This window comes from Oryx dammah, unplaced genomic scaffold, assembly GCF_014754425.2.
Source record: "Oryx dammah isolate SB20612 unplaced genomic scaffold, SCBI_Odam_1.1 HiC_scaffold_29, whole genome shotgun sequence".
NCBI classification, from domain to species: Eukaryota; Metazoa; Chordata; class Mammalia; order Artiodactyla; family Bovidae; genus Oryx; species Oryx dammah.
Window position 1 is genome coordinate 34,262,961 of NW_024070213.1, and position 123,185 is coordinate 34,386,145.

Consider the following 123,185-nt stretch of genomic DNA (forward strand, 5'->3'; position numbering starts at 1 on the left):
GTGTAACAGAGAGAGAGCGAGAGGAAAAGTACTGGGATAGGGCTTAAAATACTCACCTATTTTTGTGGCATATTCAGCAGAAAGTAAAGTTTGGGGTTTATTTTCATTGTAATTCATGTAGTTCATCCATCTATAGATGAATCTGTTTCCCTAAACAGTGAATATTATTTAACAATACTTATTATTCAGATACTTCATAAAATAATCCTCACACAACTCCTATAAGATGGCTATAAGCAGAGGGCTACACCCAACTTGCAGAGGCAACAATGAAGTGGCAAAGTTCTGGGACCGTAAGACAAAGCTTGCTGCTGTCTAAGGCTGCTGAAGCCTAAAGGATCAGTCTTAAATTTTTCATTCAAGAAACATAGGAAAACAAAATGCTCCATACCCACATTCTTTCTTTGTAATCCCTGAATAGTCTTGCCTGAGTAGTATTAACATTTAGGCAGTTAATGATTTATATCAGCATAGGAGATATATTTATATCACTCAGTCTTCCTCCTTCTATACCATTTCTAGAGAGAGACTGACTGGCCTTGAGCAGGAAGATGGTTTAGGCTTGTGCTAGAAAACTCCGTGGTGATGTCACTGACAAGAAATCTACTGCAGTGAGCATTTATTTTTCTTTTTCTTGCAAGGGCAAAAGGTTATACACTTTCTGAGAGTGTGCTTCATAAAAATAATCAGTACTTAAATGCACTGTATTTTTGACCACCCAGAGAGGAAGTGCTCTTACAGAAGAGCTCAGAGGAGATGTTGTTATTGATGAAGTGTCAATGAATAGGATATGAATCAGATGAAATTCTCCTGAAGATACACAGGCTTCAAGTATAAGGAAGACTATTTGAGCTAAAACATGTTTTGAATTAGGAAATCTCTGCTCACATGAGGGATATATATAATTGGAAACACCTGAGGCTCACATGCTGTTTCTTTCATGTGTTTCTTTCACAAATCTTTGAGGGGAGGAGGTTGGGAGGGACGCCTGCATGGGTGAGATGGTTTCTTGGCTTCAGTTCCCAGAGTCCTTTGGGTTGTATGTTTATACTCCCAATGTGAACATGATAATCACACATGGAGTCAGCTGGAAGAGATTATGAACCATGAAACGTGGTTAACTTTGATTGTACACCCTTAGATGCTCTTATTGTCTCCTCACAACACAATGGCTACCCAGTTTCTATGGTAACTATGAAAAAGACAGAAGAGCCTACACAATTCAGCCAATGTGTGACTCAAAGATCGCACTTCACGGTTCAAAGTGGCATAAGGTGTTACTGAGAGTTGTCTGAAAATGTACAAGTCTACTCCTAAGTGTCTGAAGACTAAGGAAGTGATGTAATCAGTGTGGCCTAGTGACTAGAAAATATTTATGCTGGATCATTATGCTGGGGTTGATGTGAACTCCTTTTATCTCAAACCAAAAAGTTTATGACAAATTATTGTCAAGTGGTGTAAGTCTTCTCAGATGCTTTAGAACTGGCATATGCTTTTTTTCCCATCTTGGAAATACTGATCAGATTTTATTAGAGTTTTATTTGTTTGTTTACCATTTTAACTATTCTAAGCATACAAATCAGCAGCATTAAGTACATTCACAATATTGTACAACTATCATTAGTGTTTCCAGAACTTTTTCATTATCTTGAACAGAGATTTTGTGCCCTTTAAAAAACAACTCCTCATTCTCCCCTTGACCTGGCCCCTGGTAAGCGCTATTGTACTTTCCATTTCTATGAATTTGCCTATTCTCAGTACCTCAGACAAATGTCCTTTTGTGTCTGGCTTATTTCATTTAGCATAATATTTTCAAGGTTTAACCATCTTGTAGCATATATTAACATTTTTTTTTAATGGATGAATAACATTCTGTTATGGGTATATACCACAGTTTAAGAATCCATTCATCTGTTGATGAACACTTGAGTTGTTTTCATCTTTTATTACTTATGAATAGTCTGCTATTAATACTGGTATACAAGTATATGTTTGAGTTCCTTGGAATGTGACTTTTTAAAAATAAAGTATTTTTAGCCCTTGATATTTGGATATAATAAACAAAACTCAGTGGTCACCACTAATGGGTTTGGGGGTTATTTTACATTTCTTCACTTTCTTTCACTTTCACTTTACATCTCTTTATTTTTTTCAAACAGAGTATATTGGCAAAATCCTCACTTTTCTTGCTCCTTCTCACATTTCAAGACTGTATATGCCCCCATCTTTGGCATGTGTTATATAAATAAACAAAAATTAAAATAAATTAAGCTGGGCTATGAGGCATAGACAGGATTTGTTCTCAGAAACAGAAGCAATCATACCTTCTGCCTATGAAGAGAGGGTCAACATTAAAAATGAACAAGTTCATTAGTTTTTCAACTTGTATACTCTTGATGAGTATAGAATAAGATCCCTAAAGAATAAGAAGTGAGAATTGTGTTTAAAAAAAAAAAAGTAGCTCCATCAGATTACTTAATAAAAACTCGGTATTTCCTATCTATGGGATTTTGTACCTAGTGTCACAAGGTGGAAGAGATTATTTTGGCTGAATCTGAGTTACGTGCAGGCAGGTTTAAAAACTCCCAACTAGTTATCCCATAGAAACTTCCTCTATTACTTCTAGATATTAGGAAGCCAGATTAACACATACTTTAGGGAGATAGATTCCAAGTGTAGAAAATCAGACAGACCACAAGATTCGGAATTCCTAAAACATGTGCTTTTGGAAAATGCATCTGCAGAAATGGCAGAAGTGGTTGACCTAACATCTGGGCAGAGTATAAAAGACTGAAATTAATGATTGGGAAACTTCATGTGCATAAAATGAAAACTGTGATGGTTTTGCTTTTGACCAGTATTTTTCTTTGTAACACCCTGGACAACAAATGTTTCAATTTGTGCACAAACTGTTATCTCCCTTCTTTAACAAATGGTATCAGGAAAGTCCTGAGGAATTATCTTTTCTAAAAGAAACCATGTTCTTGCTTGCTGCTGGCTTCCTCTCCTTTCCTGTGTGGAAGTCACGCTGCATCATGTTAGGCATCCTTGTGTTGTTCTCCAGACTAGCATATTATCATCCTGAACAAAAGATAAAATGGAAATGAATGGTGAAATATAATACAGACTGTAAACATGTTGAAACTGTCAGAGTAATATAAAGTAGAAATGATCAAGTTCTTCACATTCCTCTTAAATGAAGACATGGAAACAGCAGATCTAGAACAGACTCATGGATGGGGGACAATAACAGGAAGAAGTTATTTGCTGATGCCTTACCTTTTTTCCATTCTAAGAGAGATGGGAATACCAGACCACCTGACCTGCCTCTTGAGAAATCTGTATGCAGGTCAGGAAGCAACAGTTAGAACTGGACATGGAACAACAGACTGGCTCCAAATAGGGAAAGGAGTATGTCGAGGCTGTATATTGTCACCCTGCTTATTTAACTTCTATGCAGAGTACATCATGAGAAACGCTGGACTGGAAGAAACAAGCTGGAATCAAGATTGCTAGGAGAAATATCAATAACCTCAGATATGCAGATGACACCACCCTTATGGCAGAAAGTGAAGAGGAACTAAAAAGCCTCTTGATGAAAGTGCAAGAGGAGAGTGAAAAAGTTGGCTTAAAGCTCAACATTCAGAAAACGAAGATCATGGTATCCGGTCCCATCACTTCATGGGAACTAGATGGGGAAACAGTGGAAACAGTGTCAGACTTTATTTTGGGGGGCTCCCAAATCACTGCAGATGGTGACTGCAGCCATGAAATTAAAAGACGCTTACTCCTTGGAAGAAAATTTATGACTAACCTAGATAGCATATTCAAAAGCAGAGACATTACTTTGCCGACTGAGGTCCATCTAGTCAAGGCTATGGTTTTCCCAGTAGTCATGTATGGATGTGAGAGTTGGACTGTGAAGAAAGCCGAAGAGTTGATGCTTTTGAACTGTGGTGTTGGAGAAGACTCTTGAGAGTCCCATGGACTGCAAGGAGATCCAACCAGTCCGTTCTGAAGGAGATCAACCCTGGGATTTCTTTGGAAGGAATGATGCTAAAGCTGAAACTCCAGTACTTTGGCCACCTCATGTGAAGAGTTGACTCATTGGTAAAGACTTTGATGCTGGGAGGGATTGGGGCAGGAGGAGAAGGGAACGACAGAGGATGAGATGGCTGGATGGCATCACTGACTCAATGGACGTGAATCTGAGTGAACTCCGGGAGATGGTGATGGACAGGGAGGCCTGGCATGCTGCGACTCATGGGGTCGCAAAGAGTCAGACACGACTGAGTGACTGAACTGAACTACCTTTTTCCAGGGTAAAAGGAGTATTCACTTTTCTCTCATTTTAACTCAGCTTGGTAATTTGTGTGCTTATTCAGGTTACAGTTCTTATGCTGAGTCATGACTCCTAAGCAGTGTAGCTATTTCACTACCTGATCATGGATGCTATCTCCTTCTGGTCTTAACTATGAAGATCCCAATGATTCTGAGACAACCAGCTTAATGACTCATTTCTAAACTTTCACCCCTCCATTTCCTTCTTGGTGGTACTTAACTAGTATCTGATTAGCTTTTCCACTAAATAGCTAAGATATGCCCCAGATTTACAACATACCAGGTAACACACATAAAAAGGAAGAGAAAGTTTTGTTTCTCTGTTGCAACTGCTTGAGTCTTCTCTAGGAGTCTTAGCAGGAGACTTCTCAGTCTCAGATGTTTATATTCTCCCTCCTCTGAGGAAATGGAGCTGAAGACATCCCACCTACATGTAGTTTCCTCTAACCTATGGAGTATCTCCGATCCAGCATGGAGAAGAGTCTAAATTGTAGGTGGTTTTACTCCTCTCATACAACCTTGCTGTGGCACAGGAAGGTGTGGCTGGTTACACAGAGAACAGGGTAGCCGACAGACTTGAAAGAAGGGAGGTTATGAGAATCAAATATTCTTGAAATTTCAACTGACTGAAGAATTTTGCAAACAGTCCACCTTGAGCACTGAGGGGAGAAAGACACAGATGGAAGAAACATACAACAAAAGCTACATAGAAAATGCTGACACCAGAAAATTTAATCACTAGACTTTCAAAACTCCTTTCATAAATGGCAAGGGCCTAATAGAATCAGAAGAGATTAGGTGGAAAGAATACACAGAAAAACTGTACAAAAAAAGCTCTTAATGACCCAGATAACCAGGATGTTGTGGTCACTCACCTAAAGCCAGGCATCCTGGAGTGTGAAGTCAAGTGGGCCTTAGGAAGCATTACTATGAACAAAGATAGTGGAGGTGATGAAATTCCAGCTGAGCTATTTCAAATACTAAATGATGATGTTGTGAAAGTGCTGCACTCAACATGTCAGCAAATTTGGAAAACTCAGCAGTGGGCACAGGACTGGAAAAGGTCAGTTTTCATTCCAATTCCAAAGAAAGGAAATGCCAAAGGATGTTCAAATTAGTGTACAATTGCACTCATTTTACATGCTTACAAGATTATGCTCAAAATCCTTCAAGCCAGGCCTCAGCAATATGTGAACTGAGAACTTCCAGAGGTACAAACTGGATTTAGAAATGGCAAAGGAAAAATAGATCAAATTGCCAACATATGCTGGATCATAGGAAAAGCAAGGGAATTCCAAAAAAAATCTACTTCTGCTTCATTGACTACACTAAAGCCTTTGCGTGGATCACAACAAACTGTGAAATATTCTTAAAGAGATGGGAATATCAGACCACATTCCCTGCCTCCTGAGAAACCTGTTTGCAGGACAAGAAGCAAGAGTTAGAATTGAACATGGAACAACGGGCTGATTCAACATTGGGGAAGGAGTATGTCAAGGCTGTACGTTGTCACCCTGCTTATTTAACTTATATGCAGAGTACATTATATGAAATGCTGGAGTGGATGACTCACAAGCTGGAATCAAGATTGCTGGGAGAAATATCAACAACCTCAGATATGCAGGTGATACCACTTTAGTGGCAGAAAGTAAAGAGGAACTAAAGAGCTTTTTGATGAAAGTCAAAGAGGAGAGTGGGAAAAGCTGACTTACAACTCAACATTCAAAAAATTAAGATCATGGCATCCAGTCCTATCACTTCATGGCAAATAGATGGGGAAAAAGTAGCAACAGTATCACATTTCATTTTCTTGGGCTCCAAAGTCAATGTGGACATTGACTGCAGCCACATAATTAAAATTCACTTGCTCCTTGGAAGAATAGCTATGACAAACCTAGACAATGTACAATGTATTAAAAAACAGAGACATCACTTTGCCAACAAAGGTCCAAATAGTCAAAGCTATGGTTTTTCCAGTAGTCAAGTATGGATGTGAGAGCTGGACCATAAAGAAGGTTGAGTGCCAAATAATTGATGCTTTCAAACTGTGGTGCTGGAGAAGACTCTTGAGAGTCCCTTGGACAGCAAGTAGATCAAACCACTTAGTCCTAAAGGAAATCAACTCTGAATATTCATTGGAAGGACTGGTGCGGAAGCTGAAGCTCCAATACTTTGGCTACCTGATGCAAAGAGCCAACTCATTGGAAAAGACCTTAATGCTGGGAAAGATTGAGTGTAGGAGGAGAAGGGGATGATAGAGGATGAGATGGTTGGATGGCCTCACTGATTTAATGGACAAGAATTTTAGTAAACCCCAGGAGATGGTGAAGGACAGGGAAGCCTGGTGTGCTGTAGTTCATGGGGTCATAAAGAGTTGGACATGATTGAGTGGCTAACATACATATTCACAAGTTCTTGTCAGGGTCCCAAGGAAGGTTCAGAGGAGGACAAGAAGGATATCCTATGTTTGAGCTGTCCAGTTTGGGCCATTTAGAACAGTAAGTGGTGTGTGAACACAGACCAGTTCATGGAAGGACTCTATCAGTACTACTTTTTTAGGAGCCCTAATACAAGAGTGCCTTACAAGTGTAAGAACTTTAGCCAATGATGAACTTAGTATGCCATGCTTGCAAATTTGCTGCTCTCCACCCAGGTCCTAAGCAATTGCATACTCTCTCCCTCTTTTTTTTTTTTTTCTTTACAATGGCATGCTCTTGAGGACAGTACTGATGAAATGTAAGAAGTTCCACTTCTGCCCTTGATCTGTCTTCCTTCTCTATTCTAGGTTCCTCAGTGTCTCATGGCAAGTCTGAGAGTTCACGGGGTAGGTGGCAGACAGAGACATGACTTGGCCTTGCCAAAGTTCTCTACTCTAACCTGTGAGGAGTTCTGTTTCTGCAGCCATCTGTGGCATCATCCATCTGCATGGCCCATTAGTCAGACAGTAGAACTCGCACACGTTCCTTGCAAAGAACTGAACAAAGAGCTTCTGGGAGCTGCAACTCCAAGTGCAAGGCATGGATTTATTCAGTTGTAGCATAGAAATGTGGTTAGCGTAAAAATGTAATTAGCAGTCGGAGATGCTGGAGATTGAACTTTGATTTTCTGTGTTTGTAACTGACATTCTTCAGTTAGCAGTTTTGGAAATAAGACTTGAATCTTTTTTGTGTAAGGAGATGTCTTAAGAGTCTCATGGTAGCAAACTGCTTTTTTCATGTGAATGAAGATGTCTTTTTCAAGTCCTGCTTCTAAACGTGGGGTGTTTTTGCCTTTCAGACAAGTGGGTGGGGTGCAATCAGACAAAGACAATCTTCATGCTTGATTAGTAGAGTCATGTGGAAGAACACTGGCATTAGGCTAAGATTTTAGTCTTCACTCTGCCACTTACTATTTTGGTGACTTTAGGAAAGTCACTGAATCACTGAGCTGAAGTTTCTACAATCATAAAATGGAGATAATATCAGCCCTACCTATATCTCATAGATTCAAACAAGATAATGTGAAAACCATGAAATCCTATGCAGATGTGTAACAATATAAGTCACCAAGGAATGATTATAAATACCAGTGGGAACTGAATAATGACTTTGAACAATTTTCCAAGAACAGACACACCAGATAAGACTGCAATACAGAAGTTATTCACTGACAGATGAAGTAAAATTTTGCTCCCACTAAAAGCTTCAGAAAATATTCTGAGAGCACATTAATGATCCATCCTAAAGATGTCACCAGTTGGGGATGGAGGCTCTGAGAAAACAAAAGAAAGGCGTCTCAAGAAAACTAGGACTTTTCAAAACAGAGTAGGTGCAAAAAAACTCAGAACTACCAAAGAATTTCCCACAGAGAGGCTCAGAGAACAGATCTGTGACCATGGTAGTTAAGCAGAATAATGACTGAAGAAGACCAACAAAGGTTACAATCTTTTGCCAAAATTATGTTATTCAATATCCCATGAGAGGATTTGGAACAGTTTTTTCCAACCAAAACCGACTAGAACAAAGTCCTGTTTTTGTTTTTAATATAATGTCCCTATTCCAACTCATCTGCACTTTCTGTATGCAGTGCAATTCTCTTCTGATTACAGAAAGTGAAGGGTAATTGAAGTATAGACGTGCTGGTTGCTAATGCCTGTGGTAGATTTCAGATCCCATCCTCTGCATTTCAAAGACCCCCGCCCCCCGCCCCGCTCAGGGCTATGCCAACTGGAAGAAATGGATCCCAGTGTAGATAAAACTCTAGAAAACTTCTGGGAGCCGAGATTATATCAGTGGGGGCCAAGGCTGGATTCTCCAGTTCTTTGCAATGAAAAAGTCCTTAATTTTGGCCTTGTGGTAAACTTGTCTCCACAGACTTCCGTTTCTTTCACTCTAGAATGAAGTAGCTAAAATAAATTCTTTTACAGCCCTAATGTTTTATGAGAAGTGTCTGAGAAGACAACTTCCCAGAAGAATAGGAACAGGCAGCCATCATGTTTTTAAGAGGTTGGAAGCTCAAGGATAACGAGGCTATAGAAATGGAAAGAGTGGACTTGCGTAAGAGTAGGTAACATTCAGAAAAATAGAAGATGATCAGGAAAAACCAAGGCAGAGACAAACTGAAAGAAACTGAACAGCTGAGCAACGAGAGAAAACTCGACAGGTTGGTACATAGACATGGGTGGCTAGTGGGACCATGAAAGGCCAGCAGGCTGCGTAGGGTAGTAGTGTTAAGTCATTTTTGTCAGCAGAGTCTATAATATTAGCAAGTTAGGGATCCAGTGCCTGTAGCTTTATTCTGAAATCAAGGAGTAAACACAAAGCTTCATTAGAAAAAAAGATCAATAAGACATAAGTAGATCAGTCATGGACTAGGGCAACAAAGGATGTCAACTAAAGAAGGATACTGACCAAAAAGATTCCTTGACCCAAAATTGCCTTGTCATCAGCTCTTTGGACAAAAGTTTAAATACAACCACTTATAAAACAGAAAGTCATTGTAGATATCACTTAGATGTAGATATCAGCACAAAAAAGATGAGGCAATGTAGGAAGTGACTGGTCAAACAATGCAAAGTCATTTATCAACTAAATAGCAGAGGCCAGAGCTCCTACTCTTTCATCACCATTTAAAAAATACACAACTACACAGCTTCCATAGTCTCCTTAACCAGAATAACTTTGTTATATTATTAATACTTTGTTGCTCATAGGAACTAAAATGTACTGGTATAGCTGCAAAATGGTTTTTAAAGTTTGGAAGGACTTTATTCTCTCTTTAGCAATGAATGAGAATGGAGGTTTCTGCTCATCCTTGCAAACATTGGCTGTTATTATTTTTTTTAATGTTTGAGGTTTAAAAATTTTTTGAATTTATTTTTATTTGGAGGACAATTGTTTTACAAGTGTTGGCTTCTTCTGTACAACATGAATCAGTCATAAGTATACATATATTCTCTTCCTCTTGAACCTCCCTCCCACCCCCACCTCCATCCCACCCCTCTAGGTTGTCACAGAGCATTTCTGTAAGTATTCTAAGTGACTCTGAATTTCAGTCACTCTTACTTACCCATCAACAAGGATAGGATGAGGATATAAAGGTAGGATGAGGGCAAAAAGTAAAGATGTGCTATTTCTTTGTTTCCCACTCTTAGAAAGTTTATCATACAACAGAGATAAAAAAAATTGATGGCTCCAAAAGCAACATAAATATTTAACAGAAAATTAATCATTACAGGATATATGAAAAAATCCCATGATCTGATGGCTTCTAAAGATGTATCTACAAATTATTTTAGTTTTCTTTTTCTGCAAAGAAGGCAAATCTGCAATATTTCTATATACTCACCTTTAGATGTTGAATTGACTGCCTATTGCTTTTGTAACTCAGATGTCCTGTTTTTTCTTGATCTCTGCAAACCCAAAAAAAAAGGCTTGAGCTTAGGCAGATGGGCAAGATCTTATATGCCAAGCATTATTTTTTCCACATTAAAATAAACCCTGGAATAAACTAACAACCAAAGGATTATCTTTCACTTGAAGAAAAAAAATCTAAGGTACAAGGACAATATTTAATAGTAACTTGAATCAAAGGGTTTAAATACCACTGGAAAAGTATTATTTGATTGGTAAGTCCAAACTTTGAGTCATTTTAAATGGGAACATAGATTTCAAGATATAATTAAAACTTTGAGAGAAGAAATATCTGGAAGATGTATTTTTAAAAACTGAGGTTGCAGAATAATTTTACCAGACTGTAAAATTCCTCAAATGCTTTCTACAGTTCCAGCAGCCACAGTGATGCAGTAGCCAGTGAAGGGAGGTTCAGGAATAAGGTTGCATCAGGAGAGAGTCATTAATACAAGGGGATGTGTGGACAGAAGCAGACACCGCCTAGCCTGCCAATTTAGATGGCTCTACGCTGGTGACTATTCATCACCAGGGTAGAGTGGTGGCCTCCCTCACTGCCGGGAGCCAGCGTGAGGAACTCCACCCTTGGCAAAGGTCATGAAGAAGGAGGCTTGGCATACACAAAGGCAGGATCGAGCCTCAGGAAACCCCCTGTTCCCAAGCATCTATCCCCAAAATCAGAGTCTACCTACTTTACTGTTTCATGCTCTCATCTACACTTCTGACTTTATGGGGGGCTGTTCCCCACTGGTTCTCTCAGAGAAGGAGTAAACGTGCAGCTCCAGTCAGTAAAATTCCTGGGTGTGACAAGGGTGTCTCAGGTCAAACCTCTCTGCTGACAGACTAGCTTGTGTGACAACCTCTCAACCATAAACAGCACAGAGAGTTTGGAGTATCTTGAAAGTCTTAATTAGCATAGGGCTTTTCTCATTGTTGAGTCAATGATTGCCAGCAGGCCTCCATATCCTTAGGCACCTGGGAATATATTAATCAATATATTTGGAATATAGAAAAGGAAATATAGTAGTTTTTGATGTTAGCAATACTAGAACTTTTGAGTTAATGAATTTTCTCTTTTGTTATAGATCACTGTACTTTGTTATAAATCATTGTGTCCTTGCTATGCAAAAATGTAACTTTATCACTATCTTAAGACTAAATAGATCTTAAGGGGAACATTGGTGAAGGGTTTTCATTTGTTGGGTTGATGTTTGCTGCTAAATCTCCATATTCCCTGCTCTTATAATGAATATAACTAGCATATAAGAGAAATAAGTATTTACCTTTAAGATTAATCATGTTAACCTTAGGTTAAATAAATTCCTTTCTTAGTTGTAACCCACTACACCCTCACCCTATAGGAATGCAACTTTATCTGGTACCTTCAGAGGGTGGCGCCTGGTTTAAGAAAAAACACCCTTGGAAAAAATAAGTTTTTTGGTTATCAGAAAGAAAGGATCATAAAATGTAAGCAGGCCTCATGGCCAGAAGATGATGTAAAACCCCTAAGACCTTTTTTTTATACTTTTATGTGAAGCACCTGATTTTGATAAATGTCAGGACTGCTGACCCCCGCGTGCCTTTAAAATTTCCATTTATCTCTATGTGTAACAAAAGGTATATAAGCAAACCTAAAAAATAAAGAAATGGGATCAGTTTCTGGAAAGACTGATTCCCCCATGTCGTTCTTTCTTGCTCCCCGTTTTTCTGGCTGAATTCCCATCTGGAGCGTGGGTGCCCGCCACGTCTACTTACTTGCCCCAGCTTTTAAGTTCCACACAAGAAGGTGCCCAAGGAGGGGCACCTTCCGATATTCAAGTGGCACTGGTGGCCCAACGTAGATGGTGTAAATTCCTTGTCTTGGAATTTTATTGGTATCCCACGTAAACCAAGTTATTCAGCCTCTTTTTCTCTCCTACTATTTTCTGGCTGAATTCCCATCTGGTACGTGGGTATCACCAAGCCTGCTAATTTTGCCTGGGCTTCTAAGATCGGACTGGGGAGGCCTCAGTGCCTCCTCTCCTTCGGGAGAATGGAAAGACGCCTGTGGCCTACGTAGGTGGTGATTGGTATTCCACGTAAAACAAGTTATTCAGCCTCTTTTTCTCTGCTAATTTTCTAATCTCTCTCTGTCTGTAATTAAATAAGTTTTTCCTAGGATGCCGATTCTGTCCCCACCTTTGAATTACCCTGGATCCACCAGGGCTGGACCCTGTCACCTCACTTCCATCTATTTGGGAGGGACTGGAAGTCACTTTGTTGCAATATAATTCCTACATAGAAAAAATCAAGTGTATCAAACTGAAATAGTACTGGATGGATGATCCCAAGTACAAATTACTTCTAGCCCAGAGATGAAATGTTATTTTATTCTTGTAAAACAAGAGAGGAAAGAAAAACAATATTTTAGGTGCAGATTACAATGCACTCCTCCAGAAAAGACCACTCTAGGGAAGCTGCTCAGTCATGCCTATCTCTTTTTCTTCTCTGTGAGTTCAGAAGAACTGTCAAGTGAGTTGCTAGTATTTGATAGCCCACGAGCACGGCTGAGAGGAGCTACCCCAGGTCCAAGGTAAGGAGCAGTGGCTGCCCTTTGCTGGAGCAGCCATTAAGAGATATCTCACGTCCAATGTAAGAGAAACCCAAGTAAGACAGTAGGTGCTGAGAGGGCAGCAGAGGGCAGACAGACTGAAACCTCAATCAGAGACAACTAGCCAATCTGATCACATGGACCACAGCCTTGTCTAACTCAACGAAATGAAGCCATGCCCTGTGAGGCCACCCAAGACGGATGGGTCATGGTGGAGAGGTCTGACAGAATGTGGTCCACTGGAGAAGGGAATGGCAAACGACTTCAGTATTCCTGCCTCGAGAACCCCATGAACAGTATGAAAAGGCAAAATGATAGGACTGAAAGAGGAACTCCCCAGGTCAGTAGGTGCCCAATATGCTACTGGAGATCAGTGGAGAAATAACTCCAGAAAGAATGAAGGGATGGAGCCAAAGCAAAAACAATACCCAGTTGTGGATGTGACTGGTGATAGAAGCAAGGTCTGATGTTGTAAAGAGCAATATTGCACAGGAACCTGGAATGTTAGGTCCATGAATCAAGGCGAATTGGAAGTGGTCAAACAGGAGATGGCAAGAGTGAACATCGACATTCTAGGCCAATACTTTGGCCACCTGATGCGAAGAACTGACTCATTTGAAAAGACCCTGATGCTGGGAAAGATTGAGGACAGGAGGAGAAGGGGACAGCAGAGGATGAGATGGTTGGATGGCATCACCGACACAATGGACATGGGTTTGGGTGGACTCTGGGAGTTGGTGATGGACAGGGAGGCCTGGCGTGCTGCGTTTCATGGGGTCGCAAAGAGTCGGACATGACTGAGCAACTGAATGGCACTGAACTGATTACAAAGTGTGAAAATGTGATGTGCAAGAAAGAGTAACAAAAACGCAGAGTGTTGCTGGTTAACACAGTGATTCTCTTAGCCGCTAATAGGTTTCTAAATCTAATGAATCAGGATGCTGTTTGGCACATCACAGTGCTAACTTTCTGAACAGTGAGTTATGGACCTGAAATTATAAACAGGCTTCTAAGATATTTTCCTTACACAGGCAATCGTTTAGACAGAACAATCTAGCCATCGCTTCTCATGTTTTGGAGCAATTTGTTGGCATGAAACACTTGTAAATATTTTATGTGTGTCCTTCCAGAATGATGAGCCTGAAGATGAAGGTTTTGAATTGCACCCCAAAAGCTTGTTCTTCAGCTGAGTGTTGTATTTTAGAGCTACAAACACTTACAGAAAATTCCCATCTATAATTTCTTAAATTGTAATGATGAGATTATCACTGGTAGTGCTTCCATTTCAGAGTGTGAAGGTGGTAATTTCTTGGGTTATTTGAGCCTGAAATATTTAGCACCTAGTCTCACATGCTAGTAAAGTAATGCTCAAAATTCTGCAAGCCAGGCTTCAGCAATATGTGAACCATGTTATTCCAGATGTTCAAGCTGGTTTTAGAAAAGACAGAGGAACCAGAGATCAAATTGCCAACATCTGCTGGATCATGGAAAAAGCAAGAAAGTTCCAGAAAAACATCTATTTCTGCTTTTTTGACTATGCCAAAGCCTTTGACTGTGTGGATCACAATAAACTGTGGAAAAATCTGAAAGAGATGGGAATACCAGACCACCTGACCTGCCTCTTGAGAAACCTGTATGCAGGTCAGGAAGCAACAGTTAGAACTGGACATGGAACCACAGACTGGTTCCAAATAGGAATAGGAGTACGTCAAGGCTGTATATTGTCAGCCTGCTTATTTAACTTCTATGCAGAGTACATCATGAGAAATGCTGGGCTGGAAGAAGCACAAGCTGGAATCAAGATTGCCGGGAGAAATATCAATAACCTCAGATATGTAGTGACACCACCCTTATGGCAGAAAGTGAAGAGGAACTCAAAAGCCTCTTGATGAAAGTGAAAGAGGAGAGAGAAAAAGCTGGCTTAAAGCTCAACATTCAGAAAACGAAGATCATGGCATCTGGTCCTATCACTTCATGGGAAATAGATGGGGAAACAGTGGAAGAGTGTCAGACTTTATTTTTGGGGGGCTCCAAAATCACTGCAGATGGTGATTGCAGCCATGAACTTAAAAGACGCTTACTCCTTGGAAGGAAAGTTATGACCAACCTAGACAGCATGTTCAAAAGCAGAGACATTACTTTGCCAACAAAGGTCCATCTAGTCAAGGCTATGGTTTTTCCTGTGGTCATGTATGGATGTGAGAGTTGGACTGTGAAGAAAGCTGAGCGCCGAAGAATTGACGCTTTTGAACTGTGGTGTTGGAGAAGACTCTTGAGAGTCCCATGGACTGCAAGGAGATCCAACCAGTCCATGCTAAAGGAGATCAGCCCTGGTGTTCTTTGGAAGGAATGATGCTAAAGCTGAAACTCCAATACTTTCGCCACCTCATGCAAAGAGTTGACTCATTGGAAAAGACCCTGATGCTGGGAGGGATTGGGGGCAGAAGGAGAAGGGGACAACAGAGGATGAGATGGCTGGATGGCATCACCGACCTGATGGACGTGAATTTGAGTGAACTCCGGGAGATGGTGATGGACAGTGAGGCCTGGCATGCTGTGATTCATGGGGTCACAAAGAGTTGGACATGACTGAGCGACTGAACTGAACTGAACTTTAATTGGAATATTTTGACTTCTGAAAATAGTATTTTTACTTTTGTGAAACAAGGGATCATTAATGATTTATTTTCATAAATTAGATTATAATCTTTCATAACTTTAAAATACCTCTGTTTTATAATTTTGAAAGTTTTGAAATAAAAATCTAGTCATGAAGTTACCCAATCATTCTGTCATTAGAGATAATATCTTGGAATTGTTTATATGGTCATTAAAGAAACCTTGTAAAGTAAAAAAAAAAAAAAACCCTCTAATTCAGCTGTAATAAGAGACACATAAATGGTTCTCTGCTTTCTATTTTTTAAATGAAACTCCTACAGAAGTTATAGTGATATTATAATCTGAATCTTCTAAAGTAAAGCAGCAGAAGAGAAAAATCATTACTTTTAAATATATGATTTAATATAATTTTTCTTATAAGAGTTCCTCCCTTTCTTGATTGAATAATAAAAAATAACAGAAACCTTTGGGATTTTGCAATGTTCTTACAAGCAATTATTTTCTACTCAGTCTGATTGTAAAAGGTCCAACTAATTGGCCTTCTATATTCCACATGACAGTCAAGTTCTGTTTTAAAATTTCTGTGTAACAATTATAGTAATACTGTTGATTAATACTGCCATCTGTATATATGTATAGACACACATTTATATATTCAGTTCAGTTCACTTCAGTAAAATCACTCAGTCGTGTCCGACTCTTTGCGACCCCATGAATCACAGCATGCCAGGCCTCCCTGTCCATCACCATCTCCCGGAGTTCACTCAAACTCACGTCCATCAAGTCGGTGATGCCATCCAGCCATCTCATCCTCTGTTGTCCCCTTCTCCTCCTGCCCCCAATCCCTCCAGAATCAGAGTCTTTTCCAATGAGTCAACTCTTCACATGAGGTGGCCAAAGTATTGGAGTTCAGCTTTAGCATCATTCCTTCCAGAGAACACCAGGGCTGATCTCCTTTAGCATGGACTGGTTGGATCTCCTTGCAGTCCAAGGGACCCTCAAGAGTCTTCTCCAACATCACAGTTCAAAAGCATCAATTCTTCGGCACTCAGCTTTCTTCACAGTCCAATTCTCACATCCATACATGACCATTGGAAAAACCATAGCCTTGACTAGATGGACCTTTGTTGACAAAGTAATGTCTCTGCTTTTGAATATACTATCTAGGTTGGTCATAACTTTCCTTCCAGGGAGTAAGCGTCTTTTAAGTTCATGGCTGCAATCACCATCTGCAGTGATTTTGGAGCCCCCCAAAAATAAAGTCTGACATTGTTCCACTGTTTCCCCATCTATTTCCCATGAAGTGATGGGACGAGATGCCATGATCTTCGTTTTCTGAATGTTGAGGTTTAAGCCAACTTTTTCACTCTCCTCTTTCACTTTCATCAAGAGCCTCTTTAGTTCCTCTTCACTTTCTGCCATAAGGGTGGTGTCACTACATATCTGAGGTTATTGATATTTCTCCCGGCAATCTTGATTCCAGCTTGTGCTTCTTCCAGCCCAGCGTTTCTCATGATGTACTCTGCATAGAAGTTAAATAAGCAGGCTGACAATATACAGCCTTGACGTACACCTTTTCCTATTTGGAACCAGTCTGTGGTTCCATGTCCAGTTCTAACTGTTGCTTCCTGACCGGCATACAGGTTTCTCAAGAGGCAGGTCAGGTGGTCTGGTATTCCCATCTCTTTCAGATTTTTCCACAGTTTATTGTGATCCACACAGTCAAAGGTTTTGGCATAGTCAAAAAAGCAGAAATAGATGTTTTTCTGGAACTTTCTTGCTTTTTAAATGATCCAGCAGATGTTGGCAATTTGATCTCTGGTTCCTCTGTCTTTTCTAAAACCAGCTTGAACATCTGGAAGAACATGGTTCACGTATTGCTGAAGCCTGGCTTGCAGAATTTTGAGCATTACTTTACTAGCGTGTGAGATAGGTGCAATTGTGCGGTAGCATTAGCATTCTTTGCCATTGCCTTTCTTTGGGATTGGAATTAAAACTGGCCTTTTCCAGTCCTGTGGCCACTGCTGAGTTTTCCAAATTTGCTGGCAAATTTAGTGCAGCACTTTCACAGCATCATCATTCAGGATTTGAAATAGCTCAACTGGAATTCCATGACATCCACTAGCTTTGTTCATTGATGCTTTCTAAGGCCCACTTGACTTCACATTCCAGGATGTCTGGCTCTAGGTGAGTGATCATACCACCGTGATTATCTTGGTTGGATTGTATTAATATATCATAATTAATCCATGATATTGTTAATGAACAACTGTATTGCTTCTCAGTTCAGTTCTGTCACTCAGTCGTGTCCAATTCTGCAGCACGCCAAGCTTCCCTCTCCATCATCAACTCCCAGAGGTTGCTCAAACTCATGTCCATTAAGTCACTGATGCCATCCAACCATCTCATCCTCTGTCATCCCCTTCTCCTCCCACCTTCAATCTTTCCCAGCATCAGGGTCTTGTCTAATGAGCCAGTTCTTCACATCAGGTGGCCAAAGTATGGGAGTTTCAGCTTCAGCATCAGTTATTCCAATGAATATTCATGACTGATTTCCTTTAGGATTGACTGGTTTGATCTCCAAGTATTGCTCCTAATTTTTGGGTTTTACAAAATGAGTTGCTGTGGTCATTATTGTCTTTGTCATTTGGTCCACATGTGTGTCTATTTGTTAGGCATATATGATATCTGGGACTAGAACTGATGGATTATGGGATATTTGTTAATAATTTTTCTTGCCTTATTGCATCCAGACTTTTAGTACAATGCTGAGTGGGAATTGTCCTAGAGAGAATTCTTGCCTTGAGCTGGATCTCAAGGGGAAAACTTCAATTACTTTACCATTTAGTATGATAGCTTACATTAGGAATTTTGTAGACATAAAGGAAATTATATTTGAATTTCATCTATTGAGATGGTTATAATGTTCTTTTTTATTTTGTTAATTATTTTCAAAGTTTGAATCAACTTTGCATTCTTGAAATAAACTTTGTGATATATTATCCCCAAATAACCCACATATCAAAGATAATCACATTGAAAATTAGGATATATGTTGAACTGAATGATAATGAAAATATGGCATACATCATGCCAGAAACACAACATTTCATATACTATTCTTTTAGTGTTTATCCTAAATTCAAGCATGCATAATTGGTTTACTGAAGTCTAATATAACTGTATATTTTTACAACTTACTGAACAAATCATGACATTTGGAGTACTTTAACTCCATTTTCTCTGCTCCTAATTTTTGTGCTATTGATGTTGTTATTTGGGTTAAGTAGTATCCCTCCAAGGAGAAGGCAATGGCAACCCACTCCAGTACTCTTGCTTGCAAATTCCCATGGATGGAGGAACCTGGTAGGCTGCAGTCCATGGGGTCGCTAACAGTCAGACACGACTGAGCGACTTCACTTTCACTTTTCACTTTCATGCACTGGAGAAGGAAATGGCAACCCACTCCAGTGTTCTTGCCTGGAGAATCCCAGGGGTGGCAGAGCCTGGTGGGCTGCCGTCTATGGGGTCGCACAGAGTTGGACATGACTGAAATGATTTAGCAGCAGCAGCACCAGCAGTATCCCTCCAAATGTATATGTATATGTCCTAACCTCTTGATTGAAGTCGTGAATGTAACTTAATTTGGAACTTGAGTCTTTGCAGATGTAATCAAGTTAAGATGAATTTCTAGCAGATTAGAGTGGGCCCTAATCCAGTGACTGGTGTCCTTATAAGAAGAAGAAAATATGGATACAGATGCACGAATTGTGGAAAGATGGAGGCAGAGGTTAGAGTGATGCAATCCATGAGACAAGGAACACCAAGGAATGCTGGCAACCAGCAGAAGGTAGGAAGAGGCAAGGGAGATCATCCCCTAAGGCCTTCAGAGAGAGAGTGTGTGCCTGCTAACAACCTGATTTCAGACTTCTAGCCTCCAGAACGGGGAGAGAATAGATTTGTTTTAAGCCACCGAGTTTGTAGTACTTTCTTACAGTACCCTTGGGAAACTAAGACAGCTGTTATGTATTTAAATTCTCTATTTTACCCCCCACAAGACAATATTAGTACAATTCTGTGTAGTGACGATTCATTTATGTTGTACCATGTCTTCACTCTGTATTTTTTTCACTTCTTCCAACAACTCTGTGCGTCCTTCTAGGATTATTCTCTTTCTAGCTGAAGTATTTTCTTAATGTGGTCTGTGGTTGATGAATTCTCTCAGTTTTTGTTGGCCTGAGAATGTCTTTGTTTCATCTCATATTTTGAAGTTGATTTTTAATTGGAATAGAACTCTAGGATAATAGTTCTTTAAAATTTTTTTTAACTTTTTATTTTATATTGGAGTATAGTGATTAATAATGTTGTGACAGTTTCAGGTGCACAGCAGAGTGACTCAGCCATGCATTCACATGTATCTTTCTATTCTAGGACAGTAGTTCTTTTAGCACATTAGCACACTGAAGATATCATTCCCTAGTCTTCAGATTTCCAGTATTTGGCTTTTTAAAGTTTTATTATAATAAAGAGCTACTTTTGAATTTGTGCTGCTTAGAATTTATTTTTCGTGATTCTGTGGCTTGATGTCTTGCATCAGTTTTTGAGACTTTTGTCATTATTTCTTTAAATATAACTCTTGCCCCAATCTTACTCTCCTGTCTTTTTGGGACTCAAATTACAACTCCTGTCCTGTCTCTTTCTCACACCTGCTTTGTTCTTCTTTTTCCTTATTTTTACTCCTCTATTCTTTCCTTCCTTCCTTCTTTCCTCCTAGATTTTAAAATTAAAAGCTTCTGCACAACAAAGGAAAACATAAGCAAAGTGAAAAGACAGCCTTCCGAATGGGAGAAAATAATAGCAAATGAAGCAACTGACAAACAACTAATCTCAAAAATATACAAGCAACTCCTGCAGCTCAATTCCAGAAAAATAAACGACCCAATCAAAAAATGGGCCAAAGAACTAAATAGACATTTCTCCAAAGAAGACATATGGATGGCTAACAAACACATGAAAAGATGCTCAACATCACTCATTATAAGAGAAATGCAAATCAAAACCACAATGAGGTACCACTTCACACCAGTCAGAATGTCTGCGATCCAAAAATCTGCAAGCAATAAATGCTGGAGAGGGTGTGGAGAGAAGGGAACCCTCCTACACTGTTGGTGGGAGTGCAAACTAGTACAGCCACTATGGAGAACAGTGTGGAGATTCCTTAAAAAATTGCAAATAGAAATGCCTTATGACCCAGCAATCCCACTGTTGGGCATACACACAGAGGAAACCAGAATTGAAAGAAACACATGTACCCCAATGTTCATCGCAGCACTGTTTATAATAGCCAGGACATGGAAACAACCTAGATGTCCATCAGTAGATGAATGGATAAGAAAGCTGTGGTACATATACACAATGGAGTATTACTCAGCCATTAAAAAGAATACATTTGAATCAGTTCTGATGAGATGGATGAAACTGGAGCCGATTATACAGAGTGAAGTGAGCCAGAAAGAAAAACACCAATACAGTATACTAACACATATATATGGAATTTAGGAAGATGGCAATGATGACCCTGTATGCAGGACAGCAAAAGAGACACAGATGTGTATAGCGGACTTTTGGACTCAGAGGGAGAGGGAGAGGGTGTGATGATTTGGGAGAATGGCATTGAAACATGTATAATAACATGTAAGAATCGAAATACCAGTCTATGTCTGATGCAGGATATGACACGCTTGGGGCTGACGCGCGGGGATGACCCAGAGAGATGTTGTGGGGAGGGGGGTGGGAGGGGGGTTCATGTTTGGGAACGCATGTACACCTGTGGTGGATTCATGTCAATCTATGCCAAAGCCAATACAGAATTGTAAAGTAAAAATTAAAAATAAATAAATAAATTAAAAAAAAAATAAATAAATAAAAAAATAAAAACCTTCAGTGTCACCTACTCTGTCCTTCATTAACATGCATTAAACAATTACTATATGTCATGTGTGTATTTAGTGCTATTTACATAAATTAAAAGATTTCAATTATACAATATATTTTATGAATTAATATATTTGCAATTTTCTCAACTGAAGTAAAAATAACCTCTTAAAATTCTTCTGTATATCTGTTAATAGTGAAAATTTAATGAATAGAAAATTTTAAAGTTATGTGTGGATGACAATAAACTTGAAAATTCTGAAAGAGATGGGAATACCACACCACCTGACCTGCCTCTTGAGAAACCTGTATGCCGGTCAGGAAGCAACAGTTAGAACTGGACATGGAACCACAGACTGGTTCCAAATAGGAAAAGGAGTATGTCAAGGCTGTATATTGTCAGCCTGCTTATTTAACTTCTATGCAGAGTACATCATGAGAAACGCTGGGCTGGAAGAAGCACAAGCTGGAATCAAGATTGTCGGGAGAAATCTCAATAACCTCAGATATGTAGATGACACCACCCTTATGGCAGAAAGTGAAGAGGAACTAAAGAGGCTCTTGATGAAAGTGAAAGTGGAGAGTGAAAAAGTTGGCTTAAAGCTCAACATTCAGAAAACAAAGATCATGGCATCCGGTCCCATCACTTCATGGGAAATAGATGGGGAAACAGTGGAAACAGTGTCAGACTTTATTTTGGGGGGCTCCAAAATCACTGCAGATGGTGATTGCAGCCATGAAATTAAAAGATGCTTACTCCTTGGAAAAAAATTTATGACCAACCTAGATAGTATATTCAAAAGCAGAGACATTACTTTGCCTACTAAGGTCCGTCTAGTCAAGGCTATGGTTTTTCCTGTGGTCATGTATGGATGTGAGAGTTGGACTGTGAAGAAGGCTGAGCACCGAAGAATTGATGCTTTTGAACTGTGATGTTGGAGAAGACTCTTGAGAGTCCCATGGACTGTAAGGAGATCCAACCAGTCCATTCTGAAGGAGATCAGCCCTGGGATTTCTTCAGAAGGAATGATGCTGAAGCTGAAACTCTAGTACTTTGGCCACATCATGCGAAGAGTTGACTCATTGGAAAAGACTCTGATGCTGGGAGGGATTGGGGGCAGGAGGGAAAGGGGACGACAGAGGATGAGATGGCTGGATGGCATCACTGACTCAATGGACGTGAGTCTGAGTGAACTCCAGGAGTTGGTGATGGACAGGGAGGCCTGGCGTGCTGCGATTCATGGGGTCGCAAAGAATCAGACACGACTGAGTGACTGAAATGAACTGAACTGAACTGAATGAACAGATGCCTTGAAAGCGTTAAAGCAATTGTCTTTTAAAATTATCATTATATGGGATTTCCCTGGTGGTGCAGTGGTTAAGAATCCACCTGCCAGTGCAGGGGACACAGGTTTGAACCCTGATCTGGAAAGATCCCACATGTTGCAGAGCAAGTAAGCCTGTACACCAGAACTACTGAGCCTGTGCTCTAGCCCGTGAGCTGCAACTATTGAGCCTATGCACCCTAAAGTCCATACTCTGCAACAAGAGAAGCCACCGCAGTGAGAGAAGCCACACAATGAGAAGACCTCACACTGCACTCACTGGCCACAACTAGAAGACACCCTAGTGCAGCAACAAAGACCCAGCACAGTAACAAATATAAATATATAAATAAATTTTAAAACTATCACTTTATATTATACAAATATAGTGCAATTTATGTTGAACAAAAAATTTACTGAATAATCAGTGTAAGTTGCCATCACTATAGAAAGGTGTATCAAGAAAATCTGAAGTCAAATTTCTTTGGTAAACAAGCTGTTCATAATAAGTGAAGGCAATCATTAACTGGAGAAAAACATGAAGGTACTTCTTAAAATCTCAAATCTAAGTCCTAAAGTCCTAAATATGTGTGTCTATAAAATATATATGTATATTAAATGTATATATATATATATATAACTTATTGCTGAAAGAGCTTTTTAAATTTCAGATCCAAGTCTCTTAGTTTATAGATGAAGCAACTCAGGCACAAGACATAGGATACTTAATTTTATGAAATGGAATATATTCAGGAATGTACAGAATTTCCATCATTCCACTTCTAAAAGGCATTATTTGTAGCATGGGTTAGCACACTAGCATGGTGGTTTTCATACTGAGTGTACAGAATCCTGTGATTCCAAATAAGTGCCTCAGAAGTCACAGGGAAGGAGGAGAGAAGAAAATGGGTGAGACTTCCTGGTGGTCTAGAGGATAAGAATCCACCTGCCAATGCAGGGGACATGGGTTCAATCCCTGGTCCAGGAAGATCTGACACGCCACAGGGCAACTAAGCCCATGTACCACAACTACTGAGCCCAAGCACCCTAGAGCCTGAGTTCTGCAACAAGAGAAGCCATTGCAATGAGAAGCCCGAGCAAAACAATTAGAGAGTTGCCCCCATTCACTGAAACTGGAGAAAGCCCGTGCATGGCAGCTAAGACCCAGCACAGCCAAATAGTAATATAAATGAATAAATAAAAGAAGAAGATAGCTGCAGTGGGTAGTGGGAATCACTTTTCTTCAACTTGGATGGGTCTGTTTTCATCCATTTCATATACTGGGATTCTGCCCAAGATTTCACTTAAAAAAGCATCTTTCTGCTAAATATGTTTGTAAATCATTTTAACTTCTCCAGGATTTAGCTGCTATATGAAAGCTTAGGATCTGGCACCATATGTAATCAGTTCTTAATTATTTGGGAACCTCTGGTGAACCTTGTGAACTTTCTTGCCAGAAAACATCACATAGGCTTACTTTTTTTTTTTTCCCTCTCCAAGTTTAACAGATTCGTGGACTTCCTGAAGTCCATGAACAGATCCTGGGCTAATAACACCAACTCTAAAAGCTTTACTTAAAGGACTTATATAAGAAACTTCTGGTTGAAAAAAGAGTAGGAATTTGGGATTAATATTAGAATGTGTTACGAAAAAATGGATTTTTTTTTTTTAGCACAGCTTAACTTATAGGACCCATTTATCCTGTCTAATGAGAAACAAAATATACTTTCAACCACACTTAAAGAATCCTATGTCCTCTTGTCGTTCATGGTGTTCTTTTGATGATGCATTCAGACACCTAATGCAAAGAGCCAACTCAATGGAAAAGTCCCTGATGCTGGGAAAGACTGAAGGCCAAAGAAGAAGGGGGCAGCAGAGGATGAGGTGGTTATATGGCATTACCCACTCACTGGACATGAATCTGAGCAAATTGCAGGAGATGGTGAAGGAGAGGGAAGCCTGGCATGCTGCAGTCCATGAGGTCTTGAAGAGTCAGACACGACTTAGCAACTGAACAACAACAACAATAACTCAGACACTGTGCTAGAGCAGAAGTATTAGGTTGGCTAAAAGTTTGTTTGGGTTTTTCTGCACCATTGCATGGAAAACCCGAACGGACATAAGTCAACAAGCTCATGGTACTGACTTTAGAGGCCATCTATTCTTGAGGATATGAATAATTTTTAACACTTAAGAGACTTTTATTACTTAACCACATTTTTACTAGTTCTACACACACACATACATCACTTACCCTCCATTGGAATAGTATCCCTTTGACCTACCTGGACTGGATCAGTCCGGGTTGACCTGGGCTGTCTGTTTAAGCTGTGTTCAGCCATGGAGGTGTTGTGAGCATCGGTCAGTGCACAGTAGGGGTGTGCAGGGACATTAGGACTGTGGCACCATGGGCTGCGAGTGGGGAAAAGGGTTGGTGGGATTTCTTTTTCTCTGTAAAAGAAAAATTGAGCCCAAATTGAACTGGAAAGCCACTTCACCCAGTGATGTGAATAATGAAGGCTCCATTAGAGAGAAAGCATGTTCCAAGATTAGAGAGCATGGCTTTTCCAGTCTTGTGAGCAGCACTGTTATTACATCAGAAGCATCTGACTACATATAAATAACATAAATTCTGTACTTTCCGCCACAGCCAGCTCTTGATCCAAAATGAAAGTTCTAGATGATGCAAATCTTCCTCCACCTAAGCACTATGAAAGGCATGGTGATGACTTCCTCTCTGCACTGCCCCTTGGCCTTACTGCTAACAGGAGGGCTGTTACGAAGTGAAACAAGCCGGTGGGGGGGTGTCTTAATATCAGTGGAAATTGCCAGCCTTTATTTTCTCATGAGTGTGTCTCTGTTTGCTCTGTGTTTTTGTGTTTCAAAACATAAAAGTTATTATGGTTTTTATGGTCCTATTCAAAATAGAAGTTTTTTTGTTTGTTTGTTTTTATCGATTTATCTGTTCATCACATTGTCGCCCAGTCATTCCCACCTGTTCAACCTTTATTAATTGTGGGAAGAACTCAACTAAAAAAAAAAAAAAAATCAAGCAGACTTCCCTGGTGGCTCAGTGTTAATGAATCTGCCTCCCAATCCAGGAGACATGGATGCGATCCCTGATCTGGCAAGATCCCACATGCCAAGGAGCAACTAAGCCCGTGTGCCACAACTGTTGAGCCTGTGCTCTAGAGCCTGGAGCAGCGAATACTGAGCCCATGTGCTGCCACTACTGAAGCCCACATGCCCTAGAGCCTGGGCTCTGCAACACGAGCAGCCACCACAATGAGAAGCCTGCGTACCACCACTAGAGAGTAGCCCCCGCTCTCCACAACTGGAGAAAAGCCTGCGCAGAAACAATGACCCAGCACAGACAAAAATGCAGTTTAAAAAAAGAGCAATTTTTACCTCTTAAGAGAAGCTTGAGCTTGTTCCACCTGGCATTTTGAGGACTCTCTCTTAAACTGATCTCGTTTTTCTTTAGTTGTAGTTGCAACTGCTGGCCAATGAAACATGTGCCGTTGAGGTGTTGCACTTATTATTGAACATCTGTCAAATTCGATGTCAGTCTCTAATTTTTCCCATGCTTGCTTCCAGTGAATGGGAGTGTACCAGGCAACAGCCTAACAAAAATGATTCATTAATATTAAATACTATTAGAGTTGTTTTTAAAATGACATAGGCTTATTGCAGGCTTCCCAGATAGCTCAGTTGGTAAAGAATCTGCCTGCAATGCAGAAGACCCTGGTTTGATTCCTGGGTTGGGAGGATCCCCTGGCGAAGGGAAAGGCTACCCACTCCAGTATTCTTGGGCTTCCCTTGTGGCTCAGCTGGTAAAGAATTGTCCTGCAATGTGGGAGACCCCGGTTCGAGCCCTGGGCCAGGAAGATGCCCTGGGCCAGGAAGATCCCCTGCAGAAGGGAAAGGCTACCCACTCCAGTATTCTGGCCTGGAAAATTCCATGGACTGTATAGTACACGGGGTCGCAAAGAGTCGGACACAACTGAGCAACTTTCACTTCACTTCACTGCAGGCTCATTGCAATAAAATTTCAGTCAAACTGTAATGCCATTTATGTACTGTGAAATGATTAGTGAAACACATAAGGAGGCTATAGTGAGACATCCTGCCTTAGTTTCCAACTCTGAAAATTTCAAGCTGCATCTATGCAGGCAGGTTATCGCTTACTCCCTTGGAATGTGTCCTCATACGTAAAATGGGGAAGGTGGTGGCTATATGACAGCATTATGAGATTCAATTAAGCTATTGAATTTCATAATTAAAAGGAACTGTGCAAAATTTATATTAATAAGTTAAAATTTAATAGTTAATATATTTGTATATTACATATTTATATAATAATTTGTATAAATTAAATATAACATAAATATTAAATATAATATAAATATATATATTAAATATGGGGCTTCCCTGGTGGCTCAGTGGTAGAGAATCCATCTGCAAATCCAGGAGATACAGGTTCAGTCCCTGGGTTGGCAAGATCCCCTGGAGAAGGAAGTGGCAACACACTCTATATACATATATTATTTGAGATGGGAAAACAGGTGTTAAAACTAAAGACATGAAGAGGAAACCACGTTCTCCAAGCTAGAATACTAGGTGGGGAGTTTGTTTTGGTTTCCTGAATACGTGGCATGTATAACATATATGTGTAAAATCATTCAGAAAAATCACGTGTAGGGACTGATAATTAAGTGTTTGTTCAACAGGGAACGTTAAGCACTGCAGTGTACCCCATCTACTTGTTCTTGTGATCTGTTTTTAGTTTATAAAATTATAGAGGCTTAGATTGATGTTGTATCCATTGAAAAACCCTCTGTAGGCCTTGATAAGTTACAACAGAAGGCAAGTTAAGATAGGCAAAGAAAGAGAAAGATGAAAGCTTTTTTTTTTTTTTAATTTAATTTCATAGATCACAGCAGAAAACCCCACTTTTGGTTCAGGTCATCAGTTAGGGATTCTCCTCTTTTGCAGTTCAAATAGATATTTTTGTGGAAAATATGTTAATCATCTTTTGAGTGAAATCTCTCTCAATTAGAGTGTAAGCCTTTCCTAGCCAAGAGCAATATTTTATTTCTTCCCGTATTATAAGGGACTTAAAAATATCTACTGATAATGACAATGATAATGTGATCAAATAAAATGATACAGTTTTAATCTCTCTTCTGAAATGTTGACCATATGAACCTTGTGGGTTAGTTTTAGTACCTAACAGAAAAATTTTTGGAGTTGGAATGTCTGGTTTTATCTTACTTTTGCCATTTTGCCAGTCATGTGATCTTGAGAAAGCCATTTAACTTTCCAAGCCCCACGTTCTTCCTTTGTAAAATGCTTAAATAATCTGAGAATCAAAGGAGATAATGCACATATAAACAGCCATTCATGAGTTGCTACAGCACCAGAATTCACTGCTCCATATTTTCTGAGAACAATGTATTGGGAAAATTCAAGGCATTCAGTCACATGAGATGCCTATTCAATTTCTGACAGGTAATGTAGAGGCTACAAATCATATAGAACAAAAAAGTGGTTGCTGAAAAAAAATCTAGCCTTGTTTAAAAATCAATAGCCTCATAGAATCATGGAGAAGGCAATGGCACCCCACTCCAGTACTCTTGCCTGGACAATCCCATGCACGGGGGAGCCTGGTAGGCTGCAGTCCATGGAGTCGCTAAGAGTCAGACACGACTGAGCGACTTCACTTTCACTTTTCACTTTCATGCATTGGAGAAGGAAATGGCAACCCACTCCAGTGTTCTTGCCTGGAGAATCCCAGGGACGGGGGAGCCTGGTGGGCTGCCGTCTATGGGGTCGCACAGAGTCGGACACGACTGAAGCGACTTAGCAGCAGTAGCACCATAGAATCATAGTGATTGTACTATATAATCTTATATAAACTCATGACAAAGCAAGACTAAATCTACTTTTATATTACACCACATGGTTTGTAACGGATTGAATATTAAGTATTGCCAAGTTAGTGACGAACCAAAAAGTAGTCTGTCATACTTTATTTTAGGTTTCTATTTTTAGAGTTGGACACAGCTTAGTGACTGAACAATGATATAACTTCTCTTTGCCACACATGTTTTTTTTTAAAGTATTTTTCAAGTCCAGACTCAGGACCTATTCTAGTCTATGTCATTGTCTACTATTGTTCTAGTCAGATTTCAGGTTCTGTAACTTTCCCCACAAGATATTAATTATTTTCAACACACAAGTTATATCAACAGAAGCAATTCCAGGATCGCAAAGAAAGTCTGGATCTGTTTTTCAGCATGTCTATGGGAATGTAGCAATCTATCATTTCAAGGAAAATTTGCCTGGCAACTGCAGATAGTGAGATCCAGTATCACTGAGGTAAGAACAGGAATTAATTGTTGTTTAAAAAAAAGGGAGGGGAGAATTTTGTGCTTATATTAGAGCTTTTAGATTGACAGTACCACACCTCAGGGTAGTTAATGGAAATATTTTCTATTTGAATTAAACAATGCTGATTGCTTTACCATGGAGTGGAAATTCCAATAGGAAGTGACCTTAAAAAAAAAGACTTGAGCTGAAGCCTGAAGGGTGAGTAGGAATTAATAGGTAAGTAGAGAGAGAGAGTCTATGGAGAGGCAAAAGCATGTGCAAAGGCCCTGTGGCTTGAGGGAGCAATTAAGTACTGGAAAATAAGAGAAGCCACAGGGAGGTGTGAGTTAGGGAGGAGGAAAGGGGCAATACACTATGATTCAAGTCAACTGGGTGAACTTCTCTCATCTGCAGACTCAAAACAAGGGCTTTATGCTCTCTAATGTTTTTCATGATCCTCTCCTTTACAGAATTGAATCTCTGAGTCGTCACACTCTGTGCACCAACTTCTACTAAAGCATTGTTTCACAGTAATGCAATTATTTATTGTTACATATCAATTTTTACTACCAGACTCATGAGTTTTCTGAGGATAAGAACCATGCAACAATTACGTTTTTTTCTCAGCTTCTAGCACAAAGCTTGGCAGACAATAAATATATGTAAACATTTTCCGTATGAATCAACCAGTTTAACTCTTATACTAGCAGACAAAATTACTTGTGTTTACATCACTCTGAAGAAATGGTCTGAACCTATATGTGCCAAGTAGATCAAACCAATCAGTAAAAGGAAAACTCAAAATGCCAAGTTTAATTCAGTGGCAAGGAGGGACAGTTCACTAAAATGTGCCTTCCAGGAGCTCAGGGACCTTGTCTGTCTGGTTCAGCACCCAGTGCTTGGGACACTGTACACACAAAGTGTCTGACTCTTTGTGACCCCATGGACTGTAGCACGCCAGGCTTCTCTGTCCATGGAATTCTCCAGGCAAGAATATTGGAGTGGGTTGCCATGTCCTCCTCCAGGGGATCTTCCAACCCAGGGATCAAACCCAGGTCTCCTGTATTGCAGGCAGATTCTTTACTGTCTTGAGCTATCAGGGAAGCCCAAAGTGTTTACACAATGGCTAAATGGGTGGATAAATGTGGTGAAAGGTCTGAAACAAGAATGCCTTAATCCTAACCTGAGTTCTGCTAATGATTTCTTATGAGGGTGAGTAAATAACTTAGATTACATAACCTTATTTTCCCCATCAGTGACAACTACTGGAAGTATTATAGAATTCAGTTTGTGCCCATAGAAATATGAGACAATAAGTGAGTAAAGCCTGCAAATTTACATCTAAAGAGTGTTCACTCCATCTAATGCTAACTGTGTGTTCTCACAAAAAGACATTAAATGGCTCTTAATTAATTAGCAAATCTACTCTGAAGGGATAGTCAGGTATAATGCAGCAAGAAAGAAACTCAGAAATAGATTTTGATCAATATATTGTATGAATTTGTAATTATAGGCTTGGGTAAGAAAAGGCAGAGATTAAAAAATCTAAAGAATGGCTTTGAGAAAGGAGTAAATTTTTTTGTCATAAAAAGGGATACATTTACACTTTACTGGCATCTTTTGAGGTATATATTTAGGCTAATATTATACCAAAAAGGCAGAGTGAAAGTATAAAATTGCAGAATATTGGTAATGAGTTATATAGAGTTATTTCCTTTTTAAATTTATTTTTTAATTGACGGATAACTGCTTTATAGAATTTTGCTTTCTGTCAAACCTCAACATGAATCAGCCATAGGTATACATATATCCCCTCCCTCCTGAATCATAGAGTTATTTCTACAGACTTAATTTGACAGTGAATAAAGTATAATGTGTGTGTGTGCTTAGTCACTCAGTCATGACCAACTCCTTGCTACCCAGTGGACTGTAACCCACCAGGCTCCTGTGTCCATGGGATTTTCCAAGCAAGAATCTTGGGAGTGGGTTGCCGTTTCCTCCTCCAGCGGATCTTCTCCACCCAGGGATCGAACTAGCGTCCCTTGCGTCTCCTGCATCGTTAGGCGGATTGTTTACCACTAGCGCCACCTGGGAAGACCGAATAAAGGATATAGTGGCTACAAGTTAGAGGCTATAGTCCTCTGACAGTAGGAATCTTGACCTGTGTTATATTCCCAACATTTATCACACTTATCACAGCCCTGGGAATAGAGAAGAATCTCAACAAGCAATTGAGAAATGAAGAAACTAATAGAAAAAAGCCCACATGTAGTTCCTTCCTTTCTCATCCTTCTCTTCAGGAGAAGGCCAAATGCCATAAATAAAATCCATGCTTGATTCTGAAACTTGAAGTCGCTTCTAGAAACACAGGATATTAAAATTATCTTTGCCAAACTATAAGCACCTCTTTGGCACTGGAGATAGGCTGCTACTGATTTGCCTGACACGTTATGACAGTTAGTGACGGTTTTTTCCAAGCTTTTAAAGATGAAAAACTCATTGAGCGAGCCAAGAGGGGAAAGGAGGACACAAGCAGAGCTATCCGTTCTTATTAAAAACTATTATTAAGGACTGGACACTGACTTCACCGTTAGGTTTGCACAGGATGGTTGTACAGTTTGGGCCTGTGTGAAACCTGTTTTGTTCCTTCCAAAGAAAATCAGATGGTGACTGATGCTTTATTTCAGATGCTGCTGTCCAGACCTGTAAGAAAAGATTTTGTTAATGACAATTGCCAGTGGAGTTCAATGCAGTTTTATAACTGTAAGAGTTATTACAACACATCTTTTAAACAGGTGAGTTTTTTTTTTAAGATTAAAATAAATCTTTATTGAATTTGGCATAATGTTGCTTCTGTTTCATGTTTTGGTTTTTTGGCTTCAAGGTATGTGGGATCTTAGCTTCCCAATGAGGGATTGAACCCGTACTCCTGCATTGGAAGGTGAAGTCCTAACTACTAGACCTCCAGGGAAGTCCCAGAGGTCTTTAAAATATACTGACATCCAAACCAGTCAATCCTAAGGGAAATCAACCCTGAATACTTGTTGGAAAGACTGATGCTGAAGCTGAATTTCCAATACTTTGGCCGCCTGATGTGAAGAGCTGACTCACTGAAAAAGACCCTGATGCTGGGGGAAGATTGAAGGCAAAAGAAGGGGCTGGCAGAGAATGAGATGGTTGGACAGCATCACTGATTCAATGGACACACACCTGGGCGAACTCCGGGAAATGGTGAGGGGCAGGGAGGCCTGGAGTGCTGCAGTCCATGGGGTTACAAAGAGTCAGACATGACGTAATGACTGAACAACAGCAATAATCTGTAATATCAAGTTGTGTAACTGCAAAGCTAGTGTATGTAGTTTAGAGGGATGCCTGAGAAAGAGGGAGGAGCCCTTTAGAATCACCTTTTTGAACTGTGCTGTTAGAGAAGACTCTTGAGAGTCCCTTGGACTGCAAGCAGATCCAACCAGTCCATTCTAAAAGAGATCAGCCCTGGGTGTTCTTTGGAAGGAATGATGCTAAAGCTGAAACTCCAGTACTTTGGCCACCTCATGCGAAGAGTTGACTCATTGGAAAAAACTGATGCTGGGAGGGATTGGGGGCAGGAGGAAAAGGGGACGACAGAGGATGAGATGGCTGGATGGCATCATGGACTCGACGGACGTGAGTTTGAGTGAACTCTGGGAGTTGGTGATGGACAGGGAGGCCTGGCGTGCTGTGATTCATGGGGTTGCAAAGAGTCAGATACAACTGAGTGACTGAACTGAACTGAACTGAACTGAAGCAAACCTTCTCTTTCCTTTCTTTTAAAGACTATGCTGCTTAGTTTTAAGAACTTAGATATTTCATTTTGATAGTTAAAGCATAAAAACACCAAGTATTGTATGCCAAATTGAAGAAAGCTGCAGAAATTTAATTATGAGAATTTATTTTCAGAGATGGACAAAGTGACACAATTAACTAACAACAACCCAAAAGTCACAGTTAACAGAGAGATCAAAGAAACCACCAGTGCTAAGCCACAGTCTGACTGGGGAAATGAAGTTTTTCCTGTACAATTCTAGTTCATAGTATTTATATCTTATACTCACTGTTACTGTGGAATTGGCCTGCATTATGATACTGGGAAGGAATCGGTAGAGAGAGATTGTTTGTCCATCCACATTTTGTTGGAGAGTATGATTTCCAATTTCCAGCTCTTTGTCGGGGGAAGAGTTAATGAGCTTCACGAATAAACCCTTGACATTCACCTCAGCTATTTTAATGTCTCCAAGAGCACTAGCAAATAAAATGCAAAGATTATAAATTGCATTCAGAGGAGTGGGTCTTTAGCTCACTTTAAGAACAGAAAAATAAATATGCTTTGGAATTTGTTGCTGAGCAGTGTATTCTGTTGGACAAATTCCATGTAGAAATAGTGTATTTTGTGCCCTAAGCAAATGGTGTGATTTCTTAGTTCTGCATGTTTATCTGTGGAAAAGAATTAGTTTTATATAAAATACTTAAAGAAAGCTTTAAAAATGCTTCAGATACCAAGGTAAAGATGCCATTGTTGGCGTTTAGTTGCTAAGTCGTGTCCAACTCTTTGTGAACATGGATGGATGTAGCCCACAGGATTCCTCTGTCCCACCATCTTTGTCCATGGGATTTTTCAGGCAAGAATACTAGAGTGGGTTGCTATTTCCTTCTCCAAAGGATCTTCCTGACCCAGGGTTGAACTTGTGTCCCCTGCATTGCAAGGCAGATTCTTAACCATGGGACCACCAGGGAAGCCCTGAAGATGTCATGCCATGCCATGCTAAGTTGCTTCAGTCATGCCTGACTGTGCGACGCTATAGACTGTAGCCCGCCAGGCTCCTCTGTCCATGGGATTCTCCAGGCAAGAATACTGGAGTGGGTTGCCATGTCCTCCTCCAGGGGATCTTCCTGATCCAGGGATTGAACCTGCATCTCATTAAGTCTCCTTCATTGGCAGACAGGTTCTTTACCACTAGCTCTACCTAGGAAGTCCAAAGATGCCAGAGGAAGGTGTAATTATTATTATTTAAATTTCTTACTGTTCTTCACAAAACCACTGAGACATAAAACTCTCAGGTAGGTCAAGAGGAAAGTTAAACTAGTTTAGTTCTGATAAAGTTACTGTGAACATGAATAGCATATATGTGCTTAAAAGAATTCTGCAAATTTAAAACAATATATAAATATAAGATGGTATTTTTTCTAATATGTGTTGTGATCTTAGCATGTACCAGGGACCAGGCTACCCATTTATATATAAGCATTTTTCAAAGTGTGGGTCACAGCCTATTAGTACATCATGAACTTCCTTTGGTGGGTTAGGGTCATCATTTTTAAAATGGAACCAATGATATAAACCATACTTATGACATGCCAGGGACTTTTAAGATATTATATTTCTATATGGCTATAATTTTATTTCCATAATTCCAAAATCCAAAACTATCTGAAAAACCAAAAGCTTTCTTCAAAAAAAAAACAAAAAACAAAAACAAAAAAAAAGATTTAAAGTAAAATTTGACTCAATTCCTTTAACGGCAAACTCTGATCTGAAACTGAGGCAAGGTCAGTTATAGTCTTCATTCATGGCTTGTGTGACTGCTCATCAGTTTGACTGTGGAAAGATTACTGCTTGATTTTGGAAACTTCTCTCAGCCCTCTTGGCGTGTTATGTCATATGTGTTCTAGTCACTATATTACTTTCTTAAAATCCTCCAAATTCTGATTTTGGAAACATATAAGTCTTCAAGTATTTTGGTGAAGGTATTGTGGACTGGTACTTACTCATTTACTTGTCACAATAAGGCTACATATTTCTTATTGAAGGTGACTATCAAAAATTTGAGAAATATTGCATCATCTCATTTAATTCCCACAACAACCCGGTGAGACAGGTGCTATTTTTAATCCCACTTTATGGATAAGGAAGGGGCTTCCCAGGTGGCACTAGCGGTAAGAAACTGCCTGCCAAGGCAGGAGACATATAAGAGATGTGGGTTTGATCCCTGGGTTGGGAAGATTCTCTGGAGGAGGAAATGGCAACCCACTCCAGTATTCTTGCCTGGAGAATCTCATGGACAGGGGAGCCTGGTGGGCTACAGTCCATAGGGTTGAAAAGAGTCAGACATGACTTAAGCGACTTAGCATGCACGCCCATAGATAAGCAAACTGAGGTTTAGAGACATCAGTCACCATGTCCAAGGTCATTCAATAAATGTTAGTGCTTGTTCTTCTTTTTCAGCTAGTAAATTCTCAAAGAGGTTTGGTCAAATCATGCAAAATGTACAAATCTTGCATAAACGTGGTGGTTGAGCACTGTTAGAACACACACACACACACACACACAGAGCACAGATTGCTGACACCAAATGAATCAGTGGTCTCCAACCACCCCTGGCTCCTTAGTCATTGGCAGCAAATTGTGATCATGAACTGAGCCATCACATTCTGTCATTCCTTCAGCAACGTTCAAATCCCTGCCTCATGTCTCCAGCTTTACTGTCAGAAAATGATCTAAGAAAATAGGGCCATCAGAGATAAGTGTGTTTTCCCGCTTTCGCCTTAGAAACAGGCTGACTCCTGCCCACAGGGACTTCTTCGTCCCAGCCACCTCGTTTCAGTGCAGGAGGAACCCTTCTCCATCGGAAGTGAAACTTGGCTTACCGCCTCCTCCAGCTGCTTCGGTGGTTCAGTCCAATTCCTTCTCTTCCTTTGACACTATCCTCTCCCTCAAACTGCCTCTCTCCCCCCAAATATGCACATATCTGCCAAGTGCTACACCATTCAACGCAGAAAAAGACAGTTCTCACAATCCTCTTCCACCTCACACTGCCATCACAACCCAGCTTTAGGAAAGACGTCATGAATTCATCTCTTCTTCACTTCCTCAACCACAACAGTGTATTTCTGCCTTAGAACAAGAAGATCAATGCCTTCTCAGTTGGTGAACTGAGTGGTAACTTTTTAAAAATTGAGGTATAATTGACATATAACATTATATTAGCTTTGGGTATACAAAATGATTCAATAATTGTACATAAGGCAAAATGATCATGATAAGTCTAGTTAACATTGATCACCATATATAGCTACAATTCTTTTTCTTGTGATGAAAACTTTTAAGATCTACTCTCTTAAAAAGTTTTGATACAATGCAGTGTTACTGAATATTGACTATGGTCACCATGCTGTACATTATATTCCCATGAGTTATTTGTTTTATAAACGGAATTTGTGGCCCTCCTTTTCCCATTTTGCCACCCCCTAAAAAGGAGATCAACCCTGGGTGTTCTTTGGAAGGAATGGTGCTAAAGCTGAAACTCCAGTACTCTGGTCACCTCATGCAAAGAGTTGACTCAATGGAAAAGACTCTGATGCTGGGAGGGATTGGGGGCAGGAGGAGAAGGGGACGACAGAGGATGAGATGGCTGGATGGAGTCACCTACTCAATGGACGTGAGTTTGAGTGAACTCCGGGAGTTGGTGATGGACAGGGAGGCCTGGCGTGCTGCGATTCATGGGGTGGCAAAGAGTCAGACACGACTGAGCGACTGAACTGAACTGAACTGAACTCCTCCTTTTGGCAACCACTCTTTTCTCTGTATCTCTGAGTTCTTTTTTTGGGGGGTGGGCGTGGGAGGGGGTTTCATTGGTGAGGTTATATGGTATTTGTCTTTCTCTGGCTTATTTTACTTAGCATAACGCCCACAAGACCCATCCATGTTGTTGCAAATGGCAAAATTTAATTTTTTAATAGCTGAATAATATTGCATTTTACATTTTTACTACATTTTATTTACTCATTAATTTTATTTATTTTATTTACTACTACAACTACTGATTCATTTTATTTTCTCATTTATTTACTCATCCATTGACGGACTTTACAGCTGTTTCTAGTATCCTGGCTATTGTAAACAATGCTGCAATGAACATCGTGGTGCATATACCTTCTTGAATTAGAGGTTTTGCTTTCTTTGGATAAATATACAAAAGGGGATCTGCTGGATTAAATGATAGTTCTGTTTTTAATTTTTTGAGGGACCTCCACACTGTTTCCCATGGTGGTTAAATTTACATTCCCACCAACTCAATCTCTGCCTTCATGTCTCTGTGGTATTTGCCTCTGCCAGATAGTCTCCATTCGCCATGTTTCCCCAAGGTCACTGTTTTCCTTCTACCAGGCTGGTTGTTCCTTTTTAGTCTCTTTTTCAGATTTCTCTTCCTTCACCCATCTCTCAGATGTTAATCCGTGGGGTTCTGATCCTCTTATTCCATCACACTCTACACGAGAGCTATCACCCATGAACAGGGCTTTCAGTAACGTTAATACACTGATGACTGCTAAATCTAAATCTTCTTTCTGCTGAGCTTCAGATCCACAGAAACACCTGACCCCCAAAGAAGAGAAGACACCAAAAGAACCTCTAAATCAACAAGCCCCAGACTGAACTCATCATTTTAGAAAAATAGAAACCCTACTCCAGTGAGTTTCCTCATTACTCATCCCATTGGCCATGCCTGAAACTTCTATCACTCTCCTGGTCTCTTATCCTTCTTGCCTTATCTGTGACAACATTCTGTTAGTGTTATTCTTTAGTACCTTCTCTCTCTATTTCCTTTTTTCCATCCTCACTGCTGCTGTCTTCATTAGGTTCTCATCACTTCTGTGTCACATTGTAACGACGTCCTAACTGGTTTCTCCAGTCTTGCTCCCATCCCTCCTAACCATTCAACATTTTGCTCCCAGAGCAATCTTTGTACAAGAATAAATCCTTCAAAGTCTGACCATTTCTTTCTAGGGAAAACACCAGTGTCACAGCATGGAAATAAGGCCCTAAGTAATCTATCAGCCTCTTTAATTTCTTTTTTCCCTATTTCCTATTTTGCTTAAACGGTAACCCCAAGAATTTCTCACAAGACTTGTAATAATTTATGTCATTGTATGCTTACCCAGTGCCTATGCATGTTCTTCTATTCCCTCTTCTTGTTCCCCAACACTTGAAAGTTTCAGATTTCTTAATAGTTTCAGTATCATGGGCACAAAATATCTCATTGTTATTTTAAATTGATTTCCCCTGATGGAAATCAATTGAATTCAGTTGAATAAGCTACTTATCGGCTACTCAGTTTTCTTCTTCTGAAAATTGCCTTTTCATAAAATGTTGTCCATTTCAATAGAGATGTTTTATATTTTTATGATTGATTTATAGCATAGCGTTTAAGTATACACACATTTTCAGAAGAAGAACTGTGTGGTAATAAGTGGGTATTATCCACGTTAAGTTGCTATGTTGGTAATAATTTGTTATGACAGCAAAAGAAAACTAACACACACTTATGAATTTTGGAATCGCTGTGCTGATGCTTGCAAGTTTTGGTCCCAAAACCCTCACTAGAGATTTATTTCAGTGTCTTCTGTTTTGTATTTTTCTGTTGATAAACGAACAGTCAACTTTTTTGTTATTCCTTTGAAGATAAGTGTCCTTTTCCTCTGATGCTCTAACTTCTTTCCTCTTACTTCTTCTGTTTGAGAAGTTTTTCTACAATATTCCTAGGGTTCCCTCCCCACCCCCACCTCCGGATCTTTTCTCTTGCTAGGAGTAGGTAGCACTGCTTATATCTGTGGCTTGATGTTTTTCATTTTAGGGCAAATTCTCTGCTCTACTTCCACCAGTACTGTTCTGCCTCAATCTCTCTTCTCCTTCAGTTCACTTCAGTCGCTCAGTCGTGTCTGACTCTTTGCAACCCCATGAATAGCAGACGCCAGGCCTCCCTGTCCTTAATGACTTCAATTGCAAGAATTTAGATTTTTTAAAATGTTGGCCTAATTTGTCCTTATGCTTGGTTTTATTTTTTCTGTTTTTTCCCTGTAATCTCTTTGTTCTTTTATAATTCAATCTGGATATTTTTTTTTCTGAGAATGTTCCAGTTCAATAATTCTCTCTTCTGTTGCATCAAATATATTGTTAAACTTGAAATAGTAATTTCTGTTATAGGATTTATTTTATTTCTAGAATTTCCCATTGATTCTTTAATTTTAGGTTCTAATTCTATGCTAAAAATGTTTATCCTGCCACTTAATTTCTTGACTATTTTAGACAATATTATTTAAAGATCCCTATCAGATAACCATAATATCTGGATCACCTAGGCCTGTTTTTTGTGTTCATTTTTAATCTTAGCTTTGGGTCAAGTTTTACTGCTTGTATATCTTGTTATGTCTGACTTAGTGCCTAGTATCAATGTAACATATTAAACTTTGCAGAGGTAATATAAAGCTATGTATAATGTTTTGGCAACCATTGACATTGGGGGGAAATCACTTTAACCCAATCAGGGTGTAAAATAATTTAACACTAAGCTTTGGCACAAATTAGTAGTAGTGTTAGTTGCTCAGTCCAATTCTTTGCGACCCCATGGATTGGAGCCTGCCAGGTTCCTCTGTCCATGGAATTCTCCAGGCAAGAATTCTGGAGTGGATGCTATTTTCTTCTCCAGGGGATCTTCCTCAGCCAGGGATCAAACCTGTGTCTCCTGCATTACAGGCAGATTCTTTACTGTCTAAGCCACCAGAGAAGTCCAAATATAATGTAAGTGCTATATAAATAGTTGAAGATGAGTGGATTCAAGTTTTGATTTTTGGAATTTCATGGATTTTTTTTCAAATATTTTCCATATGAAGGGTCAGCTATACTTTTTTCTCTCCAAATATCAAATTCCTAGCAAATATATAATACTATATACAGTTTCAAATTAAACTAAATTAACAGGGTGGGTTTTTTTTGTTTGATTTTGCTTTAATCTGTAACATACTGCCATGAATCTTTGGATGTGGCATTTAACCAAAAAGGCTGAATATGGTCACTCTCTGTATGAAAGGTTTAAATACATAAGGTGACAAGCTTTTTGTGTACTATTTTTAAAACATGATAAAGGGCATTATCAACATTACTCATAATTTAAATATTATGTATACATTAGAGATCATCTACATATCAGCAATTATGTATGAGGAAATTTTTACTAGAAAATAAAAACTTTATAATGTTCTTATGCAGTGCTTCAGCAATTAAATGTTTTATCTGAAGAATCTATGATATAAAAATTAGAATCAAAGTTTTATTTTTTGAATGCATGGCTTGTAACCCACAGAAATGAGGAGTATATTGTTTGGTCAGGGTCTTATTAGTTTAAGAAGCAAAAAATTTAAGAACCAAAACATGCCACCATTAAAAATACTAAATCTGAAAATAATGTAGCTAAAAGTTAAATCATTCTGTCCAGTAAGTTCCAAAAAATGCACACATTTCAAACGTTAAGGCAACTTTTCCCCAACCAAACAGTACTTTATAAAAATATATGTCACTTCAAAACATTATATACATCATGACAATAAATTTAGCTAGTTGTAATATTACTTTACCAACAAAGGTCCGTCTAGTCAAGGCTATGGTTTTTCCAGTGGTCATGTATGGATGTGGGAGTTGGACTGTGAAGAAAGTTGAGCACCGAAGAACTGATGCTTTGGAACTGTGGTGTTGGAGAAGACTCTTGAGAGTCCCTTGGACTGCAAGGAGATCCAACCAGGCCATTCTAAAGGAGATCAGCCCTGGTGTTCTTTGGAAAGAATGATGCTAAAGCTGAAACTCCAGTATTTTGGCCACCTCATGTGAAGAGTTGACTCATTGGAAAAGACTGTGATGCTGGGAGGGACTGGGGGCAGGAGGAGAAGGGGACGACAGAGGATGAGATGGCTGGATGGCATCACCGACTTGATGGACGTGAGTTTGAGTGAACTCCAGGAGTTGGTGATGGACAGGGAGGCCTGGTGTGCTGCAATTCATGGGGTTGCAAAGAGTTGGACATGACTGAGCCACTGAACTGAACTGAATCTTTAACACATTAATAAAGTATCACATATTACAAAGAATTTATACTATGTGCTTGCATGTATGTGCAAGTGGAATTAGAGTTTTAAGTACAGCTTTCACTGAGTGAAGTGAACGTCCTTTTTTAGTGAGCTCTCGTGTCACACACATAAAGTGGCAGTGGGATCGCTTCTTCCCGCTTCTCTACAATATTGGAACTGCACTTCTTCAGGTGGTCAGCCATTTATTTTGAATATAGCCTTACTATTGGATGTACTTTTGAAGTTATAACTGAAAATCTGGGATGACCCTCCTTCTTGACAGGCCCTGAAATTCAGTTTTTATTCATCCAGTCTTGTGAGACTGCCAAAGTCTCTGATTAAATTCTCAGCCTCTTGGTGGTGGTAGGTTAGTCACTAAGTTGTGTCCAACTCTTGCGACCCCATGGACTGTAGCCTGCCAGATTCTTCTGTCTCTGGGATTTCCCAGGCAAGAATACTGGAGTGGGTAGACATTTCTTTTTCCAGGGGATCCTCCCAACCCAGGATGGAACCTGAGTCTCCTGCATTGCAAGTGAACTCTTTACTGCTGAGCCATCAGGAAAGCTAGTGAGACTGCCAAAATCTCTGATTAAATTCTTCAGCCTCTTAGCAGCTGCTTTCAAATCGACAACTGTTTTGAGGAGAAAAGTGGCTCCAAATGTCAGGCTATCACTCTGAGTTCCCTCTCCTAGAAGAGGGCTTGTGAGAATAAAGGATGATTTATATGAGAATAAAGGAGAATAAATTAAGATCTATGAAATATTAATCTACACTAACAAACTGCTTTCAGCAGTCTCATTTTATACCCATACTACATTGTACAAGGGTGCCTGTTTTGTAGAGGTTCATTTGTGAGCAATTTATATACCAGTCCTTTTCTTTTACATTAGCATTATGGTTCTTACTAAGTTATATATATAACATTTTTATGGTTCTTTGATAGCCCTTGAATTTCTCAGTGTCATCCTCATTCTAGTGCTATTGAATTCTCTGTGGGATATTTTCATTTTTTGACATAATTCCTTTTTGTTTTTCATACTTGCCTTTTCTGCCTGGGATGATGAGCAGTAGGTTGAGTAACAGATAAGACCCTAGGATATCTCAGTTATCCCTTTGGTATCTGTATGTATTTGGATATGTATAGTTGCTTTTCAAAAATGTTCTATTATTCAAGTGAAATGTTTATTCAGTGATGCTAAATTTTTATTTTATGTATATAAGTAGAATAGCTTTTCTGAAAGAAAAAATACTATTGTCCATATCATGGGTAGTAATTTCATTTGCCTTCCTTTTGATATAATACCAAAAGTTATAGAAAAATACTTCACACAATACAAGGAAATTCACAGAGCCAGAGCTGTTAATCTGCTATCACACAGCCTTTTATAGTTATCTTTTTTCTTCCCTATAAGCCCTCCCGTTATTTCTTTAGTAGGAAAATGACTTGAAATCTCTGCTTATAAGTTGAGTGAGATGGGCTGAGTGTAGAGGGATATGCTAAACATTCTGTCAGTAGCCTTTGCATGGCCTTGATTTATAGATATTGAAAAGACAAATGGCCATATCACTTATTTTTTAAATGATAATTTTTCATTATTTAAGCTCTAATTTCTCTGCTTGTAGGGTTCTACTTGATAGCTCCATGCTACTTATCTGCCTTTAGGGTTTTGCTACTCTAAAGCTTACTAAACTTATCTTTAGCATTTCAGTTCCTCCAATATGCATGTATCTAACATTATCTGAGAAGATTGACACCTATGTTTATAGCTGCCATTAACAAAAGGAAAGACAAAGACCACATGATCACACTTTTTACATCAGATGCAGAAAATTTTTTTTGACAATATTTAACATCTTTTCACTATAACAACTCAAAAAATAAGTAAAGAAAAAACATACCTCAGCATAATAAAGGCCATATTTGAAAACACCTCAGCTAACGCAGTCAATGAGGTAAATCTTCCTTTAAGATCCAGAACAAGGCAAGAACACCCATTCTCACCACTGCTATTCAAGATAGCACTAGGAGTCTTACCCAAATCATTCAGGCAAGAAAAAAAAAAAAAAGGGTGTCAAATCAGAAAGGAAAAAGTAAATCATCTCTGTTTGCAGATGATGTGATTTTATAAGTAAAAAACCCTAAGAACATCACAAAACAAATTCGTTAAATTTGTAGGATACAAAAATCAACATACAAAAATCAGTGATGATTCTGGACACTAACTAACCAAAAGGGAAATTAAGAAAACAATCCCATTTACTTGGGCCAAAGAACTAAACAGACATTTCTCCAAAGAAGACATACAGATGGCTAAGAAACATTGAAAAGATGCTCAACATCACTCATTATCAGAGAAATGCAAATCAAAACCACAATGAGGTACCATCTCACACCAGTCAGAATGGCTGCTATCAAAAAACGTCTACAAACAATAAATGCTGGAGAGGATGTGGAGAAAAGGGAACCCTCTTACACTCTTGGTGCGAATACAAACTAGTACAGCCACTATGGAAAACAGTGTGGAGATTCCTTAAAAAACTGGAAATAGAACTGTCATATGACCCAGCAATCCCACTGCTGGGCATACACACCAAGGAAACCAGAATTGAAAGAGACACGTGTACCCCAGTGTTCATCGCAGCACTGTTTACAATAACTGGGACATGGAAGCAACCTAGATGTCCATCGGCAGACGAATGGATAGGAAAGCTGTGGTACATATACACAATGGAATATTACTCAGCTATTAAAAAGAATGCATTTAAATCAGTTCTAATGAGGTGGATGAAACTGGAGCCTATTATACAGAGTGAAGTAAGTCCGAAAGAAAAACACCAATATAGTATATCAATGCATATATATGGAATTTAGAAAGATGGTAATGATGACCCTATATGTGAGACTGTGAAAGAGATACATATGTAAAGAACAGACTTCTGAACTCCGTGGGAGAAGGTGAGGGTGGGATGATTTGAGAGAATAGCATTGAAATGTGTATATTACCATATGTGAAAAAGATTGCCAGTCCAGGTTCTATGCATGAGACGGTGCTCAGGGCTGATGCACTGGGATGACCTGAGGGATGGGATGGGGAGAGAGGTGGGAGGGGGAGGGAGGTGGGAGGGGGGTTCAGGATGGGGGACACATGTACACCCATGGCTGATTCATGTCAATGTGTGGCAAAAACCACTACAATATTGTAAAATAATTAGCCTCCAATTAAAATTAATTAATTAATTTTAAAAATCCTATTTACCTTAGCAATGAGAGAACAAAATACTTAGGTATAAAGTTAACCAGAAAATGAAAGACTTATATACCGAAAACCATAAAACACTGATGAAGGAAATTTAAAAAGACACAAGGAAATGGAAAAAATATTCTTCCATGCTCATGGATTGGAAGAAGTAATGTCAAAGTGCTCATACTAACCAAATCAATGCGTCCCTATCAAAATACCAATGACATTTTTAAACAGAAGCTGTAAAAAACAATCCTATAATTTATGTGAAACTACAAAAGACCCCAAATAGCCAAAGCTTTCTTGAGCAAGGACAAAGCTGGAGATATCACACTTCTTGACTTCAAATTATATTGTAAAGCTTAAGTAACTAAAACAATATGGTACTAGAATAAAGAAAGACATATAGACCAGTGGAACAGAATAGAGAACCCAGAAATGAACCCATATATTTATGGTTAACTGCTGTTCAACAAGAGGGCCAAAAGCAAGGACAGTCTCTTCAAAAAATGCTGGAAAGTGGATATCCACATGCAAAAGAATAAACTGCATCTCTATCCCACACTATACATAAAAGTCAACTCAAAATGGGTTAAAGACTTAATAAGACTTGAAACCATAAAACTTCTATAAGAAAACATAGCGGAAAACCTTCTTGACATCAATCTTGACAATGATTTCTTATTGTCAAGAACTCTGACATTCTTTGGTGTCTTAGGTAAAACACCAAAGCACAGGCAACAAAAGCAATTATAGAAAAGTAGATTGCTGGGAGAAATACAAATAACCTCAGATATGCAGATGACCCCACTCTTATGGCAGAAAGTGAAGAGGAACTAAAGAGCCTCTTGATAAAAGTGAAAGAGGAGAGTGAAAAAGTTGGCTTAAAACTCAACATTCAGGAAACTAAGATCATGGCATCTGGTCCCATCACTTCATGGCAAATAGATGGGGAAACAGTGGAAACAGTGTCAGACTTTATTTCTGGGGGCTCCAAAATCACTGCAGATGGTGACTGCAGCCATGAAATTAAAAGATGCATGCTCCTTGGAAGAAAAGCTATGACCAACCTAGATGGCACATTAAAAAGCAGAGACATTACTTTCCAACAAAGGTCCCTCTAATCAAGGCTATGGTTTTTCCAGTAGTCATGTTTGGATGTGAGAGTTGAACTATAAAGAAAGCTGAGCACTGAAGAATTGATGCTTTTGAACTGTGGTGTTGGAGAAGACTCTTGAGAGTCCCTTGGACTGAAAGGAGATCCAATCAGTCCACCCTAAAAGAAATAAATCCTGAATATTCATTGGAAGGACTGATGCTGAAGCTGAAACTCCAATACTTTGGTCTCCTGATGCAAAGAACTGACTCACTTGAAAAGACCCTAATGCTGGGAAACATTGAAGGCAGGAGGAGAAAGGGAAGACAGAGGATGAGATGGTTGGATGGCATGACCGACACAACGGACATGAGTTTGAGTAGGCTCCGGGAGTTGGTGATGGACGGGGAGGCCTGGTGTGCTGCAGTCCATCAGGTTGCAAAGAGTCGGATATGACTGAGCAACTGAACTGAATCTAGGATTATCTCAAACTAAAAAGCTTCTGTAAAGCAAAGGAAACAATCAACAAAATGAAAAGGCGACCTACAAAATGGGAAAAATATTTGCAAATCATATGTGTGATAAGGGGTTAATATCGAAACTACATAAAGAACTCACACAACTCAATAGCAAAAAATGAAATAATCCAATTTAAAAGTGAAAAAGACCTGAATAGACATTTTTCCAAAGTAGATGTATGAATGGTCAACAGGTACATGAAAATGTGCTCAACATCACTAATCGTCAGGGAAACACAAATCAAAATCACAAAGAGATAGCACTTCATACCTATAAGAATGGCTGTTATCAAAGAGACAACAAATAATAAGTGTTGGCAAAGATGTAGAGAAAAGGGAACCTTGTGCTCTGTTGGTGGGAATGTAAATTGATGCAAAGCTATGAAAGCACTATGGAGGTTCTTCAAAAAATGAAAACTAGAACTACCATATGATCCAGTAATCTCACCTTTAGGTATTTATTTGAAGGAAATAAAATGACCATTTGCTGAGTTATCTGCACCATCATGTTCATTACAGAATTATTCACAAATAGCTAAGGCACAGTAACAAACTAATTGTCCATAGACAGATGAATGGATAAAGTGAATATGGTATATGTTTTTATAAATGCAGTTGATCATGAACAGTGCAGGAATTAGGGATGTTGACCCCCCAACACAGTGGAAAGTCAGCATATAACTTTACAGTCAAGTCTCCATATCTGTGATTTCATATCCCTAGATTCAACCAACCACAAATCATGTAGTAATGGAGTATTAATCGAAAAAAACCCCACCTATAAGGGAACCCATGCAGTTCAAACCTGTGTTGTTCAAAGGTCAATTGTTTGTATGTGTGTTTCTCTCTGTCTCTCTGTCTCTGTCTCTGTCTCTGTCTCTGTCTCTCTCTCTCTCTATATATATATATATATAGGACTTCCCTGGTGGCTCAGATGGCCAAGCAGGAGACCTGGCTTCAATCCTTGGGTTGTGAGGATGATCCCCTGGAGAAGGGACCGGCTATCCACTCCAGTATTCTGGCCTGGAGAATTCCATGGACAGTCCATGGGGTCTCAAAGAGTCGGATGTGACTGAGTGACTTTCACTTTCACTGTATCTTTATTTAGGGATTCTCTGGTAGCTCAGATGGTAAAGTGTCTGCCTGCAACGTGGAAGACCCAGGTTTGATCCCTGGTTCGGGAAGATGCCCTGGAGAAGGAAATGGCAACCCACTCCAGTACTCTTGCCTGGAAAATTCTATGGACGGAGGAGCCTGGTAGGCTACCATCCATGGGGTCACAAAGAGTCAGACATGACCGAGCAACTTCTCCTCTCTCTCTCTCTCTCTCTCTCTCTCTCTATATATATATATATATATATATATACACACACACACACATATCTATATATGTGCTCAGTTGCTCAGTCATGTCTGACTCTTTGTGATCCCATGGACTGTAGCTGACCAGGCTGTTCTGTCTATAAGATTTTCCAGGCAAGAATACTGGAATAGGTTGCCATTTCCTCCTCCAGGGGGTTGATCTTCATGACCCAGGGATCAAACCCACATCTCTTGCATATCACGCACTGGTAGGTAGATTCTTTACCACTTGACCCATCTGGGAAATCCATATCTATATCTATAAGGGAGTATTATTCAGCTATAATAAAAAGGAAACCTGCCATTTATAACACAGATGGATATTAGTCACATTTATGCTTAGTGAAATAAATCAGAGAAGGACAAACACTGTATAGTCTCACTTATATGCATAGTTTTAAAAAAGTGAGCTCATAGAAACAGAAATTAGACCAGTGTTTGCCAGGGAATAGATGGTAAGGAAAATGGAGGTGATATTGGTTATGGGATCCAAACTTCTGGTTACAAGATGAATAAGTTCTGGGAATCTTATGTATAGCGTGGTGATTATAGTTAAAAATATATTGCTATATACTCGAAGACAGTGGATCTTAAAAAAAAAAAAGTTCTCACCAGAAAAAAAAAGTAATTGTGTGAGGGATGTGTTAACTAACCTTATTATGATAATTATTTCACAATACATATGGGTATCAAGTCATCATTGTGTAAGTTTACACAATGCTATTTATCAATTATATCTCAATTAAAAAAAAACCAAAAGATAAAAAAATCAAGCTGTACATCTTAAATAATGCATTTTTATAGAAATGTATCTCAAAACAACTGTTTAAAGAAACTGAAAGAAGAAATTATCATGAGCAGACTCATAATATAAAAAAAATTAAAGGAAGTTCTTTTCAGTTACTAGGATAATTATAATGGATGGGAATATAATTTATAGAGCTCCTCCCTAAAAACCAACAAATAAACAAATAAAAAGAAATAAAAAGCAAAGAAAGCAGTAAAAACACATAAGGGTAAATATATAAGATATTTTTCTTATCATTAAATTTCATTTAATGATTTAAGGATTTACAGCATATGTAGAATTAAAATAGATGACAGCAAAAGCACAATGACCAGGGGGAAGACAAATGAAATTATAGTATCCTAATAGATCAAATTGCCAACATCCGCTGGATCATGGAGAAAACAAGAGAGTTCCAGAAAAACATCTGTTTCTGCTTTACTGACTATGCCAAAGACTTTGACTGTGTGGATCACAATGAACTGGAAAATTCTGAAAGAGATGGGAATACCAGACCACCTGACCTGCCTCTTGAGAAACCTGTATGCAGATCAGGAAGCAACAGTTAGAACTGGACATGGAACAACAGACTGGTTCCAAATAGGAAATACGTCCAAACAGAAGTATGTCAAGGCTGTATATTGTCACCCTGCTTATTTAACTTATATGCAGAGTACATAATGAGAAACGCTGGGCTGGAAGAAGCACAAGCTGGAATCAAGATGGCGGGGAGAAATATCAATAACTTCAGATATGCAGATGACACCACCCTTATGGCAGAAAGTGAAGAGGAACTAAGCCTCTTGATGCAAGTGAAAGAGGAGAGTGAAAAAGTTGGCTTAAAGCTCAACATTCAGAAAACTAAGATCATGGCATCCAGTCCCATCACTTCATGGCAAATAGATGGGGAAACAGTGTAAATAGTGTCAGACTTTATTTTGGGGGGCTCTAAAATCACTGCAAATGGTGATTGCAGCCATAAAATTAAAAGACGCTTACTCCTTGGAAGAAAAGTTATGACCAACCTAGATAGCATATTCAAAAGCAGAGACATTACTTTGCCAACAAAGGTCCATCTAGTCAAGGCTATGGTTTTTCCTGTGGTCATGTATGGATGTGAGAGTTGGACTGTGAAGAAAGCTGAGCGCCGAAGAATTGATGCTTTTGAACTGTGGTGTTGGAGAAGACTTTTGAGAGTCCCTTGGACTCCAAGGAGATCCAATCAGTCCATTCTAAAGGAGATCAGTCCTGGGTGTTCATTGGAAGGAATGATGCTAAAGCTGAAACCCCAGTATTTTGGCCACCCCATGTGAAGAGTTGACTCATTGGAAAAGACTCTGATGCTGGGAGGGATTGGGGGCAGGAGGAGAAGGGGACGACAGAGGGTGAGATGGCTGGATGGCATCATCGACTTGATGGACATGAGTTTGAGTGAACTCCGGGAGTTGGTGATGGACAGGGAGGCCTGGCATGCTGTGATTCATGGGGTCACAATGAGTTGGACACGACTGAGTGACTGAACTGAACTGAACTGAACTGAAGACTCTTATACTATTTGAGAAGTGGTAAAAGATAACATGAAAGTATTCTGCAATAGGCTTGAGATGTATCCTATAAACTTGGAAGGAACTTCTAAATAACAGTTGTAGAAAATCAGCCAACAATGGAGACAAAATGGAATTAATAATAATAATTAATTCCAAAGAAGACAGAGAAAAAAAGAGAACACAGAACAGTTGCAGCAAATCAAAATGATAACAAATAACAAGACATTATCAACCATATTAATAATTACTTTAAACATGAATAGTTTAAAGGCCCAAATTAAAAGACTGAGATTGTCAGAAGGTGAAAAAGCAAGCCTGTTACATGCTACTTATAAAACATAACATTAGATATAAAGAGACAAATAGGCTAAAACTAAAAGGATAAAAAAATAACCATGTTAATACCAGTACTGGAATGGCTATATTGATATCAGACATAACAGATTTCTGAGCAAAGAATAATGCTAGGGATAAAGGTTATTTCATAATGATATAGACATCTGTTCATCAAAAGGAAGTAACAATCCCAAATGTTTATGCACCTGAAAATAGAGCTTCAAAATACATGAAGCTAAAATTGAGAGAACTGCAAAGAGAAATCAACAAATCCACAATTATAGTTGGAAATGTTAACACCTTTTTCTCAACAACTGATGGACATAAAATCAACAACATCACAAAAAAAAAAAAGACAAAAATCACCATCAACCAATTTGACCTGATCAATATTTACAAAACACTTCACTCAACATCAGAATATACATTCTTTGTAAAATGAACGTTTACCAGTAGAAACAATATCCTGCTAAAAGTAAGTCTCAATACATTTAAAATTGTATGACTTAAGTCATACAAATTATATTCTTTGACCAGTATGAAACTGAATTAGAGATCAATAACAAAAGATATCTGGGACTTCTCTGGTGATTCAGTGATTAAGAATCTGCCTGCCAATGTAGAGGATCCTTTGATCCCTAGTCTGGGAATAGTCCACATGCCATAGGGCAACTAGGCTGCTGTGCCACAACTACTAAGCCTGCACTCCAGAGCCCGTGAGCTGCAACAAGAGTAGCCACCACAACGAGAAGCCTCTGCACCACAACGAAGAACATCCCCCGCTCACCACAACTAGAGAAAGCCTGAGTGCGGCAGTGAAGACTGAGCACAGCCAATAATAATAATGAGTAATTAATTAATTTTAAAAGGCTATCTGGAAAATCATTAGAAATGGAAAATCTGTAAAATTATTTGGGAACTAAATAATGCACTTCTAAATACTCAAGGAACAAAGATGACATAAAAATGGAAACTAGAAAGTATTTTGACGCCATCAGTAGGCACTGAATCTTGGGCAGACAGGCCCTGGAAGAGGACTCAGTCTCACTATGCAGACACAATAAGGAGAGCCTGAAGTGTGGTCTGGATGGAGTGGTGGTGGCCACCGTCAGCAGAGTCAGGAGTATGCAGCAGCTCTCCTAGTGAGAGTGCCCTGGCTCTGCCTACACCACACTGCAGCTTAGCATTAGATCTAGGGCAGAGAGGTCCTGGAAGAAGATGCCACAGAAGCAGCCCAAATCTCAGCAGCTGAACCACCTCAACTTCAGTAGCCACAATACCTCAAGCCCTAATCCCAGGCAATTCCACATCATAGCTATGCACTAGATCTGGGACAAACAAAACAAAAAGTACATGACCTTGGGCCTGCTTCTGAGCAGAACTGCAGACACCTACACAGGTAGTTCAAAGGTCCTCTGTGACTGCACAGACCTCACTTGCTGCAGCAATTACCTCCTTTGGGGCAGGGCATATACCTAAGGGCAGCAGAGTCTGACACTCAGGGCTTCTGCTCCAACAACTGAGGAGTACACCTTGCTTCCGATAGGGTGTACAGCAACAGCCACGGAGCAGAGCAGCAAGCCCTGCTTCACAACCTGCACAGACTCTAGACACTGTAACACCAACCACATACCTATCACAGGGATAATGGCCAGCATACCCTTAGAAACTATACACAGGTGTCCATAGCAAAAGCAGTCATCCCACCAAGAACACTGGACACAGTCTACACAGGAATGTTCCCACATAAAAACACTTCTTCAAGACTACATTAGATAACTATTTTTCCTGAATTTATAGGGATAGAGAAAGTTGAGTGAAATGAAAAAGCAGAAGAGTTAATTCTGGTTAAAAGAACAAGGGAAATCTCTGCAAGAATAATGAAACAGTTCACCAGTCTACGAGACCCCCAAATTCAGAAAAGGTGATAATAAAAATGGTGAGCTAAGAAAGATTATTGATAGAAATGCAGATCACAGAAACAAGAAATTAGAAATGATAATGATGAACTAATCAAAAATAGAGAATTCAATTGCTGAGATAAAAACCAATCTAGAAGCAATGAATAGTGAATTAGATAACACAGAAGAACAAATAAGTGATCTGAAAAGTACAATAATGGAAATCAACCAATCAGAACAGCATACAGAAAAACCAAAAAAAAAGAAGAAGAAAAGAAAGTAACAAATCTATTGGATAATATAAAATAAAACATGTGAACCTATACATAAGAGGGGTTCCAGAGGCAGGAGAGAGAGACAAGGGGATCAAAAAGGTATTTAAAGAAATTTTGGCTGAAAACTTCCCAAACTTAAAGCAAAAAGACCTCCAGGCACAGGAAGCACAGAGAGTCCCAAACAAGGTGAAACCAAACAGACCCACATCAAGACATGTCATAATTAAAATGACAAAAGTTAACAGTAAAGAGAGGATTCTAAAAGCAGCAAGAAAAAAACAAAAAGTCAGTTCACAAGGGAACCCCTAAAAGGCTATCAGCTAGTTTCTCTGCAGAAAGTTTACAGACCAGAAAGGAGTGGCATGCTATATTCAAAGTCCTGAAAGGAGAAAAGCTTAAAATCCAGGATACTCTGCCCAGCAAGATTATCATTTAGAACAGAAAGAGAGACAAAAAATTTCTCAGACAAGCAAAAAGAATTTAGCACTGGTTCAAAATTAGGAAAGGGGTATGCCAAGGCTTTATATTGTCATCTTGCTTATTTAACTTATATGCAGAGTATATCATGCGAAATGCCAGGCTGGATGAACCACAAGCTGGAATCAAGGTTGCTGGGAGAAATATAAAAAAACCTCAGATATGCAGATGATACCACTCTAACGGCAGAAAGTGAAGAGAAACTAAAGAGTCTCTTAATGAGGGTGAAAGGGGAGAGTGAAAAAGCTGGCTTGAAACCCATCATTCAAAAAAACTAAGATCATGGCATCTGATCTCATAACTTCATGGCAAATTGATGGGGAAAAAATGGAAATAGTGACAGATTTTATTTTCTTGGACTCCAAATCACTGCAGGCAGTGACTGCAGCCATGAAATTAAAAGACTCTTGCCCCTTGGAAGGAAAGCTATGACATACCTGGACAGCATATTAAAAAGCAGAGACATCACTTTGCTAACAAAGGTCCATATAGTCAAAGCTATGGTTTTTCCACTAGTCATGTACAGATGTGAGGTTTGAACCATAAAGAAGGCTGAGCGCCAAAGAATTGATGCTTTTTAATTGCAGTGCTGGAGAAGACTCTTGAGAGTCTTGGACTGCAAGGAGATCAAACCAGTCAATTCTAAAGGAAATCAACCCTGAATATTCATTGGAAAGATTGATGCTGAAGCTGATGCCAATACTTTGACCACCTGACGTGAAGCGCCAAATCGTTGGAAAAGACCCTGATGCCAGGAAAGATTGAGGGCAGGAGGAAAAGGGGGTGACAGAAGATGAGATGGTTGGATGGCATAATCGACACAATGGACATGCATTTGAACAAACTCTAAGAGACAGTGAAGGTGGTGCAGTCCACAGAGTCACAAAGAATCAGACAAGACTTAGCGACTGAACAACAACAAACCTACCCTAAAACAGATACTGAAAGCTCTTCTCTAAATAGAAAAGAAAGAATAATCTATAGGAAAGGAAAAAAAAAATCACAATAGGAAAGCCAAATATATAGAAGGATTGAAAATCACTTAAATAAGTTAGTATGTAGATTTTAAAAAATTGAAAAAATTGTAAAAGTGATTATAACCATAATACACAGTAAAAGGATAAGCATTAAAATGTAAAATAGGGCATTATCATCACAAAATGTCAAGACAGCCTACAGACTGGGAGAAAATATTTGCAAACGATGCTACCAACAAGGGATTAATTTCCAAAATATACAAACAATTTATACTGCTTAATAATAACAACAAAAAACCCAATTAAAAAAATGGGTGGATGATCTAAATTGATATTTCTCCAAACAAGACATAGAAGGAACATATCTCAACATAATTAAAGCTAGCCATAGCCAAATAATACTCAATGGTGAAAAGCTAAAAGCATTTCTGCTAAATTCAGAAACAAGACAAGGATTCCAACTCTCACTACTTCTATTCAACATAGAATTGGAAGTCCTAGCCATAGCAATCAGAAAAAAAAAATAAATAAAAGACATCCACATTGGAAGGGAAGAAGATAAAACTGTCCGTAGTTGCAGATGATGTGATACTCTATGTGGAGAGCCCTAAAGTCTTCACACAAAAACTATTAGAACTCATAAATGATTTCAGCAAGGTAGCAGGATGCAAGATTAATATACAGAAATTTCTTCCATTTTTATACACTAATAATGAAATAATAGATAGAAAAAAAATTTTTTAATCCTCAAAAACAACCCTCAAATCTCATCAAAAAGAATAAAATACCTAGGAGTAAACTTAACCAAGGAGGTGAAAGATTTTTATGCTAAAAACTAGAACACACAGAGGTTAAACATCTGCCTGCAATGCGGGAGACCTGAGTTCTATCCCTGGGTTGGGAAGATCCCCTGGAGAAGGAAATGGCAACCCACTCCAGTATTCTTGCCTGGAGAATCCCATGGACAGAGGAACCTGGTGGGCTACAGTCCACGGGGTCACGAGTCGGACATGACTGAGTGACCTCACTTTCTTTTCACTTTCACTACCCAAAGCAAACTACAGATTTAATGCAATCTCTATCAAAATACCCATGGCATTTTTTTCAGAACTAGAACAAATAATCCTAAAATTTATATGGAACTGCCAAATCAAGAATAAGAAACCAAAACCAGAATTACCAAAGCAATCCTGAGGAAAAAGAACAAAGTTGGCAGTTTTACTCTTCCAGTCTTGGGCTATACTACAAAGCTACAGTGGGCTTCCCGGAAGGCAGAGTGGTAAAGAATCTGTCTGTCAGTGCAGGAGACACAGGAGATCTGGGTTTGATCCCTGGGTCTGGAAGATCCATTGGAGGAGGAAATGGCAACCCACTCCAGTATATTTGCCTAGAGAATCCCATGGCCAGAGGAACCTGGCTGGCTACAGTCCATGGGGTTGCAAAGAGTTGGAATTGAGTGAGCAACTGAGCATGCATGCACAAAGCTATAGTAATCAAAATAGTGTTGTACTGGCACACAAACAGACATATGGATCAGTGCAACAGGATAGAGAACCGAGAAATAAACCCACACACCTAACATCAATTAATGTATGACACAGGATGTAAGAATATACAATGGAGAAAATACCGTTTCTTAAGTGATGTTTGGAAAGCTGGACAGCTAAAGTTGGGTGTAATCAATGAAATTAGAATATTTCTTCACATCGTATGCAAAAGTAAACTCAAAATTGTTTGAAGACCTAAATGTATGGTATGACACCATATAGCTCCTTCTCCTTGTTCTTCAGTTGCTAAGTAATATCTGACTCTCTGTGAACCCATGGACCGCAGCATGCCAAGCTCCTCTATCCTCCGCTATCTCTTGGAGTTTGTTCAAATTCATGTCCATTGAGTCAGTGATGCTATCTAACTTCTCATCCTCTGCCACACCTCCTACTCTCAATTTTCCCTAGCATTAGGGTCTTTTCCAATGAGTCAGCTCTTTGCATCAGGTGACCAAAGTATTGGAACTGTAGCTTCAGCATCAGTCTCTCTAATGACTATTCAGGGTAGATTTCCTTTAGGATTGACTGGTTTGATCTCCTTTTGGTCCCAGGGACTCTCAAGATTCTTCTCCAGCACCAGAATTCAAAAGCATCAGTTCTTCAGGGCTCAGCTTTCTTTATGGTCCAACTCTCACATCTGTACATGGCTACTGGAAAAACCATAGTTTTGACTAGACAGACCTTTGTCGGCAAAGTGATGTCTCTGCTTTTAAACACATTGTCTAGGTTTGTCATAGCTTTCCTCCAAGGAGTAAGCCTTTAATTTTATGGCTGCAGTCACCATCCAGTGATTTTGGAGCCCAAGAAAATAAAATCTGTCACTGCTTCCATTTTTTCTTTTCCCTTCTATTTGTCATGAAGTGATGGGACCAGAAGCCGTAATCTTTGTTTCTTTAATGTTGAGTTTCAAGCCAGCTTTTTCACTCTCCTCTTTCACCCTCTTCAAGAGGTTCTTTAGTTCCTCTACACTTTCTGCCATTAGAGTGGTATCATCTGTATATCTGAGGTTACTGATATTTCCCCTAGAAATCTTGATGCCAGCTTATAATTCATCCAGCCAGCATTTCACATAATGTACTATGCATATAAGTTAAAAAAACAGAGTGACAATATACAGCCTTGACATACTCTTTTCCCAATTTGGAACCAGTCTGTTGTTCCATATCCAGTTCTAACTGTTGCTTCTTGACCTGCATACACGTTTCTCAGGAGACAGGTAAGGTGGTCTTGTATTCCCATCTTTTTAAGAATTTTCCACAGTTTGTTGTGATCCACACAATCAAAGGCTTTAGTGTAGTCAATGAAGCAGAAATAGATGTTTTTCTAGAATTCCCTTGCTTTTTCTGTGGTCCAATGAATGTTGGCAATTTGATCTTTGGTTCCTCTGCCTTTTCTAAACCCAGCTTGCACATCTCAAAGTTCACATACTGCTGAAGCCTAGCTTGAAGGATTTTGACCATAACCTTACTAGCACATCACTCAGATGGATTTAGAATCTTTTTTTTTTTCATCTATCTTGAGTCCAAGAGAGGGAGAAAAGTGGATGTGTAACTCACTTGTAAAAAAATATTCACTTGTTGAAAAATGTCTTTTCTTCATTGTATATTCTTACTTCCTGTGTCATAATATTAATCGGTAATAGGTGTGTGGATTTGTTTCTGAACTTTCTATCCTGTTATATTGATCTTTATGTCTAGTTTTGTGCCAATACCACACCATTTTGTTTACTGTAGCTTTGTGCATGCATGGTCAGTTGCTCGGTAATGTCTGACTGTTTGCAACCCTATGGACCATAGTCGGTCAAGCTTCTCTGTCCATGGGATTCTCCAAGCAAGAATATTGGAGTGGATTGCCATTTCCTCCTAGAAGAGAACATAAGCAGAACATAATTTAACATAAATTGTAGAAATATTTTCCTAGATCAATCTCCCAAGGCAAAAAGAAAAGGGAAATTTAAAAACCAGAACCTAATCAAACTTAAAAACTCTTGCACAGCAAAGGAAACTATCAACAAAATGAAAAGACATCTATGGAATAGGAGAAAATATTTTCATATGATGCAACCGGCAAGGGGTTAATATCCAAAGTACACAAACAGCTCATACAACTTAATAGAAAAAAAAAATGTATCCAACATAGATCTAAATAGATGTTTCTTCAAAGAAGACACACAGTCACATGAAAACATGCTTAACACTCCTAATTAATAGAGAAATGCAAATCAGAACCACAATGAGGAATTACCTCATACCCATCAGAATGGCTGTCGTTAAAAAGTCCACAAATAATGTAATGGACACCTGAAACCAGCACAACACTTTAAACCAACGATTCTTCTATAAAAGCTTTTTAAAAAATATGTTTATTACTAAAAATTCACAATTTAACCTGTTGCTCATGCAACAAGAAAAGCAGGGTGAAGTAAATGCATAAACAAGTCATCTTTTATTTTGATTCTAACATCAACTTTCTTTCTGACCAATTCTTTTTCCTGTAGATACTAACAACCATAAAAATGGATATTTTTATAAGTGAGTTATAGGTCCACCTTTTTCCCTCTGTCTTGAACTCAAAGCAGATGAAAAAAAGATTCTAAATCCATCTGAATGCTTTGCCAATAATAAAAAGGTTCTTATATAGAGTTAACTTTATTGGTAAGACTTATGTAGTGCTGTTTTCTCTGGCATCTTAGAAGAATTAACATTCCTTGTTTGGTTCCCTAGAAAGTTGCATTTATCCCTTTTAATTGCCCAGAATATTAAATAGTTATATTTTAATGGATTGCTTAGGGTTTGTAGAAGAGACCTTGGATCTAACAACAGATTAGATCTTTATTTCCTACTAATTTATTACTCTTACTCCAATAGAAGACATAAATAGTTCAAATAGAGTATATACCTGGATCTAGATCGGCCCACTTCTTCAAGAATCATAGAGAAGTGCTTCCAACTTTTCTCGTGGAATGAATGCACAAGTTTCCTTGTATCACCAAACAAAGACAGGAAATAATCTTCCCCTTCTCCAATCACAGCTGGCTCACCAGCAAGGACTGGAATAGAGCGTTTCTTTGGAATTTTGATGATGTTGAGTCCTTTCAAAGAAACCAAATATAGAGAAGTATATAAAAGAGTAAAAGGACCCAAAGCTACTATCTTTATTCCTTGCTTCCATACAAAACAATGTTCTTATATACTTTACTGTCACAGTCAAACTCAATGACGATAGTTAGAAACTTTAAACCAAAGTCTGTAAAATAACCAGTAAGTGATTATTTTTAGTGACACTCAGTTCTTAGAGATTTTTTCAGTTATCTTAAAACTCTCAATCACCAGCATAATTATAATTTAATTAAGTTGTAGTAGAAGCAATGTAAGTTTTTGAGTAGATAAAACATTTTTGAGTCTCTCAAATTTGGATATGTACAGTTTATTCTATTTCATAATTAGCTCTTCTCCCCAAATTGCTATGCATAAATTAAAGTCTCAAATGAGTTCTTTCCTACCAATGGTGTATGTTTTGCCAGGCAGACTTAAATTTCCTCTAATCAACTGAAATATTGTATTAGGAAGATAAAGTAATACTTAATCAGATTCTAATGTTCTCTTGGAAATTTACTCTTTTAAAATTCTCAATACTAAGATTCAAACATAAAATGGGTTTCATTATTTTGCATAGAAGGAATCATGCTGGATAAATCTAATTGTGTATCTGCAGAGAGAAACATTACAGAGAGACATCATGATGAAACAGAGCACTGTGTCTTGGATTTAGACACACTTGTATCCCAGCTTTGTTACTTACTGATTTAAGTCAAATAATTTAAACCTTCTAATTCTCGGTTTTCTTGAAAATAAAATAAGGATAATACTACCTTGTGTGAGGCAATGTGAGGATTGCAGATAATATAGATGAGTGTCTAGCATTTAGCACGTACTCAATAAATGATAGCGATTGTTGTAGCACAGGGACTTTGGCTAACATGACCCTGGGTCCAAAATCATCAAAGGATTAAGACAATCTAGGGTGTGGAGAAGGAAATGGCAGCCCACTCCATTGTTCTTGCCTGGAGAATCCCAGGGATGGGGGAGCCTGGTGGGCTGCTGTCTATGGGGTCACACAGAATCGAACATGACTGAAGTGACTTAGCAGCAGCAGCAGAGTGTGCTTTATCTTCTTGTGTCTTTAACAAAACCAAAGCAAGGCGAGATATGAAAAAAATAAAAACACATACTTCCTAAAGAGGATTCCTTAGGGGATTTTGTTTAGAAGAAATACTTGGAATTAAATTAAATAATTCCTATTCAAGTGAGTATTTGCTAAATTTTTAAATTCCTTTGAAGAAAGAGACTATCTAGCATTGTTAACAGCTCATCTTGAGGGATGAAAATCTTTGTACTCTGAAAGGGAAGAAGACACATAGATCTTGGGTTCCAATTATCATCTCATCTAGAAATGAAATGGACCAAAGGCAAAACAAGTCTTGGGAAACTCAGATACCCATCTTCAGATCAGGATCTACAGTAACTGAAGGAAAGACTCTATCCCAGCACCACTCTCATCTTGCAAGGGGAAACCAATATATTTATTTTTCCCTTCATACTAAGAAGTGCTGCAGTTCAACCCAAATAGAGAACAAACAATGATACAGTGCCAAAGGATGAGAAATATTACCTCCTTAGACAGAAAATGTGTATTTTTACTTTTACGCATCGAGATACTGGTCATTGCTCAAGGTCAGTGTGAACTTAGGAGGCTGCTTTGAAAAATGTACCTTAGGCATACAAACATTGAAGCACAGGGAATACAGCAATAATGGCAGAAGGTCAAAATCTTGTATGACACTGTGTCAAAATCTTAAGAAGATATCAGGAACAAAGTGAAATATAGAGGTTGTAGATGTGCATAGAATGGTAGGGGAAAATGAAGACATCAGGTAGTCATGGGTGTATTTGTGCTAACAATCTTGAAATTTGTTAGTTGAGGTAATGCAAACCTCAAATTTAGCCTATTCTATGAGAAGGTACAGATACGTTCAGATTCACAACTAACTTTACTGAGCACATTTATTATGTGCTAGGTGATTTTCATAAATATCTCATTTAATACTTAGAATAGCCCTTGAAGTTGATATTTTAACCTGCGTTTTGTGGTTATGGAAAATGAGACTCAGAGATACCAAATATCTAAACTAATGTCTCATGTAAAGATTAAAGCAAATTCTCATTCGAGTGGGAATGAACTAATTTAATTCCAGATGTTTCATGTTGTAGGTTTGAACCAAGGTTTTCGGTTTCCAAAGACAGTAGTCTTTTCATTAAACGCTGAAAACTCAAAGTTCCTCAAACACAGTGAGGAACATACACCTCATAGTGTGAACACTGCTGAGTGCATTGCGGCAACTGTCAAAACTTTACTGTCATTTTCCTTGTTTCCAAATGACTGTTTCTCCCTTTCTCTACACCATTTTATTACACACTTTGTATTTCTTCTTTCTCTTAGCTGTCTTTCCTTCTGTAAGCCATAGATCTATAGCACAATATGGACAATATTGTTAATCTTTCTGGTGGCATTCAAAGGAAAGGCAGTTAATGCCATACAACAAAACTTTCAGTTATCCAGCAATTCTAGATCATCTAATTGGTGAACCCATGAACCATTATGACAACATAAGATACTTTAATCATAGAGATGATGTGTTTGGCCACATATATTTACGTGACCTGAATATGACTTCCAGTGCTAGAATCAATGGTGAATATAGTTAAATTATTCTGCATATGGCATTAAGAAATGAGGATACTGGAGACATTCTGGAAAATTCTTAAAGAGATGGGAATACCAGACCACCTGACCTACCTCTTGAGAAATCTGTATGCAGGTCAGGAAGCAACAGTTAAAACTGGACATGGAAAAACAGACTGGTTCCATATAGGAAAAAGAGTATGTCAAGGCTATATATTGTCACCCTGCTTCTTTAACTTGTATGCAGAGTACATCATGAGAAACACTGGGTTGGAGGAAGCACAAGCTGAAATCAAGATTGCCGGGAGAAATATCAAGAACCTCAGATATGCAGATGACACCACCCTTATGGCAGAAAGTGAAGAGGAACTCAAAAGCCTCTTGATGAAAGTGAAAGAGGACAGTGAAAAAGTTGGCTTAAAGCTCAACATTCAGAAAACGAAGATCATGGCATCCGGTCCCATCCCTTCATGGCAAATAGTTGGAGAAACAGTGGAAACAGTAACAGATTTGATTTTGGGGGGCTCCAAAATCACTGCAGATGGTGACTGCAGCCATGAAATTAAAAGATGCTTACTCATTGGAAGAAAAGCTATGACCAACCTAGACAACATATTAAAAAGCAGAGACATTACTTTACCAACAAAGGTCCTTCTAGTCAAAGCTAAGGTTTTTCCAGTAGTAGTATGGATGTGAGAGTTGGACTATAAAGAAAGCTGAGTGCCAAAGAATTGATGCTTTTGAACTGTGGTGTTGGAGAAGACTCTTGAAAGTCCCTTGGACAGCAAGGAGATCCAACCAGTTCATCCTAAAGGAGATCAGTCCTGGGTGTTCTTTGGAAGGACTGATGCTGAAGCTGAAACTCCAATCCTTTGGCCACCTGATGTGAAGAACTGACTCATTAAAAAAGACTCTGATGCTGGAAAGATTGAAGGCAGGAGGAGAAGGGGACGACAGAGGATGAGATGGCTGGATGGCATCACCGACTTGATGGACATGAGTTTGAGTAAGCTCTGGGAGCTGGTGATGGACAGGGAGGCCTGGCGTGCTGCAGTCTATCAGGTCGCAAAGAGTCGGACACGACTGATCTACTGAACTGAAGACAAATAATAAAACATCATTCTGACTTCGAGGCATATAATGACTCAAACTATATGCTTTAAAAACACTTAAAAAGTTTGTGTTTTGCTTACCCAAGCTGTTTTCTGAGTTGGAATGGGTCCCTAGAGCAGGTTGAAGAGGCTTTGGTCCAATTGTCGATATAGTTGCTCCACTAACTTGAGGGCTAGACAGACAGTAACTGAGAGGGATTTCATCAGAGAATGACCGTGAATACGGCAGTGTCGTGCTATCTGAATCTGTCGACGTTGGAAAGAAATGCACTAAAGATGGCAGTTTCTTTGGGAAGTCGTCCCGTGAGTCTTCTGTTCTGCATACAAAAATGAGTATAACAAAGTGAGACGGTCAAAATGATAGACTATGAACACAAGAAGCATTCACTGTTACTATTACTCCAGTTTTTGCTTTTCAAAGGTATTATGCAACTACAGAAGAGTATCTTATATTTTTAATTTTAACAATCTGAATAAAACACTTCAGTATCAAGTCAAGCTTTTCTTTTTTCTATTTAAAAATCAATAAACTCCTATTTCAGATAGCTTTACAAAAGTGTAAAACCTGAAAGAAGAAAATAAAAATTATTACAATCCCACCAACTAAAATTTTTACCATTTCCTTCCAGGCTTCTTATTTTTATTAAGAATGTTTAAATTGAAATACAATTGATTTCCAATATTATATTAGTTTCAGATATACAACGTACTGATTCAATATTTTTTCCTTCCAGGACTTTTTTTCCACTCAAAATTGAGACTCTATAAACCATTTATATCCCACTTTTCAGTTCAGTTAAGTCACTCAGTCCTGTCCGACTCTTTGCAACCCCAGGGACTGCAGAATGCCAGGCTTCCCTATCACCAACTCCTAGAGCTTGCTCAAACTCATGTCCATCAAGTCATTGAGGCCATCCAACTATTTTATCTTCTGTGGTCCTCTTCTCCTCCTGACTACAATCTTTCCCAGCATCAGGGTCTTTTCCAGTGAGTCAGTTCTTCCCATCAGGTGGCCAATATTGGAGCTTCTGCTTCAGCATCAGTCTTTCCAATTAACATTCAGGACTGATTTCCTTTAGGATTGACGGGTTGGATCTCCTTGCAGTCCAAGGGACTCTCAAGAGTCTTCTCCAACACCGCAGTTCAAAAGCATCAATTCTTCTGCGCTCAGCTTTCTTTATAGTCCAACTGTCACATCCATACATGACCATTGGAAAAACCATAGCCTTGACTAGATGGACGTTTGTTGGTAAAGTAATGTCTCTGCTTTTTCATATGCTGTCTAGGTTGGTCATAGCTTTTCTTCCAGGGAGTAAGCATCTTTTAATTTCATGGCTGTAGTCACCATCTGCAGTGATTTTGGAGCCCCCCCCAAATCAAGTCAGTCACTGTTTCCACTGTTTCCCCATCTATTTGCCATGAAGTGATGGGAACAGATGCTACGATCTTAGGTTTTTTAATGTTGAGTTTTAAGCCAACTTTTTCACTCTCCTCTTTCACTTTCATCAAGAGGCTCTTTAGTTCCTCTTTGCTTTCTGCTATAAGGGTGCTGTCATGTGCATATCTGAGGTTTTGATATTTCTCCTGGCAATCTTGTTTCTAGCTTGATTCCAGAAGCTCCAATATTGGCCAACTGATGGGAAGAACTGACTCACTGGAAAAGACGCTGATGCTGGGAAAGATTGTAGTCAGGAGGACTTTATCCAGCCCGGCATTTTGCATGATGTACTCTGCATATAAGTTAAATAAGCAAGGTGACAATATACAGCCTTGACATACTCCTTTCCAAATGTGGAACCAGTCCGTTGTTTCATGTCTGGTTCTAACTGTTGCTTCTTGACCTGCATACAGATTTCTCAGCAGACAGGCAAGGTGGTATGGTAGTCCCATCTCTTGAAGAATTTTCAGTTTGTGTGATCCACACAGTCAAAGGCTTTGGCATAGCCAATAAAGCAGAAGTAGATGTTTTTCTGGAACTCTCTTGCTTTTTTGATGATCCAATGGATGTTGGCAATTTGATCTCTGGTTCCTCTGTCTTTTCTAAATCTAGCTTGAACATCTGGAATTTCTCAGTTCACATACTATTGAAGCCTTGTTTGGAGACATTTGAGCATTACTTTCCTAGCGTGTGAGATGAGTGCAATTGTGTGGTAGTTTGAGCATTCTTTGGCATTGCTTTTCTTTGGGATTGGAATGAAAACAGATTTTTCCAGTCCTGTGGCCACTGCTGCACTTTCCAAATTTGCTTGCATATTGAGTGCAACACTTTAACAGCATCATCTTTTAGAACTAGAAACAGCTCAGCTGAAATTCCATTACCTCTGCTAGTTTTGGTTGTAGTGATGTTTTCTAAGAGCCACATGACTTTGGACTCCAGGATGTCTGGCTCTAGGTGAGTGATCACACCACAGTGGTTATCTGAGTCATGAAGATCTTTCTTGTATAGTTCTTCTGTGTATTCCTACCACCTCTTGTTAATCTCTTCTATTTCTGTTAGGTCCACACCATTTCTGTCCTTTATTGTGCCCAACTTGCATGAAATGTTCCTTTGGTATCTCTAATTTTCTTGAAAATATCTCCAGTCTTTCCCATTCTATTATTTTTCTCTGTTTCTTTGCATTGATCACTGAGGAAGGCTTTCTTTTTCTTTTTTTTAATGCTCTTTGTGTCTTGTTTTTTTTTTTTTAAATTTAAATTTATTCATCTTAATTGAAGGCTTTCTTATCTCTCCTTGCTATTCTTTGGAACTCTGCATTCAGATGAGTATATCTTTCCTTTTCACCTTTGCCTTTTGCTTCTCTTCTTTTCTCAGCTATTTGTAAGACCTCCTCATACTACCATTTTGCCCTTTTGCATTTCTTTTTCTTGGGGATGGTCTTGATCACTGCCTCCTGTACAATGTCATAAACCTCCATCCATAGTTCTTCAGGCACTCTATCAGATCTAATCCTTGTACCTATTTGTCACTTCCACTGTATAATTGTAAGGGATTTGATTTAGGTCATACCTGAATGGTCTAGTGGCTTTCCCTACTTTCTTCAATTTAATTCTGAATTTGGCAATAAAGGGTTCATGATCTGAGCCACAGTCAACTCCTGGTCTTTTATTTTTGCTGACTGTAGAGAGCTTCTCCATCTTCAGCTGCAAAGAATATAATCAAATTTTGGTATTAACCATCTGGTGATGTCCATGTGTAGAGTTGTCTCGTGTTGTTGGAAGAGGGTGTTTGCTATGCAACTGCATTCTCTTGGCAAAACTGTTAGCCTTTGCCTTGCTTATTTTGTACTCCAATGCCAAACTTGCCTATTTTCCAGGTATCTCTTGACTTCCTACTTTTGCATTCTAGTCCCCTTTGATGAAAAGGACATCTTTTTTTGGTGTTAGTTCTAGTAGGTCTTGTAGGTCTCATCATAGAACTGTTCAACTTCAGCTTCTTGGGCACTAGTGGTTGGGGCATAGACTTGGATTACTGGGATATGGAATGGTTTGCCTTGGAAATGAACAGAGATCATTCCGTCATTTTTGAGACTGCACCCGAGTACTGGATTTTGGACTCTTTTGTTGACTATGAGGGCTACTCCATTACTTCTAAGGGATTCTTGCCCACAGCAGTAGATATAACGGTCACCTGAATTAAATTCACCCATCCCACTTTCATTATGTATTATATCTCCCCTTTCCATTAACATGAAAAAACATGATTATCACTTCTGTTTAATATATCATTGTTTACTATACCTTTTCCCTTTAATTTCTCTTGTTGTTTGATTGTCTTGCATTTATAAAGAATATACAGTTAATGTATGCTTTCAAATACATGCTACAAATTAATAACTACAAATAAAGCTCACATGTATACATGTGTGTGTATTTGTGTATGTGTGTATGTGGATGCTGAAGGTAATAGCACAAAAGAGAGAAGAAAAACTTACTCTTCAGGCATTATTTTTGTAAGTAAATCTTACTATGAATAAAGAAATTTTTTTTGTAAATATAAAAGTATAGTATGCATTGATTTAAACAAAGTCCCTAAACTACAATACAGATATTTTATGAGTAAAACAATATTTTCATGGAGTAGCTCATGAAAAAGCTTATGACAACTGCATTTTATGACTCACATTGAGGCTCTCAGTAACCTCAAAGCAATCCATGTGCCTGTGACTGTGTGTGTTTTTAATGCAAGGTCCTGGAGTCCCATCCTTTAGCTCTGAAAAACCAGATTCATGGACAGCCTAAGCCCCGCCTTCCTGGGGGCCACACGTCTATAAGTTATGAACCAAGTGTTTTGCCTCTACACACCATCTCTATTTTGATCTCATTTTCCAGAGTTCCCATAATGTTATTTGAGCCAGTACTGTTTTGTTTTTGTTTTTCCAAATCTTTATATAAGGGAACAAAGGCCGGAAACTTCCTAATCTGCCATCTTTCTAGTGTTACTCTCAATCTCTTTGTTTACCAAGAGGTAGTCACAACTGTTTTATTCTATAATTGGTAAGTTCCTTCATCAGAAATGTTATATATCTGGAGAGCTTTCTACTCAAAATCAGACTTCTCTAAGTGTCCTTCTCACATGGCACAGATATCTCAAGCAACTTTAAAAAAGAATTAAATAGCATTGGCAGCTGCATTATTACTCTGCATGCTAACTTGCTTTAGTCATGTCCAACTCTGTGCGACCCTATGGACTGTAGCCTGCAAGGCTCCTCTGTCCACCAGACTGTCTATGCAAGAATACTGGAGTGGGTTGCCATGCCCTCCTCCAGGGGATCTTCCCAACCCAGGGATCAAACCTGTGTCTCTTGTGTCTCCTGTATTGGCAGGTGGGTTCTTTACCACAGTGACACCTGGAAAGCCTGCATTAGTCCTGTGCAGTACTTAAAAAGCTTCAGCACAGGCCATTCCACTGGCTTCCCAACCACTCAGCTTTCATCAAAGAAGCTCTAACCCATGAAGACACCCTCTTGAGTATGACAGGGGCGGTAATGAAAATGAGACTACAGAGGTCTATTGTCAAATCACAAGCATTTCATCTCTGTCTAAAATGAGACAGATCATATGACATAATTTTTCCCTGACACTGTCTAGAATAAGCAGGAAAAGGACCTTTCTCTTTCAAAGTTCTTTACATCTGGGTTTCATTACAGACAACTGACTATATCTTTTCAGCATGTTCATTTTATAAGCTCCGATTTTTTTTCTTCCTTTGGTAAAACAATTGCATTTCCAAATAAATTTAATTCCATGAAAGATTCCCAATGAGCTTTTGCAAATGTTGTGATCAAAGAAATCTGGTCTAGGGTCACAGAGGGGTTCTTATTTTTGTAGCTGAACAAGAAGTTTCTAATGGCAGCATGCACTGTTGGAACAGCTAAAACATTTCAGGAAGAGATGAGCATGGGGCAGCCCACTGTTAGAACCCTGCCTCACAGACCTATTAGACTCCTTTTGGAAGATGAGAGACTTTTCCTGGTGCTTGGTTAGGTTTCCCTTTCCCATGTGGAATTTTCCAAGCCCTTACTTGGTATTTTGCTTCCTCTGTAACTAGTTAACACTAAAGCAGAGGTAGTTATAAATATTCAATTCCAGCATTTCAATGTTATTTCAATGCGGCATTGGTCATATTGACAAGAGTTATTAATATTTCTCAGATGACCTCTAAGAACAAATATTTTAAAAATGGACTTGAACTGATCAGTAAACACAAGACATCTAAGTCCAAAGTAACATTGGCTTTAAAAATTGTGTATATTCAATATTAAAGATCATTTAACCAGACCACCTGACCTGCCTCTTGAGAAACCTATATGCAGGTCAGGAAGCAACAGTTAGAACTGGACATGGAACAACAGACTGGTTCCAAATAGGAAAAGGAGTACATCAAGGCTGTATATTGTCACCCGGCTTATTTAACTTCTATGCAGAGTACATCATGAGAAACGCTGGGCTGGAAGAAGCACAAGCTGGAATCAAGATTGCTGGGAGAAATACCAAGAACCTCAGATATGCGGATGACACCACCCTTATGGCAGATAGTAAAGAGGAACTCAAAAGCCTCTTGATGAAAGTGAAAGAGGAGAGTGAAAAAGTTGGCTTCAAGCTCAACATTCAGAAAACAAAGATCATGGCCTCTGGTCCCTTCGCTTCATGGGAAATAGATGAGAAAACAGTGGAATCAGTGTCAGACTTATTTGGGGGGGCTCCAAAATCACTGCAGATGGTGACTGCAGCCATGAAATTAAAAGATGCTTACTCCTTGGAAGAAAAGTTATGACCAACCTAGATAGCATATTGAAAAGCAGAGACTTACTTTGCCAACAAAGGTCCATTTAGTCAAGGCTATGGTTTTTCCAGTGGTCATGTATGGATGCGAGAGTTGGACTGTGAAGAAAGCTGAGCGCCAAATAATTAATGCTTTTGAACTGTGGTGTTGGAGAAGACTCTTGAGAGTCCCTTGGACTGCAAGGAGATCCAACCAGTCCGTTCTAAAGGAGATCAGCCCTGGGTGTTCTTTGGATGCTAAAGCTGAAACTCCAGTACTTTGGCCACCACATGCGAAGAGTTGATTCATTGGAAAAGACTCTGATGCTGGGAGGGATTGGGGGCAGGAGGAGAAGGGGATGACAGAGGATGAGATGGCTGGATGGCATCACCGACTCAATGGACATGAGTTTGAGTGAGCTCCGGGAGCTGGTGTTGGACAGGGAGGCCTGGCGTGCTGCAATTCATGGGGTCACAAAGAGTCAGACACGACTGAGCGACTGAACTGAAGTGAAACATTTTTAATTGGAGGATAATTGCTTTACAATAGTATGTTAGTTTCTGCCATACATCATCATGAATCAGCCATAGATATACATATGTCCCCTCCCTCCCAGCTCTCTAGGTTGTCACAGAGCACCAGGTTTGAGCTCATACAGTGTCATACAGCAAATTCCCACTGGCCATCTGTTTTACATATGGTAATCTACGTGCTTCCATGTTACTCTTTCAATTCGTCCCTCCCTCTTCTTCTCCCACTGTGTCCACAAGCCTGGTCTCTATGTCTGTGTCTCTGCTGACACTCTGCAAATAGATTCATCAGAACCATCTTTCTAGGTTCCATATATATGCATTAACATATGGCTGTTTTTCTTAAAGATCATTTTTTAACAAAACATTGGAAAACAAATGCTGATGCTGTAGTTGATAAAATGATTTACATTAGTGGTAAAAAACAGAGAGCTGTAATTTTAACATCCTCCTAGATATTTCCTAAACTAAAATTCTCCAGCAGTTCTCTGTTAGTAAAGTAGTTTTAAAGAAACTGTCTGCCAATTACTTTAACATGTTTAGATATGAGTTTTGGAAACTCTACCAGGTCTGATATGATGGAGAACTGTCTAGGTGAATTTTTCTATTACTCAGGGACTAAACATTATAAAACAGTGGTTGAGGAAACTGTAGTATGTTATCATTAATTTTAAGAGATTTGTAGACTTGATTCTAGTTCTATTTTATAAGCCGTTTTGAAATAAAAAGGTCAAATGCTCCATCCTCATCCTCTGAAACTCATTTGTGACTTTCTTACTGTGCTTGAGTCTCCATCTTATCTTCTGTCTCATGGACCCCACTCTGCAGCACCACCGGCATTTCCTGAATAGTTTCTGAATCTCTGGCACTGGCTGGAATACAAGAATCTTTTCTTTTCTGGAAAAATAAATTATGGCATTAGACAATGAAGAGAACTGAGATTCAAGGCAGATTTGCTTATTCAAGTGACCTCACTTGTTAATCTAACTACCTTAAAGCACTCTCCAGACATCATGATTTCTTCACCAAGCTGATGCCAGGATTCTAATGTGAGTGTGTAAGTACCGACATAGCCAATACTGATACTGGCTAAGAATGTTAAACAAATCAAGATGAAGGTGTGCAGCACTCACTGGAAGCAGCTCAAGAGACAGGGCGGTAACCCAGCAAAGCTACCTTTATGATTACAACTTTCACATCTGGCCGACCCTGCCTGTTAGAACACTATGAGGTAACGTCTCCATAGTTACAAAGTTCCAGCCTCTGAACAATTGCTGTGTTAATATTGTACCTGCTTTGCAGTTTGCACACATCAAATGACGTAAATTGCTTTTAAGAGAGCCATTTCTCTTACCAGGCAAATTTTGTCATCAAAATGTTTGTTATCCTATTTTGCCTTTCTGAGGGTTAAAGCTAGTATGCAAATCTGGGGGGAGTTACTCACTGTTCTGGGGGTAGGGGGGTTGGTTCATTTGTTTTGACAAATGCTTTTTGAAGACATGGCAACAACTAGGCAGCACAAACAGAAAATGTGTATATTTTGAGGCAAAAAGAAACCTATTGGTGGAAATAATGAAACCAAAGCCAGGAGTTCTAAATTCTTCTCCTAGTTATTCCAGCGATATGATTTAGAAGAGATCACTCAGTTAAGATTCTTCCTTGAGTAAAAGATCCACATTTAATGTGTCATAATAATAATGGCATGGGGATACAATTAACACACATGGAAGTACATAATTGTGCATAGTAATAGATATATCAATGATGATTACTGGATGAGTGAGTTCATTCAATAGATATTTAAACAAGCATTTACTATTACCAGGAACCATCAAGGTACTATGAACAAACAATTCCTGCCTCAAGGAATAATGATAAAATATCTCCTAATTTAGATTAGAAAATAGCTTCCATCTTGGAACGATGCATAGTATGTAAATATCAATACAAAGGACAATGAAGAAAGTAACTGTTTTAATAAAAGAAAAAGGCAGGAAGTATATCACATAATGATACAAGTAAACTTGAGGAGAGCAAAACATTTGACTATATTTTCTTCATCTCAGAGATGAAGGGAAATTCCTTATTAGACTTATAGGCCAATTATATCAACACAAAGAGATTTATAAATTTATATTTATGTTCAGAAAAGAATTAAAATGCATTTATTACTTTTTGCCACCATCCCAGTTTCCTTACCTCTTCCTATGGGGATGGTTTCCTAGCTATTAAACAATTTTGTACTTGAACTACATATATTCCCATGATGTCATTATGATATCATTTGTTTTATCAGAAAACCTATTCACATTTTCCAGTATTGTTTGGAGAGACAAAAATCTGCCAATGGAGAAAAATGTTGAAAAGCTTTAACACTGTGAAGGTTTCAATAGTTATTCCTCACACAAGACGTTTTCTTTATCTACTTCCCAAGCTAGAGCATATATGCAATTCAAATCAATTTCCTCTTTTGCTGCTTCTCAAACTAAGCCAGTAGTTTTCAACAGGAGATGAAGTGAATCACAGGGAATTTTGTGAATATGAGGGGACATTGTTCAGGCTCCTCTGTCCATGGAATTCTCCAGGCAAGAATATTGGAGTGGGTAGCCATTCCGTCCTCCAGAGGATCTTCCAGGGACTGAACCTGGGTCTCCCACATCACAGGCAGATTCTTTGCCGTCTGACCCACCAGGAAATCCCATGAAGGGACATTAATAGTAGTCCTAAAGATTTGGTGGGTTGCTACTGGCATTTAGTGGACAGGATCCAGAAATGTTAGACTTTCTACAACTTGGCAGATAATCCTCCTTGGTAAAGAATTTTCCCATGTACCATCCGACTTGCTAGACGTTCATGGAGATGAAAACTAATTTATAATTATCTGAGTCTAAAGCCCAACTCTGTGTTATATATAAGTGAAAAATATTTTTGTACATTTTAATATTTTCCAGAAAGTAACTAGGCATTATTTACAGTGAGGGAAGATTATAGATTGGTTTGTTCAGACCTTTTCCAAAAGTTGTTCATCAGTTGGAAAAACTAAATCATCAAAGGCAATATCACTTGGTGTGTTCATGTGATATAACTTATCTGACATAGGTAATAACAGTAGCAACAACAATAACAAAATCAACATGAATCTGATGAATCTTCTAATTTACATAAAATATAGAGAACAGAAGAGCACGTTAGCTAATAGATCAAGATATTTAAAAGGCAACCTGTGTAATTTGTGGATATAACTTATACCTGAATTCAAGCAAACTAAAAAATGCAAGACATTGGAAATTTAAGTACACTGGATACTTAATAATATTAAGGACTAACTGTTAAATATTTAAGGTGCATTATGGTATTATGTACAGAAAAAAATGGCAACCCATTCCAGTATTCTTGCCTGGGGAATCCCATGGGTAGAGGAGCCTGGTGGGCTACAGTCCGTGGGGTTGCTAAAGAGTCAGACACGACTTAGCAACAAAACAGTCAACAATGGTATTATGACTGTATTTTAAAAAAAAGATTCCTTGTTTAGAGATACATCCTGAAACATTGTAGATAAAGTGATATGATGTCTAGCTTTGCTTCAAAATAATGCAGAAAGTAGGGAGTGGATGGAGTTGTGGATGAAAAAGAGGGCAATGACTTGTAATTGTTGAAGCTGGGTAATGGGTCCACGGAGGTTTGTTATACATTTTATTTTTTCTATAAATTTTGAAATTCTCTGTAGTGAAAAGGGAGGGTCATCTGGGGACGTGTAGACTCTGCATTCATTGGAAAGCCAGATACTGAAGCTTCGGTCACTCGATGTGAACAGCTGACACACTGGGAAAGTCCCTGATGTTGGGAAAGATTGAGGGCGAAAAGAGAAGAGGGTGTCAGAGGATGAGATGGCTGGATGGCATCACCGATGCAATGGACATGAACTTGGGAGACAGTGAAGGACAGGGAAGCCTGGCGTGCTGCAGTCCATGTAGTCGTAGAGTCAGACACGACTGGGCAACTGAGCAAGAACAGCAACAGACTCCTTACATTGCTAACATCATCATCATGGCTGTCTCTAATTCAGGAAGGACAGAGGCAAGTTAGAGCTGAAAGGGAAAAGCAAAAACACTGTTTGTGAGGTTCACCAGCCTCACACAGGTCCTTTCACTACAGCTCTGGAAGATGGGAGTCTCCCCGTTTGAGGAAGTGGCAGTCCAGAGAGATGAAAATCTCTTCCAAGGTTATATGGCTGCTGGATGGCTGAGCCAGGATTTGGTCTCACATCCGTTTCTTACAAAATCCCCTTCACTCTACTCCCTGTTTCTCTGCTGTAATTATTGTCCAATAGCTTCCTAACTCTTTCCATGGTAACTGCATAACTACTTCTCTGCCCCTGAACCAGCTCAGTCCTGATCTTTCTCTTTGCTATGGTCTCAGATCACTCTCTCCCATCGTCCAGACTCTGCGTCATTTCTCTTTGGCCATATCCTCTACTGGGAAGACATCAGAATTTTGCATGAGAAATTGAAAGAGTATATATAGGGCAAAATAAGATGACGATAACCGAGTTTTATATTGTGAGCTTTTACCTTGATTAAGAAAAAAATACATATTCTGTAATTAAAAAATAGGCAAAACATTATATGTCCATAATTTTTTAAAAGTTGAAAGACACAAAGAGCTGGCTTTATGCACTCTGGTCTTCTGTTTCCGCATACGGAGAACATTTGCACAGTAGGAGATTTTGATTAAATCAGTAATATAAATAAAATGTGCGAATGAAGGTAGTATATATAAAGAGAATTTTCTTCCCCTCTCAGACCATGGATGGAAATTTCCAAATTGAGTATCATGTAATTGAAGATTACAATTTAAAACATGATTTTGCTCCACTATCTATGATTCAAAGAATTTGTATATATAGGGATACACTTTCACATTTGCACTCATATTATAGTACAAATTCCTATTGTAAAGTATTTTGCTAGTCTAAAAATGTGCTTTATTGTTTCATATCCTTCACACAAATCCGCATGTAATAACATAACTTTGAACAGAGATGCTATTATTTCACCTTGAAGTCAGGGTCACGTGAAGGTCCTGCTGGAGGTGTTCACAGGAAAAGACAGAGGGCCAGTTATTGGGAGTTTCAAGTTTCAGATATCTTGCTCTGAATACCTTCATGACCCGTCCCAATCAGAAAATTCTACTGCCAAACAACACTAAGAACTCAGATTTGCTTACACGATACTAAATGTCAAACAATAGCTTGAATCCTCAAACATTCATATCAGTTTCAGCAACAGTTCATAAATAACTACATAGATACATGTAATTACATGTAAAATAAATAAGTACATATACTGAGGCTCAGCCTTTATCCACGAATCATTTCTATCCACGTTCTTTGGAGGAATAAAATATCTATTCTGAGAAAGGGCATCTCAGACTTGTTCAGAAGGGCAGAGATTCAGAACATATGCTCTTATTTGCAGAACATTTTCTTTGTTAAATATTTTCAAAAATACAGATCAATACATTTTTACTTCCTCTACACCCTAGTTTTATAAATATATTTACTAGCAAAAAGAAATGCACCTATATTATTTGGATATCATATAAACTCACAACTACCAGCTCACACATCTTAAAATAAAATATATCACCCAACACAGTGTTCAGCCAAGAGCAAATGATTGGTTTTGAGATTTCCTCTTCATAGGAATTTGCAATTTCATTTTCTTCTCTCATCTACTGGCAACCTTAAGCAGGAAAGTGGTGTCTGGAGACAAGGACTTGTGAAAAATGATTGGAGAAAAAATTTGAATTGAGAATATGTGATCCATTAACATTTTTCCTTTGCAAACAGGGTAAAGGCAATCATTCAGTATTACAGTCAAACGCTTGCTCTCTACAGCTTGGAACACTAGTGCCCCTTAGGAACAAGTGTGAGTAGCCATGGATTAAAGGAGTATGAAAGAGAGTTATTAGAAACCTGAATATGGGCTCTGCCCATGGCGTTAGGCACAAATATAAGACTGAATGGAGCCTCTCCTAACTCAGTGTGGAAGCACATTCAGGCAAGAAGGGGCTTCAATCCTGACTCACCCCTTCCTCCTTGGTTAGGGCACACATAGCAAATGTTATCTGTGGTAGCTACTCTCAGCATTATTCATCATTGATGATAATGATGGCAATAGGTGGCAATAAGGGGTACAGTTTACTAAGGATGGATCAGTTACTCTTGAGAAATCCCGTAAGAATACTAGATACGTAAATGAAGATGCTTTCATTATTGTCAGAAGAATAATTTTTGAGAAGTATCTTTGTTGTCATTCAGTTGCAAAGTTGTGTCTGACTCTTTGTGACCCCGTGGACTGTAGCATGCCAGGCTCCTCTGTCCTCTATCTCCCAGAGTTTGCTATTGAGTCAGTGATACTATCTAACCATTTAATTTGAAGTATAAACAAATGTAAATCAGTAAATTAAATGTAAGTTGTTTAGCAGCTTTTCTCCTCCTGTGCTAATGAGACAAAGAAACTGAGAGGATCCTAAGGATAGAAGAACCCTGAGGTTTGTATTATGTCTTTTGCAAGAGAAGGACACTTCTGACCTTCACTACAAACAGAAAAAAAATTTCTGGGGTGGATAATACTGTGCTTGAAGCTATCCTGTGTCATTTGTTTGAGACCCTGTATATAAGAAAGAGGGGAGAAAGCAGACATCTGAGATGGAATAAGAAAATTCCTGCAGTGTTAGCAAACAGAACTCCCTGAAGACCTTTGGCCACGTGTAGATTAGTCTGCAGAAGAAAGACAAGCTGGACATCTTTACATGCTGGAAATTTTCTTTGGCTATTCTATTATTCTTAGTTTTATGGTTACTGTTCTGTGTTCATGTTTGTCTCTCTGTTAATTTTCAGAGTGAATGCTTTTACAAGTCAGAGCCATAATTAATACTGAATACTACTACTACTGCTAGCTATCATTTAACATGCATTTCCTATTTGTGTGATGTATATTATAGGTTTACCAGGTGGCACAGTGGTAAAGAATCTGCCTGCCAATGAAGGAGACTCAGGAGATGTGGGTTTAATCCCTAGGTGGGGAAGATTCCCCTGGAGGAGGAAATGGTAACCCACTCTAGTATTCTTGCCAGGAAAATCCCATGGACAGAGGAGCCTGGCAGGGCTACAGTCCATGGGATCACAAAGCGTCAGACAAGATATATTATTTTCCATCTTTCACAGATGAGGAAACCAACAGAGCAGTCAGGTAACTGCCCAGAGTCACACAGCAGAACCAAGGCCAGAGTTCAGATCTATTTGAATTTAGGGACTGCATTTTTCATCATTACACTTCTTTCCCTGAAAAATATTGAGCACCACTGGTTATAAGACAGCTGGACAGATACTTTATAATATAAATGGATGACAGATATGTTCCTTGTTCTTCTGGAATTTATTCTTTTGGTGGGACAATAGTATCTGTGAATATGAAAAAAAATAATGCTTACAGAATGTGATAAAAATCAAAGGATAGTTCTGTTAAGAGCTAGAAGAACTCAGAGAAGAATTAGTAGGAAAGCCTTTACAGAAGAGATGGGATATGCAATATGTATGGACCTCAAAGGATAGACAGGATTTTGAAAAGCAGAGAACAGGAAGGAAGATATTATTTTATTCTTTCATGCATGCATTCACTCAACAGAGACATATTAATTATTTGTTGTGATCTGACAGTATTGAATGTACTTTTTCTGCGAGCATCCAAATCTGGGATAGGCATGGTGTTGGCATATTAATGGCTGAGGCAGAGATGACCTGAGTGTGCAGTGCTAGGTAGAGTCAGATACATAGTGGAGACCAATCAGAGAGGGCTGTGAACCCAGGCCAAGGAGCAGAATACACTCTCAGTATGCACAACATGGGTTTCCCTGGTCTCTCAATGGTAAAGAATCCACCTGCCAATGCAGGAGACCCGGGTTCGATCCCTGGGTTGGGAAGATCCCCTGGAGAAGGAAATGGCAGCCCACTCCAGTATTCTTGCCTGGAGAATCCCATGGACAGAGGAGCCTGCTGGGCTACAGTCCAAGGGATCACAAAAGGGTCGGACATGCCTTACGGACTAAACAACAACAATGTCAATAGTTAGATTAATTACAGAATATTTCCTTAGTTGACATGACTGACTTGATGGACATGAATCTGAACAAGCTCTGGGAGTTGGTGATGGACAGGGAGGCCAGGGGTGCTACAGTCCATGGGGTCACAAAGAGTTGGACACAACTGAGCGACTGAACTGAACTGAACAGGATATTTCAGGGGTTTCTTGCTTCTATTTGTATGTAAGAGTATGTGTGCTTTCTTTTCCTTGTTTGGATTCATAGGTACTCTATTCCCGATCAAATTTCTTTGCTGGATTTATGTATTACAAATATATTCTCTCAGATTATAATTTATATTTTCACTCTCTGAAAGATGCATTTTATGAGTAGAGTATATTTGTCTATCCTTGTGCCATTACACTGTCTTAATTAAGGTAACTTTGTAGTATACTTTGTGTTGCTGTTTTAGTCGCTAAGTTGTGTCCTACTCTTTGAGACCCCCATGGACTGAAGCCACAGGCTCCTCTGTCCATGGGATTTCCTAGGAAAGAATACTGGAGTGGGTTACCATTTCCTTCTCCAGGGGATCTTCCCTCATCTCCCCATTGGCAGGCAGATTCTTTACCACTGAGCCACCTGCAAAGCCCCAGTATTGTATACAGGTCTTTCAAAAAAATTTAATAGTATCATTACCTTTCTAGATTATTTTATTTCCATGTGAATTTTTAGAATAATCTTGTCAATTATGGGTTTCCCTTGTGGCTCAGCTGGTAAAGAATCCGCCTGCAATGCGGGAGACCTGGGTTCAATCCCTGGGTTGGGAAGATCCCCTGGAGAAGAGAAAGGCTCCCCACTCCAGTACTCTTGCCTGGAGAATTCCATGGACTATGCGCTCCAGGGAGTCACAAAGAGTCGGACACAACTGAGCGACTTTCACTTTCACTTTGTCAATTGTAAAAATACCAGCTTAGATTTTGTTTGGGGTTGCACTGACTGTACGGATCAATCTGGAAAGAATGGATTACCTGCAATCTTCCTTTCTGGTAATAGTCTTGTCAGGTTTTGGTATGAAGGTTATGCTGGTCTCTGAAATAAAAGCAGAAATAAACAAATGGAACTTAATTAAACTTTACTCAGCAAAAGAAACCATAAACAAAATGAAAATACAGCCTATAGAATGGGAGAAAATATTTGCAAATGACAATAAACAAAGTGTTAATATCCAAAAATATATAAACAGCTCATACAACTCAAAATCAAAAAACAACCCACTAAAAATGGGCAGAAGACCTGAATAGATATTTTTCCAAAGAATATGTACAGATGGCTAACAGGTACATGAAAAGATGCTCAATATTGCTAATTACTAGAGAGACACAAATCAAATCAACAATGAGCTGTTGTATTACATCCATAAGAATGACTATCATTAAAAAATTTACAGATAACAAATGTTGGGAAGGATGTGGGGGAAAAGGGAACACCTGTACACTGTTGGTAGGGAATGTAAACTGGTTCAGTCACTGTGGAAAACCACATGGAGGGTTCTCAGAAAACTAAAAATACAACTATCAGATGATCCAGCAATTCCACTCCTAGGTATGTATCTGGAAAAGATGAAAACACTGATTTGTAAGAATACATGCATCCCAATGTTCCTAGCAGCACTATTTACAATAGCCAATGTATGGAAGTAACTCAAAAGCCCAAGAACGGATAAAGAAGATGTGTTATATATACATATATATATATATATATATAGAGAGAGAGAGAGATACACAAACACACACACACACACAATAGAATATTACTCAGCCATAAGTGAGCTTCCCTCATAGCTCAGTCAGTAAAGAATCCACCTGCAATGCAGAAGTCTGTGCAATGCAGGAGACCTGGGTTTGATCCCTGAGTTGGGATACTATATTACCTGTACGTGGAATCTAAAAAAATAATACAAATGAATGTATGTAGCAAAACAGAAACAGACTCACTGATTTGGAAAACAAACTAGTGGTTACCAGTGGGGAAGAGGGGTTAAAAGGTAAAAACTACTATGTATAAAATAAGTAAGCATCAATAATACATTGTACAACACAGGGAATTATAGCCATTACATTGTCCAAAAAAAAGAAAAGAAAGATTATGTTGGTCTCTTAAAACAAGTTGGTAAATGTTTTCTCTTTTTCCATTGCTCAGGATTGGCATTATGATTTCCTTATGTTCTGTGTAGAATTTATTCATGAAATATTTTGGTTCTGGATTTAACCTACTGGGTAGTAATAGTTATAGGACTGATTATATTTTCTATTTCTTCTTCATTGATTTCTGGTAAGCTGTGTTTTCCTATAGTCTCTTTGATGTTGGTGGAATCTATGATGTTATCTCCTTTTCATTACTAACACTGGTTATTTGGCTCTTCTATATATTTTTTCCCTCATTAATTTGCTCAGTCTTTTTAAAGAACCAATCACTGGCTTTTGATTCTCTTTATTATACATTTTAAAATTTGCTTTGGGTTCAGTTTTCTATTATTTTTGTGAATACTTGAGATGGATGGTTAGATAATTACATCATATTTTAATTTTCTAATATAGGCAGAACTTTATTCTATAAATGTTACTATTCAGTATTTTCATTGTCATTTATTTAAATATGTATTTTTAAATTTACATAGTTTTTTTAGATAGCTGTTGCTTAATTTCCAAACATATAAAGATTTTCAAGTTATTTTTTGTTAGTAAGTCTTAATTAAATCCCTCTGTGGCCAGAGTTCATACTTTGAATACTTTATTTGAAATTTTATTACCTCATGGCAAGCATATGGTCCATTTTTGTGAAGTTTTTTTATTGCTTTTGAAAAAAAGTGCATATTCTGAATTTGTTGAGTATAGGGTTTTATATGTCTCAATTAAAGTAACAGCAATAATTGTGTTATTTTTATCTTCACTGGTTATTTCCTACTTATAAAAATTACAGACAGTGAAGATTCATCATTATTTTTTGCAGATTTTGACTCTATTTTGCCTTCCTACCAACAGTGTGAAAGGGTTCCCTTTCCCCAGCATCTTCACTAACACTTGTTATTGCTCGTCTTTTTGACAAAAACCATCTCCAGATGCGAAGTGATATCTCATTGTGGTTTTGATTTGCATTTCTCCGATGGATTAGTGATGTTGAGCATCTTTTCACATACCTCTTGGTTGTCTGTATGTCTTCTTTGGGAAAATGTTTATTCAGGTCCTTTGCCCCCATTTTTTTTTTCTAGATTATATCTATATGTGTCTCTGTGTGTGTGTGTGTGTGTGTGTGTGTGTATATTGGAGAAGGAAAAAGTGAAAGTGTTAGTCATTCTGTTGTGTCCACCTCAGACTATAGCCCGCCAGGCTCCTCTGTTCATGGGATTCTCCAGACAAGAATACTGGAGTGGGTAGCCATTCCTTTCTCCAGAGGATCTTCCTGACCCAGCGATTGAACCCAACTCTCCTGGGTTGCAGGCAGACTCTTTACTGTGTGAACCACCAGGGAAGTAAACGGCAACCCAGTCCACTATTTTGCTCGGAAAACACCATGGATGGAGGAGCCTGGTGGCCTACAGTCCATAGGGTCGCCAAAGAGTCAGACACAAGTCAGCAAATAACTAACAACCATATATATCTTTCCCTATTGAGTAGTGTAAGTTCCTTATATCTATTATTTCTAGTGTTAGGCACCTGTCTTGTTTCCTCATATTTTTGAGTACTCTTGATTAACAATCATAGTTTATGAAAAAAATTATAGATCTAATTTAGACCTAAGATGATACATTCCTTTCAGTTCAGTTCAGTCGCTCAGTCGTGTCCGACTCTTTGCAACCCCATGAATCGCAGCACGCCAGGCCTCCCTGTCCATCACCAACTCCCAGAGTTCACTCAGACTCATGTCCATCGAGTCAGTGATGCCATCCAGCCATCTCATCCTCTGTCGTCCCCTTCTCCTCCTGCCCCCAACCCCTCCTAGCATCAAAGTCTTTTCCAGTGAGTCAACTCTTTGCATCAGGTGGCCAAAGTACTGGAGTTTCAGCTTTAGCATCAGTCCTTCCAAAGAAATCCCAGGGTTGATCTCCTTTAGAATGGACTGCTTGGATCTCCTTGCAGTCCAAGGGACTCTCAAGAGTCTTCTCCAACACCACAGTTCAAAAGCATCAATTCTTCGGCACTCAGCTTTCTTCACAGTCCAACTCTCACATCCATACATGACCACAGGAAAAATCATAGCCTTGACTAGATGACCTTAGTCGGCAAAGTAATGTCTCTGCTTTTGAATATGCTATCTAGGTTGATCATAGCTTTCCTGCCAAGGAGTAAGCATCTTTTAATTTCATGGCTGCAGTCACCATCTGCAGTGATTTTGGAGCCCAGAAAAATAAAGTCTAACACTGTTTCCACTGTGTCCCCATCTATTTCCCATGAAGGTGATGGGACCGGATGCCATGATCTTCATTTTCTGAATGTTGAGCCTTAAGCCAACTGTTTCACTCTCCTCTTTCACTTTCATCAAGAGGCTTTTGAGTTCCTCTTCACTTTCTGCCATTAAGGTGGTGTTATCTGCGTATCTGAGGTTATTGAGATTTCTCCCGGCAATCTTGATTCCAGCTTGTGTTTCTTCCAGTCCAGCGTTTCTCATGATGTACTCTGCATAGAAGTTAAATAAGCAGGCTGACAATATACAGCCTTGACATACTCCTTTTCCTGTTTGGAACCAGTCTGTGGATCCATGTCCAGTTCTAACTGTTGCTTCCTGACCTGCATACAGATTTCTCAAGAGGCAGGTCAGGTGGTCTGGTATTCCCATCTCTTTCAGAATTTTCCACAGTTTATTGTGATCTGATGGCTGGGGACACAGAAAGTCCCTATTAGCTTAGTTAATTTAATTAGGACTTACAACAGTTTGGAGCTGGGTTTCTGTTTCAGTGAAGACCTGTCTCTGTCTGGTCAATTCTTACACCCAGGTTGGACTTTCAAGGTTCCAACAAGAATCTAGAGGGAGATGTTACTAGTTATTCTCTTTGCTGGGCCTTGAACTCCAACTTTCGTCCTCTGTATCCATAAATCTCTAAAATCTCTGTTTATTCTCTCAACCAATTCTTCCTAAAATAACCTGACAAATTTAGGGCAAATCTGACTTTACAGATTAGTTATCTTTCTGCGTCTTTTTCTTTCTTCTGGATCTTGGAAACACAATGCTTGACTGACTTGATAGCATTTTGGTGTCTTTAGTTCTATTAAAATTCCCCAGCTTTTCTATTTGTTTTCAGTAGGAGAATTAGTCCAAATTACCTGGTAAGCCCTTACTAAATCCTGCTTCTCATATTGTTTAAATAAAATATTTGTATGTCTTTTGGCTCAACTCTTTGCAATATATATGGGAGTCAACAAAAGAAATATTCCCCTTGGTATTGTGCTTAGACAAAAGAACTGGTCCTATAGCTTATAGGTTCCATGACAAATTCAAGGTGAGATTCAATTTATTTTGCTACTTGGCAATTTTTATTTGGCCTCATTATCTAGTTTTTCTTTCTTTCTTTTTTTTTTTTTTTTTAGCTACTTCACTCTTTCTGCTTTCAGAGTGTTATGCAAATTTAATTAGAAAAATGCCTGTAAAAGTTCTTTGTAAATATTTAAAGAAAAATGCATGTATAAGGCAGTATTACTATTCTAGACTCATAATCATTTATCTTGTAAAAACCTTGTGCACATAGATTAGCAGCACTTCTGAGAAGGTCTTGGTGAACTGTCCTCTGCAGAAGTGTTGTGCTTCATTGAATGATGACAACTGATTTAATCAGACCTTCTCCTGGGAAGAAGGATCACAAAGTAAACAAAGCATAATGTTCATCTGCATGTGAAATAAGTAAGATTAAGTAACGTGTCAAAATCATACACCTTATGCTCCATGGGAAAGGTAAAGCTAGCCCACAGCAGCATAAATTGAATCCAGGACCCTCTTTAATCCCACAGCCTAAAATAGAAGCAATAAGACACTGAAGATTAGAGAAAATTTTTTCAAAGACAACACTTCAAAGATTTGAAAATCAAAAAGAAAAACGTCTCTCATCTCTGAGTTTCTCTGCTCAGAGTTCCTTCCCCACCTCTCCTTCTCTCCTTCCTTCCACAGCAAGTACCTTTGAGGGGAAAAAACTATATTGCTTTCATTTCCCTACTGCTCACTCATGTTACATCCACTGTGGTATGATTTGTTCACTCATGCATAAGTCATGCTTGCTCTTGGGGGTCACAACCACCTTCTAGTAGACCATCTGATGGTTTTATTCCTTCTCTGTTTCTGTATAGCATCTGTCATTCTCTCCTGCCCTCCTTCCCTCCAAATTCTTGTCCAGCTCCCCTTCCTCCTCTTTTTCTCCACCTTCAGAGGATCCCTTTGTGTCAGCCCTTGGATCTTCCCTCTGTTTGCTTTTTCCCTTTCCCATTTCCTTCAACAATTTCACTAAAAAAACAACAACAACAACAACAACAACTTGCAACCATTGTATCTATTTAGGGGCTTCCCAGGTAGTGCCGTGGTAAAGAATCTGCCTACCAATGCAGAAGATGCAAAAGACTCAGGTTCAATCCCTGGGTCAGGAAGATCCCCTGGAGGAGGAAATGGCAACCTGCTCCAGTATTCTCGCCTGGAAAAATGACACAGACAGAGGATCCTGGCAAGCAACAGTGCAGGGAGTTTCAAAGAGCTGGACATGACGGAGCACACACACATTGTGTCTTCATGACTTTAAAACCTCTTGTTTATGCTCTCCTCTTAAACTAATCGAGCAATTTCAACTGCCTACTGATGGTTTCAGATTTTTCCAACCCTACTCAGTTCAGTTCAGTTCAGTTCAGTTCAGTTCAGTCGCTCAGTTGTGTCCGACTCTTTGCGACCTCCTGAATCGCAGCACGCCAGGCCTCCCTGTCCATCACCATCTCCCAGAGTTCACTCAGACTCATGTCCATCGAGTCAGTGATGCCATCCAGCCATCTCATCCTCTGTCATCCCCTTCTCCTCCTGCCCCCAATCCCTCCCAGCATCAGAGTTTTTTCCAATGAGTCAACTCTTCACACGAGGTGGCCAAAGTACTGGAGTTTCAGCTTTAGCATCATTCCTTCCAAAGAAATCCCAGGGTTGATCTTCAGAATGGACTGGTTGGATCTCCTTGCAGTCCAAGGGGCTCTCAAGAGTATTCTCCAACACCACAGTTCAAAAGCATCAATTCTTCGGTGCTCAGCTCTCTTCACAGTCCAACTCTCACATCCATACATGACCACAGGAAAAACCATAGCCTTGACTAGACGGACCTTAGTCGGTAAAATAATGTCTCTGCTTTTGAATATACTATCTAGGTTGGTCATAACTTTTCTTCCAAGGAGTAAGCGTCTTTTAATTTCATGGCTGCAATCACCATCTGCAGTGATTTTGGAGCCCAGAAAAATAAGTCTGACACTATTTCCACTGTTTCCCCATCTATTTCCCATGAAGTGATGAGACTGGATGCCATGATCTTCGTTTTCTTGTTGAGCTTTAAGCCAACTTTTTCACTCCCCTCTTTCACTTTCATCAAGAGGCTTTTGAGTTCCTCTTCACTTTCTGCCATAAGGGTGGTGTCATCTGCATATCTGAGGTTATTGATATTTCTCCTGGCAATGTTGATTCCAGCTTGTGTTTCTTCCAGTCCAGCGTTTCTCATGATGTACTCTGCATATAAGTTAAATAAGCAGGGTGACAATATACAGCCTTGACATACTCCTTTTCCTATTTGGAACCAGTCTGCTGTTGTTCCATGTCCAGTTCTAACTGTTGCTTCCTGACCTGACCCGTAATTGTTCTAGAATTAATGAGGGCTTCCCTAGTGGTCCAGTGGCTAAGAATCTGCCTTGCAATGCAGGGAACACCGGTTTGATCCCTAGTCTGGGAATATCCCACATGCCATGAGGCAACTAAGCCCAAGTGTCACGATTGCCAAGCCTGGCCTCTGGAGCCTGGGAGCCACAACTACTGAAGCCACGTGCCTAGAGTCCACACTCTTCAACAGGACAAGCCACCACGAGAAGTCCGCACACCTTGACTAGAGAGTACCCCCACTCTCCACAACCAGAGAAGGCCCATGCACAGCAACAAAGACCCAAACAAAGCACAATCAAAAATAAAAAATATATATATATATATATTTAGAATAAATGAGAACTCAGGCTGGCAGTAAATATCAGTTACCTTCTCTGTAAACAAACATGGACTGGAAGTAATATAATCCTTTGACTTCTTTATGCCTGATGTAAGGGTGCTTTGAAATTAACAGATCCTTAGAGAGGTGGAGAGCCTAACATTTCAGTCTTCCACTGAGAGACCACAAAGCTCCAGCCAGAAGACTCTTTGGCTGATCCTTCCATCTAAGTCTCTGATGCCCAATTTTTATACCAGTTTGTCTAGTGATAGAATGGGGATTAAAAGTCAACTTCGTACCCTGGGAAACTGGTAACTAGCAGTGGGGGCAGAACTGGCTGTGCTGTGCTCAGTTTCCCAGTCGTGTTTGACTCTTTGTGACCCCATGGACTGTAGCCCACCAGTCTCCTTTGTCCATGGGGATTCTCCAGGCAAGAACACTGAAGTGGGTTGCCATGACCTCCTTCAGGGGATCTTCCCAACCCAAGGATCAAACCCAGGTCTCCCACATTCAAGAGTCTTCTCCAACACCACAGTTCAAAAGCATCAATTCTTTGGCGCTCTGCCGTCTTCATAGTCCAACTCTCACATCCATACACGACCACAGGAAAAACCATAGCCTTGACTAGACGGACCTTAGTCGGCAAAATAATGTCTCTGCTTTTGAATATACTATCTAGGTTGGTCATAATTTTTCTTCCACGGAGTAAGTGTCTTTTAATTTCATGGCTGCAGTCACCACCTGCAGTGATTCTGGAGCCCAAAAAATAAAGTCTGACACTGTTTCCACTGTTTCTCCATCTATTTCCCATGAAGTGATGGGACCGGATGCCATGATCTTCGTTTTCTGAATGTTGAGCTTTCAGCCAACTTTTTCGCTCTCTTCTTTCACTTTCATCAAGAGGCTTTTTAGCTCCTCTTCACACTTTCTGCCTATTCCCACTGATAAGCACCAGTCTTCCCAACAAGGCTTATGCCTCTAAAAAGCTATTCAGTTTTCAAAACCAGTTTTCTCAGCTGTAAAATGGAATTTACATTGATTTCATAGAGGATTACATAAAATAGTGTAACTAAAGGAGGAGGAGGCATGGCAAAGGGGAGGGCTTGGCAACCCACTCTAGTATCCTTGCCTGGAGAATCCCACAGCCAGAGGAGCCTGGAGGGCTAAAGTGCATGGGGTCACAAACAGTCAGACAAGACTGAGTGACTAAGTGCACAAAGCATTTCAAAAGATAATCCTTATTACTTCCCCCCTTAATATTATAATTCATATCACCCATAAAGTATTATTTGATTCTCCCAGACTAGAAATGATTTCTTTCTCTCCTGAATATCATGGAATAGCTTTTCCATTCCTTTCCCCTGGTATTATCACTTTCTACATTACATTACATTACAGTTATTTAGCACATCCCTTATCCAATCATAACAAACTCAAATCTCCCTTAAGTTAGGGGCCATTTCTTGGGCATCTTCTTTCCTTCTCCAGTGCATAGAATAGATAACTTTATAAATATTTGCAAAAGCAAATGAACAAATTCACCACAGTGGTAATTATAGCATTATAACAATATTTACTCAAAAATTATATCTTGATGAAATTACAAATGAATAAATCCCATTATATCCACAAATTGCACAGTGAATCATTCATCTGGAGGGTGATTACCTGGCTCTTTTGGAGAGGCCTAGCAGGCTCTGAAAGACAAGTGAAGACCTGAAGAAGGCAGTGTTGCTGCTCAGAAGGAAGAAACTGGGAAGAAATGCTTCTCCCTGGAGACAAGCACTTTTAATTCTACTATGAAATTTCTTAAATTCTTTTGGCAATAAGAGAAGCCATTATTTTATCAACTACCAAGAAAAAAGTCTAGAATAGGGAATCTAATAAGAGATACTGGCATAAAGCTGGAGTCCCCAAGGGACAATTTCATTTTTCAACCTCAGCCCTGGTAGGAGAGAGAAAAGAAAACTCTTCCCTGAGATTCTGAACAATAACCTTTACTCATATAGGTATGAGATCTGCATTCACATCACCAGTGCGTTGCAAACAACTCAGGGAGATAATCTAATTTAAAGTGGTCTCAGGTCCGTAGTGACCCTAGTGGAAATACATGCTCATATAAGAAATTCAGTTCAGGCAACATCAATCCCGTAAATTGCCGTTGATCATAGGATGCATCTCAGTTTCAGAGGTGTTGAACTGTGAAAAAAATTATCTTGGAATTGATGCAATACGTTGTTTCCATTATGTATTGAGAAGGTCTGTAAAAAACTCAATGAGGGAGATAGTAAAAATAAACCTCTCTTTCTTTGACCTTTTGACTGGGACCAGTTGCTTCTCATCCAGAGACCCGTTAGGAAGGACCTTTGCATTCAGAAAATAGATTCTAAGAGCGTAGGGCATTTGAGGGTCCATGCTGGTCTCCCCATCCTGTCTTAAAGGAGCCCGTGTAGGAGACTACCTGGGATTAGAGAGGAGATGGCGAGAACCCATTCTCTAGTCCCAGTGGACTGACTCCTTCTACCTGCTAGTGCCTCAGCTTCACTTCCTAAGAGGCTTCTTGCACTGCTCACCTTCCTGATTACACACCTGCTTGCTTGTCTTCCTTTCCCACCTCACAGAGCAAAACAGGAAGCAGGTCATCCGTGCAAGCATTTTACATTACAGAGCACCTTTGTATGTGTGTACATGTATACACACACACAGAGAGATCACTTTTACACTACTGTGGACAAACCTAAATTCCTAAAACATGATGTTTCCTTAAATGGGAGTTTAAATGCCACCAGAGAGGAGGAGGCAAAGTGGTCCCGGCACATGGAAGGGCAGGTTTGAGTGAAATGCTACAGTAGTGCTTTTGGGCAAGCAGATTTAGTTTGAGGGCTTAGATGCGTCATGGTTAGGAAAGCAGTGACACTCTGGTAGGTGAGACTATGTCCCAAACAAACTACTCAACGCTGTAGGGTTTTTTTTTTTTTTGGAGGGGGGGGGGAAGCTCATGAGGATTGGGCACCAAATACATATAGGATATGCTTTCAGTGTGACTTGAGATACTGATCATACAATGTATTCCATGTGTATGTGAATCGGTTTAATGCAAAACCATGTAAACGAGAAAGTTTTTTAATATTCTAATGAAGACTCATCACCATTGGTGTAGACTAGAGCCAATTCAGACTGTGCACCAATATTGAGCAGTTCCCCCAGCTGTCATTTGCAGAGTCAGTACTAAGGTTTTTATGTGCAGCCTGTTACTATATGACAGCACGAAATCTTGGAATTCACTAGAGCAAAGTAATACAAATGCTCTTTGAAGATTTGTCTCAAAAATATTTGCTAATCAAACTCACCTATAAGTCAATCAAGATCTACCCTTGGGCTTATTAGCTCAATGAAATATCCAAATAAGCCAAACTTTGTTTTTGAGTATGTTTGATATTTATAAATTATGTGACATATGAGTTGACTCAAACCATAAATCTAAAATAAAATTTTCTCTTAAAGGAGCAACAATGATATATCTTAGTTTCAAAGTGTTTCCTCTTTAGGCTGTGAATTGTCTATGAAGTTAAAAATATACATGTGCATGAAAGTGAAGTGAAAGTGTTTAGTCACTCAGTTGTGTCCAACTCTTCATGATCCCCATGGAGTGGGTAATCATTCCCTTTTCTGGGAGATCTTCCCCACCCAGGGATCAAATCCGGGTCTCCCTATTGCAGACAGGTTCTTTACCGTTTGAGGCACCGGGGAAACCCCATACATATGTATATGCATACATATATTTGGATATCCATATATATGGTATAGAATAGCTACTGTTCATCATCCATAGGTTCAATTCCTGGGTCAGGAAGATCCCCTGGAGAAGGAAATGGCAACCCACTCCAATATTCTTGCCTTGAGAATCCCATGGACAGAGGAGCCTGGTGGGCTATAGTCCATGGGGTGGCAAAGAGTCAGACACGACTGAGTGACTAACACTTAACAGAGATAAATTAAAAGCCCAACGCTTTTTTCTCACCAAAATAGAAATTACTATTGTTTTAGCCCTAAAGCATCTGGTTTTAAAACATCTGAATCCATTTTCTTTTAAAAATTATTTTATTATTCTTATTGTTATTTCATTTATTTTTATTTTTTGGCTGTGCTGTGCAGCATGTGGGCTCTTCATTCACCAACCAGGGATGGAACCTGCACCCCCTGCATTGGAAGGCAAAATCTTAACCACTGGCCCACCAGGGAAGTTCCCTTAATCCATTTTCAAGGGAGATATTTCTTTAGCTGATGAAATATGAGGAGCAACTAGTTAGTGCAGTTGATAAACCAACTGTCAAGACTGGTGATGTAATCATAGTTGTTTTATTTCTCTGGCCCTCTGAACCTGTTAGAACTAGGAAAGGTGATTCTGAGAAAAAGAAATGTTGAATACCTCTAAGTCACAAAATTTAATAGAAAAAAATAATTGTTTCAAACTCTTTTGATTAAATGCTTTTAATATTATCCTAGGAATTTACTTTCTAACATGGAAAATTGATGGATAGAAATAATTGATGTTAAAAGAGTTAAATCTAGGTTAGAAAATATATTTATTCTTATATCTGAAAACCTCTTTCCCTATTCTGCTTCTATCCCTCCTTGTCCATGTGAAAATATAAAACCCCTGGTAGCATGGGACCCATACCCAAGAAGTGTGAAATGTTTCCTTACTGAGGAATAAGAAGATCTTGTGAAAATACCTATGATTATGCTACCAATCTTGACAGTTGACTAACCAACAGAACTACCTAATTGCTCCTCATATTTCATCAGCAAAAGAGATGCCACCATTGGAAATGGATTCAGATTTTTAAAACTAGATGCTTTAAGGGTTAAAAATAGTTCCTGTTTTGACTAAGAAAAAGCAGTCCTGGCCCTCTAATTTATCCCTAGTACATTAACAGCAGCCATATTATCAGCATAATCAGAACTGGCTTCTAAAACTTGGAATTGCCTGCTTAAGTGATGACAGTGATCAATGTTTTGTTGTTATGTTAATTAGGTGACTTTTGATCCCATCTAAGGATGGGGGCTGATTGCCAGGGGAACCAACCATGGAATTATCAGGTTCAGATCAGTTCAGTTCAGTTCAGTCGCTCAGTCATGTCCAACTCTTGAGACCCCATGAATTGCAGCACACCAGGCCTCCCTGTCCATCACCAACTCCCGGAGTTCACTCAGACTCACGTCCATCGAGTCAGTGATGCCATCCAATCATCTCATCCTCTGTCATCCCCTTCTCCTCCTGCCCCCAGTCCCTCCCAGCATCAGAGTCTTTTCCAATGAGTCAACTCTTCTCATGAGGTGGCCAGAGTACTGGAGTTTCAGCTTCAGCATCATTCCCTCCAAAGAAATCCCAGGCCTGATCTCCTTCAGAATGGACTGGTTGGATCTCCTTGCAGTCCAAGGGACTCTCAAGAGTCTTCTCCAACACCACAGTTCAAAAGCATCAATTCTTTGGCGCTCAGCTTTCTTCACAGTCCAACTCTCACATCCATACATGACCACAGGAAAAACCATAGCCTTGACTAGACGGACCTTTGTTGGCAAAGTAATATCTCTGCTTTTGAATATACTATCTAGGTTGGTCATAACTTTCTTTCCAAGGAGTAAGCGTCTTTTAATTTCATGGCTACAGTCACCATCTGCAGTGATTTTGGAGCCCAGAAAAATAAAGTCTGACACTATTTCCACTGTTTCCCCATCTATTTCCCAAGAAGTGATGGGACCAGATGCCATGATCTTCGTTTTCTGAATGTTGAGCTTGAAGCCAACTTTTTTACTCTCCACTTTCACTTTCATCAGGAGGCTTTTTAGTTCCTCTTCACTTTCTGCCATAAGGGTGGTGTCATCTGTATATCTGAGGTTATTGATATTTCTCCCGGCAATCTTGATTCCAGCTTGTGCTTCTTCGAGCCCAGCGTTTCTCATAATGTACTCTGCATATAAGTTAAATAAGCAGGGTGACAATATACAGCCCTGACGTACTCCTTTTCTTATTTGGAACCAGTCAGTTGTTCCACATGCAGTTCTAACTGTTGCTTCCACACTGAAACCATAATCACAGAAACTAGTCAATCTAATCACACTAGGACCACAGCCTTGTCTAACTCAGTGAAACTAAGCCATGCCCGTGGGGCTACCCAAGACGGGTGGGTCATGGTGGAGAGGTCTGACAGAATGTGGTCCACTGGAGAAGGGAATGAATGACAAACCACTTCAGTATTCTTGCCTTGAGAACCCCATGAACAGTATGAAAAGGCAAAATGATAGGATACTGAAAGAGGAACTCCCCAGGTCAGTAGGTGCCCAATATGCTACTGGAGATCAGTGGAGAAATAACTCCAGAAAGAATGAAGGGATGGAGCCAAAGCAAAAACAATACCCAGTTGTGGATGTGACTGGTGATAGAAGCAAGGTCCCGTGCTATAAAGAGCAATATTGCATAGGAACCTGGAATGTCAGGTCCATGAATCAAGGCAAATTGGAAGTGGTCAAACAGGAGATGGCAAGAGTGAATGCTGACATTCTTTAGAAATCAGCGAACTAAAATGGACTGGAATGGGTGAATTTAACTCAGAGGACCATTATATCTAATATTGTGGGCAGGAGTCCCTTAGAAGAAATGGAATAGCCATCACAGGCAACAAGAGTCCAAAATGCAGTGCTTGGATGCAATCTCAAAAATGACAGAATGGTCTCTGTTCGTTTCCAAGGCAAACCATTCAATATCACAGTAATCCAAGTAAATCTATGCCCCGACCAGTAATGCTGAGGAGCTGAAGTTGAATGTTTCTATGAAGACCTACAAAACCTTCTAGAACTAACATCAGAAAAAGATGTCCTTTTCATTATAGGGGACTGAAATGCAAAAGTAGGAAGTCAAGAAAAACCTGGAGTAACAGGCAAATTTGGCCTTGGAGTACAGAATGAAGCAGGGTAAAAGCTAATAGTTCTGCCAAGAGAATACACTGATAATAGCAAACACCCATTTCAACAACACAAGAGAAGACTCTACACATGGACATCACCAGATGGTTAACACCAAAATCAGGCTGAGAATATTCTTTGCAGCCAAAGATGGAGAAGCTCTATACAGTCAGCAAAAACAAGACCAGGAGCTGACTGTGGCTCAGATCATGAACTCCTTATTGCCAAACTGAGACTTAAATTGAAGAAAGTAGGGAAAACCACCAGACCATTCAGGTATGACCCAAATCAAATCCCTTAGGACTATACAGTGGAAGTGAGAAATAGATTTAAGGGACTAGATCTGATAGAGTGCTTGATGAACTATGGACAGAGGTTCTTGACATTGTACAGGAGACAGGAATCAAGATCATCCCAAGAAAAATAAATGCAAAAAAGCAAAATGGCTGTCTGAGGAGGCATTACAAATAGCTGTGAAAAGAAGAGAAGCGAAATGCAAAGGAAAGATATACCCATTTGAATGCAGAGTTCTAAAGAATAGCAAGGAGGGATCAGAAAGCCTTCCTCAGTGATCAATGCAAAGAAATAGAGGAAAACAACAGAATGGGAAAGACTAGAGATCTCTTCAAGAAAATTAGAGATATAAAGGGAACGTTTCATGCAAAGATGGGCTCTATAAAGTACAGAAATGTATGGACCATTGTATGGACCTAACAGAAGCAGAAGATATTAAGAAGAGGTGGCAAGAATACACAGAAGTATTGTACAAAAAAGATCTTCACAACCCAGATAATCACAAAGGTGTGATCATTCACACTCACCTAGAGCCAGACATCCTGGAGTGTGAAGTCAAGTGGGCCTTAGGAAGCATCACTATGAACAAAGCTAGTGGAGGTGATGGAATTCCAGTTGAGCTATTTCAAATCCTGAAAGATGATGCTGTGAAAGTGCTGCACTCAATATGCCAGCAAATTTGAAAAACTCAGCAGTGGCCACAGGATTGGAAAAGGTGAGTTTTCATTCCAATCCCAAAGAAAGGCAATGTCAAAGAATGCTGAAACTACCACACAATTGCACTCATCTCACATGCTAGTAAAGTAATGCTCAAAATTCTCCAAACCAGGCTTCAGCAATATGTGAACCTTGAACCTCCAGATGTTCAAGCTGGTTTTAGAAAAGGCAGAGGAACCAAGATCAAATTGCCAACATCCGCTGGATCATTGAAAAAGCAAGAGAGTTCCAGAAAAACATCTATTTCTGCTTCATTGACAATGCTGAAGTCTTTGACTATGTGGATCACAATAAACTGTGGAAGATTCTGAAAGAGATGGGAATACCAGACAACCTGACCTGCCTCTTGAGAAATCTGTGCAGGTCAAGAAGCAACAGTTAGCCCTGGGTATGGAACAGTGGACTGGTTCCAAATTGGGAAAGGAGTATGTCAAGGCTGTCTATTGTCACCCTGCTTATTTAACTTATATGCAGAGTACATCATGAGAAATGCCAGGCTGGATGAAGCACAAACTGGAATCAAGGTTTCTGGGAGAAATATCAATAACCTCAGATATGCAGATGACATCACCCTTATGGCAGAAAGCAAAAAGGAACTAAAGAGCCTCTTGATGAAAGGGAAAGAAGAGAGTGAAACCTGACTTATAACTCAACATTTAGAAAACCAAGATCAGGGCATCTGTTCTCATCACTTCCTGGCAAATAGATGGGGAAACAATGAAAACAGTGAGAGAGTTTATTTTGGGGGGCTCCAAAATCACTGCAGATGGTGATTGCAGCCATGAAGTTAAAAGATGCTTGTTCCTTGGAAGAAAAGCTATGATAAACCTAGACAGCATATTAAAATGCAGAGACATTACTTTGCCTACAAAGGTCTGTATAGTCAAAAGTATTGTTTTCCCAGTGGTCATGTTTGGATGTGATAGTTGGACAGTAAAGAAGGCTGAGTGCTGAAGAATTGATGCTTTTGAACTGTAGTGTTGGAGAAGACTCTTGAGAGTCCTTGGACTGCAAGGATGTCAAGCCAGTCCATCCTAAAGGAGATCAGTCCTGGGTGTTCACTGAAGGGACTGATCTTGAAGCTGAAACTAAAATACTTTGGCCACCTTATGCGAAGAGCTAACTCATTTGAAAAGACCCTGTGCTGGGAAAGATTGAGGGCAGGAGATGGGGACGACAGAGGATGAGATGGTTGGATGGCATCACTGACTCAATGGACATGGGTTTGGATGGTCTCTGGGAGTTGGTGATGGATAGGGAGGCCTGGCGTGCTGCTGTTCATGGGGACATGACTGAGCGACTGAACTCAACTGAACAATAAATGGAAAGACATTTTATGTTTATAGATTGGAAGACTTAACACTGCTAAAATGGCTTTACTTCTGTAACTGATCTATAAATTCAGTGAAATCTCTATCAGAATCCTGCCAGACTTCTTTGTAGAAATTGATATGCTGATCCTAAAATTCACTTGGAAACCCAAAGGACCCAGAATAACCAAAAAATCTTTTATTAATATAAGATGAATGAACTTGAAGGACTCACACTTCCTGATTTTAAAAACTTATCATAAAGCCGCAGTGGTCAAGGCAGTATGCTACTGGCATAGGATGAATATATACTAGATCAATAATAGAATTAAGAGTCCAGAAATACACTCTCACATTTATGATAAATTGACTTTTTACAGGGTGCTAAAACCATTCAAGCACTTGCCTGTTATCTCAGTGGTAAAGAATCTGCCTGCCAATGCAAGAGACTCAGGTTTGATACCAGGGTCAGAGAGATCCCTTGGAGAGGAAACAGCAACCCACTCCAGTATTCTTGCCTGGGAAATACCACGGACAGGGGAGCCTGGAGGGCTACAATCCATAGGGTTGCAAAAGAGTTGACACGATTTAGCGACTAAACAACAAAACCATTCAATAAAGGAAAGAATAATCTTTTCAACAAACGGTAATGGGACCACTGGACATGTGCATGCAGCTGGACCCTACTTCACACCATATATAAAAATTAGTTCAAACTGATCAAAAATCTAAACATTAAGAGCTAAAACTATAACACTCTTGAAAGAAAACAAAAGAGTAAATCTGCATGACTTTGAACTTGGAAACAAATTATTAGCTAGGACAAAAAATATGAGCAACAAGAGAAGAAACAAATGGGAAATCAATAAAATTAAAAACTTGTGTACAACAAAGGGCATTACCAAGAAAATGATAAAATCCATACAATGACACAAAATATCTGCAAATCATCCATCTGATAAGGGACTATCTAGACTATCTGAAAGAACCCTTACAACTCAATAATAAAAAGATTTGAAAAACTCTTTAAAAAACTGGCAAAGGATCTGAACAGGCATTTCCCTAAACAATATACACAAGTGGCCAATAAACATACGAAATGATGCTTGACATAGTCATTAGGGAACTGCCAATCAATACCACTTGTCTAGAAAGGCTATTATCAAAAAGGCAGTAAGTGTTGGTGAGAATGTAGACAAATCAGAATCTCAAACATTTGGCAGGAATGTAAAATGGTACAGCTACTTTGGAAAACAGTTTGGCAGTTGCTCAAAAAGTTAAACATAGAGTTGCAATTAGACCCAGCAATTCTACTCAATGTAAAAGCCTAAGAGAATGAAAACATACGTTAACCCCAAAACTTGTACACAAATGTTCACCATATATCTATAGACACAGAAGCTAGGTTAGTGTTTGCCTTGGGCTGAGGAGGAAAGACGTTATAGCTAAGGGGTGTGGAGATTCTTTTAAGAAGGATTAAAATGTTCTAAAATTAATGGTTAGGATTGTTGCACAACTCTATGAACATAGTAAAAACCATTAAATAGCATACTTTGAATGAGGGATGTCTATAAATTAGCTGAATAAAGCTGTCAGTTACATAACAATAATACAATAACAACTGAATACCCAGAGCCCTTAACACAGCCTAGTAGCTAACACAAAACATGACTGATAATGTTAAGGGAATGTTTTCAACATATTGACTTAGATCCTCAAGCAATGCTTGTTAGGTTCCATTTTCATACCGAACGTGGAATATACCTTCTTTGCAATAATCTTAAAATTTTAATATATGCGGACTAGAGAGCAGATTCTTGCTTCAGCACTAGAAATACCTTTCAGAGGGTTTGAAACAAGCCTCAAAGACCTGCATTTTTAATAATAGCTCTTCTAAAGTGCTGTGCAAACACTACTTTAAAGAAACTGTAGCATTATCCAAAGGCAGAGGCTTTGTTGTCTGGATAAGCTATTAAGAAGTTAGAATTATTTAAACTTCTTTTCTCCTTGGCACTGGATCAGGGAACAGGCACAGAAAATCTTTTTATATCTGATCCATGTAGGTTGAAATACATCACATAGGTTAAAAAACATCCATCTTTATGCATACAAGAAATAATAGATAGCTTAGTTGCCCGAAATTGGTGATCCACTTTAATTTTTTGGCTTCTGCATGAACTAATGGATTCATTAAACACACATAACACACACACACACACACACACACACACACACACACACACACACACATCCAGTTTAGCAAGAGAAAGGTGGAATGCTCAAGATTAAAATTAAAACTTCATTGGTTCTTTGTAAATTATTTCTGAAAAGTAGAAAAATACTTCTCATAAAACCACATAGCTGAAAAAAATTTTTTTCTTAGCTACAGTAACATAAATCTGATATTTAAATAAGTGAATGTCACTGAAAATTTTATTTTTCTTAAATACAGTAATATAAATCTAGTATAAATAAGTGAATGTAAAAGTCATTCAGTCATGTCCGAGAATTCTCCAGGCAAAAATACTGGAGTGGTTAGCCTTTTCCTTCTCCAGGGGTCTTCCCAACCCAGGGATCAAACCCAGGTCTCCCGTATTGCAGGCAGATTCTTTATCGGCTAAGCCACAAGGGAAGCCATATAAGACTGCATCAATATTTTATAAGCACAGTCATGTGAGAAAGCATATCTGTATTTGATTTACATAATTATTCTATAGTACTTGTTAATTATAGTATTTCAGAGTTAGAAGATACTTTGAAATGCTGAACTTGAAATGTATACTAATTCCACACCTGAAAAATTTTGGAACATAATATATAATGTTATTTAAATAATATAAAAAATATTTTAAAATATCCTTGGTTCATATAGGAACACAGATATTTTTACCCTTTTTAATCCCTTTCTCCAATTTGTCACTCAGTCCTGTAAAGTTTGTGCTTTTGCTAGGAATGTGGCTCAGGCGATAAAGAATCCTCCTGCGATTCAGGAGACCCAGGTTCAATCCCTGGGTTGGGAAGATCCCCTGAAGAAGGAAATGGCAGCCCACCCCAGTATTCTTGCCTGGAGAATTACATGGACAGGAGAGCCTGGCAGCCTACAGTCCATGGAGTTGCAAAGAGTCAGACATGACTGAGCAACTAACACTTACTAACACTTACTTTATAAGAATGTGTTCTAGATTTGCTATATCTTTTTCATTCCCAATGATTCAATGCAAATATTTCGCCCACATTAACTCACACTTGGGTTGGTGAACCAGTCTCTGCTGGCAGAGGAAGCAGCAATCTGAGGCAGCGGCATGTCTGGCAAGAGGCTGTTGAGGTTGAGGCAGAGAGAGCAGAGGCAGAAAAAGGGCTAGAGTGATGAGGGAGGCCAGATCCTCAGGGGCTGATCAGTCATTGAGCTGAGGACTGAGAGAATCTGACTTCTGTTTTTAAGAAGTCACTTTGGCTTCTGTGTTGAAAATACCTTGAAGGAGAGCAAGAAGCAGAGAAATCAGGGGAGGTGGTCAATGCCATCATCCAAAGAGAGCTGACAGGGCTGGTCACCACTATGAACAATGAAGGTGACGAGAAGGGTCAGGTTCTGGGTATATTCTGAAGGAAATGTTGGCAGAATTTGGTGGTAAATTAGAAGTGAGAAGACAAGATGACCTCAGGGATTTAGGAATTAAGCTACTAGTTTACTGATAGGTAGATGAATGATACATAGATAGATGGATAGATATTGGGTTGGCCAAAACATTCGTTTTGGAAACAAATCATAAGATGCTATGGAAGAACCCGAATGAACGCTTTGGCCAATCCAACAGATAAGACAGACATAGACAGGATAAGTAGCCTATCTCATATATGCGACATAGCAATGATTTTTCTCACATAAAGAGTTACTGAAACATTTAGAAATTATTGGTGAGAGAGAGGCCAACTGGTTTACCCAAGATCACCCTGCTCAGTTCAGTTCAGTTCAGTTCAGTCGCTCACTCATGTCCGACTCTTTGTGACCCCATGAATCACAGCATGCCAGGCCTCTCTGTCCATCACCAACTCCTGGAGTTCACTCAGACTTACGTCCATCGAGTCAGTGATGCCAACCAGCCATCTCATCCTCGGTCGTCCCCTTCTCCTCCTGCCCCCAATCCCTCCCAGCATCAGAGTCTTTTCCAATGAGTCAACTCTTCAGTATGAGGTGGCCAAAGTACTGGAGTTTCAGCTTTAGCATCATTCCTTCCAAAGAAATCCCAGGGCTGATCTCCTTCAGAATGGACTGGTTGGATCTCCTTGCAGTCCAAGGGACTCTCAAGAGTCTTCTCCAACACCACAGTTCAAAAGCATCAATTCTTTGGTGCTCAGCCTTCCAACTCTCACATCCATACATGACCACAGGAAAAACCATAGCCTTGGCTAGACGGACCTTAGTCGGCAAAGTAATGTCTCTGCTTTTGAATATGCTATCTAGGTTGGTCATAACTTTTCTTCCAAGAAGTAAGTGCCTTTTAATTTCATGGCTGCAATCACCATCTGCAGTGATTTTGCGGCCTCCAGAAATAAAGCCTGACACTATTTCCACTGTTTCCCCATCTATTTCCCATGAAGTGATGGGACCAGATGCCATGATCTTAGTTTTCTGAATGTTGAGCTTTAAGCCAACTTTTTCACTCTTCTCTTTCACTTTCATCAAGAAGCTTTTCAGTTCCTCTTCACTTTCTGCTAGGATCACCCTGCTAGTTAGGGACAAACTTGGCCTTGAGTATGAGTCAGTGGTTATACCCAGCCAATTCTCTTTGCCCTATAGCACCGTGGTTCCTGCACACATCTCTACTTCTTGGTCAGCAAAAGTCATAACACAGTGTTTGGGATTTTGAGAATTCACAGATTTTACATAATTCAAGATATTTTATCAACCTAATTGGAAGTGCAGTGTTTCAGTGATATCAGCTGTAACTCCAGTTCCCACATTCTGCAAATGGATCTACATGGAATGCTTTGACAAAGAGTAAAGATATTTGCACTTTAAGGTCTGGTTTTCAAATGCAAAGAATAATTCATTAAAAAATACAAGAGACAGGGTTGAAGATTATTTGGGGACCAGAAGGATAGAAAACTGTGGCATCAAAGTTGATTATATCATCATAGTTTCATTATCATTTGTTTTCTTTTGGCTACTTAGAAAATGTATGTTTTCATTGTAGACGGGGATTTGATACTTATTCAGTAAAAAATATTTTTCTTTGGCTGTGGAATGTAAATTTGGTGTGAGAGATGAGTTTGAAAATATTATACTTATATCAGATTTCCAAACTTTTTTGTATCAAAAGAAATACTAGCTGAAACACTTTCCAAGTAAAAGGGATTATACCTGCTGAAAGCACCACTGGCTCTCATTTAAATTGCTGAGTTTTTAAAAAAAGAGTCTGACCTTGAGGACAGCTGCCAGTTGGCATAGAACACAATGAAGATGAGAAGAGAGACACGAACCAAAGCCAACACCTGAGTCTACCAGTTGTGTCCTGCGGACTCTTTCACGTCTCCATAAAGCATTTGGAGTCTTGGATTTGAATATTCCTTTCAAAAGGCTCATTCTCAGCAAACTCCCTGCTAGTCTAGATTCACTGGCATTTTACAAAGCCTGGTAGAGTCCTTCAGTCCTGTTGTTAAGACTTGCAAAGCACTGTGGACTCAGGGTGCAATCTTCAGCTGAATTTGGATATAGGAAATTAGCAATTACAAAGTGTTCTTTCTGCCAAAAATCACATGCTGTGGCCATTATTTTGCTCTGCGATGAAGCAAGTCATTTTAATCCTTTGTAGTAGATGGAACAATGATACTTGACCAACCAAAAGAGAAAATTCTTAACTCAAGGGAGATATTTTCAACTACCACATGTAGACTTATGTACATAATAGGAAAAGTCATCTTTTTCTCACCAAGTAAAACCTTTTAAAATGATCTTGAAGTGAAGTTTCACAAAACCACCCCCACTTTAATGAGAGACTTTGTAAATTTGCCAAAGTTTAATACCATCTGACCACACAAAACTAGGTTTCCAACAGCCACGTTGAAAAGAGACATGAAGCAATTACACAGGAAATTGTGTTTACTTGGACTTAAAGATATAACCCCTTTACTTTCTCCATTGGCACAGAATGCATTGGCTGGAGTGATGCAAGGTTGTGCACTTCATCCTGATGGTTAGCATAGGTGATTGGTCTGATTGGTGAATCAAATAGTTCTACAGCTGATGAGAACTTAGACATTATCTGGTGGAAATTTCCTATTTTATGAAAGTGAAATTGCTCAGTCATGTCTGACTCTTTGCAACCCCATGGACTGTAGCCCACCAGGCTCCTCCATCCATGGAATTTTCTAGGCAAGAGTACTGGAGTGGATTGCCATTTCCTTCTCCAGGGGTTCTTCCTGACTCAGGGATTGAACCTGGGTCTCCTGCATTGCGGGCAGATGCTTTACTGTTTGAGCCACCAGGGAAGCCATTTTATAGATGAGAAAATTAAGGACCAGAGGATGAAATCACTTGCCCACAGTTGTTCTAGTGGGTGACAATCAGGTCTGGAAGTTTTATATTCCACTCTCTTGGCTGGAAGGAAATGCCCAGCATCCTATGTTATTTGGATATTTGTATCTCTCCTCCTGCTTTTAAGTCAAATTCAAACTATTTTGCCTTTCCTCCCTCATTTTGTTTTTCCCTTCTATCTGCTTTGTGATAGTGAAAATTCCCCATGGTGTGACTTCTATTTAGTCAGTCCCTCAAGCCAGAAATCAAGAGCCATCATCCCATCCCCTAGATCACCATCTTTTAAGCCATCTGCTTCCCAGACAGCTCTTAGATCTTGCCTTCACACTTCATCCTCACATAGTCCCTATTATTTCTTACTGCAATACTACAGTAGTCTGCAGTAGTTATTGCTCCCCTCTTGTTTCCAATATTTTGTTTTTCAGTGGCAAAAACTGCCAGTTGCCTGCACTTCCATTTTTTTCTGCTACACTTCCCTGTTTACCTTGCAGTGGGTATGACCATGTGACTAAGTTCTGGCCAATGGGAGGTAAGTAGACGAGTCATGTGACAGTCCCTTGGAATCTTCTTAAAAGGACTGTTGATGGCCATACTTTGACCTCTTTTACTGTGTCCCTACTGAAGTTTGCTGCCTGAAATGTGGATACTGCCATCTTGGGCATTAGATTCGGACCACTCATGAGAAAAGCAATGCAAGAAGACACTGAGTCTTTGACACCAGGGAGCCTTTGATACCATATTAGACCTTGAACTGGGTCTCTGGACACGGCTTTGAAAAAAAGATTTGATTGGAGTACAGTTGATTTATAATGTTGTGTTTGTTTCAGGTAGACAAAGCTTTTTAAAGTAGTGTTATTTTGGGTTACTATCAATCAAGTAATACTTACTATACAGCTGACCTCCTAAATTCCACAAAATCTTGAAGGTAATATTCCTGAAACATAGATTTGATCATGTCCCATACTTACACAGCCTCCCATACCTACTTTTAAAATGATAGTTATTTAAGTTCAAAGACATTCTGAAAGATTTATGTTTTTACTCCTCTCTTCCATTTTTGTGTTTTTGACACCATATTTATCTTATCCCTTAACTCTTTGTTGCAGTTGTAATTGATATTGCAATTTGTGCCTTTTAATCTTCATGCTAGTTTATTTAAGTGATTGATCCACAACCTTTAGTATATATTTGCCTTTACTAGTGGGATTTTTCCTTTCCTATAAATTTTTACTTCATATTATAGCCTTTTCTTTTCTACTTAGACTTCCACTTTAAATGCTTCTTGTAGTGTGGTATAGTTTTGTTGAATTCTTTTAGTTTTTGCTTCTCTGAGAAGTTCCTTATCTCGTCTTCAATTTTGAATGATAATCTTGCTGGCTAAAGTATCCTAGGTTGTAGGTTTTTCCCTTGATACTTTAAATATATCATGCCACTCCTTTCTGGCCTGCAATGTTTCTGTAGAAAAATTAGCTGATAGCATTATGGTGGTTCCCTTGAATGTGACACTTTGTTTTTATCTTTCTGACTTTAGAATTATCTCTTTGACAACTTTGACTATTTTACTTTTATGTTGCTATAGGCTTTTTGGGATTCATCTTGTGGAGACACTCTCTGTTTCTTGTACCTGAAGGTATATTTCCTTCTTCAGGTATGGGAAATTTTCACCACAATTTCATTAAACATATGTTCTACCCTTTTCTCTCTCTCTCTTCTGAGACCTCTACAGTGTGAATGTTAGTATACTGAGAGAGTCATTTCCTAGGCATGTTGATAAGAAATCTAGGGGTCCCCAAGGAGAGAGGGGTCTGGAATTCTCAAGGAGGAAGAAAGGACAAACTTTTTTTCCCCCTCTACATTCTTTAGGATTATATAACAATAACGTATCCTGCCTGAGGACAGTCTCTGGATTAAACATTCTGACTAATCCTGTTATCTTAAAATGTAAATTATGGGAGTAGGTCTGGTTAGGTCTTTACAACCTCCAGACATTCTTTTGATTCATTGGAGAGTATATAACTCCATTGCTTACACTAGCAAGCGGGTACTCTTTCTGCCCCCTTCTGATGCCTATCAGAAGCTTTCTCTATCTCCTTTATACTTTAATAAAACTTTATTACACAAAAGCTCTGAGCAATCAAGCCTCATCTCTGGCCCCGGATTGAATTCTTCTCCTCCGGAGGCCAAGAATCCTGGCGTCTTTGCGTGGTTCAGCAACAACCTTTCATCTATTTGATATTGTCCCTGAAATTGTCTTCATTTAAAAATTATTTTTTTTGTTTTGCTTTTCTGTTTGGGTGATTTCCATTAGTCTTATCTCCCAGATCACTTATGCATTCTTTTGTATCCCTTAGCCTGCTATCAATTCTTTCTTTTTCATTCCAGTTATTGTATTCATCAGCTCTGAGTGGCAACCCACTCCAGTATTCTTGCCTGGAGAATCCCATGGACGGAGGAGCCTGGTGGGCTACAGTCCACGGGGTCGCAAAGGGTCGGAAACGACTGAGAGACTTCACTTTAATTTTCACTTTCACTTCACTGCTTCCTTGTTAAAAATTCTCTGTTTATCTATTCTCTTCACAAGTTCAGTTAACATTCTTATTACTTATGTCTGGAACTCTTTATCTGGTAAATTATTTATCTTTGTTTTGTTAGTTCCCCCTCCACCGCCCCCAACCAGAGGTTTTTCTTGTTCTTTCGTTTGAAATAAATTTCTGTCTTATTTTGTTAACCTTGTCTCTATGCACATTCTCAGCTGCTTCAGTCGTGTCTGACTCTTTGCGACCCTATGGACTGTAGCCTGCCAGGCTCCTCTGTCAATGGGGTTCTCTAGGCAAGAATACTGGAGTGGGTTGCCATGCCCACCTCCAGGGGATCTTCCTGACCCAGGGATTGAACTCACATCTCCTGTATCTCCTGCGTTGCAGGTGGATTCTTTAACCTCTTGTCTCTATGAACTTGGATTAAATAGTTATCTATCCAGGTCTTGAAGGAGTTTCCTTGTGTGCGAGCATCCTTATGCAGTCTTCGTGTGCCCAGGGACTTTGGTGGAGAGCTGGATCTGAAGTGAGGATGGGCCCCGCCTTCCCTGAGGTGTGATGACAGCTATTACCTTGGTGGTAGGCGGGGCTGAAAATGGAGAGGCTGGAGCCAGAGCCATGTGTGATCTGGGGCTTCTCCTATGCTTAGCGGGTGTCACCATCCTATCTAGGCTGAGCTTGGGTCCTAGGATGCTAGGTCAGAAGCCCCGAGGTTCTGGTCTGAGCTGGTTTTGTTCCCTGTAAATGTGCACTCTCCCATCTCCTGGCAATAGCACCTTCAACTCGGTGGGGAACAGTGCTAAAGGAAGTGGGCCAGACTGGGCACCCAGTGTCAGCCAGGGTACATACTGGGATGGTCCCAGAATGCCAATCTGACCTGCAGACTGATCCAGATCCACTGCTTCCAAGAGCACCAGCAATGGCCACCCACACCCCACTCAGATGCACTACTTGTTCCCAGCTGGCTCTGTCCCCCCACCCGAAGTGTGCACTCTCTTTGGTACGGCAGCCTTCTCCCTGGTGACGGTATGCATTGGGGCTAGAGGGTTGGGGGGTGGGAACTGGCCAGAGCCCTGGGCAGTTTCAATCGGCTTCTCCCGCCTTGTGCAGGGAAGTAAGTGTGTGCACACTCTTCATGAATGAAGCCTTGGTTTCCTACAGCCCTCCTGTAAGTCCCACTGGTTTTTAAACCAAATAAGGGGTCTCATTTTCCTGGTGTTGGATCCCAGGGTGGGAGCCCCAATACATGGTTTGGATCCCTCAATCCTTAGGGAGGATCTCTGAGCTTGTGTAATTCCCCTCCTCTTCTGTGTAGGCCCTGCCTTGGTGGTTGCTCCTTCCCTTCTTACCTGGTTCCAGGTAGATCTTTCTTTACAGTCTTAGTTGTAGAAGAGTCTTTCTGCCAGTCTCCAGTTTGTTTTCAGTGAGAATTGCTCCACATGTATGTTAGGGGTAACACACTGAAACTGCCCACTCTAGTCAGGCACCATAGTACCATCTGCATGAGTTATTTTATGACACAAGGTCCTGGTAAGGAATACGGAATTAATAGGCCACCACCAACCAGAAGAGATGGGAAAGGTCAAAAGAAGATGCCACATGTCCTTTCATCTCCCAGAATCCTTCTAACTGGCATCCATCTTGGTTGAGCAATGGGTGCATCACCAGGAAGAACTCGGAGTCAGAACTATTGGCCTAGGACACCCGGAAACTAATCCCATCACCATAAAACTTGAGACTGTGAGCCACACGACAGAGTTCTACTGGGTTCCCTTATCTTCCTGGTCTCTGCCCGGGTGTCCTTTCCCAATAAATTCTCTTGCTTAGTCAGCACATGTGTCTCCTCAGACAATTCATTTCCCAGTGTTAGGCAACAGCCCACTCTCAGGCCCTGGAATGGGTCTCCCTTCCTGCAATATGTAATGTATGTAAATTTGATGTGTGCACTGGGGAAGGTGAGCTCAGCGTCCTTCTCTCATCCACCATCTTGATCCTCTCCCTGCATATACTGGAAACACTTATTTCTTGACATAGGTTGTACTTACATGCATATTTCCTTGAAATTGTTTATTACATTGTACATAAATGTTTTGTGGAGTTTTGTTTATGTATATTTCACAATTAAAAGGGAAGAAGGCCTGCATGTTAATTAATGAAAATGAAACATTCCAGTGGGAAAGTGGGCAAAAAATCAGAACTGAGTAGTCATTAAACATTAAAAATATTCTCAACACCATTAGTAATCAGGGAAATACAAATTTAAAATGCAATGAGATACCACTTAAGACCCACCAAATGTGCTTTAAAAGTATGATAATATCAATTCTTGGTGAGACTATGGAAGAACAGAAACTTCTATAAGCTGCTGCTGCTGCTGCTGCTAATTCGCTTCAGTTGTGTCCGACTCTGTGCAACCCCATAGATGGCAGTCCACCAGGCTCCCTCATCCCTGGGATTCTCCAGGCAAGAACACTGGAGTGGGTTGCCATTTCCTTCTCCAATGCATGAAAGTGAAAAGTGAAAGTGAAGTCACTCAGTCGTGTCCAATTCCTAGAGACCCCATGGACTGTAGCCTACCAGGCTCCTCCGTCCATGGGATCTGAAAAAACAACTGGGGCATTATCTAGCAGAGCTAACACATGTATGCCCACAACCCAGCAATTACTGTCCAGGATGTGGTTTAGTCACTAAGTCGTGGCCGACTCTTGTGGCCGCATGGACTGTAGCCCACCAGCCTCCTCTCTCCATGGGATTTTCCAGGCAACAATACTGGAGTAGATTGCCATTTCCTTCTCCAGAGGATCTTCCTGACCCAGGGATCGAACCCAGGTCTCCTGCATTGCAGGCAGATTCTTTACCGACTGAGCTATGAGGGAAGCCCAGGATACATACATGAAAAGAAACTGGAAGTCCGACTCTTTGCGACCCCATGGACTATACAGTCCATGGAACTCTCTAGGCCAGAATACTGGAGTGGGGAGCCTTTTCCATCTCCAGGGGATCTTCCCAACCCAGGAATCAAACCCAGGTACATCAGATAAGCCTGGATACATACATAAGGATGTTTACAGCAACATCATTTATAACAGCAAAATTTTGGAAACAATTTAAGTATTGACCAATAGGAGAAAGAATAATATTTCCATTTATTTAACAGTCAGAAATAGATTAACTAGAGCTACACACATCTATGGCTTCCCAGGTGGTGCTAGTGGTAAAGAATCTGCCTGCTAATGCAGGAGATGCAAGAAATGCAGGTTCAACCCCTGGATGGGAAGATCACCTGGAGTAGGAAGTGGCAACCCACTCCAGTATTCTTGTCTGGGAAATCCCACGGCCAGAGAAGCCTGGCAGACTATGGTCCATGGGGCCACAAAGAGTTGAACGTGACTGAACACACACACATCTACATGAATGAATCTTACAAACATGTTAAGGAAATCAAGTCAACAGAAAACAAGTGTGATTCTTTAAATATAAAATTTAAAAACTTACAAAATTACATACATGCATGTTAGAGATACATACATAAGGGGTAAAATTGCAAAGAAAAGAACTGATAAACACCAAACTAGGGTAATGGTTGAGGGTGCCTACTGGGGGCTGGGATTGAGAATGGACACACAGGTGACTAGAAGACATTGTTAACACTCAATTTGTTCCTATTTCTCAAGCTGGGTGGTAGATAGAAGTTCATTCATTTTACTTCTTTTTAAATTACATCTACTTTACATATGTTTTTTGGTTATATTACATCTTTCATTTTATAAGTTGTTGACATTAAAAATAAAGAATCTTATTATTGTTTTGCTGTCCCAGGTACCAGACAAATTTCCAGGAAGGGATTATGAGGTTTACAATCTTTATGGTAAGATGATTCCACATGGAATAATTACTTTTAAAAAATGCTTTCTAGTTTACCAGTTAGACCTAAGAGAGTGTAGCCTGCACAAACAATTATTCAGTGTGCAGGTACGCCATGTCCACTTACCCCACAAGGCCCTGCACTAGCAGAAGTGTTTTATATCAAAGCTGAGCCCAAATCAACCACCCATTATCCTACACACATTACTCCAGAGAACTCACACATTTGTGGGGATTAAAGCCCAAGAGAAGATTCAATTCCCCTGCAAAACAAGGCTAATGCTTTGGAAGCACAAGATACAAGTTTATGAGAAAAGAAAATCAATGCTTAATCATCAGTCCTCATGTTCTACTCTTGCTATAAACCATTCTTTTCTGAATAGTCCATCAACACTTTAATGCCTACGCCATAATGTTAGAAAGCATGTTTTATGCAATAATGTCAGAGTTTTATAATTTTTAATAATGTTTCTTTTAATATCAGAAAAAGCAGGAAGGGGGTCATATTATATTTTAAAATCTTTTAGTCTCATTGTCAAGTTACCAGCAAAGTATGAGATTACACTTGTAATTGGGCAGCATGACTCTCATTGCAACTTGTTAATCCTTAATTTTTCTTTCTTTAGAGCATGTATCCAGGTGAAAAGAAAAAACTTGAAACCATCTTGTTGATTGTTTTTGGACTGCATTATTCTGACTTTATCCTGTTCAGGCTGAAAGGGAAGAGAAGTCAGAGGATGGAGGGGCAAGCAGCAGAAAGCATAAGCCATTGCTTCCATGTCCTGGCTATTGCAAACAGTGCTGCAACAAACACTGGGGTGCATATATCCTTTCTGATCATTTTTTTCCCCCTCCGGATATAGGCCCAGGAGTGGGATTGCAGGAATAATGTCATTTGCAGCAACATGGATGGACCTAGAGGGTGTCATACTCAGTGAAGTAAATCAGACAGAGAAATATCATATGACATCCCTTATATGTGGAATCTAAACATAACGAATGAAATTACTTACAAAACAGAAAGAGACTCAAGACTTAAAAAAATGACCTTATGGCTTCTGGGGAAAAGGGACAGTTAGGGACTTTGGGAAGGTCGTGTACACCTTGCTACATTTAAAATGGGTAACCAACAAGGACCTACTGTATAGCACAAGGAACTCTGCTCAATGTCATGTGGCAGCCTGGATGGGAGAGGGCTTTGGGGGAGAATGGATACATGTATATAAATATATAGTGAGCCCCTTCACTGCTCACCTGAAACTACCACAACACTGTTAATCAGCTATAGCCCAATACAAAGTTTGAAAAAATAAAAGAAAGCCTAGGCTGTGCTTTGAGGAAAACCACTGAGTTTTGTGAATGCTGGAGGTACCCTTGGGGTTAAGGAGTTGCAGGACTTTCTCTTCTTCTTAGCATCACCTTTGCCTCAGAGTTCCATGGAAAAACTTCCTCTCAAACTTTTCTAAGGGGCTTTTAATAACTGAGGGCTTCCTTAGTGGCTCAGATGGTAAAGGGTCTGCCTGCGGTGTGGGAGACCCAGGTTCGATCCCTGGGTCAGGAAGACCCCCTGGAAAATGAAATGGCAACCCACTCCAACATTCTTGCCTGGAAAATCCCATGGACATAGGAGCCTGACAGGCATCAGTCCATGCAGTCACAAAAAATTGGACATGATGGAGGGACTTTACTTTAATGTCTGATAGCCAAAAAAATTCTGAAGACTGTTTCCTGAGAAGGACCAAAAGTAAAAGACACTCCTGACCTGATCAAACCACCCCACTAAACTTCCATACACTTGGATTTTTTGGAGGTGGAAGACATGGCTTCCAACTAATTTGGCTTTTAACCTCTCTAATTTGAGTCACTGAGAATTGCACACAGATGGGAAGAAAAAAGAGAAGGAGAGTAATTGAGACAAAAAAAACCTCAGGCTTCATTTTCTAAGTTACTCTGGGCTTTGTTTTTTTCCCCTTGTTTTATCTAACCTAGTCTGAGAGCCTGTCTTCTGAAATTTGGACAACACAAGTTTCCATAGATCCACACTGAGAAACATCTGGACTCTTGGCAGCAATTTGCCAAGCACAAGTCAGCAACAAAGGTTGCTGCCATGAAGAGCAGGAAGAAATGGTAGAGATAAATGAGTGGTAAATATTTCTGATAGATCACAATAAGATGTTCCCCTTCTTAAGTCTTGCCAGAGTTCCCTGTTTACCTTTTGAATGTTCTTAATTATACAACCTTTAACTTTGTGGAGCTCTGATTTAGTGTCACTTAATTTCATAAAACTATAACCAGATGTGCAATTCTTTTAATGTTCAAAGTTCTATCAGGAACATGTGTTGACTATCTCAATAGAAAGGTTGCAAAAGTTCTTGAAAAATAAACTTACCTACTTTTCAAAATCAGATTTTATAAACTTCCCTATAACACCAGTGTGACATCAGCATATCGGAGTCTTCACTCTCATAGTCAATAGGGGCACAGAGAGGTCTTTTGTACATTCATTATATAAGTCCTAGAACTAGATTCATACTAGTTCTAGATTTTTTTTAAGTTGGAAGGCTCCTTAGAGATGATTTAGTCTAGTCCTTTAATTCTAAAGGAACAATAAATGTGTGTTGAATGACTAAGAAAGGAATTCTATTATAGTAAGGTTTATGGAGGACATAAAGGTAATTCCTGCCCCGTGAAATTGATATCCCATTAGGGAAAAGAAGAAATATACACAAGTAACAAGAGCAAGAATATTAAAGTGCCCCAAATGGATACATGAAGCACTGAAGTTTTGGAGTAGAAGAACAACTCAAAAATTCATGGTGGGGTCTGAGGTTGGAAGACAGAACTTTTCTTTAAAAATATAAAATAGGATTTGGCCCTTAAGACCTAATCAAACTTACAAGCTTTTGCACAGCAAACAAAGCCATAAAAAATGAAAAGACAACCTACAAAATGGGAGAAAATACTTACAAATTATGTGACAGATAAAGGCTTAATCTCCAAAATGCACAAACAGCTCATATAATTCAAAAACAACAAAACAAACAACTCAATCAAAAAATGGGCAGAGAAGACCTTAGTAGACATTTCTCCAAAGAAGACATACAGATGGTCAGTAGGCAACATGAAAAGATGATCAGTATCACTAATTATAAGATAAATGCAAATCAAAACTACAATGAGGTACCACCTCACACCAGTCAGACTGCCCATGATCAAAAGTCTACAGATAACAAATGCTGGAGAGGCTGTGGAGAAAAGGGAACCCTTCTACATTGTTAGTGGGAATGTAATTGGTGCAGCCAGTGTGGAAAATAGCATGGAGGTTCCTCAGAAAACTAAAAATAGAATTGCCATATGATCCATTCAATCCTCTCAGGCATATATCCAGACAAAACTATAATTCAAAAATATATATGCACCTCTATGTTAACAGCGGCACTATTCACAATAGCCAAAAGATGGAAACAACCTAAATGTCCATCACAGATGAATGGATAAAGAAGACGTGGTACATAGATACAATGGAATGTTACTCAGCCATAAAAAAGGATGGAATAATGGCATTTGCAGCAACATGGATGCAACCAGAAATTATCATACTAAGTGAAGTAAGTCAGAAAAAGACAAATACCGTATGATATCACTTATAAGTAGAATCTAAAATATTACACAGATGAGCCTATCTAGGAAACAGAAACAGACTTATAGACATAAAGAACAGACTTGTGGTTGGCAAGAAGGAGGAGGGTTGGGGAGGTAAGACATGCGAGTTGGGATTAGCAGATATAAATTATGATATATAGGATGGATAAACAACAAGGTCCTACTGTACAGCATAGGGAACTATATTCAATATAATGTGCCACAACACTACAAACCCTTCAGGATCACAGCCATGTCATGGTGAAGGGTTTGCATAACTCAGTGAAGCTCTATATGCCATGCTGTTCAGGGCCACCCAAGATGGACAGGCTCAGATCATGAGCTCCTTATTGCAAAATTCAGGCTTAAATCAAAGAAAGTAGGGAAAACCACCAAGCCATTCAGTGTGTTAATCACTCAGTCATGTCCAACTCTCTTTGACCCCATGTACTGAAGCCCACCAGGCTCCTCTGTTCATGGAATTCTCCAGGCAAGAACACTGGAGTGGGTTGCCATTTCCTTCCCCAGGGGATCTTCCCTACCCAGGGATCAAACCCAGGTCTCCCACATTGCAGGCAGATTCTCTACCACCTGAGTCAGGGCAGCCCTAAATCAAATACCTTAGGATTATACAGTGGAGGTGATGAATAGATTCAAGGGATTAGATCTGATAGACACAGTGCCTGCAGAACTATGGACAGAGGTTTGTAACATTGTACAGGAAGCACTGACCAAAATCATCCCAAAGAAAAAGAAATGGAGGAAGGCAAAGTGGTTGTCTGAGGAGGCTTTACAATTAGCTGAGGAAAGAGAGAAGTGAAAGGCAAGGGAGAAAAGAGGAAAACATACCCAACTGAATGCAGAGTTTCAGAGAACAGCAAGGTGAGATGAGAGGGTCCACTTAGATAAACAAGGCAAAGAAATAGAGGAAAACAACAAAATGGGAAACACTAAAGATCTCTTCAAGAAAATTGGAGGTATCAAGGGAACACCATGCAAGAATGGGCACAATAAAAGACAGAAATGGTAAGGACCTAACAGAAGCAGAAGAGGCTAAGAAGAGTTGGCACAAAATACACAGAACTATGCAAAAAAGATCTTAATGACCCAGATAACCATGATGGTGCAGTCACTCACCGAAAACTGGACATCTTGGAGTGTGAAGTCAAGTGGGCCTTAGGAAGCATTACTATAAACAAAGCTAGTGGAGGTGACAGAATTCCAGCTGAGTATTTAAACTCCTAAAAGATGATGCTGTTAAAGTGCTGCACTCAATATGTCAGCAAACTTGGAAAACTCATCAGTGGCCACAGGAAAAGGTCAGATTTCATTCCAATCCAAAAGAAGGGCAATGCCAAAAAATGTTCAAACTACTATAAAATTGCACTCATTTTACATGCTAGTAAGGTTATACACAAAATCCTTCATGCTGGGCTTCAGTAGTATAGGAAATGAGAACTTCCAGATGCATAAGCTGGGTTTCAAAGAGGTAGAGGAACAAGAGATCAAATTGCCAACATTCTTTACTTCATAGAGAAAACAAAGTAGTTTCAGAAAAACATCTACTTCTGCTTCACTGACTACATTAAATCTCTGTGTGGATCACAACAAGCTGTGGAAAATTCTTAAAGAGATGGGAATACTAGACCACCTTACCTCTCTCCTGAGAAACCTGTATGTGGGTCAAGAAGCAACAGTTAGAAGTAGACATAGAACAATGGACTGGTTCAAAATTGGGAAAGGAGTATGACAAGGCCATATACTATCATCCTGCTTACTTAACCTCTATGCAGAGTACATCATGCAAAATGCTAGGATGGATGAATCACAAGCTGAAATCAAGATTGAGGGGGAAAATATCAACCTCAGATATGCAGATGATATCACTTTAAGGGCAGAAAGTGAAGAGGAACTAAAGAGCCTCTTGATGAGGGTGAAAGAGGAGAGTGGAAAAAAACAGCTTATAACTCAACATTCAAAAAACTAAGATCATGGCATCCAGTCTCATTACTTCATGGTAAATAGAAGGGGAAAATGGAAGCAGTGACTGATTTTACATTCCTGGGCTCCAAAATCACTGCAGATGGTGACTACAGCCATGAAGTTTAAAGACTCTTGCTCCTTGGAAGAAAAACTATGACAAACCTAGACAGCAGAGATATCACTTTGTGTAGTCAAAGCTATGGATTTTCCAGTAGTCATGTACAGATGTGAGAGCTGGACCATAAAGAAGGCTGAGCACCAAAGAATTGATGCTTTTGAATTGTGGTGCTGGAGAAGACTCTTAAGAGTTCCTTGGGCTGCAAAAATATCAAACCAGTCAATCCTAAAGGAAGTCAACTCTGAATATTTATTGGAAGGACTGTTGCTGAAACTGAAGCTCCAATACTTTGGCCATCTGATGTGAAGAGCTGAGTCATTCGAAAAGACTCTGATGCTGGGAAATACTGAAGACAAAAGGAGAGGGAGGTGGCAGAGGATGAGATGGCTAGCATCACTGACTCAATAGACATGAATTTGCGCAAATGCTGGGAGACAGTGGAGGACAGAGGACTGTGTTGTGCTATAGTCTGTTGGTTCGCAGGAGCTGGACACAACTGAGCAGATGAACAACAACAGCAACATTATAAATCAACTATACTTCAATACCGAAATAGAAGATTTGGCCCTTCAAAAGTTGGTAAGATTTTGACAGGAGAAAATGTAAATCAAGGAAATTGCAGCTAGGTAATAACATAGACATGCATGAAAACTGAGAGAGAAAGCTCTGAAAATGAGTTGGTCTTTCCTTCTAGACTAAGAAAGAGCTATGCAGCAAAACAATTGCCTGCCAGAAAGAGGGAGATAATTAGGAAATAAGGTAATGGTCCAGGCTTTGTCGGTGGCTCAGCAGTAAAGAATCCACCTGCAATGCAGGAGCCATAGGAGATGTGGGTTTGATCCCCACGTTGAGAAGATCCTCTGGAAGAGGGCATGGCAACCCACTCCAGTATTCTTGCTTGGAGAATCCCATGGACAGAGGAGCATGGCAGGCTACAGTCAATAGAGTCGCAAAGAGTCAGATACAACTGAAGCACACACACCTGCACGCATGCAAAGTAATGTTCCAGGAAAAAAGGCAATGAGAGGCTGTTTTAGACTGGTGATAGTGCAGATGGTGTGTGATGGGAAGGACATAGAGATGTAGATACCTCATTAGATGGCATCTCATTAGATGGGAGAGGGAGAAGCCACAGAATTTCCAAGGCTTTTAATTTGGACTGGGAAAATAGTGGTTTCATTCATCACATATAACGAGAAAGTCTTAAGGCACAATCAACTGCAAGGGAAAATGTTGGGTTTGGTTTTGGACATGTAGAGTTTGAGGTGGCACCAGAGGCTAAGAATGAAGGAAAACTGGGGAGCTTTCTTCCCTTAACAGTTGAGACTGTGGGAGTGGGTAAGACCCTCAAAGCAGTGTCTTTAAAGAGAGATGAGAACCTTGAGAAACATCTACTTTCATGGGTTTACAGGAATCAGAAGAAGCAGAGGAGAATGAAGAGAACTCATATAATCCAGGGTAGGGATATAAAGAGAGGGATCAAGTTTTTGTTTGTTTTTAAATTTTTATTGGAGTATAGTTGATTTATAATGTTGTGTTAGTTTCTGCTTCATAGCAAAGTGAATCAGTTATACATATATTTATATATAAATATTCACTCTCTTTTAGATTTTTTTTCCCCATATAGGCCATTATGGAATATTGAGTAGAGTTCCCTGTGCTATACAGTAGGTCCTTATTAGTTATCTATTTTATATATCATAGTGTGGATATGTCAATCCCAATCTCCCAATTTATCCCTCCCCTTGCTCTTAGTCCCTAGTAACCATAAATTTGTTTTTGACATATAGGAAAAGGAGTACGTCAAGGCTGTATATTGTCACCCTGCTTATTGAACTTATATGCAGAGTACATCATGAGAAATGCTGGGCTGGATGAATTGCAAGTTGGAATCAAGATTGGTGGGAGAAATATCAATCACCTCAGATATGCAGATGACACCACCCTTATGGCAGAAAGTGAAGAGGAACTCAAAAGCCTCTTGATGAAAGTGAAAGAGGAGAGTGAAAAAGTTGGCTTCAAGCTCAACATTCAGAAAATGAAGATCATGGCACCTGATCCCATCACTTCATGGGAAATAGGTGGGGAAACAGTGGAAACAGTGTCAGACTTTATGTTGAGGGGCTCCAAAATCACTGCAGATGGTGATTGCAGCCATGAAATTAAAAGAGATTTACTCCTTGGAAAAAAAGTTATGACCAACCTAGACAACATATTAAAAGCCAGAGACATTACTTTGCCAACAAAGGTCCATCTAGTCAGAGCTATGGTTTTTCCAGTAGTCATCTATGGATGTGAGAGTTGGACTATAAAGAAAGCTGAGCGCTGAAGAATTGATGCTTTTGAACTGTGGTGTTGGAGAAGACTTTTGAGAGTCCATTGGACAGCAAGGAGATCCAATCAGTCCATCCTAAAGGAAATCAGTCCTGAGTGTTTATTGGAAGGACTGATGCTGAAGCTGAAACTCCAATCCTTTGGCCACCTGATGCGAAGAACTGACTCCTTGAAAAAGACCCTGATGCTGGGAAAGATTGAAGGTGGGAAGAGAAGGGGACGACAGAGGATGAGATGTTTGGATGGCATCATTGACTCAATGCACACGAGTTTGGGTAAACTCTGGGAGCTGGTGATGGACAAGGAGGCCTGGTGTGCTGCAGTCTATGGGGTCACAAAGAGTCAGACACGACTGAGCGACTGAACTGAACTGAACTCAGTCCAGAGTTTTTTTTTTTTTTTAAATCATCAAATGCCAGGGAAGTCAGGAAGAATAAATACTGAGAGAAAGCTATCCTACTTGGTGATTAAGAATACATACGATTAAAGGGTAATTTTAGTGGCATATCAGAGAGCAGTTACCTAAGATGTTGGGCTTATGAGTAGGTCATGAGGAAGGGGAGACCATGAAAATTAATGACATAAAGAAAACTGCCACTCAAGTGAAGGAGAAGATTAATAAGATCAAAGGAACCTGTTTGATGACTATGATGGGGGTGGGAGGGGGTTGCTGGTTTTATTAAGGATGGGGACAGCTGAGCACAGGCAGTTAAAGGACACAGTGAAGAGGGAGGGGTGAGAGGAGGGAAGCACACTGTGGAACCCTTGACGCTGTAGGTGAGTTGAGATAGTTAAGTACATCCCATCCATAGTCTAGTCAAATATAATGGTTTAGTGCTAGCATTCAAGTATTCAACTTAAGGACATTTGCAGTATATTACCGTAAAGAAAAAAAGTAAAAGTGAAGTCCTGTCCCATTGTTTGTGAGCCCATGGACTGCAGCCTACCTGGCTCCTCTGTCCATGGGATTTTCCAGGCAAGAGTACTGGAGTGGGTTGCAATTTCCTTCTCCAAAAGAACAGAAGTTTAATGAAAAAAACTCCCCAAATATGATTGTGAAATAGGCCTTTCCTGCCTCTCTTTCTGGGTCTTCCTTCCTGTCTCCTCGATCTATTTCCCAGACAAGTGATTTGACAAGCCAAGTTAACTTCATATTGACCATGAAATTATTTCATACAGGCAGGTAAGTTAAGTAAAATGAGAACATTTTCAGTGCTGAATCCTAGGTCCTGAGAGAACAAGAGCTTTACATCAAATATGATACTAGAATGGGACTCATTTTGTGTTAAACTGATTTCTTATTTAAATAGTTCTTTATAAATTTATGTTTCCTTTGCTCACCATTTTGGCTGCTTCCCTTTATTGTGTGTGGTAGATTAAAGAGTAAATGTTTATCAGTCAAAGATATTTTCCTTGAAACAGCAAAACTTCAGGGGTAGAATGTGCCTATTAAACCTGCTTTACCATTTAACTTTTAACATAATTGGACCTATTCAAAGGGTTTTTTGTGAGTTCAATGAGGTAGAGCTTTTCTTTCTACAGCTAACTGCAGAAATAAGAAAAATGCTATAGCATTTGATAGAGATTCAGCAAAATTAACATTTTTAAGGGAAAGTCAAATGTTTCTTGTTAACATAAGTGAATAAACTGAAAAAGCATGTCATTCCCTATAATTAATCACCTTTATCTGAAGTTGCTAACACACATGCACACATATACACACACACTTCATACTGTCAGGTAGTGGTAAGGTCTATGAAGAAAATAAATAAGGCAGGTTAAAGAGATGACATCACTGATACTATTATAGATAGTGTGGTCAGTGAAGGACTAAGAAAGAAATATTTAAGGAAAGACTGGATGAATCAAGGCTTCCCTGGTAGCTCAGCTGGTAAAGAATCTGCCTGCATGTGTGGGAGACCTGAGTTCAATCCCTGGGTTGGGAAGGTCTCCTGAAGAAGGGAATGGCTACCCACTCCAGTATTCTGGCCTGGAGAATTCCATAGACAGAGGAGCATGGCAGGCTACAGTCCATGGGGTTGCAAAGAGTCAAACACAACTGAGCGAATTTGGCTTTTTGGATGAATCATAGCCAGCATTTCTTGAGCACTTACTATGTGTCAGACATTGGTGCTAGGCTCTATATCATTGAATCTTTATCCTGATTTGCTTTACAAATGAGGAAACTGAGGCTCAGGGAAGATAAATAACTTGCTCAGTAACTTACACATTCTAGTAAGACTCACAAGCTCTGGCTGAGACTTGCTTTTCCCCTTGCTGCTATTAATATTACTATTAACTTTAATACTAACATTAATATTAATGGATGAGTAATGGCCTGAAATTAATATTAACATTATTGTTAATATTAAAGAAGAGGCCCTGTTGGGTAGAGGGTTTTCCCTTATTTATTTTTAATGAATAGTACCACCTCATGTAAAGAGTTGACGCATTGGAAAAGACTCTGATGCTGGGAGGGATTGGGGGCAGGAGGAGAAGGGGACAACAGAGGATGAGATGGCTGGATGGCATCACTGACTCAATGGACGTGAGTCTGAGTGAACTCCGGGAGTTGGTGATGGACAGGGAGGCCTGGCGTGCTGCGATTCATGGGGTTGCCAAGAGTCGGACACGACTGAGCGACTGAACTGAACTGAACTGAAGAAGTGAGTTTTACAGAATTCAGTGTTCCTGTGCAATCTTGGGTACCATCTGCCTCTTGATTGGAGGCAACAGACACTTCACTGATACTAGTCAAATCCAGAAGGCAGCATCTCAGTAGACAAGAAAGGATGAGACCTCATGAACCAGTGGAGGGGATGGCCTTTATTAGGGGAAAGGATCATGTATCCATGGTAGTGAAGGAAGGTGGGTGGGTGTATTGGCATGGATGCAGGCGGCTGGTAGAAATGGTGGTGGAAGCCTGCAGACGTTTTCTTCTGGTGGCTTCTACTTTCTCAAAGAGTTAAAATAGGAAGGGTGATTTTAAAATATCAGTAAAGTACGAATTGATGTTTATTTCCTTTAGTGATAAGGTAATTCTCCCTAGTGTAAAGCACTTCACTTAACAGAAAACTACTGTAAGGGGAGATAGACAGGAAGAACATCAACTGCATTGCCAAGTGATAAACAGCTAAGTAATACACTAGTCTCAGTAGAGAAAATGTGAGCCCAGAGAAGCAAGTAATATACTCTTCTTGAGTGACTGAAAGAAAGTTTTAAAGAGTAGGGGAAATCTGAAGCACCACTGGAAGGATCTAATGGTAATAGACAAACTCTGGCCTAAGTATTGACTTAGCCAAAAAGTTTGTTCAGTTTTAAGTAAAAAATAAGACACTTTTTTTTTTCATTTTCACCAAGAACTTTATTGAAGAATGCATTTACTAACCAAATGAACTTCTTGGCCAACCCAATATTTCTATTCATACTGATCCTAGGAGAGGTAGGTATTATTCCCGCTCCCAAGTTACAGGTCAAGGGATTGATGTAGCCACTCACACAGCTTGTGTGTGCAGCATTGACACACACTTGCCTGGTCCAACTCCAGAGACTGCTCTCTCAATCATTTCCCCAATCTTAACTTTTCTAGATGAATTGTGCTCAGACCTCAGTCATGTCTGACTCTTTGCGATCATGTGGACTGTAGCCCACCAGGTTCCTCTGCCAGTGGGATTCTCCTGGCAACAAGACTGGAGTGGGTTGCCATTTCCTCCTCCGGGGCCATCTTCCCAACCCAGGGATCGAACCTGCTTCTCCTGTGTCTGCTGCACTGGCGGGCGGATCTTTCATCACTAGCACTGTCACAAGCTAAGAATGGCTTTTTTATCTCGTTTCTCCCTCTGCAGTTGTTCATGCATTAGCTAACCATAGAATTTTACTGGAGATGGACGTTTTGATTGGTTTCAACCCACTCTGCCTATTAGGGTTGCCAAGGGAGCTCCTAGAAAATTCCAGGTCCCAGGCTGTACCTTTGGGAATTCTTATTTAATTGGTCTCTATTAGGGCTCAGGGATCACTGTTTTTAAGAATCGTTCCCCAGAACTCAGAAAAGAGTTCTGAGGGGTAGGTTAAAGAATTTGATACTTGCAGTAGTACCATCACTTTGGCTGGTTAAGAATTTTCTCCCTTAAAGTGGAAATGCTCTAAGAGGTTGGAGCACCCTGTTAAGTCTCTAAAAAGATCTTAGTAGGAGTGATTTTATCAACTTTCCTTTCTCCTTGTGAGGGGATCTTCAGGAAGGGCCTAAAGTAGAATCAAAGAAACCAAGGCTGACTAGAAAGTCAATGATTTGCTCTGTCAGTAAAATCATTTGATGTCAATTTGAATATTTGTCAATGTAATTTAATAATTGACTCCAAGACCAAGTCAGCTGCTAAAGTGATCAAAAGATAACTCTAAATAAATTTTAGGATCATACTTTGGTCAGTAAAATACAAAGATGGCCAGGCTATGAGCTTCGTGAAAGCAGGTGATCCATCTTTATGTATCCACAGTACCTAGCATAGTATTATTACACTTAAAACCTAGCAGCCATTCATTACACACCTGTTGAATGAGTGAAATTCATCACCCATCTTCATCACTGTGAAATGATTGCCCCACAAGAGAGGTTTGATGATTGAGTCACAGTCTTTGCCACACTATTTTAAGACATTCTGTAACTTGCTCCAATTTATTGATCCATTTCTGTATTCAGTGACATTTGGATTGTTCCCAATTTTTCCTGTTAAAAACAACACAAAAAAACACCTTTGTATATATTTGCCTGTGCATTCACACAGCAGTCTTTCCAGAATATATCCAAAAAAGTAGAATTGCTTGGTTGGTGGTATGTGCTTAGTAACCATTTATACATTATCAACTAGGTTTCCAACTTTATACTACAATTAATACACAAAATGAAAAATATGAAGAGGAGATTATCAATTTGACTTAAAGTATAAAAATTCTAAATAACAAAATAAACACAGAGCAAATCAATGGCTTTCTAGTCAACCTTGGCTTCGATTCTACTACCAGCCCTTCCTGAAGATCTAATCATGAGGAGAAAGGAAAGTTGATAAAATCACTCCCACTAAGATCTTTTTAGAGGTTTAATACGTGGCTCCAACTTCTTAGGGCATTTCCATTTTAAGGGAGAAAATTCTTAACCCAAAGTAATGGTACTACAAGTATTAAAATTCTTTTATCCCTCCTCAGAACTCTCCTTTCCTTTAAGTTGGTAATTCTCAGCCCCAGCTGCACATTAGAATCACCTTTTAACTTCTTTCCAGTGCAAGTAAAATATATAATAATAAACTCAAAGTTCTGAGTCCCCCTTTTGTAATCAGCTTATAAAATGGCTAAAAGGGACCACCACTCTGACTCCACCCCACCCCATTATGCCTGTCTTTGCCAGAGAAGATGTTTAGGAGAATATTCCCATCTCCAGATGGTTCTTCCGGGCAGCCTGGTTGATGGTAGTCAGGCTGAGATCCAGGAAAGAATGATCTAAGGCTGCAGGTGCTCTTTCTGCTGTTTTTTCCAAAGCAAACTTCCAGCCCTCGGCGGGTGGGGCCGAGCACAGGGCCTCCTGCTGCCCCTCCCTAGCACTCCTGTTCACTCCCTCGAACCCCCACTGCCCGGCCCTGCCTAGGGACAGACTCCTTTTAGCAAACTGGACCATCAAACTTTCCTGGGCATAACTAATACAAGAGAATTTTCGTTAAAGCTCATCCTGGATAGATTTGCTAATTGCTCCCTTTTTGAAGCACTCACTGTAAGATTTTTCTGCTGACATGTAAATTCTGGCAGTAATCGAATAACTCAGAGTGGAAGTCTCTGACCCTTCTCAGGGAATCCTCTGAACTCTCTATCTCCAAAAGTTTTAGCTTTTAAATATTCAAGAGATGTGAAATGCATACAGTGTTGATCATGTGTAGTTTATGATATAAATTCGACTTGAAATTTGGGTGTGCCATGCTGAGAAAAAGGAAAAAAAAAAAAGCTTGATTATTGCCATAGTTTACTTTCAGTTATGATGGAGTTCCCTTTCCAGAGGAAATTGTATGTTCCCATATATGAGTGTATTTTAGATGGAATACCAATACCTATGGGCTTCCCTGGTGGCTCAAATGGTAGCATCTGCCTGCAGTGTGGGAGACCGGGGTTCGATCCTTGGATTAGGAAGATCCCCAGGAGTAGGAAATGGTGACTCACTCCAGTATTGAGTGGAGAATTCTGTGGACAAGGGAGCCTGTGGGTTTTCCATACTATTAAACTTTTGGCTGGACCAGGTCTTCTCTGCAGCATGCAGGCTTTTTCTAGTTGCAGAGCATGGGCTTTAGAGTGTGAGGGCTCAGTGGTTGCCCTGTGGCATGTGAGGTCTTATTTCCCTGACCAGGGCTTGAACCTGCATCCTCTGTACTGCAGGGCAGATTCCTGACCACCAGATCACAAAGGAAGTCCCCCATCTGTGTTTTAAAAGGGTATTTCAGAAAAAAATGGCAGACAGGCCTTTTTAAGTGTTAACAAGAACTTTAATGTCTTCTCTTCAATTCTATGAACTCAATTCCAACATTCACAGTTAGCAAAATAAATGCAATGGTGCTGTTTTGTTGTTGTTGCTGTTTCTCTAAAGAATGAGATACATGCTAAAATGCACATTTCCACATAAGTTTCTTTTTCTTCAACATGATAGGAGTAAAGCTCCTAGCTTTTCCTGCCAGGGAAAACAAAAACTGTTGAAACTGCTACCCGACTTGCCCATCTTAATGGGCTCCAGGGACATGCTAGCTTCTCACAGAGCAGGTCATTCAATTTGACTTTTCTCTCCCTGTCTTTTCTCTGAACTGACCTCTCTTCTTATGTTGAACACAAAAGTCTAAATTCAGCATTGCAGCTTCAGGCACCAGGTCACCTTGTTCTTCCTACAAAACCCTGAGTGGATTGTATTCATCTCTAAAGCCAGCATTGTCTGCGGCCATGTCTTCATTTGTTCTCAGTTCGGTTCAGTCGCTCACTTGTGTCTGACTCTTTGTGACCCCATGAATCGCAGCACGCCAGGCCTCCATGTCCATCACCAACTCCTGGAGTTCACTCAGTCTCACATCCATCGAGTCAGTGATGCCATCCAACCATCTCATCCTCTGTCATCCCCTTCTTCTCCCACCGTCAATCTTTCCCAGCATCAAGGTCTTTTCCAAGGAGTCAGTTCTTTCCATCAGGTGGTCAAAGGATTGGAGTTTCAACTTCAGCATCAGTCCTTCCAATGAATACTCAGGATTGATTTCCTTTAGGATGTACTGGTTGGATCACCTTGTTGTCCAAGAGATTCTCAAGAGTCTTCTCCAACACCACAATTCAAAAGCATCAATTCTTTGGCGCTCAGCCTTCTTTATAGTCCAACTCTCACATCCATACATGACCACTGGAAAAACCATAGCCTTGACTAGATGGACCTTTGTTGGCAAAGTAATGTCTCTGTTTTTTAATATGCTGTCTAGGTTGGTCATAACTTTCCTTCCAAGGAGTAAGCGTCTTTTAATTTCATGGCTGCAATCACCATCTGCAGTGATTTGGGGGCCCCCCAAAATAAAGTCTCTTACTGTTTCCATTGTTTCCCCATCTATTTGCCATGAAGTGATGGGACCAGATGCCATGATCTTAGTTTTCTGAATGTTGAGTTATAAGTCAGCTTTTCACTTTCCTCTTTCACTTTCATCAAGAGGCTCTTTAGCTCTTTGTTTTCTGCCATAAGGATGGTATCATCTGCATATCTGAGATTATTGATATTTCTCCTGGCAATCTTGATTCCAGCTTGTGCTTCATCCAGCCTGGCATTTCTCATGATGTACTCTGCATATAAGTTAAATAAGCAGGGTGACAATATACAGCCTTGACATACTCCTTTCCCA

At 39.5% G+C, this 123,185-nt stretch overlaps 1 protein-coding gene across 1 annotated transcript; it reads right to left on the reverse strand.

Moving 5' to 3' along the window:
- Positions 1 to 2,119: 2,119 nt before the first annotated feature.
- Positions 2,120 to 82,828, reverse strand: LMNTD1 (lamin tail domain containing 1). Its single transcript, XM_040234575.1, has 11 exons — positions 82,521 to 82,828; positions 77,822 to 77,882; positions 69,487 to 69,605; positions 61,998 to 62,233; positions 57,961 to 58,153; positions 33,161 to 33,347; positions 31,653 to 31,772; positions 26,106 to 26,320; positions 24,983 to 25,148; positions 10,168 to 10,231; positions 2,120 to 3,081 (listed from the first exon to the last, which is right to left on the reverse strand). Exons 3-10 carry the CDS (start codon positions 69,546 to 69,548, stop codon positions 10,190 to 10,192), a joined length of 1,221 nt encoding a protein of 406 aa, XP_040090509.1. The 5' UTR covers positions 69,549 to 69,605; positions 77,822 to 77,882; positions 82,521 to 82,828; the 3' UTR covers positions 2,120 to 3,081; positions 10,168 to 10,189.
- Positions 82,829 to 123,185: the final 40,357 nt, after the last annotated feature.

Coding starts and splice junctions, on each gene's coding strand:
- LMNTD1 (XM_040234575.1), bottom strand. CDS start 69,548: ATGCCGGTGGTGCTGCAGAGTGGGGTCCATGAGACAGAAGATAAGATG. Junction 62,234..69,486: donor AAGATGGAGACTCAAGCACA/GTAAGAAAGTCA, acceptor TTTTGTATGCAG/AACAGAAGACTCACGGGACG. Junction 10,232..24,982: donor CCCGGACTGATCCAGTCCAG/GTAGGTCAAAGG, acceptor TTGGGTTTGCAG/AGATCAAGAAAAAACAGGAC.